At 35.8% G+C, this 144,179-nt stretch overlaps 1 long non-coding RNA gene across 1 annotated transcript; it reads left to right on the forward strand.

Annotated features, from left to right (window-relative positions):
• Positions 1-58,448: 58,448 nt before the first annotated feature.
• Positions 58,449-114,342, forward strand: LOC139084600 (uncharacterized). Its single transcript, XR_011542106.1, has 4 exons — positions 58,449-58,696; positions 68,806-68,856; positions 111,221-111,382; positions 112,990-114,342. It is a non-coding gene; the product is annotated as an uncharacterized lncRNA (long non-coding RNA).
• Positions 114,343-144,179: the final 29,837 nt, after the last annotated feature.

A 144,179-nucleotide genomic window follows, 5' to 3' on the forward strand; every position in this document is an offset into this window, starting at 1 on the left:
CTTCAAACCTAAATTAATCTTGCTCAATTTGCATTTGCATCATACATCCTATATGACTTAAAAACTAGCAAGCTAAAGCAAATTTAGGTGCTTACCTTACGATGAATTATACTCATGATAGCAACTGGTTAAATCGAAAGTTTTTGGCTATCACTTCAAAGGGAAGAACAAATTCTAGTAAATGCTGAAGCACCAATTATGAGCTCAACAAGGAGAGATGCTCTTGGCACATGAGCAGCTTGCTTTGTTTTGCCTTAGCTTTGCTTTGATCTCTTTCCGGCCTCTTTTACTCTCTAACTGATGTTCCTTTATTCTTTATTCAATGAACATTTAGTGTTCACTTCCCAGATGTCAAGCCCACTACCAAGGGGTAAGGATACTAATGAGACAAGACATCATGGTGGAGTGAAGGAGGCAGATAAATAAGCAGAGAACTTGCAGGCAAGGTGGTAAAACTCTATGTTAATGACTGAGGTATATTTGACTCTGCTTTTAATCTATTTACTTGATAGGATTTTAAAAATGATAAACCATTGAAATGTTTTATTAAGAGCAATTAGGCACATTAAAATGTATTAAACACCTACAATGCACCAAAGACTATCCCAGCCATTGATTGTGATAGATAATCTGTAAGCAGTAAGATCAGCTGTAAGCAGTTGACTCCCCTGCCCCACCACCCACATCCATTGACAGGATATGTTTCTCTTATCCATTGATTTTTAGCTTGGCCACTTGACTGCCATAGTTCAATGAAATGTGTGTAGAAATAGCGTTGTGCCACTTTCATGAATTTACAGGCATCTGCATTCCCACGCATGCCTTTGGAAGCTTCTGATCTCTGCCACAAGGAGCATGCTATCTAGGTAGCCCTTGCTCCTCTAGCCAGGGCCACAGAATGAAATAGATGGAACAGAGCTGTTCCAGCCTACTACAAATCCACAACCTGAAAGAGAGATGTCCAGTCTAACTACAGATGGGCATGAGAACAAGATTCTGTATTTGACTGTTCATAGCCAGAGCTAGCACAAAGATGCACATTGCCAGGTCCTTGTGGGTAAACATTCTGACAGATATTTTGCATATAAAAGAGTGAATCTTGTGGGAAAGATTTGTTCTATTGACAGATAGGAATATATACCTGAGCTGAGTCGAAAGGTATCAAAGTGGCCAGCCAGGGAAGAACAGTTTGGAGGGAATTGAATTGAGTAGTATTACAAAAAAAAAATTCCTAAAAGAGGGACCAGCATATGCAAAGAAGCATGAAAAATAATCTATTGCCGGGAAACCTCAAGCTGCTTAGTAATGCTAGAGTAAGACAAAGACTAGTGTGGGGACCTGAAATTGGCCACCCCAAGATATGTCTCTTTAGCATCAGGATTATTTGAGGCTGATTGCTTTTGATAAACTGGGACAGGGAAGGAGGCTCTGAGGAATGGAACTTGCCCTTTGTTAGGACGCCTTTACATTTGTAAGGTAAATCTTTATCTGTAAAAGGTGCCTCCCTCTCTGTACCAGGAAGAAGAAAGGAGATGACCTTCTCTCTAGAAACTTTTAATCAATACCAAAGGCAAGGACTTAAATCTGCATTTTAGTGTGCTTGTCTGGTAACCTCCTGTAACTGACTTCCCTCCCCCTCCCAACGCTGGCATTTCTTTAAGGATTAAGCATCTTTCCTTAGGGAAGGAACTGATTGCTGCGCTCACCTGTGACCACCCAGCTCCAGACAATAGACTTGCCTCCTGCTACGCCCACCGAGATAGCAGACCACTACCTGCTGTGTCCATCAAGCACTGTGCCGACAGGACAATCTTGTGACTTTTGTGGGAGGGACATTTCAATCACATGTGAAACACCCCCTTTGGGGGTATATAACCACTCTGTGCACCCCACTTCTTCGGTTCCCTTTCTTCCTTGGGGAAGAAAGGCCCCGGGCCATGGTTCCTCATAAAGGTTTATTTAATTTTCTCTTGCTATTCTGTCTCATGTGAATTTAATTTGTTCTCCGGCCAGACGAACCCCCATTTGGGAAGAGGAAATGTCTTCCTCCCCTACACTAGCAAGAGATAAGACTAGTGAGAAAGGGAGGGGGCAAAGAGTTAAAGGACCTTCTAACTATCCCATCACCAAGATTCAACCATTATCAATGTTTCTTCCTACCCACATCTTACTTTTCATAAAGTGGTTTAAAGAAAATCACAGACAGAGTGTCATTTTACCCTTAATGCTAAGTTATGGCTTTAATTATGGAAATCATAATCATGGAAATCTAATGACACTTAGAAGAACTGAGTTTCGGGGACTGTGAATGCAATTGTGGGAAGATTTATTTATATTGTACTTAACAAATATTAAAATGTGTTTTTGAAAAAGCTTATTAGTGCATTAATAATTCATTTGACTTGATCAAACTTTTAATATAGTCAAATAATTGATCAGTTTAATTAAATATATAATTTGACTCCTGATTTCATTTACCTTGATTGATTTGTAATTTAATAAAAATGGTCATGCAAAACGCTCATGTAGGCATAAGTCTAGAAATCCCAAAGTCCTCTGCATTTTCAGTACTGCTGATTTCATCACTAAACTTGCATCGCTTACTCTAAACCCAATGATGTGAACTCCTCTAAATGTTACATATTTGTGTGTAGGGGCAATTTTCTAGATAGGAGTATCCAAAATTTTCATCAAATGAGATTAAAAAGACTTATTCTCTTTTCCTAACTGTTGCTTTTGTTTCTGTTTAGCCTCTTATCAGCGTCCACTCAAGTGTGCTTGTATCAACGTGTTTGCATAACACAATGCAACATACATTAGTTTTGAAAATATCTTATTTGTAGCCAATATGCATCCTTCCTGGGAAGCTTTTCTAGATAAAAACTCCATACATTTAAATATTTTAAGTTGTTTAGGCATGTGTCGATGACAATGAAGAAAATATGTGCATGAGGAAGCTTTCTTCAGCAATGACTTTATTACTGATTGTGCTTTTGAATAAAATGGAAAAGCTTTCACTATTTGTGTCAGTAAGATCTTTGTCTCACTGTACCAGGTGATATATATTTTTAATTCTTAGACTACTGAAATGATACTGTAATTTTATGTAATTAGGCATAATATGAGGTTGTCATGGGTAGGACTTATAATTCAGGGAATGGAGGCAACAAGGACATTCCCTCTTTAGGAACTTTCAAACCATGTCTAGAGACTATAGGACAGTAAAAAGCAAACGATTTACATGAATGCACATGTGTGTATACACATATACTTTTTAAAAACTTTTTATTTCAAACTAATTTTAGACTTAGGGAAAAGTTGCAGAAACAATATGGAAAGCTGCCTTATGTCCACATCTTACTCCCCAATGATATTATTTTATAGAACCACAGTACAATGATCAAGAAAAGGACTTTAACATTGGTACATTTTCATTTACTGTAGTGTAGACTTTATTCTAATTTCAGTGATGTTTTTCAATTATTCTCTCGATGTCCTAGGAGTCCACTGAAGATGCCATATTGCATATAGTTGTCATTTCTCCTTAGCCTTCTCCAGCCTATGACCGTTTCTCTGTCTTCCATGACCCTGACATTGAATGCCATTCATTTTGTAGACTGTCCCTTACTTTAGCTTTGTCTAGTGTCTTCTCAGGATCAGAGTTAAGTTTATGCAAATTTTGCAAGAATACCACAGAAACGCTGTTGTTCCTCAATGCATCATATCAGGGGATTAATGACGTGCATATGTCTCATTAATTGTGATTTACTTAACTGGGTGTCTACTGGGTTTCTTCACAATAAAAATACCATATATCCCTGTATAATTGATGAGTTTCTTGGAGGAGATTCTTTGAGACTATGAACATCTTATTTTTCTACAAACTTTTACCCACTAACTTTGGCATAATGGATGCACCTTGTCTGGAGCAGTCACAATATTGTGGTATTTTTACCTGATGATGATTCTCTATTTCCCACTTCTTTTAGTTGGAATTCACCTTCCAATTAAGAAGAGCTGTCTCTTATTTATCTATCCAAAGATTTGTTTATATCAGAATGGATATTAGTTATCTACCTTGTTTCTCAAATTGTTCTAACTCTGGCCGTTAGAAACTCCTTCAGTTTGGCTCCTGTGTTCTTTTACCAAGCCTGGCCCACACTTTTTTAGTGTTGCCTTACTTCCTAGCACCACGAAATGATTTTACAGGCTCATGTTGTATGTTCCATGCTCTAGCACTGGAGTTGATCACTGCTCCAAAGATCCCTGTGTCTTTGAACGTTAACAATGTTACAGACCAACATCTAGGTGGTAAGTACGCTATGGTTACTAGGGTATCATTGCTTCTGATCCTCTCAGCAGACAGAGCTAAGAAATACATGTATGTACATTAACTCACAGATACACATACCTATATTTTTGCATCTGTATGTATCTAGATATATTTAAAAATCAGCACTTTATTCATAATTTTTAGTATATACATATATATATATATATATACACATATATATATAATAACTTCTTGAAATAATATGTGTATTTGCTTATTTTGTTAAAGGTCAAACTCAACACATGTTTTTTTCTTGGAAATTAAAGCATATTTTCACTAAACATTTTCCTGAATGTTTCATGTGATATTTTCCCCATTCCCATCCTTGTGTTATGACTTGTATCTGAAACAAATTTTGTCTCTCACATCTGCCTATTAAAATTCTACCTTTTCTTCAAGATTCAACTGAAATATCCTTTCATGCATGAAAATATTTGTTACTTCTCTTTCTTTTGAATCCATTGAAATTTCCTCATATTTCTCGTCTAGTTTATTTTACTGCATTTTTATCACTATTTTATATGCCGTTTGTTTAAAAATAAACTTCGGTTTTAATCTAATTTGTATTTAGTACTTTCATGGTTATTTTGTATTATCTAAAATTGTAAAATTTTTGAGGGAACATGTTATTTCCCCCCTTTTTCTTATCACCTGCTGTGTTTAGGTCAGTACTTGGGATATTGCAGAGGACATCTATTGTTTTATTCTCCTCAGCATCTTTTCAAATACAGACTGTCCTCACCGCCATAGACATGTATATCTGGGGGCCTACCAATCATATTGCCTATATTAGGGTTCTTCAGAGAAACAGAACTAATAGGAATAATATGTAATAATAATATAATAAATATGTAAATTCTGCAATATAGAGATATCTATGTATATCTATCTATCTACGTATATACATAGAGAGAGAGAAAGAAAGATTTTAAGGAATTGGCTCACATGATTGTGGAGGTTGGCAAGTCCAAAATCAGCAAGGTGGGCAGGCCACAGACCTAGGGAAAAGTTAATGTTGCAGCTTGAGTCCGAAGGTGATCTGCTGGCAGAATTCCCTCTTCTTCAGGGACCTCCATCATTTTTCTTTCAAGGTCTTCAACTGATTGGGTGAGGCCCACCTACATTATAGAGGGTAATATGCTTTACTCAAAGTCTACTTGTATAAATAATAATCTCATCAAAAATACCTCTACAGCAACATTCAGACAGTTTGGCCAAATATCTGAGTACCATGGCTGTAGTAAAGTTGATGTGTACAATTAACCATTGTAATGGTTAATTAATCACTCACTTCTCCCCAATATTTCACAAATGTGGACAAGTGACCTGGTCTTGTTTGAACATAGTATTTAATTCCTTTGGCTAAATGAATGGCTCAAGTAATAGGCATGTTATTCAAGTAGAGTCAATCAGAACTCTTAACTGGGGTTAATATTTGGGCAATGAAAGGAAGAGTTAAGCTCAGTTATTCACTGTGGAAATGTCAGGCCGAATGTGGTCGTTCTTGCCCCATCCCACAGGGAGATGTGTAAAAGAATGTAAGAAAGTACTAATTACATAATTGAATAATCTCTGACGACATAAGAATCCCTGGACTCCCCAGACATGTATGTCAGTAAATTTAAAGTTTTACTTAGGTTTATTTGAACTGGGTGTCTATTAGTTGAAATATTGACATAGAAACTGGTACCAGACTATAGTATATTGCAAATGAAAGGCCACAAAATATTGACTTCCCTGAGGTAAGAGTAAAGCTCCTTCATTCTCAGCAAGGATGCCATCAATCCTTGTTATGGGAACGAAAGCAGCTAATTAAGCCCTCTCCTGCTGTGTTTTGGAACTCAGATCAAGAGTGAACTGGAGGCGAGAGCTTTAGGAGCAGAGATAGAAAAATAAGATGATGTCGTAGTATGTTAACTAAATCTTGAGTCATTCCTTACACTGTGCGAGGAAGCAAAAACACTTCAGTTTAAGTTTGACTCTTTGAGAGAGCAAAGTGATTGCATACAGTCATGCATCACTTAACGACGTGGATATGTTCTGAGAAATGTATCGTTAGGCAATTTCAGCACTGTGCAAACATCATCGAGTGTACTAACACAAACCTAGGTAGTATAGCCTATTACACATCTAAGCTATATGGTGCAAATTTTATGGGACCACCACCTTATATGTGGTCCATTGTTGACTGAAATGTCACTATTCAGTGCATGGCTTTGTACAGTTTTCTTAAGAGAGGATAAATCTCCCTAGACCAGTAATCTATGAGCCATGAGATTCAGATTATTGTGCATCTTGTGAAATTACAAGAGCCAAATTCTCTATCCCATGCTGAAGCTGAGTTTAGCAGAAAAAAAAAAAAAAAAAAAAAAAAAGAGGAAGTACAAAACAAAAGAGAAGATAACGTCAATGGAGAAAAATTCCAAGATGAGGGGAACATGAAGTTTCAGCCTTCTGCAAACCTCTCCTGTTCTGTATTCCCTACCTGATGTGATTATGAACAGTCCCATTTTAAAGCCTCATCACTGGATGAAGCCAAGGTTCAGAGCAGTTACTATTGCCTCCTACCTCAGCCGAGTCTTCCATGTGACACTTGAGAGGTCAGGAACAAGGCTGAGCATTTAGTTTGAAGCACAGAGCCCTATGCCTATTGCCAAGAGACAAAATGTTAATATCGGGAACCAGAAACATGGGCCAAACACGACCAGAGAAGACACATAGAATTGCTCCTAGTAATAGCATCCCTGAGAGGACCTATGAGATATTGTCTAATAATTATATATTTTCATTTCCCTCATTTATTTATACTCTGTTTCACATATTTCTATATTGGTTTATATCTTTTCAACTTGTAAATCAACTTCATCTTTCTTTCTATTTGATTTTTAAATGAAATTTGCCTTTTATTGTAATATGCCATTTGTACATACTCTCCGCAAAGTTCTAGTGATAAAATACAAGCTATTTAATTTCTTGTGTTGAGATTATTATATGTGCTATTTTTTAAGAGCTGAAGCAAGTTATTTTGCTCCTTTCATTATGATTGCTCCTGAAAATTATTGGGAACTTCCTTTCCCATGAATTATCGCTCTGAGTTCAATCCTACTTCTTCCGTTGTCTGTGTGTATAACAGTATGTGCATCTCATATTATATGTATATATTTCCTTTTTTAAATCAACACGCTACAGGAAATTTGGCAACTCGAATTACTAGTTTAGTGTTTGTGTCTATTCTGTAGATTGTCATATTCTACAGTATAATTTGCTAGAAATAGTATTTTTCAGAGCTGAACATGTTAAAGAAATATATAATAGTTCTATGTTCTGATAATCACCATGATATTGAAATGACTATCAAAATGCGCAATCAAGAGTGGAGACAATTTTCAGAAATTTCTATTTCTTTGAAAATGTTCCACAAATTGTTTTCTTCTGATAGTCCAAAGATAACCTTCTTATTTATTTTATCTTCATTTCTAAACATAGCAGAGCACAGAAAGTGAATTTGAAAAGTTCAATGCACAAAACAGACAAAATTATTACCATTAATTGCTAATATTTAAAAATCAACCTTATGCCTCCATAGACATTGCTAAATAATACAATTGTAAATGATTGTGTATTTGTTTATGCTTATGCTATCATTGCATAATCTTTCTTTCCATAACTTAATTTCAACACCACAATAAATTGTCTGAAGGCATTATCCTCAAAAACCCAGATATATTACTTTTCAGATTATTAAAAGTGAATGAATGAGTATAACTGGAAATTCTGATCAGCTCGCTCCTGAAATAGATCTAATATTTAAAGTATACATACAGCACAAGTCAAACTTCTATGTAAATTCCCAACTCTGTATTTTTGAGGTCTTAAAAAATATATTTAGACAGATATTTCCGTGGAATTTCATATACTATGTGAATTAGTCAAAACATAAATTCTAATCAGTGTTTCTAAGTGGGATTTTTCTACTATTCATTATTTTGCGACTACGGAAACTGATATTTTGAACAGAGACTATATATTAAAAATGCTCTGCTATATGCATAGTACACAGCATACTTTGGCACAGAATTTAGTACGTTTACGTTTTTAGGTATTAGATAGACAATGCACATATCAATATATGATGCAAATCTTTCAGTTTTCAATATTTGCAATCATATATTAATTATGTCACTATTTCCTTTTTCTTCTAGTTCAGATAAAGTACAGACTCACTGGAGTTTTTCTAATTAGGAAGGACCTTGGACCACTATTTTTATAGGATAATTACAGGTGCTACTCACAAAAGAGATTCTATTATCCGGGAAGTTCAGGGAATCCTGAATTAAACAAAAAATAAAGAAGAGGATAGAGAATTCAGATTTATTTCATTTATTTTACCAGAGAATCTCTTCTAATAGAATCATAGAACTGCATGGTGAACCCAACATTCTGAAAAACACAACACACTGCATTATATCAATATCTACATTTTAAATATGATTAGCATTGATCTTTAATTCCAGAACCCATACTAAAATTATTTTATTATATTTAATAAATTAATTTATTTTAAAATTTTGAATACTTTTTTTTTTTTTTTTTTTGGTGAGGGAGTTTGGCCCTGAGCTAACGTCTGTTGCCAATCTTCCTCTTTTTGGTTGAGGAAGATTGTCACTGAGCTAACGTCTATGCTATTCTTCCTCTGTATTTTCTGTGGGATGCTGCCACAGAATGACTTGATGAACAGTGTGTACATCTGCACCCAGGATCCAAACCGCGAACCCCAGGCCACCGAAGCAGAGTTCACAAACGTAACCACTATGTCACTGGGCTGGCCCCAAAATTCTGAATACATTTTTAAAGTATAAAATAAAACATGATTTAATTATTAGCATCAACAGATATTTGTTAAGGAAGAAAGAGAACCACTGCTTTGCATTTGATGGGCCATTCAAAAAGTATTAGACATTTCTTCCAAAAGAATTCACTCTAAAAATATACTTTTTTTATACGTATATTATATATTTCTATGTGAAATGCTATCTAAATGTCCTTATAATTGTATCCTTTGGTAAAAAAGAATTTGAGGAAGAAATTATTATTTCTGGACAGAGTACTTTGGAAAAGATTAGTACATAGAGTAGAATTTCACTAGATCTATATGGAGGACATATTTTTTAAATAATATTTTTCTGTAGGTTATGATAGTGATTTATTTTACTTAAAATTAATTTTAAAATAAATAAAATTGATATTACCCATATTTTCACCTTCTAGACGGAACCACTTTTAATATTTCAACAAGTTTTGTTCTAATATAGGTTAGTTCGAAACAAAACTACATAATATATAATTTCTGTTATTTTTCCTATTTAAGTCTACAGTTTATTTATAGAATGCCATTATTGTAAGTTTTATCAATATCATTAGTTCTCTAGTAATGTGATTTTCAGAATCAAGTAGCAGTTATGGATGTATCATGTATATATATTTTTTACAGATTTCTTCATTTAACAAATATTTATAAAGCTACAACTATGAACTAATCCCTATTTTAGGTTTACAGTCTAATGTTTTCTTTTTTCAGTTAATATTTATTCTGCTCCCATATTTTGCATTATTAGAAATGAAATGATAGAAATTTCCAAGTATATTCTAGGTGATGATGGGCACAAAATCACAGAGGTTAGAAATGTAATGTTTATTTTTGGGATAGTGATTAGATGAATTGGATCTTTTGAAATTGCTCATTATTGGGAACTAAGACTATAGTTGTGATTTGTGTAAATTGTGGTGAATCTTCAAATGCAAAGGTTTTTAAATTTTCTCCTGAAGAACTATGGGAATCACTGAAAACTGTTGAGCAGTAGAAGATGGACAAAACTTTGTTTAGGAAGTTTAATCAGGTAGAAAGGAAAGAACAGGTGAGTGCGCGAAGGAACGTGGGGCGCACATAATATATTTAAAAAGAATATAACAGTCTCATACAAGGCAAAGGAAGTTCTTCCTTTTAGGGTTTAAAAAAAAAGTGGTTGATGATATATAATGTAGAAAGTGTGAAGGAAGAATAAGTGGGAATTTCTAACTAACTGTACGGAATAAACAAAAATTCTGAGATTTTGTGCATGGGTTATTAGGTCGATGAGTGACTTGCTGTAGAAATATTATGGGAAGAGAATAAGGTTTGATTTTACAAATAATGCGTAATATTTTCAAAGGATTGTATAGTTTCTGAAGCATTTTCATTTATATCATTTCAGAAATAAGAGCTATCTCTATTGAAGAATGAGAGACAAACCTCTATATAGTTTAAAATCAGAACAGGATGATGATATAAAAAGTGTTTTAACTTTGTAGAAAAATGATCACTTGTTTAATCAACAATACATTAAGGCAAAAGGCATTGGAATAAATTTTCTAATACATTAACATATTTGTTGCTTTAACTATTTTCCCTTAAATGTCTAGGGTCTTACATGTATGTCAGTATTTAATTTTTGTAAACTAATTTTGTTTGATATTTCAATTGAAAATTATATATTTAAATAATTTTAGATCTTTCTCAATTATCTTTCAGAACACATTTTTAAATTGAATATTTTTTATTAGACTTATACTATGAGTCAACTGTTGATCTTTATATGAGGCAAATAATGTCCCACAATGAAACTAATTCAGATTTATTCATGTTACCTGTCACATTATCTCCTGTAATTTTTGGCCTTTCATGTCACTGTGATTCCTATATATAACCTAATGGAGTTTTCCTTAAGAAAACAGTCCAAGTGTTACATCTAGCTCCCAAAGTGCCCTGATAGCATCTAAAACTCCATCTTTTCTGAAATATTTTGCTTAATACAAGTCTTCACTTCCATTGTCATCATTATTCTGATGGTTTGACATTGGTGTTTGAAGAAGAGCTGTGTGTTGGTAAAGGCATCATCTCCAGAATTATATAAATCTTAGATGACATCACTGCTCTAAGACTTCTGGATTTCTTGACCACATACACATTTCTTAAAATCACTGAAGATCAACTTTATTCTCTCTGAACAATGGGGCCAATAATGTGAGTCTAATACAGTTATTGTGAAGACTGCTTTTTCTCAACTAATGTATACAAGTATTTGATGAGAGCATTAGTTCCCTAGGGCTGCTGTAACTAAGTGGTTTCAACCACAGAAATTTATGGTCTCACAGTTGTGGCAGATAGAAGCCCCAGGCCAAGGTGTCAGCAGAGTTTGTTCCTTCCAGGAACTGGGAGGGGAGTCTGTTGCAGCTTTCTACTAGCCCCTGGTGGTTTCTGGGGAGGTTTGGCATCCCTTGGCTTGCAGAATTATCACCTCAGCCTGCGGTTCATGTTCGCATCATCTTCTCTCTGTGTGTGTGCTCTTGTCTAAATTTCTCCCTTTTATGAGGGTACCAGTCTCATTGGGTTTAGGGCCCGTCATAACAACCTCATTTGAACTTTATTACCTCTGTGAAGACTGTATTTCCAAATAAGAACACAGTCTGAGGTAATAAGGGACTCCAATATATGATTTTTAGGGGACACAATTCAGCCCATAACAATGAGTGCTTACATGATGTTAAGGAATAAACGAGAAACAATCTGTCTTCAAGGATAAGAGGCCATGTGCCAAGAAGAGGCGGAAACATGGATGAAGGTCTTGCTTGGGCACAGACAGCCTTCCCAGAGGCAGAGGCATTTGAAACAGTATGAGGCGGCATACAAAAAGCACCCAGCAAATCATTTGCCTCATAAGTAAATGTGCTCAATAAAAATACATTTTGGGGGCCAGCCTGGTGGCACAGTGGTAAGTTTGCATGCTCTGCTTCGGCAGCCTGGAGTTCGTGGGTTTGGATCCCAGGCATGGACCTACACACCACTCATCAAGCCATGCTGTGATGGCGTCCCATATATAAAATAGAGGAAGACTGGCACAGATGTTAGCTCAGGAACAATCTTCCTCAAGCAAAAAGAGGAAGATTGGCAACAGATGTTAGCTCAGGGCCAATCTTCCTCACACACAAACAAAATTACATTGTTTTCTTTCTTTTCTTTTCCATCCATCTTCTTCCCTTCTCCTGTCTTTTTGTACATCTCACATATTCCATTGTTAAAATATGGACTCAGTATTGAAAATAAGGTAATTTCCCTTTAGATTTCCTTAGCCACTTCTCTCTTACTCTTTCTCTAATGTGTCTTTATGATCTGAATTGATAATCTTGTCTGAGCAGAGTCTAGAACACCAGTCTGTATTCACCCTCTGTTTCAAAGAATTTCGTTTTAAAAAAACAAAGAAAAAGCCAGCCCTGATGGCCTAGTAGTTAAAATGCTCCACTTTGGCATCCAGGGTTCAGTTCCCAGGTGCAGAACCACACCACTCCTCTGTCAGTAGCCATGCTGTGGCAGCAGCTCACACAGAAGAACTAGAAAGACTTACAACGAGAATGTACAACTATGGACTGGGGCTTTGGAGAGGGAAAAAAGAAAAGGAGGAAGATTGGCCACAGATGTTAGCTCAGGGCATGTCTTTCCTGGCAAAACAAAACAAAAACATGCATGAGAAAAAACAGCCTTATTGAGATTTACTTCAAAATAAAAACAAAAACAAACTGCCTTTATGTTGTAGAGAGGGACAAAGTTTGAAGCCAGGAAATTGTCTGATCTTCAGATGCTGTCTCATCACCTCTTCCTCAGTACTATCTCAATGCTGAAACTAGAACTGTCCTTTGATTTTTGTTAAAATCTTTGCTCACTGGTTTGTCCTTATCAGTGCCTTTATTCATTTTAACCACGTGTGAAATAATAACAAAAACAGTTTATTTAAGATTTCAATATGTTACTATTGTTTTGCTTTGAATTACTTCAGTATACTCTGAATTATGTTTTAATATTTTTTAGTTTTGGAATATGACAAAAGTTATGAAATAATAATTACATTTTATCATTCCTTAAACTTTGATACTTCTATTTATTTTTTTCCTTCTTTTTGTAAAGTCACATTGGTTTATAACATTATATAAACTTCAGCTGTACATCATTATATTTCAACTTCTGTATAGACTGCATCACATTCACCACCAAAAGTCTAGTTGCCATCTGTCACCACACACATGTGCCTCTTTACCCCTTTTGTCCTCTCCCCTCCCCCTTCTCTTCTGGTAACCACTAACCTATTCTCCTTACCTATGTATTTGTTTGTTTATCTTCCACATGTGAGTGAAATCATACAGTATTTATCTTTCTCTGTCTGGCTTATTTTGCTTAGCATAATACTCTAAATGTCCATCCATGTTGTTGCAAATGGGACAAGTTTTTTATGGCTGAGTAGTATCCCATTGTTTATATATACCTCATCTCCTTTATCCATTCATTCATTGATGGGCATTTGGGTTGCTTCCATGTCTTGGCTGTTGTGAATAATGCTACAATGAACATAGCGGTGTGTAAATCTTTCTGAATTGTTAATTTCATATTCTCTGGATAAATACCCAGTGGTGGAATAGCTGGATCATATGATATTTCTGTTTTTTGTCTTTTGAGAAATCTTCATACTGTCTTCCACAGTGGCTATACCAGTTTGCATTCCCACGAGCAGTGTATGAGGGTGTACCTTTCTCCACATCCTCTCCAACACTTGTTATTTCTTGTCTGGTAATTACAGCCATTCTGGCAAGAGTGAGGTAGTATCTCATTGTAGTTTTGATTTGCATTTCCCTAATAATTAGTGAGGCCATCTGTATACCTTCTTTGGAAAACTGCCTGTTCAGACAATCTGCCCATTTTTTAATTGGGTTGTTATTTTGTTGTTGAGTTGTATGAGTTCTTTATATATTTTGCATATTAACACCTTATTAGATATATGATTTTCAAATATCATCCCCCAATTTGTAGGTTGTCTTTTTGTTTTTTCTTGTTTTTCTTTTTTCTGTGCAGAAGCTATTTAGTTTGATGTAGTCCCATTTGTTTCTTTTTTCTTTTTTTTTCTTTGCCTGAGCTAACATGGTATTCAAAATATACTGTTGAGACCAATGTTAAAGAGCATACTGCCTCTGTTTGTTTCCAGAAGTTTTAAGGTTTTAGGTCTTACATTCAAGTCTTTAATCTATTTTGAGTTAATTTTGGGTTATGGTATAAGACAGTGGTCTACTTTCATTCTTCTGAATGTGGCTGTCCAATTTTTCTAACGCCAATTATTGAAGAGACTTTCCTTTCTCTACTATATGCTTTTGGATCCTTTGTTGAAAATTAGCTGTCCATAAAAGTGTGGGTATTTTTCTGGGTTCTCAATTCTGTTCCATTGATCTGTGTATCTGTTTTTGTGCCAGTACCATGCTGTTTTGGTTACTATAGCTTTGTAGTGTATTTTGAAATTAGGAACTGTGATATCTCCAGTTTTGTTCTTTTTCTCAGCATTGTTTTGGCCATTTGGGGTCTTTTGTTGTTCCATATAAATTTTAGGATTCTTTAACCTATTTCTGTGAAGAATGTCATTGGGATTCTCATTGAGATTTCATTAAATGTGTAGATTGCTTTAGGTAATATGGACATTTTAACTATGTTAATTCTTCCAATCCACGAGCATGGACTATCTTTCCATTTCTTTATGTCTTCAATTTCTTTCAACAATGTCTTATAGTTTTCAGCGTATAGGTCTTTCACCTCCTTGGTTAAATTTACTCCTAGGTGTTTTATTCTTTTTGTTGCAATTGTAAATGGGATTATCTTCTTGATTTCTCTTTCTGCTAGTTCATTGCTAGTGTATAGAAATGTGACTGATTTGTGTATGTTGACTTTGTACCCTGAAACTTTACTGTATTTGTTGATTATTTCTAATAGTTTTTTGGTTGATTCTTTAGGGTTTTCTATAAATATAATTTTTGTCATCCACAAATAGTGACAGTTTTATTTCTTCCTTTCCAATTTGGATCCCTTTCATTTCTTTTTCTTGCCTGATTGCTCTGGCTAGAACTTCCAATACCGTGTTGAATAAGAGTGGTGAGAGTGATCATCCTTGTCTTATTTCTGTTCTTAGAGGAGTAGCTTTCAGTTTTTCACTATTGAGTATGATGTTGGCTATGGGTTTGTCATATATGGACTTTATTATGTTGAGATACTTTCCTTCTGTACTCATTGTATTGAGAGATATCAGACGTGGATATTGAATCTAGTCAAATGCTTTTTCTGCGTCTATTGAGATGATCATATGATTTTTATTCTTCATTTTGTGAATATGGTGTATCACATTGATTGATTTGCAGATGTTGAATCATCTTTATGTCCCTGGAATAAATCCCACTTGATTGTGGTGTATGATCCTTTTAATCTATTATTGTATTCAATTTGCTAATATTTTGTTGAGGAGCATTGCATCTATGTTCATCAATGCTATTGGTCTGTAATTTTCCTTTCTTTGTATGGTCCTTGTGTGGTTTTGGTATCAGGGTAGTGTTGGGCTTGCAAAATGAGTTGGGAAGCTACCTGTCCTCTTCAATCTTGTGGTAGAGTTTGAGAGGTATAGTTATAAATCTTCTTTGAATGTTTGGTAGAATTCACCAGAGAGGTCGTCTGGTCCTGGACTTTTGTTTTTTGGGAGGTTTTTGATTACTGGTTGAATCTCTTTGTTTGCCATTGGTCTATTTAGATTTTCTGTTTCTTCTTAATTTAATTTTAGGAAGTTGTATGAGTCTAAGAATTCCTTCATTTCTTCTAGGTTACTCAATTTGTTGGAATATAGCTTTTTATAGTATTCTTTTATAATCCTTTGTATTTCTGTGGTATCCATTGTAATTTCTCCCTTTCACTTCTGATTTTATTTATTTCAGCCTTGTCTCTCTTTCTTTTGGTGAGTCTAGCTAATAGTTTGTCCATTTTGTTTGTTTACAAAGAAACATCTCTTAGTTTCATTGATCTTTTCTATTGTCTTTTTAGTGTCTATTTCATTTATTTCTGCTCTGAATTGTATGATTTCCTTCCTTCTATTGACTTTGGGCTTAGTTTGTACTTTTTCTTCTAATTCTTTTAGGTGTAGTGTTAGACTGTTTTTTTTGAGATTTTTCTTGTTTTCTGAGGTACGTCTATATTGCTATATACTTCCCTCTTAGTAGCACTTGTGCTGCCTCTCATAGGTTTTCATATGTTTTGTTTTTCTTTCCACTAGCTTCAGTATTTTTCAATTTTTCCTTTGATTTCTTCATTGATCTAATCGTTGTTCACTAATGTGTTATTTAGTTTCCAAATATTTGTGACTTTTCCAGCTTTCTCCTTCTAGTTGATTTCTGGTTTCCTACCATTGTGACTGGAAAAGATGCTTTAAATGATTTGTTTTCTTAAATTTATTGATACTTGATTTTTTCCTCAAGATACAGTCTGTCTTTGAGAATGTTACATTTGCACTTGAGAAGAATGTGTATTCTGCTGCTTTTGGATGTAATGTTACATATATCTATATCTATATCTATGTCTATATATCTATCTATCTATTAAGTCCATCTGTTCTAATATTTCATTTAAGGCCAATGTTTCCTTGTTGATTCTCTGTCTGGTTGCTCTATCCATTCATGTTAGTGGGGTATTATAGTCCTCTACTATTATTGTGTTGCTGTCAATTTGTCCCTTTAAGTATGTTAATAGTTTCTTTATATACTTTTCTGCTTCTATGTTAGCTGCATATATATATATATGTGTGTGTGTTATATCTTCTTGGTGGAATGTCCCTTTATCATTATATAATTTCCATCTTTGTCCTTGTTATATTTTGGCCAAAAATCTATTTTGTATTATATAAGTATGGCTACACCTGCTTTTTTTTGGTTGCCATTTGTTTGGAGCATCATTTTCCATCCCTTCACTCTGAGACTATGTTTGTCTTTAGAGCTGAGATGGGTCTCCTGGAGCCAGCGTATTGCTGGGTCCTGGGTTTTACTCCATCCAGCCACTCCTTATCTTTTGATTCAGTCCATTTACATTTATGGTGATATATGAGGACTTAATATTGCCTTTTTTTCTTTTGTTTTCCGGTTGTGCTGTATTTCTGTTGTTTCTTTTTCCCTATGTTTTTGTCTACCATTTCAATTTGATGCTTTTCTGTGTTATGTTTCTCAGTTTTATCTTTTTTGTTTTGTGACTCTGCTCTGAGTTTTTGTTTTGAGGTTACCATGAGGTTTCTATAAAAGATCTCATAGGTGAGATAGTCCTTTTTCTACTGATAGCATCTCATCTCCATTTGCTTATGCAGCTTTCATCCTTTTCCTTTTCCCCTTCTATGTTTTTGTTGTCACAAATTATCCTTTTTTATGTTATGAATTTTTTACTGTATTGAAATGATAGTAGTTATTTTTGATACTTTCTTTCCCTTTAGCCTTTATATTATAATTAAGTGTTTACTATCCTATTCTGATATAGAGATGCAATTGTATGATTCTGTCTGTCTTTGTATCACCTTGCTCAAAGCTTTGTATACCTTTGCCTTTTGGTTTCAGGTAGGAGGGTTCCTGTCAACATTTCTTTTAAGGCAGGTCTAGTGGCAATGAGCTCCTTCAGCTTTTGTTTGTCTGGGAAAGTCTTTATTTCTCTTTCATATGTGAAGGATAACTTTACTGACAGTTTTTATCTTTCAATATTTTGAGTATACCATTCCACTGTCTCATAGTATGGAGAGTTTCTGCTGAGAAATCTGCTGATATCCTGATGGGGGTTCCTTTGTAAGTTATTTTCTTCTCTCTTTAATATTTTTTCTTTGTCATTAACTTTTGATATTTTTAATATAATGTGCCTTGGAAAAGGTCTTTTTGCATTGAGATAGTTAGGTGTTCTGTTAGCTTCATATACTCATATACTAAGTTCTTTCTTCATGTTTGGAAGTTTTCAGCTATTATTTCTTGAAATAAACTCTCTGGTCTTTTTCCCTCTCTTCTCCTTCTGGGATACCCATTATCCTTATGTTGCTTTTCCTCATTGAATTGGATATTTCTCCTCGAATTTCTCCATTTTTTAAAAATCTTGGTTCTCTCCCACCTGAATCATTTATAGATTACTATTTTTGAGCTCTCTAATTCTCTCTTCAATATGGTCTGCTCTTTTTCTAGTGCTTTCTACTTTATTCTTCATCTTATTTATTGTTTTTTCATCTTCATAATTTTTGCTTTTTGTTTTTAGATTTCCAATCTCTTTGGTGAAGTACTCCTTCTGTTCATTAATTTTATTCCTGCACTCATTGAATTGAGTTCCTTCATGACAGCTGTTTTGAATTCACTGTCAGACTGTAATTGTCTGTGACATTGTTTGATTTCTGGAGAGTCTTCATTTTCACTTTGTGCTACCATGCTACCAAGTTACTGTAGCTCTTCATAATGCTTGATGAGTTGTTCCTCTTCCAGTACATTTATAGTATCAAACACCTTTCTTATTTTGGCACAGCTTAGTTTACTTTGATTTTGAGCTGCTTCTGATTGTAACTGAGAGCCTGTGCTTTCTGTCCTCCACTACCTCTGCCAGAGGTGTCATCAGTGCCCTCCTTGTGTTGCTTGTGCCATTGAGACTGTTGGCTCCTTGCTGCTTACCATGTTGCTGCAGTCACAGGTTTTGCCACTGGGGTCACCGGGGTGTGAGCATCTCTCCTGCTTCTGGGGTCACCTAGGTTGCATGTTCCCCTCCTGGCTCTCCACAGGCTCTCCATGGGTTGGGGCATTGCTGCCATCATATGCTACCTGTGCTGCTGCTCCCAGGTTATCTTGGGATTCAGGCAACTCCACTGCTGGGGGGCATTGGTTTTACAGGCGTCACTGCCACTGCCACTGTATGCAGCCCTTGGTGCTGGTAAGACCTGTGTTGAGGGTGTCACCACTTGAGGCTGGGTTTCAGTCCCTGCTGTGGCTCTTGAAAACTTAAGTAGCAGGCAGGTACCACCTTCCACTGGTCAAGGAGGGTTAGAGGCTGAGCTTTGAGTTGTACTGTGACTTCTACAGCCTCTGGTCTCACATGCTCACCCACTTTCTGGAATTTCAGATCACAGGCACCACTGCTATCAGCGGATTGGGGTCTTGAATGCAGCTCCCACTGCTTGAAGGGCCAGTGTTGAAGGTGCTGCTGCCAGGAGAGGGAAGGGGGCTGGTTCATGGGCACCACTGCCTTTCCTGAAGCCTCAGGTTACAGGCCCCACCTGCCACTGCTTGGGGAGGGATGGGGTCTGAGCTACAGGAACTGTTGCTGCTCTTGAGGCCTCTGGTCTCCAGCACTGGTGTGCTTTTGAAACCTCAGGTCATTGGCACCACCACTGCTGCCAAGGGGTATCTACACCTTGGATGCAGCCCCTCCTGATAGAAGGGCTGTTGTTTGGGGCACCACTGCTAGGGAAGGGTAAAAGGGGTGGTTCACAGGTATCTTGTGGTTCCAAGAGTCTCCCATCACTGGCCTGCAGTGATTTATGGCACCTCCTGGAGCATGGACTACTTGGATTCCTGGGGCCTGTGTTCACAGATGTTACCTCAGTTCCTGGGGCCTCTAGTCTTAGGCCCTGCAGATCCTGGAACCTTCAGTCTCAGATCCTGGAACCTTCAGTCTCAGGAGCTGCTGCCTTTGGTCGCCTAGTTACACAGCCTCCAGGAGGTCCAGTCCACTTACCTTCAGATGTATAGATCTCACAGGTGTGCTATGCAGAAAGTTCTTTGTTGGTCAATAGATTTCCTATTGGTTGTAACTTAGAGGGGAGAGACAAAGGAATAACTCACTCTGCTGTGGTGCTGACATCAATTCTCATTGATACATTTAGTGTGAGGAATATAAAACCAATCAATAGCTTTCTTACTTGAAGATATTTTATCATTTGTAATACAACATATATTTCTTTAAGTCAAATCATTTCAGTCCTACTCAAACCTGTGCTGCACAAAAGCAATGAAATTGTCTAAAGCTATAATTCAACTTCATTATACTGCCCTTATATTGTCCATTTGTCCTTAATCATCTGCAGAAAAATAGATTCTAGGAAGGTATTTGAAAAAGAATTGTCTTTCACAGATAATTTTAAAAATCTTCTAAATACTGTTCTTTACTTCAGAAGATATTTGTGTAAACGTAATTCATCTATCTCAATGATTTTTAGAGAACTTTGAAATAAAAGGTATTAAAATAATTAACACCTAGGAAATTTTAAAAAGGTTTAAACCTGGAGGATTTCAAGTAAGTTTTAGTGAAAGCAAAATGTTATAAAAATATAACCACATATTAATTAATTTTCCTAGTGACATTTAATAAGAGAAGCTTTCTATCCCCTATACCCTCTAGCCAGTGTGCTTCTAAAAGAATTAGGTTGAAAGATTGTTGAGAATTCCAACTTTGCTCTCTTCTAGCTATAGTCATAATGTAGAATGTTGAAAACCAGTTATTTTCTGGTTGAGTAGAAAAAGAAATTCAATTCAGCAGTAGCTTATTCTTACCAAAATTTTGACTTCTGAACCCAATGCCAGTCCAAATAACGGGAACAGAGTTTTGAGTGGGCAAGGAAAGGCTTTATTTTCTTTGCTGGGTAAAGAGAGCAAAGCAAGGGCTTGTGCCTGAAACATTACTGGCTCCCCATTAAGAAACGGGTCAGGGTTTTTATGTGGGGTTTTCAGCAGAGGAGGGGGGCTGTGGCCTTCTTGGTCAGCATTTTCCCATTGGCCTGTGTCTGGGGCTGCTTCCAGTGGAGGGGACAAAGGATTTCTCAGATGAGTGCCCTCGGCTGTTTATGTCCATGGTGGAAGGTAGACTGTGACATCAGGAAGCTGAGGAGTTGGGCCTGGGAAACTTCATTTTCTTGATATTCTCTGGACTTCAAGTTTCTGTGATCAGCCACAACTTTAGTGGGAGCCCATCTTGAGGCTATCTGGGCTTTAACAATTTGTAACTTCTATTTTGTTGTAAAGCTCAGTAAGTCAGAGGTTAAGGAAACAAACATTAACTAAAGAAGAAGGGATCTGGGAATGCGTGCTTTTGTTTTTAACCCCGTATATGCTGGGTTCACTATAAGTGAACCAATATCAGGGCTGATATTAACTAAGAGCTGGTAACATTATTGCTACTAGTTGTCTTTCAACAAATAAATATTATATAACATTCAAAAAGTGTAATGTTCACTTGTGATGCTGCTAAGGGATGAAATAGTTGTAGCAGACAAGTGACTAAGGAAACTGGAGAATATAAAATTAAAGATATGAGTCATATTGCTGATAAAATATCACAATGAAACTTTGCTCTCTTTGATTCTTCTGTTGAGTGATCAAGGGGATAATAATTTGAGAGCAGTCACAGATGAATGAAAAGAGTATGTGGGGAGATTACCTGTTAAACCTCAGGTGGTTGCAGTTTTCATGAACTGCCCCTTTGGAATAGATAAAGGTGTGGGTAGGGGCAGGGAGCGGAGTGTGAGTACACTGGGAATGGCACAGCTGTGACTCTCTCACCTTCAGAAAATAGAATAGTCACACCAAAATGAAGCAACGTAGACCGTAGGATGATCATAAATCAGCTATGCCAAATGATATGCCTTTGATTCCAAACACATAGATGTCTTAATACAAGGAGTGTGGCTACTTCATTTAACTTTCCAAATATTTGGAGGATAAAAGGCCATAGAGGAAACTGTAACCTACTTGCTTTTGCGGCTGCCATATATAAATTTTAATGATGAACAAAATCTCTGAGCCATTCAACCAAAAGGAGAAAATCCAATAGCATATGGAATGACTGCTGAGTAAAACGGGTCAGGTAGCAAGTAAAAATGGGGTAAAAAAGAAGATGGGATTGCTTCAAAGACCTGGTAGCACAATACTGCATGCTGGAAAGAAGGGAATATAGCCTGACTCAAGTGACTGCTTCATAAAGGGTTTTGTCAAATCCTCTGCATTTATCCCAGCTTGGATAAATTAAAATGCAACGATGCTGAAGGAGATTAACAAAAGAGGCATAGGAGCAGGATGCTGAATTAACTCCATCTTTGAAGGTGGTGAAAATTTGAAAATGTAGAGCTTAGTGTGACGAATGACACTTGGCAATGCTTTATTCATTGTTGTTAGTAGCGCCAATACAATTTATAGATATATCTGCTGCATTTACATGGCAAACTTATTGCATGGTGAATTCATCATTAAAGTTAGAAACATATCAATTGATTTTTCTAGAAATCCCTTACAAAAATGAAAATAAACTAAATCATTCTCTAATTTGCTCTGAAATAGCCAACATACTTCTGTGCTGATCATTAAATCTCATTGTGTAAAGTGCTAATCTTTTATCTGAAATTCATGAATATAGTCATAAATACCAGATGTGTATAGGGTTTCAAATTATCCTACAGCTAAGTCTATCTATCACTCTCTAGCTATCTAGCTAGCTATAGTTAGTGTCCCAAATTTAGGTTTTTCCTAGTTTCAGGTAATATACTTAAAAATAAATTCTAATTAACCTATTACTCAAACTTACTAGGCTATGAAATATTCATTTTAATTTTCAGCTTATGTTGTCATATCTATTTTTAATAAAAGTTTAAAACATTTAAAGAGATGAAAGGTAACAAAATGCAGAGCATCATTATTGCTATGTTTTTCATTTAAAATGATAACTATTTGTTTAACCAATATTAATCTTTAGAATTTGTCTTATAGCTTCCTGTTCAAAAAAAAAGATTCTAAAGATGCATGCTCCATTTCTAAACCCCTGATACAGGGAGAAAGGAACACAATCTAATTATTATATGACTTTATTTTAGTATCTCTGTATTTTATTAAAGTAATAATACTTTTTAATTATTATTTTAATTACATGAATCCGTGCTCCTCTGCAGAGTTTATGTGCTATAGGTTTTCCTATAGGTCAGGGAAAAATGTCCATATTAATAATGATATTTCCTTTTAATAGTTTCCTTTTTTAACTACAATTAAGAAGGTTTGTCATCAATATGATCATTCTAAAAACACCTATGAGAGGTAGAGAAAAATATTTATTCATTATTAAATATAGGATTTACTGTTTTGTCCATAAATAAGCACATACTTAATAAAGAATTGTCAAAATGTCAACTTGATTATTGACCAAGTTTTTGGAGATATTGTCTTTGGTGTACAATAACAAAAAATTTAGCCACTCAGTCAGTGACATTGCTGAGAACTATATTCCTTAGCCCTGATGCCAATTGGGCGCCTCATACAGAAAGCTAGCTCCTTAAAAAGAAACAAAGCAACAAGGACTGAGTGAATGTGCTCAATCGCTTCACTCAAACTCATCTTCCAAAAAGGTCACTTCTTATATCCAATGGAGTGAGTGAGAGCCCGGAATTGTTACTCTAGTGGAAGATTCTTCCACATGAAAAGAAGCATCAAGAATATGAAATACACGTTCTGCTCCTGTAGTTTAAGGTCTAAAATAATTAATGAACACAAATTTAATGTGATGTTTCTTCACGAAACATCAATTTTATTACTGGAATTAAAGTCTTCATTTTCCCTGATTTTTGTCCATTTCATAGGATCTTACTTGCTTTTAGAGAGAATTTTGGGCATGTAAAAATTGTGATATCTCATATGGAATTTCTTTTTGCCAGAACAAATGAATGACATTTTTCAGTGCAATTGTATTTTAGGAACTTAAAAAAAAAACAAAGAATTTATTAGTCTTTTTTGTAAAAGCGTAAGGTTCTAAAAGTAGGTTATTTACTATTTTTGAAGGAAGTTCTTAAAGCATCATGTTTTTGTATTTTTAAGTGCTTTGTGAAGAATTCATGATTATGGTCGTAAAAAGCTAATAACATCTGATTTAACCATTTCCAGATTCCTGATAGACAACTGGTGAAAGTAAATAACAAACTAAAATAATGCAAAGTTTCACCAGGCCTGGAAACTTAAAGAATATTTCTGGGTTATAGTACATGATAATAGTTCCTAGGATGTGTTTGAAGCAAGTTATAAAGCACTAGATGTATAGTTCTTTAGTCCTTTACTTGTCATGGAAATAAACGTGGACCTAAAGAAGCTATATGAAAAGTTAAGTTGAGATCCTTGACTTTATGAACTATTTCCTGAAATGCAATTCAGATGAAAGATATTCGCATACTCTGAGCTTACAAAAGTTAAAAATAAGCATTTTTTCTAAAATATGTTATGTTTATCTTTTTAAATAAGTATAGTTCACATTTAATTATTTATGATTCCTCCTAGTATGTTAAAATGCTCGCTGCATTATTTCCATATGCATCTTTGAAAGAGTTTGTATGTACAGTTTTACCAGTAAAAAAATAGCTGTGGCCACAGTGATGTAAAACATCTGTGCTTAGTGGTATCTTGATTACTGTTTTTAATCAAAGATTCTCTGCCAGTATCATCAAGAGACATAAACAAAGATACTGAATATAATCTTGCCACTCTTTTCTTTATGGTATGCATTAAAAACCAGTGAGACATCAACTAATATAAAATAATTTGAAACATTTCTCTGAATTGTCCTAGAAATATCACAACACTCATTCTCATTGGTTTCTTTTTTAATTTGCAAATTATTCATAAATTCCATGTGGGGGTGGTGTACAGCCTTATTTTTGCAAGTTAGCCAGTAATGATTAGTCCTCATTCTGCTTATCTTTTTCCTTCTCCATGGTGCTTAATGATTGCGGTCTGTTTCATCATATTGTAGCCTGGCATTTTACTACCTTATGTTGTCATTTTTGAAAAGTGTGAATTCTCACATTTATTTTACTTCCTTTTTAAAATAATTCAAGCAATGTGGTTAGAAATCTATTAAATATTTATACAAAATATTAATTATTAATTCATATGAAGCAAAGCCAATTTAATAGTTCCTTTCTCCTCTTGCCTGAAATGTTGGTTTTGCTACAGAAAGCTCTTCCCACTCTATCCTCTCTCAACTGGGCATGCTCTTCCCAATGATGCTTCTAGCTAAACTAGTTACTATGCATCATGAACTCTACGTCAAACCTATCAGGAGAACTTCACAATCATATTTAAAACTGCCCAACATGCATCCCTCCGCATATCTCACAGGGACCTCAAACTCAGCATATCTACAAATAAACTCATCATTTTCCTATCTCCTCAAACTTGCACTCCCTGCAATCTTTTTAGTCTTATCTGTATTTCTCATATCCATACTCAAAAATCTAGGAATCTCAGAATCATTTTAATAACTTCCTCTCAACCCACATCCAATTGGTCATTAAGCCCTATTAATTCTACCTCGTTAGCCTATTTATATTGCCAATACCATAATTATATTTCAGAACCTCTTATTTCTCACTGTGATGGCAAAAATAGCCTCCTATATTGACAGCTTCTCTATATCTGCATGATGGTACTTTGCAGGCCTCTTTGTGATGACGTTTTTATAGGTGAAAGATCACTTGCTTTCTAATAAAAGATAGAAACATGGATGCTAGATGGGTTTGTTGTGATCTGAGGACATTTCTGGAGATTGTGTTTCTGTGGAAATTATGGAGGTGTCAGCCCAGGTACAGTGGTTGGTACCGCACTAAAGGGCTCATTCTTTCAGCGCCTTCCAGTTCTCGTTCCCCAGCAGGGACAGATCTGAAAGAAGGGAAGAAGTCACACTGATGTGTGGTCCTTTCACTTCACCCCTACAAAGAAGCAGTATATCCTGCTGGTTTCAGAAGGAGATGGTTTTTAAGGAAAATAAAGCTTCAAAAAAAATCCAGAACATTTTAGGTGATTTTGTTGTTTTCTAGCCTTCTGATTTTCTGCCGTCTAGTATTTCCTGGAGAGAGAGATCATGATAGGCATCTGGTTCCAATGAAGCCCACGTGGTTAGTTAGGCTTTGCTACATGGAAGGAATAAAAAGGGACCTATTAGGAAGAGGAGTCCACAGGGAGATAGAGCTTGGAAAGCATTTGCATAATAAAACTACCTTATCCATTTCTTCTACCCTCTGGATGGCAGGGTGGGGGATAGTAATCCTCATTTCCTCTGAAGCTTGTGTTGTCTGCAAGAAGCAAAGTCTAGCATCATTATTTGCTGACTGCCAATATCTATAGACCCACGTGGAAGCCAGCAGTGCAAGGGAAAAGAGCACTGAAACATTGAGAGATTATGGTGAGTAGGAAAGGAAAATAGTGTTCTCTTCGGTTACTCCTAGGCAGGTGAGGCAGCCATTTATAGACTGGACTCTGGAAAAATAGATGTAGGTAAGAGTCAGATGGTCACTCCAAGATAGCTCTAGTCTGAGCAAGGTGTCAGTATTAGTGACACTGATTAAGGATATGGGGGACAAAACTGTACTTCCCTCAGTAAGGCCTCTGAAGGGGAACCAGCTGAATACCTGAAGTCTACATCTAATGTGCTGTATGAAAGCACCACCGTGTTTACAGTACACTGACTCAGAAACCACCTGGTGTTCGGGAGAGTAGAAGCACAGCAAAGGAGTCACAAGCTGCCCACTGATGTATGGCACCTGGACGACTGTGGGCATATGTAAAGGGGAAGATGGGAAAATAGAGGGAGCACACCACACTCCTCTCAAAACTCTACTAGTGCTTTCGAGGAGAGGGCTACTCAACATTTCACTCATTAGCCCTTACCTGACTTATGATTTAGGGTGTTTCTCAGAATACTTGATTTCTAAAACAGAAAGCCCATGGATTTTGGTAAATCAGGCATTCTGTGAGCTTGAGAGAAGATCTCATAGAGGTTACTGACAGGGATGACTTCTCCAGAAAATCATTAGACCTCACTCTGTGGAAGAAATTGTATTGTGTAAAATTGAATTTTCCAAGAAGTGTGGCAGGTGAGGGAGCAAAAGAGACATTGTGGCTGTATTTCAACCAACGATTTTAAATTATCCTCTTTACGCTCTACTTAACAACAGGATTCTTCACCTCCTCTTTCAGACAAGTTCAGTCATACTTTTTTTGCTCTTTTAGGGTGGCTACAGCTAGCTTCCTTTTTGAATCACGGTAACTAAGAAGTTGACTGAAGGTCGCCATCATTATCCCCCTTGTGGCAGTGTTTTTAAACTGTGAGGTATTAACCAAACAATTCAGGAATGCACTGCAGGGAGATATGTAAGGATAGAGAGGGCCTACTTATTTTCTGATTATGACCTTTGTATCATCTCTTTCTAGAGAGAAGCAAGATAGAACTTTGGGAAATGAAAGGTCCCCAAATCTAAGTGGATCCAATTCTGCACTCCTAGGTGATATTGATGGGACTAATGACTTTATTTTTTGAGTTTATTATTTAGAGAAACTGTACTAAGGGAGGTATCTGTCCCCTTGTAGGAATGAATTACACTATCAAAATTTAATTTTCATAAAACTCATTCCTTATTTGGATATAATATTTCCTCTTGTCCTATGTGGAATGAAAGAGTAAACATGTCAGCCACTTTGTCTCCTTCTACCACCTCTCTTATCACATGATTATGCTTGAAACCCTCCACTGTCAAACCTTGAGAACACACTACATTGCCCCTAGGCTCTGTTCCTCTCCCTTTATCCTCTTGGAGAAAGATCAGCTGAATCTAGTTGCAAATTCTCCATTTACGTCTGTCTTATGGACTATGCTGTTGGCCTCCAAGTAACTTAGACATCAAATGGTTGCATGCCTTTGTTAGGTGTGTAGATTATTATATATAGTAAGGATTTATGGTTATAGTCCTAACTCTGCATGCTGACCTTGTTTGTTTTTTACATTAATCACACTTTTAACTTACACTATCCATCATAACTTACATACTTTTGTATTCTGTCTGAAATCTCTGGAATAATAAGCAGAATAAATCAAAATAAATGAAAGTGCATTTTTTCCCCAAAAGAGGTTCATTATTTTTCCTGCCTTTGAATTAAACTAATTGTTTGACTAAATTGACCAGTTTTGTGAATGATGAAAAGAGCTGTTTCATTATTCCCACACCAAAGTCCAACTAGTAATAACCAAAGGTGTAATCATAAGATATCAACAGATCCTGTCTTCAGAGCTTGTCTTTGAGTGTAACCAATATTAACATTAAGGCATTTAAATTTAAATTTTAGATATTGGGTCTCCTAAGGGCGGGGAATGCCTACCAGCTTAAACATACCAATATGATTCCTGCTTTTAAGCAACCTTGAATGCTGGAATTATTTCTGAGATTTAAAGAGGTAGCTATTCTGAGTTCTGTTGCTTTTAAAGAGAGTTTAAAAAAACTGCACTTTTAAAAATATGCAAAATATGGTGTCTATGAAAAAGCCAGTGATTAACTGAAATAAACTTAATTGGTTTCTTTAGTTCTTTTGATAAAAATAAGTGATGCTTTTAAGTCAGTTATGTGCATTGATTATGAGAGATAATAACAAAATCATTCCTTACTTTGAACATTTTGCTGTCATTGTTATTGTTTTTATTTGCTGTCTCTGAAGCGTCTGAAAATAATTAGTTCTGCCAGAAGAAATTCCTCTTTATATTTTTCCATCCCACATCTGATGTATAAAGGCAGATAGGGGTTAAAGGAGAGAACCAGCTCTGATCTCTCTTTCTCACATATTTTTGCTTCATTTCTTCTCCGAGGTAGTCATCTGGGTCCGCCTGTAGGTAGTCAACCCCCAAAAGAACGTACTTTATGCCTGTGATAACAGCAGGACAAAATCACTCACTTTTACTTCTTTTTTGTTTTAACTTATTTTGGGATTTTCCTACACCCTCCACACATATGGATAATATATTTCATTGGGCATATGTAATTTACTGTGCTTTGTTATTCCTATGAAACCCAATTATGGTGGAAAAGAAAGATTGCTCCCATAACTACTCTTGTGTTAATCTTGTTTCAACTAGCATTACAGGTATGATGCCAGGCATAAGGTGTGCTTGGTAGGTGCAAGGAAGGAGAGAATGTTGTCTGATGTCAGAGAGATGTTTATAGAACCAAGGAAATGTGAGAAGCAGATTGTGGCAATTTTTATTGTTTGCTGTTTGTTTAAATTTGTCTTGTTAATGACAGAGTAGTGAATACATAATGAAAAGTTCACAGTAATGTGAATAGCTGCATATTTATTAAATAAGAAGAACAGGTGTGGTGGTTTAGAAAAAGTATTTTAAATATTAGTTTTCTGAATCCAATAATTTGAAAAGCTATTCAACTAAGAAGAGTTGAAGTTTAAAGTTAGATTCATAAACAGAGATTGAAATATGTTTATATTTAGAAGTATCTTAATCAAAATTTCTAAATGTGCTCTATAAATTCTTTATTTTTTTGCCTATTTTGTTACCAAAATGGATGGCTGTATAGAATATTGTATCTTCCTTGAAATTTTCAAATGACTTGCTTTTTTAGTCTTACTTGCAGCAATTTAAGTGTGTATTTTTATGTATAGCTGTTATCTAATGATATATATTAATTGCAGCAATCTAAGAGTAAATATCTCTGTAGGATTTAGAATATACCAAATAGATATGTTTGAATACACGAAGGAAACTTAGAATCTTATATTTCTTCCTGCTTCTTGTAAAGTAAAACTTCAATTGAAGCAGTACCCATTGCACTGAGGTTATCCCTCTGAAATTTCTTCCAATAGCTAGTTTTTTTTAAGATAAAGTATTCTGAGTATATGATGAAATTTATTCCATTATACATTTTTTACTGTATTCCTCCCCACTATCTCAAAGCAGATAGATTATGCTCTAAGTACCTTATATTTGTGGATATATGTATGTCTTACGACTTCTGCAATTTTTCTAGGAAAACAGGTGGACATTTCTTCTAACACCACTCAAGCAGAGTTGGAAGCAAGTGATACCAATTTAAAGAAAGAACTAAGAATGGAATTTTATCTCTTCCCAATAAAAGAGAGAGAGGGAAGTGGGGGGAAACTATAAGATTTCTGAGAGTAGAAACCATAAATCTATCTACTCAACTACTTACCAATTTGTTCAGAATAATATACGGAGAGTTAGACTCATTCCATGTTGTAGAATAATCCTAAATAATGAGAGGTGGTTTTGTAGACCTCTATTGTCAAATTATCAACCATGGCTTTGAGGCTGGAACATTCTTCATTCCAAAGGCCGTATTAGGCAGATTTTGTCTTAGAAATAATGATATATTTTTGTTAGAGGGAGAAAAGGGGCTAGTTAACCTCCACACTAAGGTAGCATATGGGTATAATTAGCCCAAAATGAAAATTTGCTTTTAAAAAAAAAAAAAGGTGACTTTTTTCTCTGAGAGTGGTAGGCCCATTATTATTTGGTTTGCAAGAATAAAGCTTGAACTGTTAAGAATCCTTGGTCTTAGCAGCCACAGCTCCAGGAGCCATGCCTGAGGAAACCCATGAGAGCCTACATTTAGCTGGACCACACTGGGCAGGACATGGGTGTCTAGTACAGAGATCATGATGTGCTTAAGACTAGAAGTGGTTCCTCCAATTTCTGGGCTGCATTGTTTTCCTTCCCAAAATTTAGAGTGTATTTAATACTCATACATGATTGAGACTGCATTTTTCACTAAAGTGGGACCTTGCAACTAGAATTACTTTGACTTAGAAAGGAAATTCATGTACTATTTTTAGCTCCTTAATATTTGGCAGGGTAAAATAAACATTAATTATAAACTCTCTTAGGGTTTGATCAGGGGTGTCTTATTCTATGAATGATATAAAATAAGCTGTTTATTATAAGGATTAGACCTTATGCAATTGTGGGCTGACTTTCACATCTATGCAAAGCTGTTGACTTTGCATCTGATGTAGGGCCTGAAGTTGATGTAAGTAAGCCAAGTTGGCAGTGAGCACATGCAGTGGGGCTGAAAAAATGTAAATTAGAGCTTATAATGATGAATTGGAACCTATAAGGACAAATTGGAACCTACATTTTTCTTTCCGTCTCTAACCTAGATGGTGTGGGTGACCTGCAGAAGAAACTGATTAAATGAAGCTGATTAAAAGAGATTAAATGATTCTTTTATCCATCTTGGGTTATGATCATTCCTCTACCAGCTGACTCACACTCCCATTCTGATATCTTGTATCTTAAATGTTGAGATATAAGTTTAAATATTATTAGAAAATTTAGAATTTCAAAGTAGGGAATAAGATAGAGGAAGAAAATAATTGGTTAATCTATTGATCAATAATTGGTCAATCTATGAAAATATTTCTATCAAAGTAAGGATGAAGTATTCATAACTATTATAGTCCTCATTTCTACATCTCATTATGTATGTAGTCCTAACTTGTATTTATAACTATCTTTTTACACACCCATTCAATTTACCTTTGCCCTAAGCAAGCACCTCAATGATTTGTGGTTCTTTATCTGGTGGGGTAACCCAAACCTTCATAGCTGAGGAATCTGGGTCATTCTCAGTCTTACCTATATTGGGATTTTATAGCTTTACATTGACTTTTATTATAGGACATGAGTATATTAAGAGTTACCTGAAGATGTTTCTTGCCTTTTAGATATACTCCTCATTGTTTAGTTGCAACCAAATTTCCCTTTGAAGATCAGGATCAATAACTCCAGAAAACGGAGTACTCTTTCCTTTGCCTGCTGACTCATTGATATGAGGATCTCAGGTGTCAGTCCAGACTTCCAGTTTAATTGAGCTATTGCTGTGTTTCCTGGTGAAAGTATTCCTCCTTTGGAAACAAAGACTGCTTGGCCAACAGATCCCTGATCAAAATTTTTGCTAACAGACCACTAGAAGTGATAGAGGAAAGGAACGCTTGCTGTTTCTACCCCATTGATTCCTAGATCCATGAATCTTGGCTATGAAAGAAATAGCATCATATATTTCTTGCTGATTTAGAGCATATGCCACATCTTAAAGGACGTTATTCCTGGATCACAAAGTGTTGCCTCTAGCAGGCATGATAAGCAAATCTTTAGAAGTCCATTACATGTCAACTGCTTTGGGGTGACTTGATTGGAAACATGATAAGACCAATGAATTAGATGAGGAAAAGCCCATTATTTAACTTCATTTTCTGTAAAGTTAGTTCCTTTGTCAGAAGCAATGCTGTGTGGAATACCATGGTAGAAACATTCTACAATTCCATGGATGTTGGTTTTGGCAGGAACATGGTTGACAGAGTTGCCAAATCCACATCCAGGGAAAGTGTCTATGCTAGTGAGAGCAAAGATCTGTCCCTTTCATGATCAAAATGTTCCAATATAATCAACTTGCTACCATGAGCTGGCAGACCTCCAAGGAAATGTTGCATGTTGGGGCTCAGTGTTGATCTCTCTTGTTGGCAAGTTAGGCTCTCAACAGTGACAGTAACTAGACTGGCTGATGAGGTGGGGCCGGTGAGCCAAGGAGTCGAAAGAAAGATTTCTTGGACTCTCAAGGTCTGGCAGTAGTGCTCTTTTATTTAGAGAATAGTGTGGAATAGCATGGGGACAGGACCTATGGGCAGTAAAGAGCTGCTGCAAACATGGGTTGAGGGTAGGGCTGAATTTAAGGCATAGGAATGTGAGTTATCTCTTTACAAGACAAAGGAAAGAATATGTAAAAAAAGTTGTTAAAATGGTATCAGTGCAGGTGGGGTCTGGTTATTGGGTGGTCCTATAACTTTTAGGTAAGAATCAAACCAGATTAAGTAAATGGCAGAAGCCACCTCTTAAATATTATCTTCAGCTAAAGACAAAGGAGGATGTTGGGGCGGGGGCGGGGGGGGGGGGGGGGTAGTCAGTTACATGAGGTTGCCAGACAGTAAACAACTTAAATTCTTGCCTTTGGCATTGATTAAGAGTTTCTAGAGATAAGCTCGTCTCCCTTCTTCCTGGCACAGAGAGGAGGCATCTTTACAGATGGAGGTTTCCCTTACAAATGTAAATGTTTCCCAACAAAGGGCAAGCAAACCCTGCTCCTCAGAGTTTCTTTTATTAAAGGTAACCAGCCCCCTTCTCATTTGCAGTGTTAAAAGTAACCAGCCTAAAATAATCCTCATCAGCTGAGTTAGTGGAAGTCCATGTTGCTGAGTCCATGCATAACTTCTATACCTATTGCAATTGCCACTTTTCCCATGGCCACATTGGGCAAAGATGGGAGTGACTAGGAAAAAAAAAGTATGAAAAGAATGGATCATCTGGTCCACCTGATTATTATTGTGCTTCTCTGCTAAGATTTCTCTTTTGTGAGTATTTGCATGGGGCACATATGTATTCACATTCTCTTTCAATTCAGAGAGTTCTATTCCCATCCCTCTTCTGTGGGCTTTCTTGTCACCAATTTTCTAATAATGATTCTTGAATTCCCTTTCCATCCACTACCAAACTATTAGCCATTGCACAAAAATACATCTAGATTGTTACTCTGGCTATACCTTCCTCCAGGCAAAGTAAGGAACCAGATGCACTGCTCAAAGCTGTGTCCATTGGGAAATGTTTTATTTACCCTTGTTTTGAGCGCTGCCTGGAGAGGGGTTGTAGCGCTCCTGCACTCCACTTCCAGGTACTGTCAGCACATCATGCAGAATTTTCTGTAAAATGGGCTCATATGTTTTTCTTCTTCTGTAAACTGTTCATATAGTTTTAACTTATAGATTTTATCAGGAGTCAGAAGCATGGGATTTCAGCCATTTACTCATGCAACTTACTTGTGCCTTTAGCACTTGCTAGAGTTGGATCTGGCATATTTTACTTCCATTTGATAGAGATATGGGGTCTTTCTGCAGGTAACTGCAACACACCCAGCCAACACTCAGAATTTGAGTGGTGAGATAAAGTGAGTATTGGAGCTATGGCTCTGGGTGCTGCCCATTCCAACAAGGTGAGCTAGCAGATCAGTGACAATGGCATGAGCCACCACAGTGCCTGGTACCCTATGTAGACTTTCACAGCATAAAAATTTAGTTTCTATGTTTATTATGTTTTATTCCTTTGACAAATGACCTCTAAGTTCCTCCTTTAATAGTTTCTTTCAAAAGATACTCTCCATGTTCTCCATAAAACTGTTCCACTATCCAAGAGGCCAATAATATAGGTAATATAGACCCCAGCTTCCATTCTCAGTTATACTGATAGATTCCAGGCCCAGAATGCTATAGAATGTTATAACAGCAAAACACCACACAATATCTCCCAAAATATCAATGCTAGTCTTCATCTAGCTTAAAGCAAAGAGGAGGGGTTAGATCGCCAGAAATAACATCCCGAGTCTTGAACAGAATAAATTTCTCCAAGGCAATAAATATTGTAATACATTTCAACCATGCTGAATACCAAAATGTGTTATCTTCCAGGGATGTAAAGTATGTGAAACTGCCCGTCAGATTGTTGTCAACAACAAATAGGTCCTCACTACACTTTCATACATATTCAATATGACAAGATGGTCAGCCAAACTCCTGCTTGCTATCCCCAAAGAATTTCAGCGCTGGAAAGAATGGTAGGAATTTTCAACCTCAAACCTCTCATTTTACAGTTGGAAAAGGGAGGCTCATCAAAGTGAAGTATTTGCTCAACATTTGCTAGGGAAAGAACTAAGCCAAGAAATGAGATGCTCTGGCTCCTAGCCCAAGTTCAACATCAGTACTTCTTTATGTTTCACCAAGTGAGTCTTGCCCTGTTACATCAACTATATTGGCACATTTAGAAACAAGGTAGAAAACAATCTTTTATTGGGAGGATAGAAATTACTAGTAATCATTTTCCTGTCTTTTCTCAGGGCAGAAAATTGTGCTCTCTCGATCCTTTGAAGTTAGGCAGGGTCACAGGATTGGTTCTGGCTGATGGATTGTGAAGGAAGTGACATGTGTTACCTTCAGATGGAACAGTAAAGGTCTTCTCCAGCTTTTCTCTCCCCTTGTCACAGTGAACGGGGAAGCATCCTGTTGAGGTTATGTAATTATAATGATTAAATCCATATGGATCACTGAGCTTTCATCTGGAAAAGTCACCCAATCTACAGGAGACATTGTGTGAGTGAGAAATGAATTTTGCTGTTTTTCGTTAAACCACAGAGATTTGAGGGTTTGGTCATTTATTATAGCACTATAGCCTATCCTACCTTGACTAACATATTTGGAAGTATACTTATTTAGAAGTAATTTAAGTAATATGTAGAGATTTGGAAGAATAACTAATGCAGAGTTACCAGTTGTTCCAATTTGTTGAATGATCACCTTTTTTTTGATGCATTAAGTACTCTGGACATAAAGAATATATGACCAATTACAGCATATGAAGGAAGTAACATATTTATGTATTGAATATTTATTTAGAATATGCTGGGGGTTTTATTGAAAAATGAATATGAATGATGGTAATTTAGATTTTATAAATGCTGAATAGTGTAACTTTTTTTTTTAAAGATTGGCACCTGGGCTAACAACTGTTGCCAATCTTCCTTTTTTTCTTTAAGGATTGGCACCTGGGCTAACAACTGTTTCCAATCTTTTTTTTTTTTTTTTCTGCTTTATCTTCCCAAACACCCCCCTGTACACAGTTGTATATCTTAGTTGCATGTCTTTCTAGTTGTGGGATGTAGGACGCCGCCTCAATGTGGCCTGACGAGCGGTGCCATGTCCACGCCAAGGATCCAGACCCTGGGCCGCCACAGAGGAGCGTGCGAACTTAACCACTCGGCCATGGAGCCGGCCCCTGAATAGTGTAACTTTAATTCTAGTTATCACACTTAGCACTCCCACAAGTGGGATTAGATTGCATATCTTCTGCTGCTCCTAGACAGCACTCAGCCCAAGGATCCCATTTCCTTTTCCAGACTGCGGCATAAAATAACTCTGCTACCATGGAATCTTAAATTTTGAGATGGGCCTGCTGCTAGTCTCATAGATAAATTCTCTAATAAAATAATGGTGACAAACTACAGGGAATAATCTACTTGATTGACAATCACTAAAGCCTATCGATATGCAATTATTATTTTCAGTCATTAAGGGAAACAACTCAATAAATATAAACTTTGTAGTTGACATAGTATAAATCTGAAAAAGTTTTTCGTCTATTTTAATACTAAGTTAGGCAGAGTATTTTATTTTCAAAGATATATTTTAGTCTGAATTGTGAATTCTGAATCAGAATGAGGTGAAACATGTGGCTCATAAAATATCTCAAACCTCAAACCACTTTATGTGTCTGAAAATCATCTTCTTTACACATTTCTCATAAAACATACAGAAACCCAAGGAATGCCTCTCTATTTTAAAGATCACAAGTGTCGTTGACATCAAATTTCTGGATTTCTTTTGTGTACTTGTATAACTGTAGTGGGCTAGTATATGGTTTATAATGTTTTTGGTCATTTTCTAAATTTGAAATTTGACAGTTCAGCCTATAATAATTTCCCATAAATTCCCAAGTCTAAAGGTGGTCAGTCACCATCCTTTTGTCTTTCTGCACAGCCATGGTTAGCAGGTCTCCAAGTGTCACACTATGGTGCTCCAGTGCCAGCATCTCAGTTGTGTTCTAGGCAGGAAGAATGACAACGGCAGAAACGCAGTCAGCAGAGCATGCTTACTTTTAAAGGGCTCCCCCAAAGCCTACCCAGGGCTTTGTTACGCATCTTTTTAACGGTAGATCACATTTGTATGGGTTTCCCTAGTCGCAGCACAAGCTACCATCTTCTCTCTATCCTTCTCTGTATACATATATGATATATACATATAGTATATATATAGTATTGATGACCTCAATGATATCTATTGATAAGAAAGCAGGAGAGTGTAGAGTGTGGACATCTATAGGCAGCGAGTCAACCTTATCAGCTGAGTCTGGAATGCCTAAAAGTTATCAGTACAATTTTTATTCCAAGAGAGTAGGCCCCATGTCTTTGTTACTATATCTCAAAACACCTAGGAGAATATCTGGCTTATAGCAGGTTGATGGCTAGAAGCATGAAAAAAAAAAAAAGTTTTTTTTTCGTTTTACCTGGAATATTTTGTTTATTGCTTTTGAAGTAGCTTGATTATTCATATGTAAAGAGTCCTGTCGGCATGGCGTAATGTGCTCACTCTACTCAAAAAGGGCCTGCCAGTATTTACAGAATCGTGCAGAAATGCAAGGATAATTTGGGTCTTCCAAAAGTTGGTCTAGCGTTCCTCCCTCTCTAGGGTATTAACTCTATAAAGTGAGTGCTTCTTAAAATGACTACGAACGAAATTCACATTGGGAATTTGTTTAAAATTCCAGGTTTTTGGAGCACACTTCCCTGAGAATCTGACTCAGTGTTGGAAGGGGCTCAGGATATGGCATTTTTAACAAGACTTCTGAATGATTCTGATGCAGGTGGTACACAATCACAAAATGAAAAACACTAAAATAAATGAAATGAGACTTACATTTTACAGCTCCTAAAAGAGCTCATGAAATTCTTAGCAAGTAGAAACCTAGAAAAAACATTACTACATGAAGCTACAGACAAGTGTTTTCCTGGTTAAAAAACTCAAAAACATGGTGTTTAAATATGAATAATCCCACCAATCGTCACTATGATAGTGCATATGCCTGACGTGCTTCATTAAAACATGCATTTTGTAAACTCTGTACCACTTGCATAGATAATTTATGTAATCTAATTGCACTGGAACTGGAGTTTTCACTGCAGCATAGCAGCTGTGGCTGCTGTCCACAGGAGAACTCTGCTCTAAGAGCTCAACCTTTGCTGCCTTATTTCATGTAGCATTTAATTGGCTGCTCAAGAATATATTGCATGACACATTAATCAGCCTTTAAATGTTTGCCTTAAATTATAATTCATTCTGAATTTTTACTTTGATGCAAAAGATAAAATGGAAGAAATAGTTGAAAAATAGAGAAATTTTGATTTATTTAAAAGTAACAAAAATATGCTGTCACGAGTCATGCTAGTTGCTTTAGGTGTATTTTCTTTAATTTTTAGGCTAACCTCATGGGAGATATTATCTTCATTTCGTAGGACAGAAAATTGAGACTCAGGGAGATAAAATAATAAATCTGTGTCTCATTGAAAGTAAGAATTGAAAACTAAGACTACCTATTCCAAAATGTGATCTTCTTAACATATTGTAGTCTCTCTTAATCTCTCTGTCTCTCTCTCTAACCTATTACTCCCTCCACCCATCCTGTTTGTTTGTTTGTTTTTTGAATCTCTATCTACCTCTTTAATTCTCTACTTTTCTACTACTCACCTAACTAGCATCATCTTTTAATGGAAAATAGAGTTGTTAGTAGGTGTCTTGAAATTTTACTTATAAGTTCTATCCTAACTAGAAGTCCTATCCTACAGAGTCATAGATTTTTTAATTGGGATTGTTATTTTGATGAACCATCAAAATCTCTCCTGTTATACATGAAGGAGCTCAGGCACAGGGAAATTAAGCAACTTCTTTACACTGACGTAAGTTATTGGCAGAGCTTGAATATAATTAAGTCTTTGACTCATTATGCACTTTTCATCTGAAACTATACGTTAAAGATTACTACATATTGAATGAGCTCAATATAACACTTCCAGGTAACTAAAAGAAGGGGAAAAATCTATTCACAGAGTTCGTTTGTTTCATATTAAGTGGAAAGACTAATTTTACAAATCATGTACACTTGCAAATTCCAGAATTAATTTGGTGCTTTCTAAAAATTGACGCTGTTATATAGTACAAACAGGGTGCATTTCTGAATGAAAATGGCCCAGTTATAGGGTATGTCTCCAACAGATTCTGCTAAGACTGTGTTTTCTCCAGTGTTAGATTTGACTGAACCAATTCAAATTACGTTTAGCAGTTTTGAAGAGGTGTAAAAATAGCTTAACCATTTCTAGGGTGTATTATGGGCCAGTCTAAAATTTTCAAATGTCAGTACTAAATGGTATGGAATAGAAATAATATTTATTTCTATTTTCAGTGTACATACTATTGCCAGTTAACATGAAAGATGCTTTACATATGATATTAATGTCAATCCTAAAATTAAATATATATTTTAGTAATTATCAACACATTTTGTTGCTTATTTGATACTAGTGTCTTCATTTTACCAATTTCTAAACTAAGATTGAGAAGGAGTAACTTCCTCAAGAACATGTAGAGAGGATCACACGAAATATGTTGCCTGAATAACCAAAATATATTTCATTCTAGTATGCATCACAATACAGTGGAATACTCTATTCCACTATAGTGGAATAAGAAACACATATTTGTCACAAAAACACAGTATCAAAAAACAATAAATTTAATGGTTCAAGTTTCAGTTAATAATTGACTTAGACTAGTTTTATCATTATTAAAATGGTTACATTAACCATTTGAAAATGGTGGATATGTGATGGTTTCTTCCAGAAAATACTACTTACCTTTTGTTAAAATATTAAACTTTACACAAAATTCAAATATTTACTAAATCTATAAAAGATCCCATTGTTTTTAGCAGTATAACAACTGATGTGGATTTTAAAAAAAAGATCATAAAGCCCAGATGTTTAGATCAAGAAGTTTGCAAAATCATTGGGATCATCTCTCCTAATCTTTTGAAAACTTTTATGAAAATGATTTTATATTGCTATATTTAAAACACCGTCTGTATTAGTTATGGTTCTCCACAGTAACAGAACCAGTAATATTTTATATATATATACATATACACACACATATTTTGGGGACTTCTTTCTGTATGGAAGGGGAAGATTTGAGGGAGATTTGAGTAAAAATGGTAAGGACACTTTCCCTTTTATTCTTGTGACAATGTATAATCTTTTCCTAATTAAAATGAAAGTTTATCACACTCACTTGACACACTTGCAGTAATAAACGAGGGCTGAGTGATGTAGGAAAGTTAACTTGCTTCTGGTAATATTCTCAACCCGGAAATGTGTACAACACTGGAGGCTAGAGAGCCCTAGAGACCATCTCCCCACCTTGGTACAGGCCTCACCTAAACCTAAAAGGGTCTGCGACAGGGCTTACCATTCTAGGTGCGGGGATTCCATCACCTCCTCTAGTAACTTACTCCGGCATTGAATCTTTCTCACTGTGGGAGTCAAAAATTCAATTTAGAAACAGAAATTTAATTTAACTTTATGAAAAAGAAATACACATTTCTGCCTGAAACTCCTAGCAATAATGAGATAAATGTTTTATAAATGGAGGATCTTAATTTATACTTCCAACAAGTAAGGTTAAAGTAGGATGGTATTATCAATATTTGATGTATTGTTTCATTTTACTACATTCACTCCTTTAATATAGAAAATATTTAGTAAATATCTACTATTTGTCAAGAATCGTAGTGCCCTTTCCACACCTTGTCATTCACCTGAGGCCACAACTTTTGTCATTTCTTTTTTAACCTCTTCTGATGATAAGTTCTATAAATATTAATATGTTTATAGCACTATATGTTAAATACTAACTTAAGATAGCGTATATTGATTTGCCGTCATGAAATATAAGAATTTAACTCAATTAACTGAGAAAAGGAGATGGTTCTTTCTTGTCAGATGATTAGCGCTTTGGGCATTATTTGACATTAGAATTTACATTTTAATTTAGATATAAAATATTATGCAGTCTTTTAATGATTAAAATAATCTAGTCTGTGTATTCCTGTGCTATGGAAATAAATGACATGCTGTTGAATCAAAAGCGATATTCAAATATTTGAACAAATTTGCCTCCTGTCTCAACTCCCTTGCAATTTTGTGGGAACATATTTGTGCTATTCACTTTCCTTCTGATTTCCTCATTGCATTTTAGTCTACTTGTTCTCACAAAGTTCTTCTGATTGAAACCAAGTTTTCCTGCTACTTTTGGGGGGAGGGTGAAGAGAGATTGCAAATCAGTAGCTTGATTTACCTGATATAAAAATGTAGTAAGCATCTCACTATAAGAGTTATATTATTGGTCCTTGCTGCTTTATTTTTTGTTTTGATGCTATAGGTGGATATTATATTTTTCTCTTCCACTTTTGAGCAATTGTTCTTAACAATGCAACAAATGTTTGTCAAACCCCCACCATTCACTTGTGCTTTAGGTCAGTGGCTGAGAAATACTGGCCTCTAGATTAGTGCTATCCTGGGCTTGCAGGACCATGGGGTACTGTAGTAAAAGTACAGATTAGATTTTCAATCACCACAACCACTACTGGTATTCAATATGTCTGGGGTGGGACCATGATAGGGTATTGCTGAGTTAGGTTTAAAAACAATAAACACAATTGATAAAAGTAAATAAAAGTCAAGAAGACTTTCTGGTGGAAAGCAACTATCCCCTGGCATCAGCTCTATGCATGCTTTGCCTTATTTACCAGACACCACCAATTATTGTCATTTTGGCTTTTTACTTCTCCTAGTGATTAACTCCACAATTATTAAAACTATATCTATATCACTATTTGTTACATTGTTAACGTAAGATATTACCCGTTGATTTGATATCATGAAATATCTGTGAGATAGTATTTGATACAAGAATGATTTTACTCCCTGATAACTGTACCCTTCATTTCTTTTGGAAATCCATCTCCAACCAGTTTTTGCACGTGGTTGGAATGGTATTTCCTCCAATCCAAACTCCAGGGAACTACTACAACTATTTTTTTGTGGCATGGTTAGATACTCCAGCCTGAGAATGAAGACAATTCTGTGGAAAGCAGAGTTGAGGTACAGAAAGAAAATAACCTGTTGTGGTATAATTTGAGCCAAATAATCATATCTCACTTAATCTGAAGCTCTACTTTCAGACTTATTTTTACAAGACAGTAAATCATATTTATTTTTCGATTTGAATTGGCTTTCTGTAATTGGCAGCTAGTTATGAATCGATTGAATTGGCTCATTCAATATTGAAGATAATACTTATTTCCAAAGGAGTTTATGAATTTAATCAGATAAAAATAAAACAGTTCTTTTTGAGAAAGCCTTATTAAACAGAATTACATTTGAAAATAAATATATTGGAATATTTAGGAAATTTTTTAAAAGGAGGAGGATCAAAATGTACAAGATATTAAGCATTTTTAAAAGATAAAATAATCCAATATGACTGATGTCTTTAAAAGAAGAAAAGAGAGGGGCCAGCTTCATGGCCAAGTGGTTAAAAAGTTCCATTCCTAAAAAAAAAGAAAAAAAATTCCATTCTGCTTCAGTGGCTGGGTTTGCAGGTTCGGATCCCAGGCGCGGACATACTCTACTCATCAGCCATGCTGTGGAGGCATCCCACATCCAAAACAGAGGAAGATTGACACAGATGCTAGCTCGAGACAAATCTTCCTCAATGAAAAAAAAAGGAGGGAGATTGACAACAGATATTAGCTCGTGTAGAAACTTCCACACACACACACACAAAAAAAGAAGGAAGAGAGAAGCCAGAAACACAGGCACGGAGAGATTTCTTAAAGAAGTCATCAAAACCACAATCTAAAGAAGAAATTTTGTTAAATTGAACTTCTTGAAACTTGAAACTGTCTTCCTTCCGAAAGACTCTGTTAACATATTGATAAGATGAGCAGAAAAACTGATACGATTTTAAATTGCCATCTCACACATCAAGGTATTTGGCATTTCACACTCACATCAAACGTGATGTAATGAAAGATGATTGTATACAGTCTCACACTGTAAACAGCATTTGGACGAGTGGTGAATAATCCAAACTATGTGAATTTTATTTCTGTCCTTCGTATTACTCCAATGTATTGAGTTTGTTGAAATTTTAAGAAGAAAGAATGAACTTTTATTAAGGGGACTTGGTCATCCACGTGGCCTCCATACTTAAAGCAAACACTGATGTGATCCTTTCCCCTGAGTGTCATTTTTTAGAATTTTTGTTACTCTTACAGAAATAATGTTGAATAAATAGGCTACACATTGACATTAATGTGACTGGCACACTCACGACTCAATCCTTAATTTTTCTTTTTATGCCTCTAGTTCTATTGCTTAAGACCAATAGAAGATATAAATCCTGCCCTCAGCCACTCTTACTGTGTTAGTTCTCTTGTCTCCTTAAAAGGTAACATGTATTCCATTTTTTCTGATATATTTGTTCTTTGTAACTCATGTTAATTATTCTGGTTCCACATCAAGATGGCTTGTATTCGTAAACTTGAATTTTTCCCCTCACTGATTCAAACACTAAGAGCAAGTTGTCATCATAAAGACATCGTTTTTCTTTTTTTTCTGGGTTAATTTTTTTGTCTGTTGAAACTTATGCGTCTTTTATTTCTCTGAGTCCCTGGTTTTATTGTTGGCCCATCTCATTCGATACCGTCACTTTACAATGCCTCTTTATTTTCACAGTATGATCTGCAAAACATAAACACATGACAGATGTTGTAAATTTGCCTGATTTGATTTGAGAAAAGATATTGAGTCATTCATCATACTGAATTCAAAATATGGTTTCAGTTAAATTTGTTTTTTTTCTGTAAACATTAAAAATTGAGACAAGCTCTGGTGGCCTAGCTGTCTAAAATGTCCCACATGCCTCTACTATCGCATCATTAGGGAGGCTGTCTGCAGTCAACATTGCCGTTCATATTATCAGTATGGATTTAAATTGATTATTAAGGCTTTGTGATATCTCACAATCACAGAAACGGGGAAGTTATAAGGCCAATAAAGTGCACTGATATTCTTTTACAAGTTTTGCATTGTTTCAACGCCTTTCTAAAGTGCTAGTCGCTTAAAATCCATTGTAGCTCAATATTTATTATTTTCCATAAATATGTATTGATTTGAATGGGGAGGATGTCAGAGATGTGGCATTAAGCAAGAAGCTGTGTCTAAATTTCCCAAAAGATAATCAGTACCTAGAAAAGCTGTTTGGAATTGAATCCCTCACCAAAATCTTCTTACAGTCTTCAGATATTTTTATGAATTATACAGAAAGTAACCACAATCAGTAACGAAGGCCAAGAATACAAGGCACAAAGCATTAGAAGATGCTGGTCTAAGTTTAGGCCTTTGTAATTTGTCATCACCTTGCCAGATGTAGGATAATGCCAGGGAGACATTATAGTTTTGGTGAGAATGCTCCCTTTGACCAAAATCAATTCCCCAGGAGATGGCAGAGGTGTAAGAGGTCAGAGCCAATGCTCCTGGCTAACCAGGAATGAGGTTTTGAGTTCTGAACAGGGAATCAGCTAGTGCACCGGATCATGTACCAGAATTATCACACCAGCATGGGCTCTCTCGTCCCTAGGCCTGACCTAGAATCTTTTGTCTGGGTCTTCACTGAACACTTAGCTGCAGGACTTAAAATTATCTTCAGTGTAATTCTTCCAGCTCTGGGGCAGTGGAAAAAATTCTTAGAACCTCATGTATTTCCTCTATTAGAATTTTTAATAGACAGTTAAATTAAATGTGGAAGAAGAAAGACCAATCAAGATCATTACCTCAAGCCTTTATTAAAGCATTGCAACATGAGAAGAGTTCAGGATGACTGTTTCTTGTGGAGCAAGCAGATTAAATGTTTCATAAAATAGGATTGCGGAAGATTAGTCATGGCTTAGTTTTGTTTCAAGAATCACTCACTGTTCAAATTCTTGGTAACTATGAAGAAACAGAGGTTGTGATATTCATGGGATAAGATGCAGAGACAGCAGGATCTGGGCCCTAGTTAAGCAGCTGTTGGTTGGTCAATTTGGATTTAGCAAAAGAGGTGAAATGGAACAGCTGAAGCTAAGATCTTGCAAAGGTCAGTGCAGTGTTTTAAGTCCTTCAGGTCTTCCTTTAGGCCAAGCATTGGCTTAAGGGATACCATGCTTAGGGCAGTTGTCGAAGTCCAGATTGTTACCTCTATCTGAGATTTCCATTGGTCCCATCCCTCACTTTTGGATATCGTTGAGTCTTGAGTGCATTCACCAGCTCCTCATATGACTTTTGGATTTCTTTGGCCATTGTAATCATCTGTCTAGGGGTGGCTATGAAGGAGCATTTAAGGCTCTGAGTAGGATACAATGTAGGACCATGAAGCCTTGGAACACAAGAAGTAGAATCATTAATTGACTGTGAAAGGATGCCATTGGTCCCACTATTTTACCTGGTTCTAATCATAAAACCACATTCCATCCTCCATCTGGATTCCCTGATTCAGATGACCCAGAAAGTGGTAGAAGAGCCAGAGTGTCAAGATTTCTTTCTATTTTGTCTCATTCTATCTATATCTATCAGTGAGGTATTTTCAAAATAGCCCTTAGAAATGAAAGCATTAAAATTAAAGGGAAAAATTGTGAAAGCTTTAATCCTTACTAATTAATAATCTGAAATTTCATCCTAAAGAAGGGAATAAGAGAGCTAGAAATAGAACAGAGAATGAGACAAAGAGGGTGCAGAAGCCAGAGTCTTAGACCAGGAATCTTGGATGGAAGATTTCCACATGTTGCTTCAATGTTCTTTGGAAAACTGTCCCTTTTATGATTTGTCTGCTTCTAAAGAATCCTGAGAGACTCTGTTTTATATCTCCCATTAGTGTGGAAGTACAGGAAATGGATGTATAATGACTTTAAACTGAGACATGACTTGAAGTTCAATTCCTTGGAGTTTTCATGATTGCAGTAATCATGATTAAGAGTGCCTGATAAAGTCTCTTTTGATGAGATCCAAGAGCACTCTTCTATTGGTGTCATTTGCAGCCAAACAGTTATCTAGGAGGAAGCTATCTACAGCTGTTGATTATAGACTTGTGTATACTGCATAAAATCTCTACAATAATTATTCAGCTAACTTTGCAAACTTTAATTTTGGGGTGAGGATGATAAGGACAACTGAGTTTCTAGATGCTGAGCAGTGTATTCCATAATTCTTTGATTACAGTCTCCAAAAAATGGGCACCTCTGTAACTAGATAAGTAAGTTGGTGAGTCCAAAGTTGGAAATACATAGTCTAAGAAACCCCAGATTAAGCTGGTGATAAGGCAATTGTTTTTCAACAAGGAAAAGCTACTAGCCATCCAGAAAATAGACACACAGTAGTGAGAGGATATTTATTTCCATTTGAATGTAACCACTGTATAAAACTCATCCACAAATATTCAAATGTACATCGAGGGCTTTATCCCTGTCTTTACAGTTTTGCTGGAGTTAGTAGTTTGGCAGGTATAATATGTGCTGGAAACATTCTCAACAATTTTAGATAGAATTGCTGATGTTGATTTAAGCTTGCAGCCAATTTTTCTCTGAACATTCTGGCCAATGAACTACATTAGCCAACATTAGCAAAATGGAAGAGTGGAATCCTTTCTTAAGGGCTGTCACACACAGTTGATTTATAAGATTGTTGTTCATGATTACTCAGAATAAAAACACCTTGTGAACAGTGAGGCCACTGATGAATCTCCATGGCCGTTTGATTTTTATCATGAAGCACTCTGTAATTGCCACTGATTGCCCTTGATTGAGATGTGCATTAAATTCGAGAAACAAATCTTAATAGGTAGAATTATTCACCAGACTTCAGCTTGAACATGAGTATTCTTCTTTAACTTCAGAGGTATGCAATCACTGAAGTTATTTACGCAAATTTTATTGATAGGAAATAAAATTTTATTTATGTGAAAACTGAACTTCTCCTGATTTGTCAGGTCACTTTTTCCCATTGTGAGTTAAGTTGGGCATATAGAGTTCTCACAATAGTTATGAGCTAATTAAAAATTAGAGAATGCCAGCAAACTATTTTGATTATCCTTCCATTTTTAAGGTAAAGGAACAAATCATTATGTAATCTGATGGAAATCTAAAGATAATTTTAGACATAAATGATAAATTTACAGTTTTGTTTTTCTGAATTTGGAAAAGGTAAAATCAAGGATTGATAGAGGGTTACAGATATGAGCATAAATATATATCAGTGTAAATAATATTTTTTAAGGTAAGAAATAATTATTGGAAAACCAAAGTGATATGTAAGTGATTATTCAGAACATAGCTTTTCAAAAAACAGGAACATTTTTTGCCATCTGAGGCAACAATAATTTGGTCTTTTCATAGTAAAAATTTTACGTGCTTTTTTGAATATTAACCAGCAATATTTTGAAGTAAAAGGGGCATAAGGTTTTCTTTTCATGTATATAATGAACGATTATCATTGAACCAACATTTTGGCCCATTTTAATAATTTTATTCCACTTTTATATTTGTTTTCATTATTTATATGTTTATAATCTCAATATACCATTATATGTATGCGTATAAAGGTATACATATGTATAATTATGTAAATAGTTCATAAAATCAAACTTTTAAATTAATCTTAAAATACAATTAGCTTCATGAGCATATTAAATATATCAGTGAATATTTTATATAAAATTTCCTATCTTATTAAATTGTAACATATATTTATGTTATATATGTTTTACAGTATGGATAACATATACATATATGAATATATGTAAGGATAACATTAGGGATCAAAATTTATATATTTTTTTTTCTATTTTGGTATTGTCCACATGTCTAAAGATTTTTGAATTTTTTAAAATTAATTATTTATTTAGTTATTTTTTGCTGAGGAAGATTCATCCTGAGCTAACATCTGTTCTCAATCTACCTCTTTTTGCTTGGGGGGATTCGCCCTGAGCTAACATCTGTGCCAGTCTTCCCCTACTTTTTATGTGGGTTGCCACCACAGCATTGCTGACACATGGTGTGGGTCCACACCTGGGATCCAAATTCCCGAACCCAGGACACCAAAGGAGAGCACACCAAACTCAACCAGCAGGCCACAGGGCCAGCCTCCAGCAAAGCTTTTTTAATTAAGTCAATATTAACGTAAGGTGTTAAATTTAATTAAGGATCGGGAAATATAATTTCACTGAATATATTAAGTCCTTTTTTAAGCATTATGATGACTCATGATATTAAGCCCTTTAGGAAAACAACTTTTATATAAATTGCATTTAGTTAAATATAGTTTTATGCATTTGTGTGGTGAAGGATTAATATTATCCAAAGAGAGGTTCGGTTTTCATCAGTGGCTCCTCATAAGTAACCTCTAAGCCCTTGCAATGTTCTGTCTGACAAAAGTGTCTTTGATTACCTGGGGCTCTGGCTCAAGGCCGATAGTCAATGCTAACAAGGTGATTTATGGTGGGGGCTTTGGGCCACATGATATCAGCTTCACCTCTGGAGGGGCTGGAGGCCGTTAGCCATGTGGGCAGTCATTCATGGAAATTTATATAACCAAAACCCAACAAAACCTCTGGACAGTAAGGCTTGAGTCAGCTTCCTTGGTGGAGAATACTCCATATTTTATCACATGTTATTTCTGGGAGAAGTTGGCACTGTCCACGTGATTTCAGTGGGAATGAACAACTGGAAACTTGTGCCTGGTGACTCCTAGACCATTCCCTATGGGCGTCTTCCTGTGGTTAATTTTAATCTGTATCCTTTTGCTGTGATAATACATAACCCTGAAAATAATGACTTCTGTGAGTCCTTCTAGTGAATTACCAAGCCTGAGAATGATCTTGGGGACCCTCAAACTTGAAATTGGTATCAGAAGTGAGGATAGTTTTGGGGACTTGTGAATTTTGCAATATTTAAAATCTAAAACGTTTGTGAAACCATTGGCAACATATTTGAGTCTTATAACCAATGTAGGGCATTTGGAAAGTTTAAAGCATGAGAAGTTTAACCCTGTTATTATGTAAACTAGAATGCTGTGTTGACATTAACTTTGTATGATAAAATGTGGAAGAAGATAGAAAGTATTCTCTAAGTCTTTATTATTTTCTCATTCTTGTTAGTCCAAGGAGTCATGTATTTTTTCAGGAATATTACATAAACCCGCACAATTTTCTAATATGATTTATAAACCTATGAATTCGTAAACTAAATTTTAAAGACTTTAAAATTCGTCTTTATAAGTTCTTCCCTTTTTATTTGAACCTGGGAACTTATAAGTCGTAAGTGAAATTGTAACTTGATTGCATTTCTCAGTTGCAGTTTGGTTTATGGTTCTTTGTTACTTTGTTTTTACATAGCTCATATTTTTTTAAGCAAAAGAAGTGCAGTTTACTATTTTTTACTCCTTTTTCGAAACTCTGATTGTTTATCTGAAGCAGATATTCTTAGAGTACAAACATAATGACAGAAAACAAAACTTTTATTAGCAAGTCTCCAAAATTTCTCAAGAGAGGGGAAAAGAGTAAGAGATGGAGAGAAACGATACGTAACAGGAGAAGTAGTTGATTTCAAATAATAAATGATCATTGGAAAACCTAATTATGTTCCCTTTGCGAGGAGGAGAGAATGATTACATGCAGGAAACCAATCTTCAGACACACACAATTGCACACACAATCACACAACCATGCACTCATACACACACATACACACAACTGAGATTTATTGCAGCTGGTTGGAATAAGGTGATCTCTCTTTTACAGAAACCCTCTCTTTTAGAAAGGCAAGAAAAATCTCACGAGGAATTTTCCCTTGTATGCTCTGAATGAACAATCTTTTTTTATGTCAAAAATTCTTTAAAATGATCATTGTAATTCTAAATTGTCCTTGAGGAGCGTTGCAGACTAAATGTTTGTGTCCTCCCCAAATTCTTATGTTGAAGCTCTAATCCCAATGTAACTTTATTTGGACATGGGGCCACGAAGGAAATAATTAAGGTTAAATAAGTTCCTATGGATGGGGTCTGGATCCCATAGAGTTAGTGTCCTTATAAGAAGACACACCAGAGAGCTTCCTAGCTCTCTCCCCACACATGCACAAAAAAGAAGTCACATGAGCACAGAGTGAGATAGTGGCCACCTATATGCCAAGAGAAGAGGCTTTGGAATAAAACCTAGCCTGCTGGCATCTTGATCTTGGATTTTCTAGCCTCCAGAACTGTGAGAAATACATTACTGTTGTTTAAGCCATTCAGTCTGTGGAATTTTGTTATGGCAGCCCTAGAAGACTAATACAGTGAGATTCATCCAGTATTCAATGTTTGGTGTTGTTATCACCAATACAAATACTAGATTGTAAGAGGGCCATTGGCTTTGTTGTCTACAACCATTCTAGTGGTGAAAATAAACAATCAAGAGCCACCCCTCCCCAATTACAACCCATGATGCATCTTTATCTCACACATAAAAGTCACCATTAGTAATGATAATAATAATAATAATAAAGGCATGGAAGGCATTCTAACACAAATGTTGAGATTTCCAAACAGAATCAGAGCTTGCCTGGTTGTCTAGCCATGCATATCTCTAAGAGGAGAAACAGCAGTGTTGTTTCCAGGCTCTGCCAAACAGAAGCATCAAAGTCAGGGGAATGGGGAGTTTGGTCCTGATCCAAATCACTCAGGAAGGAGAAAGAACAGCCAAAAGCCATTAGCTCAAGCTTTTAACAAACACATTGCAATACTAAAATAGCTCAAGGTGCAGGGGCAAGTGGCTTACAGGTCTTATAGCGTAAAGTGAGAAAGAGCAGTCAAAGTTCAGTTTTATTCTGAGAACAGTTCTCTGAGTTCTTGGAAGGTATGGGAAATTGGATTTATTAGTTATGGGATAGGAAACAGGGGCAGCAAGACTAGGGGACATCACTTAGCAGCCATTGTTGGTGAATTTCGGTTTAGCAAAAGCAGCGGCAGATATGGTTGAAGAAAATATCTTGCAAGGGTTAGTAAAATTTTTTCTTTTAATCCATCTATAATCATCTTTCACAGAAACATATCCCTAAGTGAACTCTTGATTTCCCACTTGAAAATATGGTCCCTACATTTCCCCACCTCAGCTAATGGGAATCCCATATTTCAATTGTACATGACAGTGATCTTAACGTGATATTTAATTTTGTTGGTCCTCTTGACTCCTAAATCCAATACATGAGAAACTTTTGTCATCTCTACTTTCAAATTCATTTATAATCTGATCTGACTGGTACTCAGCATATCCACCTTTATCTTCAAATCCGCTTCTCCATCATTTCTTATTTGGATTATTTCAAGAGCTTCCTAACTGGCCAACCTCAGAATTGAATTTCCATAGGGTACCCAAAGAAGTCCTGTTAAAATGCAGGTTAGTACCTGTCATTTCTTTGTTCGAAATTCCCTAGTGGTTTGCTGTCTCATTAAATTCTGTACCTGACCTTTACTTCCAAGTTGTCTCTTGGATACTTCTCTAACGTCATCAGTTACTGATTTTAGCTTTTACACGTTGTGATCTAGCATATTGTTCTTCAAATAGCCCCCCAAATTCCTGCTTTTATTAATTGTTTTCTGAATTAATAATTGAACGTCTAGCGTGCAACAATAGTAGATAAACTCCTGAAATTACGTCACTAACAAATAGTCACCTAGTATAATAATAATGATTGAGAATATGATATACTCCAGGCACTTAAATATAAATGCTAATTCACATTGAAGAAACATACAAAAACAAAAAATATGTGGGTATTTTTATTCACCATTTTACAGAGGAAAAAACTGATGTTCAGAGGATTTAAGTAATGTGTGCGAGAGTATAATCCTGAATAACTAAGTATTCAGGGTGCCACAAAATCTCATTTTTGCCTAAATCATGTTGCAAGATGACTAAATAGCCTCTTATAGTACAATTGAGCAAACTGCAAAGGCCATTTGCAACTATCAGGAATTTAGAGCCTTTTTAGAAAAGTGCACAGTGAATCATTTCTGTGACTTATGTGTTCTGAGCACCTGCTTTGTCAAGTTTTCTAAGCATTGTCAGTCTTTATGTGGCTTCATTGACACGAGAAAGTTATCTTTAATTATATTCATGTAACTATAGTATTAGGTTCAGAAAATGAGCGCATTATTACATTTTCCAACTTATATTCATTAGCATGGCATGGTTACATAAATACTACACTGTTCGAGCTGAATTTCCACTCATACTTTTTCTTGTTGAAGTTTGTCTTTTTTAAATATTACCACATTTTTCCAAGCCTTTTCTAAAACCAGCAGGGGTGTATGCTGTGGCAGTGGACAGGAAGATGAAATGCACTTTCACGTAGTCTCTTCCTCCAGCTGCCCTGGGTAACCTGCTGATGCCTTGACCTTCCTTTCCTTGGGTCTTCCATTTTGGAGGAGCAGGTCATCTCATAAGCACATGAGTATTCTCTGTTTTTTCTTACATTTCCTGTTTCCTAAGTTTGCTTTGTGGTGAAAGGTATATTTTGCAACTCTCAGAAGATAGACTTCCTCCCTGTCAAACATTCTGGATGATACAAAAAAACCTGCCACAAAATCATTCAGAGGCAACTAGACTAACTGATTAACTTATTCGCTTGAAATGTTTTACAAGTGTTCCCTACCCTGGCACCTGGCACTGAACTCTTCAAGCGATCTCCATGAATTGGGGTATTTTAGGTACCTGAACACCCCTCTAACAGAGGTACTCAGTCCAGATCCTTGATACCAAAAGAGGAGCAGGAGGAAATTCAGGGCAGTTTGGAGGACAAACCAATATAACATGTTAATTTTTCATTCTGCAGCAATTAGCACCTGCCTTTTGGCCAAGTAAATACATGATATTATTCTAGTATAAACTTTCATATTTGATAAAGAAGGGGCAGTTATTTGTTTAACCCAGGGAGGCTTTTGTATTAAAACTTTGCATTTAGCCACATCCATAGAGTTTTTCTTCTATTTATGTTGCTTTCAAAATAAATGGAAATTTCCTTCCACAAAGCTGTCCTTATTTCTTCAAGTTACAGTTATGAGAAGTTTTTCAAAAAGTGTTTTTTTTTTAATGCAACAAGGGCCATTCTTCTGTGAAAATAAATTTAATCTCAAATAGTGAAAGTTATAAAGCTTACATTATGGAATATTCTCTAGCAGGATATTTACTATTTGGTAACAAAATTTTCTATGACAATGGCCTATAAGCCAATACAGGGCTTAGAAAAAAAGTTTCATACTGATGGACAAGAGATTCTTAGCGAAGTTTCAGTGATTGAAACTTCAGCTGGAAGGGTAGCAGATATTAACTGAAACTTTAGATGGTCCAGGGAGCTGACTAGAAAAGGCCAATATACAGGAAAATAAATATACTCTCCTTTGGAAAAGCTTCGTATAGCAAGAGCTAACTGCTTAAATGACTTATTTTGCCAAGTAAAGCACTGATAAATTTCTTAAGTCTTTATGACTCTTGTTGATTTAGTGAAAAGGAGAGCATCCTCAAAATTTTCTCCCATTTTTTGTCCGTTTTTGCACTGAGTTTTTTTAAGTACTGCCAACTATCACTCTAAGTGACCATTAACATTCCACTAGTAATGTTCCGAACTATATTTCATCTCACCAGAGCTTTCTATTCTTTACCAATCTGTTTAATGAAAAACGCTATCGCTTTTTATTCAACTTAAAATTTTCTGATTATTAGTGCAGTTGAGAAATTTCCGTATGTTATTGATCTTGGGGATTTCTCATCCATGATTTACTTGTTCAAATCCTTTGTACATTTTTTCCTAATGAGCTGTCATTATCTTACTTATTTTTTATATGGTTAGATACTAATTCATCTTTCTCTATATATACATATATTTATCTTCTCCCTAGGTGGTTCTTGTCTTAATAGTATCATGTATTCTTTCTTAAGTTTATTTCTTTTAATGTTGATATGTCGATGTCATAAATCTTCTTTTTTCTATTTTGTACTTTGTATTTGGTTTTAAAAGTTGACACTCGCTAAAGAGGGTGCACTTTATTACATATTGGTGCATATTATTTATTGTACATCCACATATTAACTTATAGTTATCTTTCCCTTCACGCACAATTGTTTTTCCTCTTGGAATTATTAGTTTCATTTTCCCCCATCTCTTTATATTCACATTTCTGAGATAATGTTGCAATTTCATTTATCTAACTCTTAAATTTAATTATTTATTTAGAAACCATATTTTCAGTTTCCAAGAACTCTTTCTTCTTAATTTATTATCACAATTATATTTTTAATATCCAAGAGCTTCTTCTTTCCACAGCCTCTTTTCTCATGATATAATATGTTAAGTCCCTCTGAGAGACTAATTAGAGATTTTTGTTTGTTTGCTTTAGTTTGTTATTAAACTTTTTTTCTTTGAATCATTAGTGTTTCCTTTGAGTTTTTAATCTCCTTTTTTGGGGAGGAAGGGGGATATATTTCTTTCATGTTACGAGCTTTGCTCAAATGGCTCAAGATCCTTCATTGCCCATTCATAATTAAGAACAAGGCAATGTAAGGTTGACTGTGGTTAAGCGTATACAGGTCAGGCTTATTGATGTACGGGGCTTTCTTTTTGGGTGAAGATTTGGAGAAATGCCTTTTGCTGGAGTTCAGTTATATAGAAAAGGTTAGCATATTTCTCCCTAAGAATTATTTCTTGAAAGAAAAATTTTCCAGTTCTTGCTCAGGGTGGCAGATGTCCAGTTGCTAAGTCTTTTGTGAAGAAGTGGGGTATACTATTTCTTAGACAGATTTTTGATTTCTCCCCTGAATATACACACTTGGTACTCGGTGTTTTCTGATTCTTCAGCCTCTCAGAGCAGCCGTCCTACCTGTGGATTCTCGGGGATATCCTCCTCGAGCTAGTTTCATCAGCCATCCTCCTCCTTTTGCTTTTCAAATTCCAAATGTGTGTTAAACTATCTTATAACGTGATGGTCTCTGACTTCTCTGTAGTATTATGAGTTTATAATAAAAAATAACTAATAATTTCACATAATTTCTGTGGTATCTTGGAGGTAATAAGAGATATTCACATGTGATCAATTTGGCATCTTAAACTGGAACTTTGTTCTTTTAATTATCATTTGAGGGTTAATTAAATCTTTAGTTATTTAATATTCCTAAATATTAGATATATATGTAATTAACTTTATTACCCTGTTATGAATTGAGTTTTGCTTTAGAAATGTACTATATTTCTTATATTCATCCAGAGAATATAATAAGCTTGATGGCCTTTGGTTTAATACTAAAATAACTATTTCTACAAATTTCAGATTAGATGTACTTGGAACAGCTCAGATATCTCTATATTGTGAATTTCCACCGACTCCCCAACATAGAGATTAAAGCATTATAGAAATGTCTCAAGTTAAACAATATAAATACAAATTCATTTCTGAAGTTTATATGTAAATTAATAGAAGTGCATTTGGTATATTCACATATTTAGTTCCAACATACATGAGAATTATATATAATTTTAGACCATATTGAAAATTTGGGACATCAGTAGTCACATTTTATAAGTTTAGAATTAAATCACTCTAAGTGGGCACCTTCTTAACTCAACCTATGTTATCTTTTCTAAGCATTGTCAGGAGATGAGAAAGATTATTGAGTTCCTCTAGTCATTAGTGCTTTTTTAATCTCATGGATAAAAAAATTTAGTTTTAAATTATACAAAATTGAAAGTTCTTTAAGAGCAATGAATAAATCTATAAATCCCTATTATTTTCTGTCTTGTCTTAATATCACTTACTAGAAGGAAATAAAACACATATATGAATGTGTATTTATATACATATATGTACATATAAAATATTAGAAATGTTTTTTTCTAGAACTTTGGTTTTGATAAAGGCAGTATAATTCATGTCCTCCATAATAGCCATATCATATAGGAAGACATTTTTCTAAGCTTAAAAATGGTGAGGGGCCGGCCTGGTGGCTCAGCAATTAAGTTCACATGTTCTGCTTCAGTGGCCCGGGGTTCGCCAGCTTGGATCCGGGGTGCGGACATGGCACCGATTGGCAAACCATGCTGTGGTAGTCATCCCACATATAAAGTAGAGGAAGATGGGCACAGATGTTAGCTCAGAGCCAGTCTTCCTTGGTAAAAAGAGGAGAATTGGCAGCAGTTAGCTCAGGGCTAGTCTTCCTCAAAAAAAAAAAGTGGTGACATCTTTGACAATTATGTTTTCACAAACTTTGATGCAGTGTATATTATATCATTTTTAAATACTTGTTTTTATCCTTTTTCTTATATGATATTTCAAAAAATGTTTCTCATTAAAATACAATAGAATTGTTAATTCATATCTACCTCTATATTTCCATCTATCTATACATTAAATGGTATATGAAATATACTTACATTATTTAAGGTAATACATTCAATTCGTAGTTTCATGCTCTCAACACTATAGTGCCTTACATAGGGTCCATCCACGCTCAAAAGACAATTTAAAATTAAATTAGACAGGATTCAAGTTATTTCCCATGTCTGATATTAAGATTTCCTTCTCTATATGTCTTTCTCTTTCTCTATACCTTAGATTTTCAAAACTTATTTTTTGCACATACAATTGTTTTCTGTAAAATTTTCAAAACAAAGTAATATTTGAGATGCAGTTCATGGCAGGGTATTCAGACAGAGCTGAGCTGTATTTAAGCTTTAGAGGACCTGCACTAGGTTTTTTTTTTTTTTTTGAGGAAGATTAGCCCTGAGCTAACTGCTGCCAATCCTCCTCTTTTCACTGAGGAAGACGGGCCCTGAACTAACATCCGAGCCCATCTTCCTCTACTTTATATGTGGGACGCCTACCACAGAATGGTTTGACAAGTGGTGCCATGTCTGCACCCCGGATCCGAGCTGGCGAACCCTGGGCCACCGAAGCAGAACATGTGAACTTAACTGCTGGGTCACCGGGCCGGCCCCAGACCTGTACTAGTTTTAAAGTGAGTTTTTTCACTCACAAGTCTTGATTGCTCCTTCGCTAATGCTCCAATCTCTAGATATCACTTGTGATGTCATACTATGGTTATCTATTTATATGTTTATCTCCTTCTCTAGATTTATAGTTTATTGGGAAAAAATATAACAAAAACATAAATGTGCCTGGAAGAGCACCTGGCAGTGCTCCACACCTGTAGGATGAATGACCCAGTCATTTCTATATGTTACTGAGGTCACCCTGAGTAGGAAATAGAGTTCAACGCCTTTCCATGCCTCAAAGGTTATATAGGATCCAACTCCAGTACAGTTATGAAGCATAACATGTGAGGTCAGACTGCTACATCAATTCCCCGTTACTTCCTGATAGCTGTGTTACCTGTGAACACGTTTTCACACCTATCTTGTACGGTTGTCATAAAGATTTAATAAGATAATTTTTGCCACATGACTTTAAATTGCTTTTTCAAAGTAATGTCAAATACGACACCATTTTGGCATCCAGGTGATTCAATTATTGAAACAAACTAAGTTCTGTGCAACAAAACAAGACACCAGATTGTGCAAAACAGAATTAAAAAAATAAACAGCTATCCAAGAACTGTATGAGAATAAAATTTTCCGTGAATTATCATTTATGTTTAAAAAGTAGTCAAATTACATATATATGAGGAAAGATAAAAACAAAATGAAGGCCCTCTTAAGGTAAATAGAAGGATAGAAATACTCAATTTTTGCCCATAAAAGTCAAATTCGGAGGAGGGAAGCTTTTACCTGAAGGTCCAGGAAAATCATTGTTAAATGCTTAGAATGAGCCTTTAAGACAGAGGCAGAGACAGGGACAGATATATATCTGAGATATCTCTCTGTCTTTCTCTCTATTATATATGTTATATAATAGATATGTTATAAATATGTATATTAGATGTTATATATTACATATTAATATATACATTATATGTACTAGAGAGAGTCTAATCTAATCTAACAGAATTTCTGATGTATATTATGCTATTCCTTTCAGAATTTTGTGCTACAACATTATTCACTTTTTAGAAAGAATTATATACATTTTTCTAATTCCTATTTATAACGTTTCCAAATGCTTAGAAAAATGAGTTCCAGAGATAAGTATTTTAGCAAACGACGATAAACCACTCTTTGAACAGTTGGATCTTGCAATATTTATTTTGCAACCAACTCTAGAGGGTCTCAATATTTCCAAAGGTAAACTAAGGTAGGGGGCCATTTGAAAATAATACACAACAACTGGGAAAACAAGACATAAATCTTGAAGAATTGGTGGCAGGTAGTAAATGATGAATTGGCCAAAGATGGGCTGACAAACAACAATAGCAATAACATATAAACCTAAATATAAGATTCTGATATATTTGTGAATGTGGTTATTCCGAAAGTATTAGGAATAACTGCGACTATTATTACCATCTCTCTATAAAAAATGAGAAAATCAATTAAGAAAGGAAGAAGTCCAATGCAAGTCATAATATGAATATAAAATTTAAATGTTCTATAGCTCTACTAGCCTTAGTGGTCTAGTGGTTAAGATTTGGCCCTCTCAGGGTTCTCGTCAAGATGGCGCTGTGAGCAGACGTTGACCTCACCTCCTCCCATGAACACAACCAGGTTACAACAATTTTGGGAAGAATCACCCTGGATTTAAAACTGAAAACTGGGTAAAAAGAACCCCCACGACAAGGGATGGTCCTGACGAAAGCAGAAAAGGCAGTAACTCCGGCCGGAGAAGAAAAAAGCCAGCTTTGGGAGCAGCGGAGCTTCTCAGCTGGCCAGGTGGGAGCCACCATAAGGTACGAGCCCTCCCGGGAGGAGTGAGGTCTGGAGCAGGGCAATACTGCTATAACCATCCTTCAGACTCAGCCCAACTGAGAGGGGGGTCTTACTGTCTGGCTTTGCTGGCTGTTAACTGCAGCGAGGACACCCCAGAAAAGCTATCGGCCAAAAGCCGAAAAGATCCGGGTCTTAAAGGGCCCACGCACAAACTCATTGCAGCAACCTAAAATCACCAGAGAGAGGGCTGACTGTCCTTTGGTGACACAAGACTCACCTGGTGGGCTCTGGGGGCATCTTGGTGAGAGGAGGATCCTCTCCGGAGACTGAGACATTGGTGGGGGCCGTTGTTCTGAGCTGGTCCAGGCGTGCTGATATGGACACCAGGGGGGGCCATTGAGGTGCATCCCTTGGGCTGTTAGCCCAGGGGTCTGCCACACCCACTAGAGCACAGATTTAATCCAGTTCAGCCAGGGCCGGCAATCCACCCTAGGGACTGGCCCCACCTAACAGCAAGCCCTCAGGCTACTATTCAGCCTGCATTGACTGAGTGCCTTGATCCTTCCTCTACAGGCATGCAAGGGTGTCTGCTTCTGTGGGGCAGGGCTTGTGTGAGGACCAGCTGAACTGTGGGGGGCATTGGGGCAGAGGTGGAGGCCTCTGCAGTGTGGCGGTGGGGTACACTCCAGGGGGTTGAGAAGTGTGCATGGACCAGGACTGTGTTGACAGTGTATGTGGTCCAGTGGGGGGTGAGGCTTCTCAGTGGCAGAGGACTTGTGCTTCACAAATAGCCATAAAAAGGATCAGCCCCACCTTCCAAAGCCTGAAACAACTGAGTGCCTCCATGCCAAGGGCTAGCCCCACTCAGCTGCACTCCTAAGAGAACTGACAACAGCCTTGTTGGCCTCAGGCCTATCACAATTGTACACCCCTGAGCCTAGCAACCAGTTACACTGGGTACCAACCCAATTAGGAGGACAATTGCAATAAGAGTGTGCTAATAGACTTTGTAGCCGACAGTGCTGAGGTCCCTCCAAACCGGATTTACAAACAGCTGACCAGGGAAGGAAAGATCACACTCCCTGGGTACCTGCAGTGGGAGCAGCCCTGCCACAGCAGAAGAACACAAGTAGCCCACAAAGGGGTTGCTCCTGGTTCTTATGGTCTGGTGATGAGAGGGAAGCACGCTGTTGGGCCTCATAAGGCCACTTCTCCAAGATCAGGAGACTAGCCGACTCACCTAGTACAAAGAAAATAGCACAGAGAAAGAGGCACAATGAGGAGGCAAAGGAATACTTTCCAAGCAAGGGAACAGGATAAAACACCAGAAAAAGAATTAAGTGAAACAGAAACTAGCGACCTCCTTGACAAAGAATTCAAACAAAATATAATGAGGATGCTCACAGATATGCAGAGAAGAATGGATGAACACAGTGAGCACATCAGCAAAGAATTGGAAGATATAAAAAAGAACCAATCAGAAATGAAGAATACAATACTTGAAATGAGAAATTCACTAGAAGGACTCAATAGCAGAGTAGAGGAAGCAGAAGAACAGATCAGCGAGCTAGATGAAAGATTAGAGGAAATCACCCAAGCAGAACAGAAAAGAGAAAAAAGAATTAGACAGAATGAGAACAGTGTAAGGGAACTCTGGGACAATATTAAGCGTGGTAACATTCAGATTATAGGGGTCCCAGAGGGAGACGAGAGAGACAAAGGGGCAGAAAATTTATTTGTCAAAATAATAGAGGAAAATTTTCCTCACCTGAGGAAGGAAACAGACATCCAAGTTGAGGAAGCACAGAGAGCTCCAAACAAAAGAAGCCCAAAGAGGCCCACACCAAGACATACTATAATCAAATGTTTAAAATTAAAGACAAAGAGAGAATCCTAAAAGCAGCAAGAGAAAGGCCACAAGTGACATATAAAGGGAAGCCCATCAGGCTGTCAGTGGACTTCTCAGCCAAGACCCTATAGGCGATAAGAGAATGGCACAACATATTTGAAGTGCTAAAAGGAAAAAGCCTACAACCAAGAATACTCCATCCATCAAGACTGTCATTCAGAATGGAAGGAGAGATAAAGAGCTTCCCAGATAAGCAAAAATTAAAGGAGTTTATCACCAAGAAACCAGTTCTACAAGAAATGCTGAAGGGACTTATTTAAGTGGGAAAGTAATGACCACAAATAGAGATAAAAGAAAAAATATTATCAAAAAAACCCAAAACAACAAGAAAAAACAGGCAATAAAATCAGTTGTAACGTAAAAGTACAGTAAAGGCAGCAGATCAACTACCTGTGAAGGTAATATGAAGGTTAAAAGACAAATGTACTAAAATTACCTATTTCAATGATAAGAGGGTAATGGATAGACGCACACTAAAGAAAAGACTATATATGATGTGAAAAACATATAATGTGGGAGGAGAGTAGTGAAAAAGCAGAGCTTTTAGAAAGAGTTCAAGCTAAAGAGTCTATCTACCCAATATAGACTGTTATATGCATAGTATATTAAATAGGATCCTCTTGGTAACCACAAACCAGAAACCTATAACAAGCAGGAAAAAAAGTAAGACAAAAGAAATCAAACATATTACTAAAGATAGCCATCAAACCACAAGTGAGGAGAGCAAGAGAAAAAAAGAAAGGAACTGAGAAGAACTACTAAAACACCCAAACAAAGGAAAAAGTGACAAAATGGCAATAAATACATATTTATCAATAGCTGCTTTAAATGTCAATGGATTAAATGCTCCAATCAAATGCCATAGGGTGGCCAACTGGGTAAAAAACCAAAATCCATGTGTATGCTGCATACGTCAGACCTACAGACACTCGTAAACTGAAAGTGAAAGGATGGAAAAAGATATTCCATGCAAAGGGCGAAGAAAAGAAACCGGGGGTAGCAATACTTATATCAGACAAAATAGACTTTAAATCAAAAACTGTAATAAGAGACAAAGATGGGCACTACATAATGATAAAGGGAACAATCCAACAAGAAAATATAACACTTGTAAATATCTACGCAGCTAACATAGGAGCACCTAAATATATAAAGCAATTATTAACAGACATAAGAGGAGAAATAGACAGTAACACAATAATGGTAGGGGACTTTAACACTCCACTTACAACAATGGATAGATCATCTAAACAGAAGATCAATAAGGAAACACTCACCTTAAAGGACACATTAGACCAGATGGACTTAGTAGATATATATAGAACATTCCATCCAAAAACCACAGAATACACATTCTCTTCAAATGCCCATGGAACATTCTCCAGGACTGATCACATATTAGGCCACAAAACAAGTCTCAATAAATTTAAGAAGATCAAAATAATCCCATGCATCTTTTCTGACCACAAAGGTATGAAACTGGAAATCAACTACAGAAAGAAACCCAGAAAAGCCACAAAAATGTGGAGATTGAAGAAAATGCTACTGAACAATGATTGGGTCAATGAAGAAATCAAAGAAGAAATCAAAAAATTCCTGGAGACAAATGAAAATGAAAACACGACATGCCAAAATCTGTGGGATACAGCAAAAGCGGTTCCACGAGGGAAGTTTATAGCAATTCAGGCCTACCTCAACAAAGAAGAAAATCCCAAATAGACAATCTAAAAGTGCACCTAAAGGTACTGGAAAAAGAACAACAAACAAAGCCCAAAATCAGCAGAAGGAAGGAAATAATAAAACTCAGAGCAGAAGTAAATGAAATAGAGACTAAAAAAACAATAGAAAAAATTAATGAAACCAAGAGCTGGTTCTTTGAAAAGATAAACAAAATTGACAAACCCTTAGCTAGACTCACCAAGAAAGAAAGAGAGAAGGCTCAAATAAATAAAATCAGAAACGAAAGAGGAGAGATTACAACGGACACCTCAAAAATACAAAAGATAATAAGAGAATACTATGAAAAGCTATACGCCAACAAATTGGATAATCTAGACGAAATGGATAAATTCCTAGAAACATACAACCTTCCAAAACTGGACCAAGAAGATGTAGAAAATTTGAATAAACCGATCACCAGTAAGGAGATTGAAACAGCAATTAAAAACCTCCCAAAAAATAAAAGTCCAGGACCAGATGGCTTCCCTGGTGAATTCTACCAAACATTCAAAGAAGACTTAATACCTCTCCTTCTCAAACTCTTCCAAAAAATTGAAGAGGAGAGGAGGCTTCCTAACTCCTTCTATGAAGCAAACATTATCCTGATACCAAAACCAGACAAGGACAACACAACAAAAGAAAATTACAGGCCAATATCACTGATGAACATCGATGCAAAAATCCTCAACAAAATACTAGCAAATCGAATACAACAATATATTAAAAAGATCATACATCATGATCAAGTGGGTTTCATTCCAGGGATGCAGAGATGGTTCAACATCTGCAGCTCTATCAATATAATACACCACATTAACAAAATGAAGAATAAAAATCACGTGATCATCTCAATAGATGCAGAGAAAGCATTTGACGAGATACAGCATCCATTTATGATAAAAACTCTAAATAAAATGGGTAGAGAAGGAAAATACGCCTATATAGTAAAAGCCATATATGACAAACCCACAGCAAATATTATTCTCAATGGAGAAAAAGTGAAAGCTATCCCTGTAAGAACAGGAACCAGACAAGGATGCCCACTGTCACCACTCTTATTTAACATAGTATTGGAAGTCCTAGCCAGAGCAATCAGGCAAGGAAAAGAAATAAAAGGGATCCACATTGGAAAAGAAGTGAAATTGTCACTCTTTTCAGACGACATGGTTTTATATGTAGAAAACCATAAAGAGTCCACTAAAAAACTTTTAGAAATAATAAAAGAATACAGTCAAGTTGCAGGATACAAAATCAATGTTCAAAAATCTGTTGCGTTTCTATACACTAACAACGAAGTAGCAGAAAGAGAAATTAAGAATACAATCCCATTTACAATTGCAACAAAAAGAATAAAATACCTAGGAGTAAACTTAACAAAAGAGGTGAAAGACCTATACCCTGAAAACTATAAGGCATTGTTGAAAGAAATCAAAGAAGACACAAAGAAATGGAAAGCTATTCCGTGCTCTTGGATTGGAAGAATTAACATTGTTAAAATGTCCATACTTCCTAAAGCAATCTATAGATTCAACGCAATCCCTATCAAAGTTCCAACAACATTTTTTACAGAAATAGAACAAAGAATCCTAAAATTTATATGGAACAACAAAAGACTCCGAATAGCCAAAGGATTCCCGAGAAAAAAGAACAAAGCTGGAGGTATCACCCTCCCAGATTTCAAATTATACTACTAAGCCATAGTAACCAAAACAGCATGGTACTGGCACAAAAACAGACACACAGATCAATGGAACAAAATTGAGAGCTCAGAAGTAAACCCACACGTTTATGGACAGCTAATATTCGACAAGGGAGCCAAGAGCATACGATGGAGAAAGGAGAGTCTCTTCAATAAATAGTGTTGGGAAAACTGGACAGCCACATGCAAAAGAATGAAAGTAGACCATTCCCTTACACCATGCACAAAAATCAACTCAAAATGGATTAAAGACTTGAATGTAAGACCTGAAACCATGAGACTTCTAGAAGTAAACATAGGCAGTATGCTCTATGACATTGGTCTGAGCAGCATATTTTCAAGCCCCATCTCTGACCGGGCAAGGGAAACAAAAGGAAAAATGAACAAATGGGATTACATCAAACTAAAAAGCTTCTGCACAGCAAAGGAAACCATCAACAAAACGAAAAGACAACCTAACAATTGGGAGAAGATATTTGCAAACCACATATCAGATTATCCAAAATATACAAAGAACTCATACAGCTCAACAACAAAAAAAACCAACAATCCAATTAGAAAATGGGCAAAAGATCTGAACAGAGATTTCTCCAAAGAAGATATACAGATGGCCAACAGGCATATGAAAAGATGCTCAACATCATTAGCTATCAAGGAAATGCAAATCAAAACTACAATGAGGTATCACCTCACTCCAGGCAGAATGGCTATAATTAACAAGACAGGAAACAACAAATGTTGGAGAGGGTGTGGAGAGAAGGGAACCCTTGTTCACTGCTGGTGGCAGTGCAAACTGGTGCAGCCACTATGGAAAGCAGTTTGGAGTATCCTCAGAAAATTAAGGATAGATCTACCATATGATCCAGCTATTCCACTGCTGGGTATTTATCCAAAGAACTTGAAAACACAAAGGCATAAAGATACTTGCACCCCTATTTTCATTGCCACATTATACACAATAGCCAAGACTTGGAAGCAACCTAGGTGCCCATCAAGGGACGAATGGATAAAGAAGATGTGGTGTTTATACACGAGGGACTACTACTCAGTCATAAGAAATGACGAAATCCAGCCATTTGTGACAACATGGGTGGACCTTGAGGGTATTATGCTGAGTGAAATAAGTCAGAGGGAGAAAGTCAAATGCCATATGATCTCACTCATAAGTAGAAGATAAAAACGACAAAAAAAAAAAAAAACCACACATAGCGTTGAGATTGGACTGGTGGTTACCACTGGGGAAGTGGGGAAGGGGGAGGGCAAAAGGGGTGATTAGGGTCACATGTGAGGGGATGCACTATAATTAGTGTTTGGGTCGTGAACATGATGTAATGTATCCAGAATTTGAAATGTGATGTACATCTGAAAAAAATAAAAATTAAACAACAACAACAAAAGATTTGGTCCTCTCACTACCACCACCTGGGTTTGTTTTCAGGTCAGGGAACCACACCACCTGGCTGGGGTTGTCATCCTGCTTGTTACTGTTCTGCTGAAAGCTGTGCCACCCATATTTCAGACACCAGCAGAGTCCCCTAGTGGACAGGTTCCAGCAGAGCTTCCAGACTCAGACTAGGAAGTAGGACCCGGCCACCAACTTCCAAAAAGATTGGCCATGAACACTCTATGAACAGCAGTAGAGCAGTGCCTAATAGAGCGCTGGAAGGTGAGAGGATGGCTCAAAAAGACCCAGGCAGGGTTTTGCTCTGCTGTTGGAAGGTCACCTGGGCATCAGATTAGACTCAGCAGCACTAACAAAACCTTGCACTACTGGATTTTGAAAATGTAATGATGGCCATTTTCCTTTTTGTCATAAACATTTTAGCATGTTCTCTAAATCTTCAAAGTCCACATCTTGTGTATTAATTCTTTTTCAAATGTCTGCAAAGTAAGAAATTAAACAGGCGGAGCAATGTGCATGTCCATTTCCTGGTTCCATTTTTTTCCTTCACTTATGCTCAAGTCGAAATGCTGTAAATAATATTCTTTGCATGGCCTCTTTAATATCATCCTTTTTAAAAATACTTAGCAATATAACGAAGTAATTCAGCATTTGAGAAAAATTTAATACATAATTAATAACAATGTTTAAAAATACAGTATCCCCCAATGAAAAGATCCAAGTTAGAACAGTAGCCCTTGGAAAAGATCTGCTTTTCTGTGACAGTATGTATGGCAATCCTTCAAATAACATCAAGGTAAACACACACGCTGTGTTAGAGAAAGGGTCAATTCTGGTGTATGCATTGTGTTCCTCATTCAGATCAGGTGCTTTTGTTTTTGATAAACTTTGGAACTGTTCAGAAAAGGTAAACAAAAGGAGAAATGCATTCTACTCTTCTATACCATGCACTCTCTGAGAGCAAACTAGCATTTCAAAGCAATGTATTTATGTTGTCGTTCACCATTGTTTGCCCTGCATCTGGTTTGACGCCTTGATCATCATTTTATAGAATAAAAATACTAAGTAAAATCCTAAGAACATATATTTCTTTCTAACAATGTCCATTTACTTTAGGATAATGTATTTTAAAGCTTTGTTAGGAGTCATAGTGTTTTTAAATGGAACATATATTAAATATTGGAATTATATGTGAACGCATTTAAAACAATAGAATATGTATGTGTGAATATATACGAAACATATATATAGGATGTGTAAAAATAGCATATATATGTATGCATGTATGAAAATATATGTATATATAGAGAGAATATTGGTAAAATTTTTATTCATGGATACTAAAACTAAGATTTTGTCTTCCTTTTTCATTCTTTTAAATCTTTCTTTCCCAAGTGAATATTAACTGGATAATAAAACAATGTCAAAATAATCATCATTATCATTTAAGAACTTTAGTCGGAAAAGTATCTTGTAAAAGACGCAAGACTTTTGTAAAGTCATGGACATGTCACAGTTACTGGCATACATGGCATGGTACCTTTTCCCTCTATGTTCTTAGTATTCTTTGGCTTAAGGTATGTAAGGTATAAATGAATAATTCATGATGGTTGAAAATCTTTCCATTCCATGGCATTTTTACTCCAAAATGACATTGTAGTGATATTTTTATTTGTAATTCAGTTTGTTACTTAAAAGAAAGTACCAGCCAAGAAAAGTCATAAAATAGGACTATATTTTTGTTTTACATATGTATTTACACATTTATGTAAATATTTTAGTTTAGCATACTATTGTATGAGCTATGGGTAGAGAGAGGTGTGACTATAATAATTTGAATCTAAAGTTTACGTAGCTGTTAATAAAAATGTTTTCATGTAACGTTTTTTACTAATATATGTACTTCTCATGTAGACAATCTAGACATCTATGTAGACATTTACATTTTACCTATCATTGTGGTATAATGTCAGTTATTTGTATTTATAAAATGCTTTCTCCTTTCGATGAAATATTCAATATATTTTTAAAACATATATTTAATTTTCCTTTTACTTTCTAGATGCAAATGTAGTCTTTCTTAGTACAAATCTGTAATATCTTGCTAAATTGTTTTTTTTTCCCTACATTCAAGAACCTGATGCTATACTAACGCAACAGAGCATCATTCTGGAATGACCCTTATTTTATTCAGTAATAAAAATAACTTTACTTTCATCTCCAGATGTTTATGAGCATTTCTACTTCACATTATCTTAAACAGAGAGCTTCGCTTTTCTTATTGGTCATGACAAAAGCTAAACAGTCAACTAACTTTCATGGACTTGATTTGGTGTTACTGGCAACATCAGAGATAGTATCAGGAAACACTTTGGCCATTTCCTTCACTTTTTACTTCAGCCCAAGGCAGTTTCTCCTATGTAAGCCATAGTACCAGAGAGGTCCTCTGTAATTCCTTGCAGTAGAAGTAATTTGGTGTGTTAGAAGATGAATTTCCTGTAGCTTCTTCAGTCACTTTTCTTTATATCAGAGAACAATTCCAAGGAAGTCTATAGTAGACGGAGCGAATAGATTTCTAGAGCATTCAGGAGAGGTGAAACAATATCAGTCTGCATTTTACTAATAATTCTTTGAAATCTAAATATTATATATGCATGTGGGTGTTTTTTCCTGTTATAAAATGAATATATTTTTATTATAAATTATGATATAACATGTATAAGCCAAAAGAGAAAAATGAAAGAAAGGAAAGGAAAGGAAAAGGGGAAAAATAGTGAAAAATACAGAGAAAAAGAAATCAAAAATTCAAAAAGGAAAGGTTCTTCCTTTCAGAAATACAGATAACTGGACAGAGAATGAGGGACGGAAGGGAGACGGGAGTTTGGCAAGCAAGAAAAAGGCATGGAATGGGGAAGAAAAATGAAGGGAAGAGTGAAAAGAGGAAGGAAGGAAAGAAGCAAGGAAGGAAAAGACAGTGCATGTTGTACATTTAATAAATCAATGACCTGTGTGTCTGCTCCAAGAGTTTGATTTTTTCCACTCCACCATTCATTTTGTTACTCTTGAATGCTGAGTCCTGAATGTGTTGTGTTTCCACTAATCTCCAAATTCCTGCTTCTCAACCCCAATCATTTTTCTTCAGTTTCATTTTTTTTAATAGTGCTTGTCTTTGTACAGAAAGATGGCAGTCGTTAGTGGGGAAGGTGTGGATGAAGAGGCAGAAACCTGAGTTTGGGAAACATTGTTGTCTGTGTTTAAGTGCAGCATCCATGGGCTTCAAAGGACAAATGACTCAATTACATGATTGATACAGACCCCTGGTATTCGAGCCAGGAAAATAAAGAGAAGGGATATAATGATTGACTGTGATTCTGTCTTTGTTTTTTTCTTAATTCATTAGTCCCCTTCTGGAGGTGAAACCAGGGTACGCCATTCCCTGAAGAATCGCTGGGTAAGTTCCACTGTAGCTGTCAAGCAGAAATGTCATTTTGAACACTCTTAGAACTTTCCTTGTGAGCGTACTTTATAATAATTCTGACTTGCACTTCTGGCAATAGAAATTTCTAGGTTTAACATAAATATTCAATACCCCTTCCACCTCCTTCAACTGTCAGCTTCAACTCATCTCATATCTTTAAAAGTTTAATAGCTTAGATTTGTATAGCATTTAAGTGTTTTCAAGTCGATTTCAGAAATAAAATTTCATTTCATTCTCAAACAATCCCTCAGATGTCAAAATTAATATCCCAATTTTAGAGACAAAGGAACTGAAGCCCAAAGAGATTAACTGCGCTTTCCTGGGTTACCTGGACAGAAACTGGCAGAAATAAGATTACAACTCAACTTTTCTGATGCCTGTGTTAGTGAAAAAAAAGTCTATTTCTGTTTTGTTTTGATTTGGTTTTCATTTTATAAGACAAGCATCTGTAGGGGGAAAAGCAAGATCTCTCTAACCTCTCCTTTTTTCATGTAAATGCACCAGGCCCCCTAGGTTTATCAGTCCCACTACAATGATGCTTGTAAGTGCCTAAGGAGAAATTATGATTTCTCTATCTTTCCACACGGAAGAGTTCAACTTATAATAGCAACTTCTGTTGGAAAAGGACTCTAGCCATGGAAGGAATCTGGTAACAATTCCATGCATAAATGGCATTATCTGAGATCTCCTCTGAGAGGTCAGAGAAACAGAGAGTCCTGACTCACTGAAACCAATATCCATTTTATTTAACACCTCTTCATTTTTCACCTACACATGTATTCACTTACTCATTCAAATATATTTGTTGAGGTACTTCTTGCTGAGGACAAACCAACATTCCCAATAGCTAACACAGAGTGATATATAACACTCTAGATTTTAAGAAGATTTGCCACCAAATGACAAGATTTATTTTTCTGAACTAAAACTAAGACCAAAGGGAAAAGTGTTTAAAAACTAAAAGACAAGGAAAAAATTCATTATGTAACCTTCAACAATACTTGGACTGTGGGAGACTCAGCTTGCAGGAAACGGTTGCGTTCTCAGTGCAATTTGTAAGACATCCCTGCATTATCCCTGTGGTCAAGGCTTTCTGGTGATGAATGAATCTGACTTTTACATGCCTGGGTAGTTAGGCTCTTTTTGTTAAATGATTCATTAAACTCAGTAAATCCAGAGAGAAGAGCTAGTTAGAGGAGGTACCGTATTTCATGCATGCTTGTTAAGTTCTTTCTTCATATAATGAGCAGAGTTTCAAAACTTTTGACTATACTGCCACTAGCAATAAAATACTTTCCTAAGATATGTAGGGTACGACTTTCTGTTTCTGGAATATATTTGCTGTAGATGGAGAAAACTGGGGAGGGCCAAGTTATCACATATGCTCCGTTATCTCAAGTGAGAATGTTTTGAGCATCAAAATTTAGTCCTCATTCTATCTTACAACTTTACAACTTTTTTACTCATATAGTTGTTTGTAATCCATTGTGACAAAATTCTCAGCTCTTTAAAAAACAAAATTTTACAAGGAAGGTTAATAAAGAATGATTTCTACTTATTGAAAAGAGAAATTAAATCCACAGTTCTTATGTGTGCATGTGTATTTGTGTGTGCTCTGCTTTATATTAATCCATATCCCTGTGAAACATAGGATCAACTTTAGTGTAGAAGTTACATTTTGGAAATTGCTTTTGCATTGTCATTAAACATATATTTAGAAAATACTGAGAATAAAATGCAGCAACTAACGAATCATGACATTACAAAATATAATTGAGTTTGACTGGCTCTTGGCAGGTTGGAATTTCTTTTTTTTTTCTGCTTTTTTCTCCCCAAATCCCCCCAGCATATAGTTGTATATCTTTGTAGTTGTGGATCCTTCTAGTTGTGGCATGTGGGATGCCGCCTCACCGCGGCCTGATGAGCTGTGCCATGTCTGCACCCAGGATCTGAACCAGCAAAACTCTGGGCCGCGGAAGTAGAGCTCGCGAACCCAACCACTTGGCCACAGGGCCAGCCCCAGGTTGGAATTTCTTATATGGCTCTACTGCATTTAATCTAGGATCTTAGCAAAGTTAAGTACAATTACAACCTTGAGTTTTCCTATTGACAAAAGAGGTAAATTGTCTACTAACATACCATAGAGTTAGGCTCACAGGTAATTTATTTCTTTTTATTAATGTATTATAATCTTTATCATGTATTCAATAAAATTACATCTGCAAATATGTTTTCATACAATAAGTCCACTCTATTCTCTAAAGAGATGTATATTATGTTCTATTGTAGCCTACGCAGTTAAAAATTTCAGAGAATGGAAATATCTTCTTTCTTTGAAAGATTTTCTGTTAGATGTACTGTTGGGAGCTTCATCCTCTTACTATATGAAATTTTGAGCTTTGTGTATTTGGTCTTAGATATAACCTAAAATATGTTTTTATATACAATCATTTAATTTACATTACTCATCTTGCGAATTGAGTATTTCTGTACCGAACCAGGAACTTGTGGCTAATATTAGCAAACTCTACTGATTTTTTCACAATGTAGACTTTTTTCTTATTTTTCAATTTTTTGCCTTAATATTAATGCTTTATTCATTCTATTTTTCTTTGTTCTCCATTTATATAATATATTTTTAAATTATCTGAGGTTGCAATTCTTCATCAAGTTTAGGTCTATTTTCTAATGTAAGCAACCCAGAAGTATTTCTGTTTTATTTTATATTAATCATTTTGAATTTTATTTATTTACCAAGTATTTTGCAATTGGCCTCTCTCTCTCTCTCTCTCTCTTTTCTTTCTCTCTGTCTCTCATCCACCCCAACCCTCAGCCTTTGCTCTGCAGTATGTTATGTTTTACTTTATAATGTTAGGGGAAGGAATGGAAATTCTCTCCATCTTTTTGCTAATGATTAGATAAAGATGTCAACATAACTTTTATTTACCATGTGTAAGGCCTTTTTCAAGGGATGTGGGCACTACAGGCGATTGTCTGATTGCCAGCAGGTGCTGGTCTGATGCCCAAAGCATTAGATTAAGGGTCAGGACACCTGACTCTCATTACCAAGCACCTGTGTCTAGGACCAAGTTGTGCTTATTTATCTCATCTGTAAAGGAAAGCGTTTGGAAACAATTTATTATATCCCTTCCACTCAAAATTACAGAGTTTCTTCTGAGAAATACTATCAGTTTACCATGGCTACTGCTTCTGTCAAGAGAAAATTTAGAGAGATTTACTGGATATGAATATTTTATTTAGGGATAAACAAACTGGTCACGAACAGGGAGTTCTCAACCAAACATGGTTAGAAGTTCAACTTTCAGTAGTGACAGCTCAGTTTATAAAGCACCATCTCCTGAGAGATGATGAGTTTCTCCTGGCCAAGCCCTGTCTTCTATGATACTGGATAGTCCTCTCACCGGATGTGGATGTTCTGTGTTCCAGCCCTCTCACAGTAGAAAGAATGTAGACAATGTTGGAAGGATGAAGCTGATGTTCTGAAAAGTTTTCAGTTGGCTCATTTCTAGTTCTCTGTCCCCAGCAAAGTAACCACAGAAAAATTGCACCATTTTCAGGAGGGCAGCCACATAGAGGTGGGTTCAGCTTGCTTCACGGAGGTCAACAACAAAACATAACGCACATACATGCAGGCAAGGCGATGGTGTGTGTGTGTGTGATGAACATTTTACGAATTATCTTACTGAAATCTATCTCCTACAGGTTAACATCAGAATGTGTTTTGGAACTTCATTTGTAATACTCAGATTAGTTATAACTGCACCAGTGATCATGGCAGTCAAACACTGTGTTTGCCATTGTTAAAAATAGGGATTACGAGCTTGTGATTTGTACTATTTTAAACAAATTAAGTTGTCCAAGCTCACAAAAAAGAAGCGTTTCACAGTCTATTATTCATGTCTGTCTCTGTGCTTCAGAGTAAGTACATTGTTTTCTATTGTGATTGGTAACTAGAAACATTCCTTTTCATTGCATAAGCTTGCTTGTTTGTAGCTGATTGGTTAGGAAGTTGTAAATTCATGCTGACATGAGGAGAGCTTAAGTTTTGTTGAAAGTCAGTCAGCACTTTGGGGAAATCAGGAAAGTTTTGGTTATGTGACTAGGAGTGTTTGATCTAAGAGTATATTCAAACCACAGCCACCATTTTGGTTTTTCTTTCATACTTCCTATATAGGAGCTCTATGAGAAAAAAAGCAATTTGGAGAAGAATATGTCACCTGGCAGGTGCACATGACTAGATGACTTGCCACAGATTACATATGTTGAGGCAACTCAAAGTCTCAAGTTCTCAAACTGATTTATAGACAGGCACAAAGAATAACATAGAACCCTATCACATAAAAAGTCAAATACCTAAAATTTTACCTCATGAACAATAAGGAAGATGAACATTAGCAAAGCCGATTTCTAGTCTTTGTAATTGTAAAATCAGTTACCATGTAAAAAATGGAAATTTCAAGTAAATCGGTACACAGATAAATCATATCCATGCACAAATGGTTTCAAGACAGGATTTTCTGGCACCAGAGAATAATCTGGTTATTTTAATCACTTTCTAATCTTTAATCTCTTTGTAATTTGTTACTTTTGTATGCTTATTTTTTCTTTATGCCTGATTTTATCTCAGTAGTAAAATTAGGATGTGATCCCTTATATTTTCTTATTTACATACTGAAAATGAGTCAAAAGTATATTTCCATTAGTAGAAATATAAGTCATATAGTATAAAGGGTGTTTCCACGTTCCAAATTTACAGGATGAGGATGATACTATATTATGTAATATTTGAAAACTACATAGTCTTTATATTTTAAAAAAGTTTAAACAGAAGTAGTTGAACAAAATTAAAAGACTCAATTTGAGGATAATTTGATTCTGCCTTTACAATTATCATTATATCTGTGGGGGATTTCAGGCTTGTTAAGAACCTGGGATTGTGGAGATAAAGTGGCTAGAGTAAGACAAAAGTGTTGTTTCTACAACGCAATTTGAGAGCAATAAAGAGGCCAATGTTATAGGAACTTGAGACCATGTTTTTGAGAGGTGGCGAAGGAAAGTGAGATGATGAGGTCAATTTGCCTTGCCAACTTTGTCTGGGCTTTCAAGATAGAGCCTGAGTTGATTACAACCCTGTGTTTGGGGAGACTCATGTAAGAAGACTTTTGATATACATGGTGTCTGTTATGGACCAAATGTTTAAGTCCCCCCAAAATCCATTTGTTGAAACTCTATGCCCCAGTGTGATCATATTAGGAGAGGAGGCCTTTGGAAGGTAGTTCCGATTGGATAAGAGCATGAGGGTGGAACATGTATGAATGGGATTAGTCATGAGAGAATTTGCATCCTCTCTCTGTTCTCTGCCATGTGAGGACACAACTGAAAAGTCAGCAGTGTGCAACCTGGGAGAGGGCTCCCATCAGAACTTGACCATGCTGGCAATCTGGTCTTAGGTCTCTAGCCTCCAGAGCTGGGAGAAATAAATTTCTGTTGTTCTATAAGCCACCCAGTCGGTAGGACTTTGTTTTAGCAAACTCAAATGGTCTAAGACATATGAAAGTTTAAGAAAATTGTTATCAGGATTAACAAGCAATACCACTCACTCCACAGAGTCCATTTATTACTCTGAAGAGGAACTCTCACTAAAGCCGAGTAATTTGGACATTTAAGTGTACTTTTCATTCCTCCTAAAAAATATTAATTTTTAATAATTGGGAAAACATATTAATCTCAAGTCAATTAAGAAACAAAAAATATAAAAAAGAATACAAAAAGTGGGATAATCTATTAGGGAAATTCAAATTAGAACCACAATGAGGTATCAATACGTACCCATCAATATGGCTAAAATAAAAATAGTGACAACACCAAAGGCTGGAGAGGATGTGGAGAAACTGTATCACTCACGTATTGCTGGTAGGAATGCAAAATGATGGAGCCACTTGGGAAAACAGTTCCACAATTTCTTGTAAAACTAAATGTATACTTACCATATAACCCAACTATTGCACTCAGGTGCTTATCCCAAAGAAACGAAAATTTATATTCACAGAAAACCCTATACAAAAATGCTCATGCAGCTTCATTCATAAGAGCCAAAAACTAGAAACAACCCAGATGCCTTTTAGTAGAAGAATGTTTTAACAAACTGTGGTACATAAATACCATGGAATGGTACTCAGTAATAAAAAGGAATGGACTATCGGATTCACACAACTGGGATGAATCTCCAGGAAATTATTCTTAGCAAAAAACATCTCAATAGTTTATGATTCTGTTTATATGGCATTCTTTAAATGACAACATTATGGAAATGGAGAACAGATTCGTTGTCAAGGGTTTGGGACCAGGCTGAGGCTGAGGCAGAGGAGAGGGGGGTAGATGTGGCTATAAAAGAACACCAGGGATTTTTATGGTGATGGAACTGTTCTATATCTTGACTATATCAGTGGTAATATCCTGGTTGTGATATTGCACTATAGTTTTGCAAGATAATGCTATTGAGGAAAACTCGGTAAAGCATACAGCGAATCTCTGGATTGTTTCTTACAAATGCATGTGAATCTATAATTATATCAAAAAACCCTTCATTTTAAAATTATAAATGTGACAAGAGAAGCAATGATTAGATTTCTGTGCAAACATTCTGATTTTAAAATATCATCAACTACTTTAGTTTTTTATAAAAACTCTCTGAGCCAAGGCTATGTAGGTCAAATCAAACATGTAAAAAGACTGATGCTATTGCTCCTCTTCTCTTACCCTCCCCCTAAGAAAACACCCATCTAATTTTTAACAAATTTCATATGCAGTATATGGATATGCAAATCAGCAGGCTTGAGAGTCTTGGGTACTGGCTGACTGTTCAGTGGATCCACGCTCATGCTCTAAACGCTATCGCTGAAACTCTAATTCCTGCAAGCCACACGTTAAGTCTCATGCGTCTCCATTGGAGGCTGGCGTTTTGCCATCTCTCTTACAACACTGATGCCTTTACTATCACATCGTTTTTTTCTTTTTTGTGGCCATTTGCCGCCATTTGTCTGTAAAGCCTTCTTCCATCTCTACTTCTCAAGGAATAGTCAAGTTGGGTGAGTTTTTTTTCTTTTTAAGGAAGATTAGCCCTGAGCTAACAGCTGCTGCCAATCCTCCTCCTTTTGCTGAGGAAGACTGGCCCTGAGCTAACATCTGTGCCCATCTTCCTCCGCTTTATATGTGAGATGCCTACCACAGCATGGCTTGCCAAGCAGTGCCATGTCCGCACCCGGGATCCGAACCAGTGAACCCCGGGCCAGCAAAGCAGAACGTGCACACTTAACCACTGCATCACCAGGCCAGCCCCAACTTGGGTGAGTTTTGCACTGTGTATACCAATGGCTAATTCTTTGAGTGGACTGAGCTCATGGAGTTACTGCATAATGTCACCAAAGCTCACTTTGTACATTTGGTTTTCAGGGGATTGAAAATAAGCTTCAGGTGTTTCTGTGATGCAGGGATAGGATCTCTGAGCTTTAGCTTTATTTTTGGAATTTTTTAAAAACCTGTTTCTCTAATGAACATAGCTTGTGAAACAGTGCCCTTCTGCTTACCTTGACTATCCTGGACCTCCACAAGTGGCATATTTCTCTTGAAACTCTTCTGCTTCAGGATAAATTCTCTGACCCTGTGGCACAAGACTATCGAGTAAATTCTGCAAAGACAAGACTGTGTCTCTTGTTTAGCGTTACTGGAAATGTGACAGGTGCTTATTAAATATATGACTGACTACATCTGCATATGTATCCTCTATCATCTCTCTCCACAGTTCTATGCTCTAATCTGATTTCTAAAGCAGGAGCTTTCTAGCTCCAGGCTTTCCTTAGTAAATTTGCGACCTATGAGATTTAATGCCATGCTTTTGCTTCAAGAGGAACTTATAAAGTCCATATGTAATAAAAACTTCTATCCACCTGCATCTGATTACTGATGAAGTATGATACTGACTACCTATAAACCATTATCTGTGATTGAAACTACACATCAGGTCACTAAAATTTACCATCATTAACAAAGCTTATTTAGTAAAGCAGAGCTAAGGGCAAATCACAAATTGTCACTGGATAATCCTGCCTAGGTAGTATTCCCTGTCTTTTCCACAGATCTTTTGGTATATTTTGCATATGCATATATTATACTGAATCCTCTTTTTCAAATCTCCCCAAAAATCATGGCTCTAATTTTCAAGGAAGGATATGATCACCAGTACTTCTCATTTTATATATGAACATTCTGAACTTGTTCAGGAAGTTTTTCTTAAAAAGCAATCACAAGGATAAAGGTCATCAGGGCTGCGTTCTTTTTGTGACATGATGAATCCTGCCCATCACCCACAGATACACACACATATACTTGCAAACAGAAATATGCATACTTCTCACATCTTGACATACCACCCAATGGAAGACAGTCTTGGGAAATTTTTATTTAAATGATATGAAGCTGGGTGGGATCTGAACAGAGGTGAAAAACAGTTTCAAATTCTGGATTCTACTACTCAGTCTAGCATTACTTCTTTTTTCTGAGTCTTCCCTTAACAGAAAATGATGAGCCTCTTTAGAATGTTATGAAGAATGCTATTCATCTGCCTTTCCAGGATGGAAGATCCTTCAAATACCAGCAAAGTAAATTTAGAAAGGTGTGGTCAATTTTTCTCTTCTCTATCTTTTGGATAAAATTGTCAAAGCCTTGAGATCTAGCATGGTGGTGAGCCGAGTTATGTAGGAATGGTCTACGCACAGCTAACTGATGACATCTGTTGCTCTCTTACTCGGTGCTGGGTGTTCTTTTAACAATGCTTTTAGGTAAGTATATTATATGACTTTTGTAGTTGAGGACACTCAGATGCAATGAGTTTAAGTAACTAGACCAATGGGAAGTGGTGAGCTCATTTTAAACCCAGTCAGTCTTAAGCTAAGCCTGAGCTCAAGAGCAGCAGTCTTGATTGGTGATTGCATTATAGGCATGGTACGAAAGATGTAAAGCCAGCCCCCATACATTCGTCTTGATGAAGAACAGATGGAATACTTTATTTAGCTTAGATGTAGATGTAACTGTCAGCAGCAGCGTTGGCTTCAAGTTCAGAAAGCAGCTGGTGGGAGTGCAGGCTCCTGGAAGGTTACCTCTCACAGAAACTTCTGATCTGAGAGTAATTACAGTCTGCCTCTTGGTACATAAAGTCTTTCTCTTGGTACACAGACTGCCCTGGCAAGGCACTGAACTTTTTTGGATTCCAGAATCAGGCAGAGAAAGTGACATTGGTACTTGTGTGAATTCTAGAGTTTTGGTGGAAAAATTCAAAGGTAAAGTGCAAAAATAAGTATTAGTTTTCTCAGCAATAGTATGAATATTCAACATCATAGATTTGGACCCAAAGAGAACAACATAAAGAATATTACTAATTTCTTGGAGTTGCTGTGTATAGCCCAATGTTGGTGGATTCTTGAGTACCAGAAGGAAGTGTGGTTAACTGTGTGAGCACTTACGTGGGGCTGTGTCTGGGTCCAGTGGTCCCCTGGGCACTATATCTGAACCAGCTTATGAAGATGCTTATTCTCCATCTCTGGTAACATGAGATGAAAGGAACATACCTGCTTCTCTTAAAGTGATGAGGTTTTGAAATAACTATTCCCCAGTGATCATGATTTCACGCTAAAATTTGGAGGATAGAAGCAGTTCTTGAAGGAGGATCTGGAGAGCACTGGGGGCCTTGAGATCATTTTAAGGTATCGCAAGAGTCAAATTATTTTCCAAATAATAATAATAAAATATTGTTTGGCTCTTCACTCTCTCTTCCTTGTGAGTTTATAATTGTTTTCCAGAAACATGACAAGTGATATTGCAGCAAATCAAATGCAGAAACAGATGTGAAAATCTAGCTGACATTAAAGGGATTTACCAAACTGTGAAATAATGACACAATCTTCAATATATATTTTTGGAAACTATGGCTATGTTTTCATTAAAATATTACTTATGTTAACAAATTTGTTTACTATTTTAGATTAAATAGCAAATTAGTATTTTAATTGCTTTAATTTCTAATTCAGTAAGTATTGATAAATATAACCCACATAAGAAAAAACCCCTTAGGATCCTCAATAATTTTTCAGAGTATAAAAACAGCCTCATATCTAAAAGCTTGAGAACCGCTGACACTCAAGACAAGACTTGACCAAGTTTACTGATAATAGTCACTTGCTGTTTTTGCTTTGTTTGGGGCATCATTGCTATGTGATTATTTCAGTGTGTTGAACCAACTTAAAAGTTGAGTGACAGAAAGGACAATAGTAAATAACAAGAGAAAATCTTTCTGAGAATTTTTTTGATCATTAGCAAAAGACACCTTTGACTGTGATGGCAATGGGAGTAAAGTGATCATTGAACTCACCAATAGATTGTTCCTTCTAGAGAAAAGAAAGAGTATATAATTTATAAAATATGCATATATTTATATATAAAGGTAGATACATCTATACATAATATATACACATATATAATTTATATAGAATATTTATATATTTTAATATATTTTATACATTATATATTTTTATATATAAATATATGATACATATGTTTTAGGAATTTCCTTTCTATAATTGTTAGAAGACATATTTGAATAAAATAATGACCTATAAAACACATGTAACTTTCAAGGTAATATCATATGTTGTTTTTCAAGATTCCAGAATATGATTCTAGTAAGGTGAGGCATATTTTGTCTAGATGGCCATTAATTAGATCATTGACTTGCCAAATTTGGAATACAAGCCACACTATATACATATTGACTGAAGCTGATACTGAGTAAGAAAAAACTTTGACGAGATTTACAACAATATATTTTTTAAATAAACACACTTAAAATGACTATTTCAAGAGCTAATTTTTCTGAAAGAATTAAAGAAATGAGAACTAGTTTTGGTGGATTATGTGAGTATAGGTAAATATAAAACTTTGTGTTTAGTTCAGTATCATACAAATTTGAATTTTTCCTATTCTGGTATGTCTATGTTGTTTGAGTTTTGGAAATAGTATTTGTATCTTATTTGATATATGTAAAACTTAACCTAAAGTGCTCTTTGTGGAATTTTTAACACATTTTTCATTTAATTTCTGAAAATATAGTGCCTTAGTTAACTTGATAAAATCTCTCTTTTCTTTTTGTTAATTACACAGCAGGAGCACTTCACTCTCTTGAACTCTCCTCTCACCTCAATATCCAGAGTGTTAAGTTGATTATATCATTAGTAACAATTTAATATGTAAATGTTTGACACAAGAAGCATTACCTATATCATTTCCTAAACATATTTAAGTGGCTATCTCATTATCCAAATCATGGTGAATCGTAAAATGATATGAAAAAAAAAAGATCACTACAGTTTGCATGATGTGGGGCCAATGTCATCCAATCACTGTGAAAACCTATACATCCTTGGTAGTTTAAATGTTTGGTATGAATGATAAGCTTTCCTGAAATTCTGTTTTGCTGTGTTTAAACTTACATTAGATTAATTTTGAAAGAAATAACATAATTAACTAGGAAAAATTATTAACTATTAATGTTACTATTAATATAACTATTAATTAGGAAAAATATTTCCTAGAAAAACATATCCATATTTATTTGCAAAGATTATATTTATGCCTAAAAGAAACAAAACAGTAGTCTTTGTTGATAACTTACAGCAATAAAAATGATAATTTGTAAAATGTATGAGGCGTTTTAGATAGAAAACTCCTTTTATGTTGGCATCTTGAAATAACACAAAAGACCAGACTGTCAAATCGGGATCACGAGAATCAGATATCTTACTTAGAATTAAGCTTCACTGGTGATTTCTTATACGAGTAATCAGGGCTTTTGCATCTGCAGCCTCCAAGTATTGTGTGCAGTCACTCCACTTACACAGAAAAGAAATATTTTATCGTAAATCATAAATCATTAAAAACTTACATAATTACATAGCTTACGTGTTATTTTTCAGGGAGTCATCTGCTATAAATCCATAGTTTCCAGGTTTCTTTACTATAACAGCCAAGACAGACCAGGTATGTTCTGCTAAAAGTGTCCCATCAATGAGGACTCTCCCACAAGTGAATACCATTGACTCATTGCCAGGTGGTCTGTCATTAGTGTGTTTATACAGAGATTAGGCTGGGTTACTTTACTGCTCTCTTTTTCAGGGTTGCTGTTATGATAAAAGAAGAGAATGCTAACCATCTCCTTCTTATTTCTATTCATTCTTAAAGTGCTTATATTTTGGCCAGCTAATATTTAATTACTGCTAATAGCGTTACTATGACTGTTAAAAATCTTACCCCAGATGTTTCCAAGTTTCTCAGGTAGGATACACATTTTGAACTGAGTAATAAATGTTTGACTTGGAAAATTCCCTTATTTACATGATTGTGACCCAGACTGTAGAATTTTAGATTTAAAGGTAAGAAATTTAAAGCCCAGAGACCTTAGACATTTCCCAAGGTTTTACATACGCTTAGCAGGAGTGCTTATTTCACATAGAAGTCACAAGTCAGTGTTTTGTGCACTGCATTATCATAGGTCTTCAATTTGTTCAATCTTATTTATAAAGTTCATTATTATTTTTTGAATGAGATAGATCTCTTTATTTGTGAAAAGTTAATTATTTTGACCTTAATTTCCGTTATTGTTTCCATTGAGTTGTAACATTACTAGGTATTTTATATTTTAGCTAAGAATTATGTGTTATTTATTAGAAAAATAAATTAATTTGGACAGAAAATTAGCAAGAAAGCTGGACCAAAAATAGCACATACAAGCACCATATGAAAAAAGTAATGCTATAAAATAACTTTTTCATAATTGTCCTTGATTTAAGTTTAACCTAAGATAACCATAAAATCTAGTCTGAATATTTCAAATATCTTTAGTATGATTTCTCATAAAGTATTGAATGTTATTTTATAGAAGAATATTATTGCTCTTTATAGATGAATAAGAATTGTATGGAAGTATATAAATGTTGAATTACATTTACTGACATGACTGATGATGGGACTTCTCAGGAATATTTGCCAATCCTCTTCCTTTTCACCAAGAGAATGGGCTTTATATTTAAAAAAAATGTCTCACCAAGGACTTTCATATAAAAACCACTTAGTCAACACTTTAATAGACATACAATTGTGTGTCGCTTAATGATAAGGGATACGTTCTGAGAAAGGCATTGTTAGGCAATCTCATCCTTGTGTGAACATCCAAGAGTGTACTTACACAAACCTAGATGGTATAGCCTACTACACATCTAGGCTACATGGTACTAATCTTCGGGGACCACTGCCGTATATGACTAAATAAGATCAAAACATCATTATGTGGCACATGACTGTAATTTGAAATGTTTATAAATAGATTAGGACGTTGACAAAATGATATGAACATGTCATTAATAAGAATTAACAAACAGAAGATAAAAGAGATAAAACTTTATATTTACAATTAAAATTTTTATGTTGATGTCTATCATGCCATTCCTTTCAAAACTGACTGCCAGTTATACCAGAGAGAGAAAATGAATTTTATGTCTGAAAGAGTGCTTATTAAGATTTTGAGCAAAACATTTTGTAAAGACATAAGGAGCAATTGTCAAAATAGATAACTGACGTTTTGTTACTGCACTGTGCCACTCACAGATGCCGATCATTTGTTACTGTTTATAGAGGGATGTAATGTTTTTAGAGTGAGAATAAAGATAGAATGTTTTATTCATTCAACATGTAGCATTTTTGATTGCTATAATAAAATTCACTGTTTGTAGTTTAACCAGGATAAGATTAAAACACACTCAAATACTTTTCCCATTCTCAAAACCACTCTTTTACACTATTTTAAGCATCCAGAGGGGATTGGGTACAGTGAGACAAGATCTGAGAGCTCACCAAGAAGGAGCTTTATTCGCACGGCATCCTTGCTTTTGTTACAATATGATGATAACGTTTTAAGGAAAAGTTCTAGGGCAATGGTTTAGCTGCCTGCCTTTCTATTTTGCCTCTCCAAAACAGAAACAGAATAGAAGCATCTAGGGAGGGATAACAGTTGTGTGCATAAGTCTGTAGGCCGTGTTTATTGTGATAGCATCGCATCATTGTTCCATGAAGACTGCAGAGTTTATATCTAAAACTATACATGAAAATGTTGCACGGCATACCCACTGGACAGGCTGATCTCAGTTTTCTGTTATTCCTGTTTTCGTGTCCTTTAATTATATAAATTAAGCAATAGTCTGGCTGGGTGTCCATCTATATTGCCCTTAAGAGCATCATAGTCTAATAGCCATTACTATATATCCCATGAGGCCCTGATCTTTCCAAACCTGCTGCCATTCCAAATTTGCTATGTATATGGTAATTGCTGCCACCTGGCCTCTGCTTTTCTGGGACATATTAATCCTATTGCTAATAGACCAATGAATCCTACTCATACTATTGATGATAGACAATTTTTGTAAAATTTATTACCATAAACTCTAACCTAAAGAAAATGACAACCTGTTGAGTCAATCAACAGTGCCAACTGCCTTGTACAAGCATACTTCTTAGACAAGCTCAGAATGTCCAGAGGAAACAAGACATTTAGAATTCTATCTAGGTATCTCTGTTTCAAGTCTCAGGACTATTACGTCTCTATCACGCCCTGACTTTGGCATGGAAGATTTGCTGAGCCAGAAAATGCAGACTTCTATGAAACTTGGCCACTCATTCCATTGAGTCCTGTGCATGCTTTCTGCTCTATCAGTTCTCCAGCTGTAGGTGATGAAAGTCTCTTAAAATGCAGTCATGGACCCTTCTGCCTTGCATAGCTTGCTTTACGGTGATAGCAAACTGACCTGAAACTCTCATCTATTCCTTATAATGCATAAATTGCAACTCAGAGACAAACACCACCCAGTTCCATAGTCCTTATAATTACTAGGTTACTCATACCTCTAAACTGCCAAAGGTATGGCACAATCCAGTGGCTCCCTTTCTACCCTATCAGGCCCCAGTTCAGCACAGTGTAGATCTTCTTCAGGACAGAGCCAGGCGAGGTATGCCACAAATGCCAATATTCCCCCTGGCTGTCAAATCCACCTGGACTAGCTCTACCACACTCCAGGGAGCCTGTTGAGGTGGAGGGGAACCGCTCCTGGGCTGCTGAGCCTGCTGAAATCGCCCTTCAGCTTGGAGTCATCAGGGGCGAGTGCAGCACCTATCTTCAGTGCTATGGCTTCCCACACTTCTTACTGAGTTCTGTAGATTTTGTTGAGAAAATGCCTCTCAGTTTGTTTTAAGCAAGCCCTTTGATCAATCTCCAGAGACTTTGAATGATTGTCTTTGTTAATTTTGACCAGTTAAATAGATTCTCTCTGGGGGAAAGGTTTCCCAGAGCCCCTCATACCACCACTCCACAAGCCCCGCCTCATCAGGTTAGCTTTGATCCATTTTACAGCTTTGTGTGCCATCATCCCCCACCAATCCCCTGTGTGTTTTTCTAAGTACTTGCACCTGCAGCCTTTTTTGGGGAATAATTTTGGATCAGTAGGGCTGGCCCCAAGGTCTAGTAGTTAAGTTTCGTGCACGCCACTTCATCAGTCTGGTTGGGTTCCTGGATGCAGAGCTACACCACTCCTTGGTGGCCATGTTATAGCAGTGACCCACATACAAAATAGAGAAAGATTGTCACAGATGGCAGCTCAGGGAGAATCTTCCTTGAGCAAAAAGAGGAAAATTGGCAACAGCTGTTAGCTTAGGGCCACTCTTCCTAGAGCCCCCTAACCTGTAATGGAGGGTCAGAAGTGCCTAGGATTTTATGTCATCTCCCTGCTCCTGCAGAACCCTGTAGCTCATGGTTACTGGATTTGGAGTACAGACAACCTGCTCATTTGTCTCAAAGCAGAACAAACTCCTGAGCATCATTTACAGGCCAGCACTCTGCACAGCGTCAGGAAGATTTGGCTGCTCCTGCCTCCCTGTCCTGCTGTCCATTCACTCACTAGTTCCTCCTGGGACCACTTCTTAATAATCACTTGCGCTTGAATTCTTGGCTCAGTATCTGCCTCCGAGAGAACCTGAAATAAGTAAAATGTTCTTATAACATGCTTATGACTTTGCAAGAGCAGCACCTGACAGAAACCAGAGAGTCCATAAAAGAAACGGACTGTGAAAATAGAAGGAATGGAACCCAGTATTAAGATCTTAGTAAGGAATTTCACTTCCAGAGGTAATAAACAGGTAACGGGAATCATTAAATGATTCAACTATGTGCCAAGTTTTGCTCTAAAAGAAGTCTATTTTGTTGTACAACAATGAAATGGCAATTTGCCATTGTACGAGATTTAAAGAGAGAGTGGAGATGGGGGGGCCCTACACAGAGCCGAACTCTGATCATTCTGGTTTGCGTGTTCCCACTTCAACAAGTGCCACCGATGCAATTCAGGCACGTCTACATTATGAACCTTCCCTAGAAGTTTACAGAGTAAAGTCTTTGATAAAGAGGTTATATGCCAATTCTAGGAAGAGGATAGCAGATATTCCAGGTACTAGAGTCTCTGGACATTTAACTAGCAACTGAAAAGGAAGAAAAATCTATAACTGCTTATTTATTTATTTTGTTAATGTACTAATTTAGGAGATTTTTATCCATCAAAATTTGATCCATATTGTGTTTGTGTACGTGAATAATTCAAATGAAGAGTCCTGTAAAAAATCTATACCACAGACTTTAAAACAAAAAGCTTCTGTTATGAAAAGGGGCTTGAAAGGAATGCTAAAATATTTTCAGGGTGTAAGGAGGGGAGAAGGTTGGGCAGGACAAGAGCCTGTGGATCTGATACAAATAAACTGCATAACACAGACCTTTCAGCCATGGGCATAGGTGGGGGAGGCCAGTGAGAATAGAACAACACAGGAAATAATCAAAGATTATAGGGCTTTTGCGTTCTGTTGATTTTTTTTAAAGTAATAAACTTGATAGCAGATATCCTTTGTCAGCAAAAGCCTAGGGAGTATATACAACAGCTTCCACCGTAACACAGAGTAGAAATAATAAGCCAGTTCAGAATATTCATGAGCAGTTGCAATAAGAATATTTTTCAGGTTGGATAGTAGAGAATAAGTGTCTCATTGCCTTGTTTTCAACAATGTTCACATATAGGACGGCAACTATTTTTGATGAAGAAACTAAGAGTCTAAATTTTGAGTAATTGTATGTGGAGCAATATGTGTCTCTGCTGTTAGAGTATCATGTCAAATTCGAGTGATAATGGTGCATTCTTGCATGACTTTCCCCAGGTATTGATTTCCCTAGAAGACACTGCGGGATTATATTAATAAGTTTAATTAACATAATTCATCATTAACTCCCTAGCTAGTATGAGAATTTGGCATATTTCTTCCATTATTACAAAGTTCCTGACTCTGTGTGGGTTTGACCTAGTTTACAGTTGCTCAGTCTTGGAGCATCATGCCATTTTTGCTTCCACTGTGCCCTTCTCACTTTCCTGACGCTCATGTTACAATCTCCTGGGGCTTTCTCACTTATCCCTAGACCATAACACCAGGCATTGGCTGTCTCAGCAATTAGTTGGCCTGACTTGCTTTCTCAGAAGCCAATGGTTCACCCACAGATCAGTACCTTACGGAAGAAAATATATTTCTTATCACTTGCAGTCACGCCCTTCTTCATCCTGTTTTCTTGAAGTCTTTTCTTTTTTCCTGATGTCTCATGCACTCTCCTTTCAATCCGGGCAAAGTATTTTTCCAGCCTCCTATGGAAACATTTTCTCTTCAACCATTCCCTAGCATTGTCTCCTTTTGCATCTTCCAGAATATATCATCAGCTGTTCCTTCTTTACTCTGAGATTATATAAGAAATTGACAACTTGACATTAATTGCCATGCCTCATGAGTGAGTTGGAACATCACTGAGGGAGCAATAAATGATACCAGCTTTGCCAATGGAAAAAGAGAAGGCTCTGTATGCAACTGAGGTAAAGGCTTTCCCAAGCTGACTTTATGTAGTGTTACATTAATTTTTAATAAGCATAGTTTGTCATTAACACACCACAGCACTAGAACTGTGAATTGTAATTGTGGTATTTTATTTTCAGCATGTATATGTGCATATGTGTATGTGGATTTATTTAAAGTAAGTATTTTTGTGAACTGTATACATTTCAATCAGAAATTTAATATCAGTAACTCCTCATTTTTTTATGTCTTTATAAGGTACTGAGTGAGTAATCTCATCATGTCTTGATAAAAGTAGGTACATAACTTGATAGGCCCAAGAAGCAGTTGTAGTAAAGCTGCCATCTGGCTTCCACACCTGAAATTAAGTTGACACATTTGGACATTGGTTTCTCTATTGCCGTATATAAAACTTTTTCATCAAGTCTCATTATGCTTGAGCGGATGACACTGCTGACCATTTCTTTGTAAAAATTTTTCTCTGTTGGATTTTGTAAAATCACTCCATCTCGGTTCTTCTATGCTACTGTCCATTTATGGTTCTTTCGCTCTCTCTATCCTATTATTCTGATTCTTCTTTAGATTTTGATATTCCCCAGTATTCTCTATTCATGGCTGTTTTGAGATATTTTCTTTCAGTTGAATATGGCTTTCCAACTGGCATGTACAAAAGGAAAATTTATTGGCTCAAGTAACAGAAGAGTCTGAGGTAAGCTGAGCTTCACTTTGGTATTCAAAATATGTCACCAAGATCCAGCTGTGCTCTGTCTCAAGGATAAACTCCATTCTCCTTCTCCATGTGTCTGATTCATTTTTATGAAAATATGCTAGAAATAAGGCAGGGCAGAGACAAACTGCAGGCTTCCAAATGCAAACTGAAGGGAAAACTCACTGGTCACCATGAAGCCCCAGTGTAAATCTTCAGTAACATGTTGACTTTGATGGTCCAAATCCCTAGCCAGAGGCCCATGACAATGAGTGGAGTATGCTGACTAGCATAGGTCAGTGTTTGGCAGTGGACACTTTGAGCGAGACAATTCTTTGTGCAGAAATGTCTGGGCATTGAATGGTGTTTAGCATCCCTTACCCTAGGGAAATAAATACCAGTAGGTATTAAATCCATCCCACTGCCTGCTTTGTTAAAGTTTTTGTAAGCTTTGGTAAGTTTACTGGGACACAGTCTCCCACTTTCATTTACACATTGTCTGTGGCTGCTTTCATGCTACAAGGGCAGAGTTGAGTAGTTGCCTTTTAACAGAAAGTGTGTTGTTAACATGCCATGTAAGAACCTGTAACATTTCCATCACCACATTCTCAGTTATACATATCTTGAAAGCCATCTCATTCTTCTCTTTAATACCGGGTTCCACAAGTTTATTGAATACAGTATGATATTTCACAGGCTCTTTAAAGAGCTCATGCTGTCTGCTCAATTTGACCCAAAGCACACTCTTCCAGTCTTGTCCAGCTGTCATTCTACTTTATTCCTAAAAATTCATCTCAAACGTAATGACTTTCAGGAAGTCTTCTGCGATCCCAGGTAGATAGATTTAATAATTTAACTCCTGTTTCACTTCTCTACCCTAGACTTTATTCTATTATTATATTTTCTGTTTATAAATCCATGTTTTTCATGTTATGAAACTTTGTAAGACTGTACCATATTAATATCATTATCCTAACCCTCAAAAATATTCTTCTTCAGGTATAGACTCATAATAAATATTTGGTGAATAAATAACTAAATGATTTTTTTAATTCCAAATTGAGAATACCAGATAAATGTCATCTCTTATGCAATGATGACTTAACATAGCCTAACGCTGTTTGCACACATCTCGTTATACCCTGAAAGTTACCTATGGAGTTCCATATGGTACACGATGCTAATAAAAATGAATGCAGCTCTAATATTGGTCATGTTAGCTTCCACTTACTGTGAAGAATTGAGTTTGTGTGGAAGAAGGGTAAGGTGGAGTTGGTGCCGAGGAGTTACTCTCATAGGTAGTTATTCATTCTCTTAGGAAGCTGACACTATTCTAGATTTGTACAGTTGAGATGCAGTTAGGACTTCTACAGAAGTTTTCTTAGCAATGCAAATCCTCTTTATTGTAATTTAATAAAATAGCTGCTAATGCTCATTGTTTGTCATTATAATATTGATAATAACACTCTCCAATGTAGTAAAAATAGTTTTTGAAAGCAATATAATTTCTGCAGTTGCTTAATTATGAAGTACTAATCCCATAGCCAGCTAGTAACTCTGCTCTGCCTCCCAGGATTGTCCTCCGGCACTCAGGGATGTGTATGGTTCAGTGTCACTCACTTCACTGAGCCTTCCCTGACACAGGCAAGAACAGTTTTTCAACTTCGCCCCGCCATCTTGGGCAAATTAACATCAATTTAATCACCTAGATAACAGGAAATTTTGTACTCTTGGAGAGTCTCTTAGGTGTAGATTTGACCCCAGAGGAATGAAATCCTGGGTGTTTACATTGTCTTTATATAGAGGCAACTCTTCCTCATCTACCCACTCTGTTGACCCAATTAATAAAAATGACTTTCTGACTTGTTCCCCATTTTGTACTGATGACCGTTCTCTGTAGTTTAGTTTGAAAACTGGAGAGCTGCTTCAACTCCAATCCTGTCTACTAGGGGCCCTGTTTTATGTTTCATCATCTTTTGGGCAAGAACATTCCTCTGTATCCAATTCCTGTTTGGCATACCGACTATTATATACAAATATCTGTAGAAGAGTCTCCATATCTTTGGACATCAATATTAAATTCCCCAAATCTATGCATTGTCCTGTTACTAGACTTTCATTTGCCAAATGGTGCTTAAATTATCATTGGGATTGTTAGGCCAGTTGACTCAGTGTTAAACATATTTACATCATGTACCTCTCTAGTTCCAACATTGTAACCTGATCAGTTCCTGAGATTTAGTTTGTGGATTTCAAGCTGGTTTATAACATCTTCTGATATAGAAAAAAGTCTTTTGGAGTATCTCATAATACCTGTAAACCTAAGTCTAATATTTGTCAAAAAAATATGTGAAGGTACTACAAGGCAAAAGGGGAAATCAAACAAATGTGAGTGATACTAAGTTTTTGTCCAGAAAATATTTTCATCCTGGTAGTAAAGGTAGTCAAGGAAATGATTATATGTGTTGTAAAGTGTGTATAATTGAGTGCTAAGCAGAACTATTTGTGAAATATAGCAAGTGTTTATATAAAACTGTAATTATTTTTTAAACAGGATCTGGGGTATATTTATCAGAACATTTGAGTTATAACTTAGGGAGTAAAAATGATTATATATGTATGTATAATATTATATATTGACAATTAATGGAAGAAACTATATTCTGAAGAATCATCTTGTAGAGAAGTGTACAGATATGAAAATAGTGGCATATGAAGACATAGGTATGATAGAAATGGACCAATTCAGGATGGATTAAATGAGGAAAAACAGATCTAGTGAAATGGTGATTAATGTGAAGGCAGTATATTGTAATAGAAGCTTTAGGTTGAAGAAGGATATATTTTTTGCTAGAGTAGATTTTTATTTCATAGCAGAAAATAGGCCAATAACAGCTGTAACATTTCTGGTTTTTGAACTTGGTATAAAAGTCAGATTTTGTGTATTATGAACATTCTTCTTTGGTGATCTTAGAAAAAGTAGTCCTATGAAAGGTCTGAGACAAAAAGAGTTTAGGAAAATACTTGAGCAAAGTTATTTTCCTTTTAATTTTAAAAATATACTATATAGTATATGTATCAAGTAATAAGAATTTATATAGTGTGTTGAAATTTAGAATAAATGGAAGCATATATGTCACTTTTTCAAAATTAGGCTTATGTTCTGCTGGACACTGAAACTGGGTCCCATCTCCAGACATGTATGGCAAATTTTCTTTGTTACTTTTCTAACTTTTTTCCAGTTCCACTGAATATGTTAATGCAGTCCCTTCAAGAACCAGATGGACACTATTCCAGAGAGGTGTTTATTGAGTAGGCGTATTTTATTAGGAAACCCACTATTGGCAAATATTCATGCAAGTATGAGGCCACCTCAGATATGTGCAAGTGGAACTTTGAGCATTCCTCTCTGAAGCTGATGATTTCCATCTTTTTAATAATTCTTTGGACCCATGGAAAGCAAAAAAGAGAAAATGTCTGTGATGTGCGTTAGGAGGTTGCGGAGTGAGGTAGAGTGGGAGTTCCAGATGTGTTAATTTGGGCTCCAATGGAGGACACGGTGAATTCTGCCCTCGTTGTCCTTAGTTACACTGGCTAGACTCTTCAAGGCTCTATTCTCTTTAAGCACCACTCTGTAATCTGATGACATAAATAGCGTTCTACCTTATTCGAAGAGCCTGTCCTGTCCAAACTCTGTCCCTTCACTTATACTTTACTCTCAGAGTAAGGAGATATTTGCCTCAAGTTTAATGCGTGGAACTACTTGGACTGAATTATATTAACATATAAAAAACAGTCAAACATATCAAATGAGCAGACTTTAATTTTACCTAGGCATATTTTTAGAAAACAAGTGTTTTCATTTAAAATGGAATCTATAATAATTGATTCTACCATCGTGTGGGAGTGCTACAGCTCTAAATAGTCCACTAGGTTTTAATCTGCTGTGCGGCCCTTTGGGGCTACCACTTGTTTCCTTGAAAATAACTTTGCTGCTGTGTTTCCTAGAAAATAACTCAGTGTCACAGATATTCTAGATTTTAAGTGTGTTTTTTTTAATATTAGTTAATTTGTGTATGCTGGAATACATCAAGGCTTTATTTCCCACTAGTTGTGTCATCCCTTAGGGAAGCTAATGAAAATGTTTGGGGATTGGCATTGTTTGGATGGAATGCTGATGGAGTAGATTCTACTTAGCAGAACACTGATCTCTTTCCTTGGAGCATTAAGAATTCCCTTCTGACAATGGTTTGCTCATGACTCATGATTTGTAAAAATCTATAGAGATGTACAACATCTATGGCTAGTATGAGAATACTGCAACTTCAGAGTAAACAGGAGATTATTAGACTAAATCTTTTGAAGATAGAATTAAAAGTAGCCTCTCTGGAAACATTTCCATCACTAATTGTTTGATGCCGTCTTTCATTTTCAATCATTCAGAAAATTTATTGAGCACCTACCATGTACCAGGCATTGTTCTGGAATCTAGGGTAACAGTGGAAAATGTGCAAAAACCCCTTTTCCCATGCAGTTTGTAGAACTCAGACACTCAGAGCCTGGTTATAATTTTAGAGAGAAACACAGATTTTCCCTGTAGTTTTCGCCTCCAATTTTCCAAACATTTAAAATGCAGTATCAGAATAAAGCCATATATATCTGCCAAAGTAATGCCGCTGGTATTCCTAAAACAGAACTAAATGGTACCTAATCAAAACAAGAAGACACATGATTAGTTATGGTGGCAACTAGCAATATAAAATTGAATAAATCTATTTTATTAGGTTGTGAGTTCAAAATTAAAAGCATAGTTTAGAAAATTATTACAGTTATAAATATATTTTAGAAGTATTCAACTAAAAACTAGCAATTTGTTTTTAAAAAACTTTCTTACTCAATATAAATATGGACATAGGAGATGAATAATCAAGTGAATTCAAATGAGTATTTCTGAAATTCAAAAATAAACTCAGTATAGTGAAAATTAAGGGACATATTTGAATAGTTGATGCTATCTGAAAAGAACTGAGGATAAAGTTCTACTTTCAGTTAGGAATAATATTGATGCTAGGTAGACAGTTTAATTCATGTAATAACTAATGAGCCTATTGCATTGCAAAATATATTTTTGCATTCTGTGGAAGCTGAATTAAGCAGCACTGTGAATATTGGTCCCTATTGGAATAAGCAGTTTCTATTCTGGATCTTTCATGAAAAGGCTATTCTCTGGAAAAACATAAAAGATTTATGGTGATTATTTAACACATTAAAAAAAAGATTCTACACAATGCATTAAAGTTGGAAAGAAAAATAGGGCAGGTAATTAAATAAGTTAGTTCTATTTTTTGCTTTACTTTTGCATGTGTTGGTAAACAAATCACTTAATCTTTTTGCACCTCAATGGGTTAGAAGTTTGGATAAAAGGAAAAAAAGAATAGGGAATTTTTCCGGAGTGGGGTTGAGGCACAGTCAGCTGAACTAAAGAGTATGACCAGAGTAACCTCAACAAGAAGCTGGATTGGAACAAAGACCTGATATGGGTAAGAGTGAATATCAACAGTGTTTTAAAAAAATACTAAAGCAGAAATAAGCGATCAGAGTCAACATTTAGTCAAGGTAGGAGAGAATGTGAAAAAGAAACTTGGAAAAATGGGAGATAAAATATAGAGAGTAATGAGTGACTAGATGATATGGAACAAGCTCTAAAACCAACGATTGTTGCAGGGCTGATCACACCTGTGGGTTATGATCTAGGAAGTGCTCATCATAATCTTCTATCAAGAACATTTTTGTGCCTAAGCATCACAACATTTGAAATTCCGCCGTTCAACATTTACTATTTTAGTTTCTGAGGTATTTAGTTCTTCAAATCTCACTTAATAAGATGTAAGTAAACCAGAGAGAACAAGCTCCTGTTGTAGTGAGATTCAAAAGGAAACACAGGGAGATATCATAGAATTTTTTAAAAATCTTTAATTTGATTCCCAGCCTAACTACGCAACTGTTTCCTCATTTGTGCTATCTTATGGGACATTTAACAGTATGCATCCATTTGTGGCCCCAAGAGTAGAAATCTTTGGCAGCACATAGCTCCCTCTTTGACTTTGATGAAGTTGCTCATGGTCCATGTTTCTCCGTTTAACCTGCACTCTCTCTCCTCCATAAAGAGGTTCACATTTCCTCTTTATGTGTTCACTGAAAGTAACAATCCTCACCAAACATCAACCAAAGTAACGGCCATCAACTGCCCAGCCTCCTCCACTTTGAGCCCTCTACATTCCCATGGCTGATCATGATCAAGAGTCTGGTCTGTAATTCCTGGTAAACAAAACTGACTAAGAGACTAGTCTTCTGCTGGTGGGGTACCAAACAGAACAATATACTCTGATTATGCCAGCTCAAAATATGTTATTCTCATTTTACCATTTCTGTTGAACAGTTTCACCATTTCTGGAGAACTAAGAATCTGCCAATCAAAATGTCAGATAATTAATTGACTCTCCCTAGAATTTGTTCAAAGGCAGATCCAGGTTTTGTGAGGCCTCAAGCTTACACAATCTGGGCAATAATCTTTTAAAAATGCTCACGACATTACTAAAACTAAATTAGACACAAGGTCCTGGAAGGGGGCCATGCAACGGGAAGCCCCTGAAGCTTCATCTTCATTAGCTTCACAGTAAATCTGCCTCTGTATATAATATAATTGCTCCTCACTTATTAGCAAGCATGGAAAGAATGGTGAAATCAGCAACAGACTGGCTTTGGAGCAGCAAGGTAAGTCAAGGATTGGCTATTGCCATCGGCTCCCTGATTGCTTTCACATACTGAGGATGAGGACATTATCACTAAAATACCATCTAAAAAGCAGAAGAGATCTAGGGAGCAACAAATCTCAACTCTTTACTTTTAATTGGATACTCCCCACTGTCACTGCATTGTGTGTCTTTTATTTTTAAAGGTCTCCTCTTACTGGCAGAGAGCACAAGCTAGAGCTGCCTTTTAGTAGTACAAAATGGAGATGGCGAGCTTTTTGTGTCTGCATGTATTGTTATACTAAATATTTTAAACAGGCCCTTACATGCTACTGCATCATTTATCCAACTATTAATTATTTAAGCATCTGTTATGGGTTTAATTGCATCTTCCCAAAAGATATGTTGAAGTCCAAACCCCCAGAACCTCATAATGTGACCTTATTTGGAAATAGAGTCATTGCAGATGTAATTAGTTAAATTAAGATGAGGTCATGCTTGACTAGAATAATCCCTTAATTTGATATTATTGGCGTCCTTGTAAGAAGAGGAAGGACATAGACTCACGAAGGGAGACGACCATGTGACGACAGAGGCAGAGATTGGAGAGCTGTAGGTGCAGGTCAAGGAATTCCAAAGATTGCCACAAACCAGCTGGAGCTGAGACGAAGCAAAGAAGGATTCTCACCTGCAGGTTCCAGAGGGAGCATGACTCTGATGGCAACTTGATTTCAGACTTCTAGCCTCCAGAACTGTGGGAGAATGAATTTCGGTTGTTTTAAGCCACGCAGTTTATAGTACTTTGTTATGGCAGCCGTACAAAACTAATATGATATGTAATACACATTATAAGGACTAGAGAGGAATAAGATAGCATCTCCCTGTCCTCATTCAGCTCATCTGCTGAGGAATCTTGACTCTCAACAATATCTATCTATCTATCTATCTAATCTATCTAATATATGTAACAAATATAACGAAAGGAGGAATCATTTCTTCAGATTTCAATTATTTGTCTCTAACGTGGAGAAAACATCCCAAATGCTGGTGTTTCTCTGATTATTTAGTAAAGTAATGTATATGTAAATCCTCTTGTAAACTAGAAATCACACTAAATGATCACCGGAAGGTGATGCAGTAGAGTTGAAGTACTGACTCAATGCTTTTGGCTGCAAAAGACAGAAACTCAGCCAATGTTCACTAGGCTAAAAGAAAAAAAAAAAGGGAAATTTGGTGGAAGGCTTGAGTGGCTCCATGAAGGACAACTGGTTCAGGAAAATGCTTTGTGGCCTGTTGGTAAACAATCACATAAGACCATGTGACACACAGTAGAATTATATGGCAAGAGGAATAGAAGAGTATTTTACAAGATGGGCAAGAAATGTTGGGCAGAAAAAACAATATTCATTAAAAGAGATATAACTTTGGACTCTCCACTTGCATTTGAGTCATGGCTCTCCTACTTACTACTAGATCTTAGGCAGGTGAACGTTATCAACTCACTCCTCTAATGTTGGCTTTAAAGGTAGAGGAGGGGGCCACAGACCAAGAAATGAGGGAAGCTGGAAAGGCAAGAAAACAGATTCTTCCCTGGAGCCTCCATAAAGACACATATCGTGGCTGACACATCGATTTCACTTAATGAGACAGATTTTGGTCTCTAAGCCACTAAGTTTGTAGAAATTTGTTCCAGCAGAAATTGGAAACTAATACAGTTATTATAATCTCATTGAGAACTATAGGACACTCACTAGGCCGAGCAAAGTAATGAGGTATAATAAAAGGAATTACACGATGCTTACTTCATGAAACTTAAACAAAAACTAAGGGAAATGTGTCCATGTCTTAGGTGATTGCAATACACTGTGATTTAGTGCTTGATAGAGATGAAAAGTTTCCTTAACTGGAACATTAAAGTTAGATTGAGGAAAAGCTCCTGGAAGAGTAGAGGTGTTGGGGAGTGTATTTCATGCATCTGGAATTGCCTGATTCACGACTTTGGGCAAGAAAAATTATGAGAAATTAGGAAAACTGGAGAAACTGAAAGAAGTTCAGGTTGAATAGAGTTTAGATTCAAGGAGCAAGGCAGTGATAAGAGATTAAGCCAGATGCTTGAGCCCTATACCATGAGCATCCTGTACTGTGCACTCTCTTTGATCCCATCCTATCCTTTCCTGTTTTATGATATCTTATCTTACACTATATTGTCTGCTACAGTATACCAATTTATACCATACCATACCACACCATAGTAGCAGCCATAGAATCATGTAGAAAACAAATTTAAATTTTGTCAGTATTGAATCTGATTATGTTGGTTAGTTACATCCAGTAACTAACCATTTGGATTATCTTGGGTAAGTGAAATAATTTCTGAACATCTATTTTTCTTTAACTGATAAAAGAGGGATTAAAAACAAGTCTTTATCCAAGGTAAGATAAACATAGGATGTTTTGAAGATTAAATGAGATAATATAGTAACTGGCATGTGGTGATACAAAAATGCTAATATAATAATACAAATAGTTATTAATAATGGTTATAATTATTAATGATATAATATATTATTAATAGTTATTATTATTGTACTGCAATTATTATACTGCATAACTATTTTGAGTTTCAACTCATGAAGTACGTTGAAAGCCATGTTAAAGACTGCGTGCTTTATCTTCAGAGCAGTAGGGAAGGAAGGAGGATTTTCCGTAGCAGGGAAGCGATCCCATCTGCATTCTACAAGAATCACTTAGCAAATAACATGGAGGAAACATGCACCATACCTCGCCTCGCTCCTGGTATTGACTTAAATGACAGTGATTGAATAAAAAGCCCCACAAACAAAGAACATAGGAGAGAACACCAGAGGAGAGACTTCAATAAAATTTTGGAAAATGGTAATACCAATGGACAAGTAGGAACTGATTTAGCAAGGCAAAGAAAGTTGACATTTAAATATCTGTCATGGAGGAAACAAATAAGAAGCAAGCCTATTTGTAGCAGAAGCTTTGAAAGGGTCAGAAAATTGAGGAGTCATGTTCCTATAAAACCAGCTGTTCAGGCAGGAGCTGAAATGAAGATAGAGAAACCTCTGCTCTTTAAACTACGAGTGACCTTCCCAATATCACTGTAACAAAAGAAGAGAGATTGAGTCTTCAGAAAGGCTGAGCCTGAGGGATTCTGGAAAAATGGAAACCAGATACAGCTGGGATAGGAGTGAAGCGCTGTATCACAAGAGGGAGGTTTGAATAAAAAGTATGCATGTGGAAAGGTGAGACCCCTTTTCCCTTCTGGACCTCCAAAATTCCAGCAACCAAGCCGATTCTCATTTGGCGTGTGATAGAGTATTCCTCTCTGCGGAATATGTCCGATTAAATTTTAAAGAATCTCTAATCAATGTATATCTGCGTCCTGCAAAGAACCTGCTGAGTCTCCACCCACTTCTTCATGGGGCCAGCACACGGATGCCTTATAACTACTTACTCCTGTTGCCTCCATTTGCTTCTTTTTTTATTAGAATTTCCCACCCCTTACAATATTGTTTATATGGATGTATGGTCTCTGCATTGTTTTGTTCACTACTGTGTCCCCAATGCCTAGCCTATTGCTTGACTTAAATATATATACATATATTTGCTAAGTAAATATTGAACAATTGGCTTTTTTATCTTCACAAGCTTTATTTCCTTCACAGTCAAGGAAAGAGATCAAACCAAACAAATAGAAATTGGAGCTCTGAAGAAGCATAGGCAATGCAATGAGCAGAGGAAAACCTGAAAAGAAAACTACAAAATCAGGGAAAAGAGAAGATACTGCATGCACATCACAAGAACAGACGCTGTGAAAACAAACAAACCAGGAAGCACTTCAACAAGACGGAACTCTTGAAAATGAGAACTACAAAAGCAAAATTTTGTTTACTGAAAACTGTTTAATGACAGTGTTGAAAATATGGCTTGGATATTAGAAATGATCACCAGGTAATAGGAAATAGTAAATAAAATGACTGAATCAGCTATGGAAGCCCAGGATCTGATTAATAGAAATTCCAGAAAAAGATCCAGTAAATTTAGAGGACAAATTAATAAAGAAAGAAATCCAGAACTTAGTGGTGTATCCAGATTGAATGGTGCACACAGATTGCTCAGCAAAATGAATGAAAAGGGTCTTCAAGTAGACTTTACAATCATTCATTTTGTTGCTAAGGAAAAGTAGATAAATAGCATCCTAAAGGCATGTTATTGTGTTAAATAAATGTATCTTTTATCGTTCTGTTGTGTATCTGCCCGCTTACTTGTTGATGTTCTGTTTTCTTTTCATGATAGAAGAGAATTGAGCATGTATTCTAATGTCAAATCGATGGCCAACAGAGAGGGAGGACTGGAATGTACAAGGTATTGAAGACTAAGTAATTATGTCAACAGCAGCAGAAAGCCTGCTTATTGTGTTCTTTTATTACAATTATATAGAGCATCTCATTTCTCTGTAATCTGAAAAGAGAATAAGGTTTTAAGACTCTGAATTCACATATTTATTTAGATCATTTTGCTTTTCCTTGTTTACCTGTATGAGATCATCAACAAAACAAATTTTAAATCATTTGCCAATGTTAAAATGCAAATCAAAGTAAAAATGAATACCTAGAAATTCCTATAGACTTCACTATTTTACTTGAAGAATTATGCATACAATATAAATATTCTATGCCATTAGATAGTATCTAGTGATTAATATTTAGTAGAGATTATTGTAAATTTAATAAAATCGATGCTGCACATTGTAATAAACTAAATCATTAACTTATTTATCTGGCAGAATAGTTAAAAAATTAATCTGTTGAACTTGACCATGGGAATCCTGATCTATTTTCTTACTTCTGGTAATAACCCAGATGCGATGCTTTATTTTGTTTCATTGAGTAGGGTTAAAAGTGGCAAGTGTTTCCCTTCTTGACCTTAAATCAATGACAGTGCATTTTCACTCATGCAACTTGATTAGCACTCTTGAAAAAGAGATCCCACTTGGTTATTTAATTACAAAATAACTCATTTTGAAAGATACATAACTAATTTTAATGCACTCATTTTCATTTTAAACAAACTTCAATGCTTAATTAGAAACCAAGCACCTACACCACCAGCATATATTTTACCTTATCTCTCCATTAGCCAATAAAACTACACTTAATTTAAGAAGGGAATAATGGACTATAACTCAAGATTAATGTGAAAATTAGACAATCACATAGTTGTCTTATTTAACTTTTGTGTTTAATTCACAATCCTGGGTCTTACCAGAAACTGGGAGGGCCGCTTACTTGCTTCCCACTTCATCAATGGGCGGTCTATTAAAGTTAATGTCTTTGCAAAGGAAAACCTGTAAAAACACCCACCAAATCTACTGGATATAATAATGAAAGCAACTCTGGAAATAATGCTTTTACGAGAAAGCCGCTGTGAAATAGTTCAACACTGGATCAATTAAGCTGGAGAAAAGAATTCAGTTAGGATAATTGTGCTTTACTGAATGTTCAAATATTTATTAAATCTAATCATTCTGATTTGTCCAACATCAAGTGATATAGTTGATATTAGTCCACTTTGTGAATCAATGAGAATATTTACTCTGAAAGACTCTGGTTACCAGGTTAATATACTAAATGTAGGTAATGCATGATCTAAGTTTCTCTCCCCATTACTTCATACAAATTAGGCCCAGATGTACTCTAATTGACTCTCTTCAGTGTAATATCTCATCATAGCCTTTTGTCCATTCCAATTAAAACTGAGTTCTGAGGACTTCTCTTCCAGACATTATGGTTTAACCAAAACTGGATTTATCTTAAGCAATGAGAAAAATTGAGCAGTCATATGAAACAACACAATTTACTTATTGGACACCAGGCAGTACATGACTGAAATCCTCGAGAGACAGGACAACAAATGAGATGAGACTTTCCATCATTCAGGATTTCTTCAAAGGCACTCGTTCTGGATCATGGATCAAGGAGCAGAATCTAAAGCAAGAGGCAGTTATCTTGCTGCGTTGAAGTGACAGATACAGAACTTAGAGAATCTCAAGAGACTGGAAATTGCAGAACAGAGTTTTGAAGGGGAGAAAACTACTCAGAAAATAGTTTCAGAATCTGCCTAGGGAACACCTTGATTCTTTGCTAATCATTGAGAGCCAGATGCATAAAGTGAATATCCAAGAGGTTGGGCAAAGAGTGACCAGGGAGCCCTGGGCTGCAGACCTCCCAGAGCTCACAGAGAAGGGGAATCCTTCCAGTTTCCACCAACCAGAGTGGAGAGCCCACAAAGATCCTCCAGGGCATTCAGTAGATGCCACAGAGGAGATGGTCTTTGGTATACAGACAAAGTTTATCTAGTTTAGAGTAAATCTAGGAATGCATAAATCAAGTTTTAAAACAAAATTTGAAGAGTTCAAACTGAACCACAAATAACAACAGCAACAAAATCCATATACTAAACAATGTAAAGTATACAGTTCTCGGGATATAATAAAAATTCCTGGACGCAACAGCAAAAGATGTGACACACAAACAGCATAAAAACAGTTCACTAGAAACAGACACAGCAATGATAGAGATGATGAATTAATAGAGAAGGACATTGAAAAAGCTATTAAACTACGAAAAACTGTAAAACAAATGGGGAAGAGAAAAATGAGATATAATAAAAAGAACCAAAAGAAAATTACAGAGATGAAAAATATATCTAAAATCTTTTAAAAGTCCACTAAATGGGATTAACAGTTTAGACGTTACTGGAAAAATGTTAAGTAAATAGGAAGACAAACCCATCAAAAATTTCTAAAATAAAGGCCAGGGGGAAATGTTCGAAAAAATTTCACAGTCTCAATGACCTGTGGGACGATATCAAGAAGTGAAGTATATGTGTATGATTAAAATCGCATAAAGAGAAGAAAGAGAGGTAGAAAATATTTGAATAATGGCTAAATAATTTCTAAATATGATGGAAACTTATAAACCAACAGATTAAAGAAGCCCCATAGACCCAGTCAGGTCTAATACAGCATTGCGAAAAACCAGTAAAAAGGAGGAATGTCAAAAGTAGGCAGGGGAAATAAAAAGAGACATTATGTGCAGACACAGGGTTAGACAAATTATCAGTAAATCCCAGCCCTAGATGACCGAGACATTGAAATTATCACACATTTTAAAGAAGCTATTGTAACTATGCTCAGTGAGGTGAGGGAAATAGTTCCATAATGAATGAAGAGGTAATATGTATTAGCAGAGAAAAAAAAAAAAATAGAAGAAAAACAACCAGATGGAAATTTTAGAGCTAAAAGATATTTGAAATAAAAATTACTAAATAGGCCTAATATCAGAATGGAGATAAAGAGGGAAGAGAATAGTTCCATAAGAAACATTTAATCAGAAGTGAGAGAAAATAGATTGAAAAATACGGAAAATCCCCACCAGGTCCTATGAAAAAAATTTAAAGATCTAATATAGAAGCAATTTGTGAAGAATTGATTAGAAAGATATGACATGGCAGAAAAGTATTTTACGGAAGAATAACCAAAACCTTCTAAAATTTAGTGAAATACTATAATTTACAAAATTAAGCTGCTCATTTAACCATAAACAGGATGCATTTGGATAATTTCACGTCAGGGTGCATCATGGTCAGACTGCTGAAAACCAAAGATGAGGAGAAAGTCTTCAAAGCAGGCAGGAACCTGACACATGGCACACAGGAGACTAACAGTATGAATGACTGTGGATTTCACGTAAGAAACCACAAAGGCCTAGAGCAAGTGAAACGGTATTATTAAAGTACTGATTGAAATAACCCGGAATCCATTGAAAAGGCCATGCAAGAATGTGAAGAATACTAATTATCTCCAATTACTTCACATATGACTGTTTAAAATGGAAAGTATAACGTTGTTTTATTGGATTTATAGAGCATATAATTGTAACACATTATGATAACTACAACACAAAGGAAGAAGGGGAAGCCTTATACAGCTACAAGATTTCTATATTTTATGTGAATTAGCACAATATTCACTGTAATAGACTATGTAAAGATAAGGATTTTAATTTCTAATACAATTATAATAAAAAAATAAAAAGGGATATAGACCAAAAAGGCAATACATAGCTTAAAATGGAATTCTAAAAATGTGTTTCAATTAATGAAAAAGCTATTGAAAATAAAAGACCAAACAATTCAATAAATATTAAAATGCTACACCTAAATGCAAGTATATCAAAAATCACATTAAATTTCAAGGGTAACTTTCATCTCCTTTCTCCATGGCCAATTCTCTACATATAGTAGACTTCCACAAAGCAGTAAATATTTGCACAGTATGTAAGGATAAAAACATTCATAAAGTAAACTAACCTACATGTAAATAATAGTTTTTTGCTTGCTTCTTTCTTTTTAAAATTTTTGTTTATTTTATTAAAATAATAAAGAAGAGAAGACATGACAACAAAATACCTTCCTGAAGATAATGGCTGAGTATGTTTCTAAAAATGATGAAAATTTCGAATCCCTAGATAAAGAAGCACGAAAACATTCCAGCCAGAATAGTTAAAAAAGAAATAACTTATCCACAAAATTACAGTGAAAATATAGAATTCCAAAGTAAAAGAAAAGCATTGTAAAACAGCAAGAAAAAAAAGATATACTACTTATAATGAACAATTGTTAGATATACAACTAATCTCTAACAAGCCATAATGAAAGTCATAAGACAATGGGATAATATTTTCAAAACATTACAGAAAAATAAATGTATACTTTGGCTTAAGATTCTATAGAGAAGAGAATTATATTTTTAATACGGAGGGATAACAATAGATATTTTCAGTCAAACATGAACTAATGACATTGTTTGTATGTGATTGATGTTTTTACTTGGACACAATAATTCCCTACTCAAAACTCACATGTAGCAGGGGCCAGCCCAATGATACACACAAACATGCACACTCATGCCCACACATGCACGTGCATGCCCACATGCACATGCACACTCACACCGACACATGCATGCACACATACACCCACAGGTACATGCATGCTCACACCCATACATACATGCATGCCCACACCTGCACGTACATGCACATGCGCCCACACGCCCACACATGCTGAAGCCAGCTTTCAGTGTCTCAAAGGAGGCCGAAGCATGGGGGTGGGGAGAGGACCCCCCCCCCCCGATGGTCCGCACAGGTGCACAGGTTCCTCCAGGGCCCTTGGTTCTGGCCCTCTCAGGGGCGTAGGGCCCTAAGGAGCGTCTGGACTCCCACCCTCGCCCAGTGCCTCCCCTGGGTGCAGACCCCGTGGGCCTCTCCCTAAAGCCCCTTCTGCAAGCCTTCTCCTGTCCAGCACCGTAGCACATCGCGAGCCCTCCTGCTGGCTTGGACTTTGGGAAACTTGTGCTGCAGTCTGGCTACTTCTACTGCAACATTCTTGCCACACTCCTTTCAATAAGAAAAGAAAAGGAAATTAAGCATTTAATTTCCTTTTAATTAAAAGGAAATCGATCAACGTACTATCCACCCCCGTCAAGAACTCCCTGCCAGAACGTACAGACACTGGAGAAAGTGGTTAAGTTCACATGCTCTGCTTCAGCAGCCCTGGGTTCACAGGTTCAGATCCCAGATGTGGACTTACACACCACTCATCAAGCCATGCTGTAGCAGTGTCCCACATACAAAAGAGAGGAAGATTGGCACAGATGTTAGCTCAAAGCCAATTTTCCTCACCAAAATACCCAACAAAAACCCAAAATACTCCCATATATCACATCTACTATCACAACTATTATCAAAGCAAATCATAGGGGTTAACTTCCAACGTTCCACTCAGGCGGCCTGGGGATCACCTGTTCAGATCTTGGGTGCGGACCTATGCACCGCTTGTCAAGCCATACTGTGTCAGGCATCCCACATATAAAGTAGAGGAAGATGGGCATGGATGTTAGCTCAGGGCCAGTCTTCTTCAGCAAAGAGAGGAAGATTGGCAGCAGACGTTAGCTCTGGGTTAATCTTCCTCAAAAAACATAAAGCAAATAATAACTTTCAAAATTTTGTTTACAACACTGGACACTGAGCTTCTTGACGTAAGGTACCATTCAACGGTATCTTTTTCTATCATTTTCTATTTTAATTTATTTATTACTAGTATCAGGATATAAGAAGGAGCCTTCTTTATATCTCTCATATTAGAAGTAAAGAATGTTTGATGCTGTCTTTCTCCTGATAGATCCCCAGAACTGCAGGTAACAACACTGATTTGAACTCATTTGAAACACACAGTCACTTAGCCTGAAGTGCTAAAGCAGATAAGCAGCACTAGAGGTTAATTGGTCATGGAGTCAGCCATTTGTCCAAGCAAAATATCAAGGTAAGAAGCAAGAACGGTTCAGAAAAACAACTGTAACCAAGCCTCTCCCTTACTTTCAGAACCATGCAGTCTGTATCCACTGGATGTTTAGTCAGGAGTCTATATTTACTAGATGCTTAGTTGGCAAAAAGTAATATTATCAGATACTACAGATACAAAATTAAGGTTATAGTTCAACTGAAGAACGAGGGGCCTGAAATATCTGAAAGCAGCTATGAGAGTCTGAAAATGGTAGGTTTTATTGCAGCCAATTGGAGCCTTATGCTATTGGATCTGGGGTTCTTTCATGTCATAACATACTGAAAAATCAGATGCAGACACCATTGCTTCCTATCCTTTAGATCACACCAGAGTCAACATGTCTTCATATTTTGTATCTTAGGGAAATGAAAATTATAATCAATACAGAGAGTAAAACAGTTAGCTGTAAATTCTCCAAGCCATGCAAATCTTTTGCAAAGAGCCAACACCCTTTTTTTCTAGCTATTACCTGAAGCCGGAGGTACCTGTACTCATAGATTAATTCAGCAGTGGTTGAAAATACTATATTTCCAAATTTCTAAAACTAGAAAGTAAGCTAATGACTTATATTCAGACTACAACTAACTCATAATTTGTCATTTATCTTGATGATTGAATTAGGAGTCTGGAATCAAGACAGAAGGATGTTTAATTTCGAAATTCAATCTGAGACTAAGAATAACGCTCTCCAAAAACACACTCATAGAAAAAATTGTACATTTGGAACATGCTTGTGTTAGATTGTCTTTTTAGGTTAAAGGACGTTTGATTGGGCTGTTTGTGTGTGTAAGTGTGTGCGTGTGTTTGTAGGTTATATACTCTGAGTACTATCCTCAAATCCTTATTGGTTTCTTGGTTATTTATTTTTTAATTAAAGGAGTAACTTAATCAAATTACATTTCCTGAAGAAGTGCAGAAGTAGGCAGGGTGACCAAATTCTCCTGGAGTGCCATTTGGTGATTTGCAGAACATTTTGTCTCAGAACAGTAAATTGTTCTGCTTTCTTGACATATTGCAAATGAACCTTGCTTTAAATGCATTATTCTTGGTAACTCTGGTGTCCCCACTGAAATATTCAGTTCTTTACATACAATAGGCCTGCAAAGTACTATAACTACGGCTATGGTATATAAACACACGAACTTATGAAATATATCAACCCAGATGTCATATGTAAATGATAGTTATCTTTGTTGTTTGCATATTCTTTATTTTTTAAATTTTTACTTCTTCATTTATAGTTACTTTGTACTGCAGTTATAATAAGTGTTTGGCTTCATCCTGCTTAAATTGAACTTAGCGCTTTCCACACGTGTGTAATTGAAAATGTATATCTCCTTCTTTTAAAGATGGAAGCTGAGGGGGTTTGTCAACCTGAGGAACCAAATGAAGTGCATTTTGTCACATGATGTTTGACCTTCAAAATCTCAAAAAACAAAACTAGTATTTCCTAAGCCTAACAAAGCTAGTATTTGTTAAGCCTACGGTTAAATCCATATTTCCTCTTAATTCTACTATGTTTACTTGTACTAATATTTACATATTAAATATGCTCTGAGTATAAAGTTTTAAAGTCCAGTATCTTTTCCATTTAGTGTGAATTACAAAAACAGGTATGCTTTTAGCTTTGTGAAGTTTTGTCACACCTTTGCTTCTATTATTCACTTGTGTCTGGTCCTACTTAGACTCCTTTCAAACTGTGTTTATCTTTATGATAATGAGTTAGCAAGAACCAGAGCTTGTATTGGAATAGAAAATTCAAGAGCAAATTATCATCTAGAATATCATTATTAGTAGTATTTCATTTATATCATAAAAGTGGGCATTTTGTATATACTACAACTTTCCTATTTGGATAAGGAGATAAGTTTTTAAGCTTATCTATCAAAATGTGACTTTCACAGCAATTCTTTTCTATGCTATGGTTATATAATGAATTTTTCTCCTCTTTACAACATTACGTTGGGCTGAGGGATAAGCCATCAAGATTGAAATGACAAATTGATTGATGATGATCAAGGCAGAATAGAATCACACTCGGTTTTTTTATGGCTATGTGGCCACTTCTTTACTAATATCAGCCAAATTTAGTTGTGTCAGAAAAATCAGCAAATAAGATTTGAAGCAAAAGCAATGTGAGGAGAAATGGATAAAAATGTGCCACATTTGCTCTGGCACCTGTGGGACACTCGCCACTATGGCAAGTCTATCCAGGCTCAACCACTATGGCATAGACTAAGGAGGGACTCTGCACCACGTGCTAACTCAGATTCAGGTTCTGGAAGACATGACACTGACAAGCAATACGACGTGTGAAATCTACCATTTAGCAAGTGATATTCAGACAGTCAGATATAACGTGTAATAGATGAGAATAGCTTGTCAATCCTGGAAACTAGGGGGAAGTTACAGAAAAAAACAGAGAGTATTTGCTATCAGATTAATTTTGCTAATGTTCCACTTGAGCACCCCTTGCCAAATATATTTTAATAAAAATTACTCTACTTTGTGTGAATTGACTCTCTCCTAAGACTAAACATTTATTTAATTGTTTAGAATGTCAGTAAATTATTTTCAAATAAATGATATCAGGCAGTCTTCACAAACAAGGTGGAAAACACATTTACTGTGATGCCAAGAATGTACAAAGATTTCTGAAGTAGGAGTTTTACTATGTTTTCTTTAATTACCTTAACAATTTTTTTAGAATGAAAATTTATAAAATTTTTTATGTTAAACTAGAATCTTTTTACAAATAAATTTATGAGTAACTAATTAAAAAAGCATTTTTCAGAAAATAATATTAAAATAATATTGAAACCTTTATTTAGTAATTCAGCTACTGATCCTATAGCTCCATTCAAAAATGATTTTATTTAATAATTGGTAGTTAATAATTGGCCTATTTATTGGTACAGGATTTTTATTGAGTCCCCAAATACGTAGACAAGTATGGATTACAAAATTTAGTTTACCTGTGAAATAGTGTTTTTTAACAAAAATTTAATCTTGTCAATATAATCCCTGCCTTAAATTTAACAAACTGATTAAACCAGAATTCTATACCAATTAAAGAACTTGAAATACAACCTATAACTTAATCCTAAACACACAGACACACACACACAAAGTAACACCAATCTGTAATTCCTCTACATAAAGATTAGCACTATTAACACACTGATTTAAATTCTACAGTCAGATGATTAAGTAGGTAACCGTAAACATTAGGCTTTTATTTTTTTTAATTAATAATGTATTGTATATGTTGTTTGAAACCAGGTATTTTTCTAATATTTTGAATGATTTCATAGGTTGTTAAAGTACACTAAAATGTGTGCATACTTTTATATTCTTATGTTAGATTGCCAACCTGCATTTTAAACATGGAAGCATACTTTGTTTTATCGTGCTTCACAGATATTATGCTTTTTACAAATTGAAGATTTGCATCGAGCAAATTGGCACCATTTTTCCAACAGCATTTGCTCACTTCATGCCACTGTGTCACATTTTGGTAATTCTCAAAATATTTCAAACTTTTTCACTATTATTATATTTGTTTTGGTGATCTGTGATCAGTGATCTTTGACGTTACTATTGTAATTGTTTTGGGGCGCCACAAACTGTGCTCATATAAAAGGCAAACAAGTCACAAATGTGTGTGTTCTGACTGCTCTACTGACCAGCTGTTTCCCTGTCTCTCTCTCTCCTCTGTGTCCCAATTCCCTGAGGCATATTGAAATCAGGCCAATTACTAGCCCTACAATGGCCTCTAAGTGTTCAAGTGAAAGGAAGAGCCACACATGTCTCACTTTAAATCAAAAGCTAGAAATGATTAAGCTAAGTGAGGAAGGCAAGTCAAAAGCAGAGACAGACAAAAGGCTACGTCTCTTCTGCCAAACAGTTAGCCAAGTTGTGAATATAAACGAAAAGTTCTTGAAAATAATCGAAAGTGCTACTCCAGTGAACACAGGTATGACAAGAAAGCGACACAGCCTCATTGCTGATATAGAGAAAGCTTTAGTGGTCTGGATAGAAGATGAAACGAGCCACAACATTCCCTTAAACCAAACCCTAATCCAGAGCAAGACCCTAACTCTCCTCAATTCTATGAAGGCTGAGAGAGGTGAGGAAGCTGCAGAAGAAAATGTTGAAGCTAGCAGAGGTTGGTTCATGAAGTCTAAAGAAAGAAGCCGTCTCCATAACATAAAAGTGCGAGGGGAAGTGGCAGGTGCTGATGTAGCAGCTGCAGCAAGTTATCCAGAAGATCTAGCTGAGATCACTAATGGAGGTGGCTGCACTACCCAACAGATTTCCAATGTAGACGAAATAGCCCTATATTGGAAATAATTGCCACCTAGGACTTTCATAGCCAGGGAGGAGAAGTCCTAGCTTCAAAGGCCGGGGCGATGCTCTTATTAGGGGTTAATGCAGCTGGTGATTTTCAGTTGAAGCCACTGCTCATTTACCACTCTAAAAATTCTAGGAGGCTTAAGAATTGTGGTAAATCTACTCTGACTGTACCCTATAAATGGAACAACAGAGCCTGGATGACAGCACATCTGTTTACAACATGGTTTGCTGAAAATTTTAAGCCCACTATTGAGACCTCCTGCTCAGAAAAAAAGATTCCTTTCCAAATATGACTGCTCATTGTCAATGCACCTGGTAACCCAAGAGCTCTGATGGAGATGTACAACGAGATTAATGCTTTTCATGCCTGCTAACACAACATGAATTTTGCAGCTCATGAATCCAGGAGGAATTTCAACTTTTAAGTCTTATTACTTAAGAAATACATTTATAAGGCTATAGTTGCTATTGTTATTCCTCTTATGGATCCAGGCAAAGTAAATTCAAAACATTCTGGAAAAGATTCACTATTCTAAATGCCATTAAGAACATTTGTGTTTCATGAGAAGAGGTCCAAAATATCAACATTAACAGGAGTTTGGAAGAAATTGATTGCAACCCTCATGGATGACTTTGAGGGGTTCAAGACTTCAGGGGTGGAAGGAACTGCAGATGTGGTGGAAATAGCAAGAGAAGTAGAATTAGAAGTGGAGCCTGAAGACGTGACTGAATTCCTGCAATCCCATGATAACTTTAACGGATGAAGAGTTACTTCTTTTGGATGAGCAAAAAGTGGTTTCTTGAGATGGAATCTGCTCCTGGAGAAGATACTGTGAAGATTTCTGAAATAACAAGAAAGGATATTAAATGACAATGAAAGAACATGGCATACACTTAGTTGCTAAAGCAGCAACAGGGTTTGAGAGGACTGAGTCCAATTTTGAAAGAAGTTCTACTGTGGTTAAAATGCTATTAAACAGCATGGCAAGCTACAGAGAAATCACTTGTGAAAGGAAGAGTCGATGGAAGTGTCAAACTTCATTGGTGTCTTATTTTAAGAAATTACCGCAGCCATCCCATTCTTCAGTAACCACCACCCTGATCGGTCAGCAGCCATCAACATGGAGGCAGGACCCTCCACCAGTGAAAAGATTCCAACTCTCTGAAAGATCAGAAGATGGTTAGCATTTTTCAGGAATAAAGTATTTTTTAATTAAGACACGTACATGTTTTTAGACATAATGCTATTACACACTTAATAGACTACAGTATAATGTAAATGTAAGTTTTATATGCACTGGGAAACCAAAAAATTTTTATTGTGACATTTGCCTTATTATGGTGGTCAGGAACCAACCCCACAATATTGGTGAGGTATGCCTGTAATATGGTTTTAAACATATTGATTTCATCAATACGTTTTCAACATATCAAAAAATAAATAGCTTGATTCTTATTATTAAAAATTTGTGTTCATTAAAAATTAGGTTTACAGAAAAGGTTTCCTTCTGGGAGAAAGAAATTTCCTTCAGGGAGAAAGAAGTAGAATTGTAGAAACATGAATAGTCCAGTAACTGAAAAAGTATCTTTGTAATTTAACTATATTCTCTAAAAATCATAAACATTACTTAGTTTAAATAATAAAGGTTAAAAAATTACCTCTGGAAAACCACAACAATAAAGATAGGGTAGTGTATAATAGCTAAAACAGTGCTCAGGTATTTTTCACTTAAGGAAAGTATAGAGATGTTAAATAACTTTGGCTTATAGAAAAATATTGTAATAGCTTCATCTCAGGAAAAAAGGTAGAGATGGAAATTAAGCTTTCATATTGTTTAATTTAATCTATGCATACATACAAAGAAGATACAATCCTTCAAATCTGGGTAATGGGCAAATTTCCATTTAATTATCTGTATTTTTTCTGTAAATTGATAAAATGCAATTACGAAACATTTTAAAAATAACAAAGTGTCAAAAACAGTAAATAACTGTTTTATTTTGATACTGCTTTTCTTATTGCAAGTTTGTATTGTTTTCCAAGCAAAGATTATCTGGCAAGCTAAACTGAAAGGATGGAGCAAAAGCTGTGAAGTCAGACGACAGGGCAGATTGCAGACCAAGCAGGATGTTCTTTGTATGTTGAAACCTGGTCACAGCAGCTTCTTCACTAACAAAGGGATTTTCCGGAAGTCTTCTTGAGTAGGTCAGTAGCTTCTTTTTCACTGCTGTTCGATTAATCCCAATTTCACCACTGGAAGTACAAACCTATAGAGAAAATTTTATGATGAAGACTTATAAATCTTCAAGGACTTAGGAGGAGAGAAAACTGCACTTACCTTAAATTTTAATTGAAACGTAACCTGTGGCTAAAAATTATTTTTCATTTTTATGTATAATTGTGCCCTCAGATATATAGAAAGTTACCTGACATTTTGCTATTCATATCTTAGCTGTTGCAACCTCCTACATGTGAAATTCATAGCAATCTTTTGAAACGCATATCATTGAAGAGTAAGACATGTTTATGTAAGGGTGTGGGGAATATTAGAACCATATCAGGGAAATAAATGTGAGACCATAAACTTAATTTTTGATTTTACATTCTCTTACCTTCCCAAAGATTTTGTGCGTTATGCTGTCTTTGTAGTCATTTTGAAAAGATCGCTTTCTGGGTTGGTTATGGAAAGGTGCCTTCATTGCTGCAAAATCTGTGGGTTAAGTAATTAAGCAACAGCTGCATTTGGGACAGGATGGGCAAGAAATAACAGTGCATATTTTCCAAATTAGTTGTCTCAGGAAGAAGTCTGTTGAGAACAATGCAGGAGATAAAATATATGCTTTGTACTACCACACCTATATCCTATTTTCATAAACTCTTAAAAGTGATTTATCTGTTTTCTTGCTAAGGTGTATTAAATTATAGTTTAAACCTAATTAGATGTGCTAGACAGGCATTTCGAGGAAAAGTTCTACTCCCACCGGCATTTTATTTTATATATTCCTAATATGAATTTTGCTATTTAATGATATTACAAAAGTAAAAGGTACACGGGAAGACACAGTGCTTTCACTTTTGCCCTTTTTGATTTAGAAAGTTTGTGTATTTTACCCATGTGTGCTTTATTATCTTCAGAAACTTAACTGTGCCAGAAAATGAGCCTGCAGGGGTCAGAAACTTTAAAGGCGCAGAAATTTTCTCAGTATTCCTCCTGGTTCTAAAGTAATGATTGTGAGGCCTTTGGGATACGTATATTTACACCAAACAATCAAAATGCCAATGTTATTTTGTAAACTGTTCATCATGATATAAAATAGCCATAGTTCATCACTACCTTTCAAGAAATAATGTCCTTCTCTTCCTAGTCCTCCATCAGAAAATCTGGGGAACCTAGAAGGAATTGAGATCCAGAGTCCCTTTGGCAGAAAAGATGAAGAAACGATAAATTATCATTTGGGTTCAGAGTTTACCGTCTAACCCTTGGAGCAGAAGTAGACTCAGTAAAATGAAAGAAAAGTTCAGTACATCCTTTGGTCGTGCAAGCATCACTTGAGATCAAGGATGCATCTTGCAGACTCCCTTCAAAGGCATTCAGGAAGGACACTATGCTTTGCCTCTCAAAATATGTCATGCAAGTAGAATGTTTCGATGCCTTTTTAGTAAAACGGCATTTGATTTCTCATGAGAATTTGAATGCCACTGGAGAAGCCGCTTTTAATTAAGAATATAAATAATGACATCTCTCAGGAGGGCAGAGAAAATAATCACCATTGTCACAAGATTAACATTTTACTATTTTTTTTCTTTTCCAGTCTGTTACATCTTATTTCTACATTGTAAGCCAAATTACTAATGAAATTTTCCATGCTTTCTGGATCTGGTAATGTTCAAAAGTAAACCAAACATTTACTTCCCTGCATCATGGACACCTGACTCCTTTGAAGTACGGAGAACCTTTCATCTTACTTTTGTAAAACTCCCAGTTTTAATTCATCATGGAGGATACCTTTAAAAACTGTTTTTTCTTGCATATTGAGTGAGATTGGCCAGTCATAAGACGGGGCTTGAGCTGCGGCTGTTGTTCTCGTGATTTATATTGCGTCATCTCTCTTCTCTAGTCTACATCCTGAAGTAAACAGATGAAAAATGAGACAGCTGGCTGGGACAAGGAGATCTCGGCCCACCTTTGACAGAGGTCCTGTGAGCAGCCAAGGGGTAGCCTGTGGCTACAGTTCTTGTGTCTGATTAACTGACTGAGACAATGTCAGTCATCAGTCAATGGCTTTGTGGTTCGAGTTGTGATAAGATACAACTTTGATAATAAGCAATGTGTCTATGTGTATTAGTTTGCTAGGGCTGCCATAACAAAGTACCATGGACTGGGTGGTTGAAACAAAGAAATTTATTTTCTCACAGTTTTGGAGGTTGGAAAGTTCAAGATTGAGGTGTTCGCAGGGCTTTTCTCCTTGGCTTCTAGATAGCGATCTTCTCCCTGTGTCTTCACACGGTTTTCCTTTTGTACACGTCTGCATCCTAATTTCCTTGTCTTCTAAGGACACCCGTAATACTGGATTACAGCCCATTATAATGACCTCATGGTAACTTAATTACCTCTTTAAAGATACTATCTCTGAATACGGTCACATTCTGAGGTGCTAGCATATGAATTTTCAGGGTCACAATTCAGCCCATGACTCTATGACTAAAGAATTCCATTCCAATTACCCTTATTGCCCAAGACATATTTGGAATGGACTCTGCCATACTCCAAACCACTCTTGTTCCTGTTAATTAAGTGCTAAATAAAACAGAAAACAAACAAAAAATGTAAGAAGGAATCAGTACAAAGGAAATATCCCAGAAAACTTTAGAATATGTGAACCCTGATTCCGAGAAGTAGAAGATGATACCAGGGATGGAAGGCTGAAGTGGAACTCAATATTGTGTGCTTTCAGAGTATGTGAGTGCCGTTCCTGCAGGGTATTGCAAAATATGCAAAAGGAATGTAAATTGAAAAGAAAGAAAAATGCACTCCCCCTTTCTGAACATTTTCTTTGAAATACTGCAGACCTCTTCCACTAATAAATGCACTAAAATGCCCACAAATAGATGTTTATTTATCATTTATTATTATTGAACAAATAAAGTTTAACCATAACAGTGAATATGTCTGAGTGTGAGTTTTTTAAGGAGGTAAAAGTAAATATGTTCATCTATAACTTAATAAAAATGTTTGTGAAATTTAGAATGAAAGTTTTAATATAGGATTTTGTTATTTTCAGGTGTGGCAGACACAGGTTAAGGTGACCCCTCCCCCCAATGAGTCACTCCTTCTGTAATCCCCTTTGCTTGAGTATAGGGGTAACCAATAACTGCTTTTAGCTGATAGAACATGGCAAAAGTGACAGGAAAGTCATTCCTGTGATTTTGTTGTGTTATATAAGACTCCATCACAGCAGACTGGACCAAGAAACTCTTCTAGTAGCCTTGAAGAAGTAAAGAGCCACATGGTAAATGGCTTATGGAAGGACCACAAGGCAAAGAACTGAAGGTGGCTGCCAGGAAGGGAGAGTGGTCCCAGCCAACTGTCAGCAGGTGAGCAGGGTCTTCTGTCAGACAGCCTCTAGGAAAGGAATCCTGCCAACATCTGAAGTGAATTCGTGGGTGGACCTTTCCCCACTTGAGTCTCAAGATGAGGATGCAGCCCAGCTGACACATTGGTTGCAGTCTTGTGAGACCCTGAGCACAGACACAAGTTAAGCTTTGCTAGGACTCATTACCTGTGGAAACTATGAGATAATAAATGCGTATTGTTATAAGCTTCTAAATTTTGTGGTAATTTTTTACTCAGAAATATAGAAAACTAGCATAGCCAAAATGTAAAATATTTGTCAGTCTATATATATATCCCAGAAAAAGGAAAATCCAAAATAAGTGTGTGTTTGCCTTTGTAATACAGTTTTTCCTTGTTTCTTTGAAAATGATTAAGTTTTCTGATCTCAGAATTAATGGCATTTCAGAAACTATTATCTTTCACTGCAAAAGCCCAGTTACCAACTTAAATCTTTGTTTATCCCCCTCCTGCCTACCTGTTTTACTAAATTTGTATTTATTTCATTATTTTCAAAGCACCAGACCTTGACATGTTATAAGCGTGGACTCCCATTGTCCTATTCTTCCATCTCTCTTCACTATTCTTCTCCTTTCCTCTCTCCACCTCACTCTTCTCTCTGACTCCTGTGTGTGCTGCTCTTTCCCTCATGCTCTCTCTCTCTTCCTCCTCCTCATTCTCCTCTCTGTTGCTATCTCATTATCTGGCTGTCCAACTTGGTAAAGCCTGGCAAGGAAGAAACAGAAAGAAACGGTTATTTGCGCTAAAATAGTTTATAACTAATGGCCAGAGAGCACTATGAAATGGTGAAATATATACAATGCACAATTACATCAACCAAGAGCGTAATAAAACAATTGGTTTATAGGCACATTTTGCAAGTATTTTTCCTCTGTTAATTTACAGAATAAATAATAACTTTATTGACAAGAATAATTAGAAATGTAATAATTGAGATTAAATATCCCTAAGGTAGATACTGAGTGTTGAACCAATCTTTTACCTAAAGCTATGATGTATAAGTAGTCTTTTGCAAATAAAATAAATAATACTCAGCCTTATGTGTATGTTTTTATGTATGTGAATATAAATGTACTTATGTGTATATTTCTCTATTATTTGCCATTATTTTTTTTCCTTTTTTACATTTACTCAAGTAAAGATTTAGCAGGATACATTTAGATTTATAAAATTTAGAGTGGGGCAAGGTCACTCTCATGGTCTGCTTCTAGTCAGAACTATGTGGCTGGCACTCCAACATAAACTCAAGGCTGCCTGTCAGGGATTGTGAGCAAGGTGATAAGATTGAGATGATTAATCTGGATAAGATAAACTTGTTTTATAGCTTTGAATTGAATGATTTATGAGGGAGTGGTGACTTTAAGAAAATGCAGAGAGAGTTTGTTTAAAGCAGGACGAGAGGAAGAAAAACAAACCCAAACACTCTTGAAGAAAGAAAACAGATAATATTAGAATAAAATATAAATATAGTAGGATTTATGAAGAAGAGAAGTCATGATATTTTAAAATAATAAATATTGCCTGAAGACAAGGTTAATATTGTCTTTAATTGGTAGGGTATATTTTCTTAAACAAAATATTTAGCCATCACACTTCCATCTATACAGACAGGAACATACATAGAAAGTCTATAATCTATATCAAGAAATCCCAGGTTATCTTATCTCTGAAACTTCTGAGACATAAGGAAAACATTGTTTAAAATTCTTAACCAATGAAATTCTTTTAGAGTTGGTAAGTGACATCTACATGCAAAAACTCCCATATGTAATTTGTCACCTGCATTAAAATAAAATGTTTGCATATGTCAAAAACCTAGTCTTAAAAAAAAATCTTTATTTCAAAATAACGTTAGATTTACAGAAGAGTTGTAAAGATAGCACAGAGAGTTCCTGTATATCCATCTCCAGCTTCTACTGATGATATGTTAAATAACCATTATAAACATATCAAAATGAAGATTTAATACTATAAACAACATTATTAACTAAACCACAGACTTTCTTTGTATTCCACTAGGTTTTTACTAATGCCCTTCCAATTTAAGATGCAACATAGGATACAAAATTGCACTTTTTTCATCACATGTCCTTAGTTTTCTCCAAAATATGTTAGTTTCTTGGTCTTTCCTTACATTTCTTGGCCTTGATACCTTTGAGGAGTGTTGATCGAATACTTAGTATGGATTTGTCTGATGTTTTCTCATGTTTAGGCTGGGTTTTAAAAATTCTTTTTGGGAAAATCCCACAGAAGTGGGTGCTCTTCTTACAACCTTCTATCTGGCAGTACAAGCTACCATTACTTGTTATGGTAGACTAATCATGATCACTATGTTAAGGTGGTGTCTACCAGCTTTCTCCATGTTCAAGTTACTATGTCTCCTTTCCATACTCTGCTAAAAGTCAGTTGCTAAATTCAGGACATTCTAAAGAAGAGAGGAATTATGAATTACCTTCTAGAGAGATGAGTATCAAGAAATTTGTGAATATATGTACCAGAGTAATTAATAAATATTTGGGAGAAGATATCTTGAGGATATGTAAACATGATCTTTTTTCTTAAAGCGATGCTACTAACTTAAAGTTTTTTTCTACTAATCCATGGAACTTGCCTGTGGTAATTCGCACTGCAATGGTCTAACGGTGATTTTCTGTTTCCCTTATTCCTTTTCCATTTATTATCTAGAAGTCTTCTGTAGTGAAGATTCGTCTCTTATCTCCCACTGATTTACGTATCCACTATTTGTCTGTATCAATATGGACTCAGCGACATTTATTTTATTCCTCAGGTTGTAATCCTATGTTGTCATTGTTTATTTTGATTCTGAAGTTATTCCAGCTTTGACCATTGGGAGTTCTTTAAGCTTCAACCTTGGGAAAGAATTGGTTGTAATTTAACAAATTTTGATACAAAACTAAGTTGATAGAGAATGAAATAGACGTAGACTCAATGGATTCAATAAATAAGTTCACCTTCCTAGACATGGATAGTGATTGCACCTATTAAATTATGCTCCATGGGCTCCAACTGAGGTGCTGACCTTAACTTTGAACAGCATGAAAGCATATTTTTACTCATGAAGTTTTTTGCAAAAAAAACCCATGATTAACCATGTATTGGTTTATCTTAGTTTTATTGATGAAATCTCTCAAGATAGAATAAAAAGAGATAAAGTCCTATCCCCAAGGTTACTTGAATAGCCATGATTTATACATGGGCTTTTAAGTGACAATTGTGGCTACAATAACAGCGATAATTAAGGAAATTTAGTAAAAACAGGATGTACCTACTGAAATGTATCTATGAAAAGCTTCATGTATGGAATGATAGCAAGTTTCACTTTTTTATTCATGCACTGCACCATATTTTTGAAAACAATTTAAACATATACAATCGAGAGGCTGTCCCCACTGCAGTAGTGGTTAACTTTGGTGTGCTCCACTTTGACGGTCGGGGTTCACAGTTTGGATCCTGATGCAGACCTACAGCACTCATCGGCCATGTTATGATGGCAGCCCACATATAAAACAGAGGAAGATTGGCAACAGATGTTCGCTCAGGGCGAATCCTTCTCAGAAGAAAAAACAAAAACACACACTCTAGTGATAAATTTATTCTTGATATTTTTCTTATAATCATTCAGTAACTGAATGCTATAAGCCCTATGCTTAAATAAGTCAAAATAACTTAGTGGATTGGTGATTTAACGCATAGCATATATTTGACCCTCTTTTGAAAACAACCAGAGGGGTCAGCCCAGTGATGCAGTGGTTAAGTTTGCACATTCCACTTCCGTGGCCCAGGGTTCACCAGTTCAGATCCAGGGTCCGGACCTATGCACCATTTGTCAAGCCATGCTGTGGCAGGCGTCCCACATATAAAGTGGAGGAGGATGGGCACGGATCTTAGCTCAGGGCCAGTCTTCCTCAGCAAAAATAGGAGGATTAGCAGCAGATGCGAGCTCAAGGCGAATCTTCCTCAAAACCAAAAAAAAAAAAAGAAAACAACCAGAGAACATAATAGATGACTTTTTTGAGTTAACATTCAGGTGAATTTGCAAAGTTAACTGCCAGCAATTGAGAGGCTGCCTTTCTTATCATATATTGTCTAGTCTTTCAATTTTAGAGCACTACTTAGCTTTCCGTTTTTAATTTAATCTTTAAAAACTTGCTCAGGCACAGAAGATACGGATTTAAGTATTTGGTTATATTGTTAATTAAAAAATACTATTCGTAATCCCAGAAAATGGACATATAATATTCTACTTCTCTTAATTGCAGGAAATTTAATGTTGAAAAAATTCTAACACCAAGTGTAGGTTTTTGATTACATGTGTATCATTTCAAAAGCATAAAATACATATTTTTAAACCCAAATAAAGATAAAAACAATTACGTCAACTTATAGGTATAAATCGCATATCAGCATCTATAGGATTTAATACATTCAAGAAGTCTTTAGGAGTATGTCTTACTTTGTCTTTACTTGTGTTCTAGGACCAGTGTTAACAATGTTCTACATTTTAGTTGAGGTATATTTGGAACTTTAAGTTTATATTAGGAATAATTAATGGCAATTATGATAAAAAGTAAACTGGAGGTTTTTTTATTAGGAGTTTTTATAAAGTGTGATCTTGGTGACAGTGAACAAACTTCACACTATTTTGGAGTGTTGGTTGTTGGAGTATGATGTTGAAGACACTGACCAGGCCCCATTTGTTCTTGTTTTCTCAGTACTTGCGAAGTGTCTAATACAGCTGGTGGCTGCCAGCCTCTTTCCTCTTTTCCCTAGGGGAGTGCCCTGGAATGCTGGCAGCTGGGTGCAAGCTCCACTTCTCTTCCTCCCACCTGAAGGTCAAGTCTCAAGGTTCTCCCATTCCTGCAGAGCTGTGAGGCTACTGAGAGCCCACGCCCCTTTGTGCTTAGCTTCCCCCAGCATTCTAACTTGTCCCGATGCCTCAGTGTTTTGAGAGAGGTGAGAAAGAAGTAAGCCTTTTGGGCAGCACCCTAAAGGCTGGGGATGTCTGATGGATGCTTCCCTCACTCTCGAAATCTTGGTCTGAGTGGATGTCTCTGGGGACTGAGCTGTGGCAGCTTGGGGCAGGGGCTGAAGCAGACAAAGTTGTACAGCTCTTCTTACCCTTTTCAAAGCATTTTTCCTCAATTTTGTGTTGCGTTGGTGTATTGCAAATTCTTAACCAGATTCTGGAGTTTGGAGCTCTCATAAGCATGTTTTAGCCCCAATATTGTTTTTATCAGTATTTCTGTGGAGAGAAGAGGGCGTAGGACTTCCTGTCCCACTATCTGGCTGAAGTCACTCCTGGGATTTATTTAAAAACTCTGGCATTAGAGGACTTATGACAAAGGGAGGCTACTGGCCAATAGAATGCTCTATTCGAATTGTAAAAGGTCTTTTTATTTTCTTAAGTGAGTTGAGGCTTTAGGATCATTTTTTTAAGTTGACTGAGATAGTTTTTATGACGTGAGAATATACACAGGTCTTAGGTCATATCTGTGTTTGTCAGGATATGCTGGATTATGCTACAGCAAACAAACGAACAAAGCCTCAGAGGTTGAAAGCACTACATGTCTGTTTTTTAACACAAATAGAACCCCAGTGACTTCCGGGGCAATGCTGGTTCAGGTTCCCAGAGGCACCAGCATTCTGGAGCACTGCGCTCCCCTGGTTGAAGCCTTAGGAGAAAAAGAAAGACGAGAACTACTGAAAAAAAATCTCTGTGTCCTGAAAGTGATTCTCCTCACTTCTCACAATCCACTGGCCAACACTCATCAGATGCTCCTAATGAGTCACAAGCTGATTATAATCCTCCTGACTGCTCAGAGGAGTTGAGAAGGGGGTACAGGAGGTTTGAGGTGTCTCTACCACAACGTGAGAATGTTAAAAAGATAGTAAAAAATTTTAAAAAGAAATAGAATACATTAAACAGAAAAAAACCACAAATATTTTACATGACCATGCAAAATAAAAAATAAATGACCTCTTGGGCTGGCCCTGTCACCAAGTGGTTAAGCTCGAGTGCTCTGCTTTGGTGGCCCAGGGTTTTGCTGGAGAGAGTAAATCTTAAAAGTTCTCACCACCAAAAAAAAAATTGTAACTATGCGAGGTGATGGAAGTGTTAACTAACCTTATTGTGGTAATTATTTCACAATATATACAAATACCAAATCATTACATTGTACACTTAAATGTGTACAAAAACATATGACAATTATACTTCAATAAATCTGGGGGGGAAGACAAAAAAAAAAAGATTATACTTTCCCTCCACTTTGAGGGTATGGATATGGCCATGTGACTTGCCTTAGCAAATGAAATTTCAGTGAAACAGTAAATGTGCCACTTTCAGGTGGAGGTATTTTAGAGCCTTTAAGCATGTAAGTAGAGTTTTCTACATGTTCCCTTCGAGTATGGTGGTGAAACCTAATATTTTCTTTTGAGATGGTAGCATTATAAACTAAAGGAGTCTTTGCTATCCTGGATATCTGAGTAACAGCAACGAGCAGAGTCCCTCGGGTGATCTATATTCGACATGTATTTTCAGCGTGTTTTAAAACTTATTTGAAGCTTCTGATATATTAGAGATGTTTGTCCTCACAGCATAACCTAGCCTAAACTGATTAGCACTGTGATCTTTTAACTGCTTGACTGCTATTAAATATTTTTACTTTTAGACCTTAGGTATAAACGTCTCTTGCCTGAGAAGTCATTCTTTTATTTTTTATTTACTTACTTTTAAAGATTGGCACCTGAGCTAACATCTGTTGGCAATCGTTTTTTTTTTTATTCTTCTCCCCAAAGCCCCCGGGTACATAGTTACATATTCTAGTTGTAGGTCCTTCTGGCTCTGCTATGTGGGATGCTGCCTCAGCATGGCTTGATGAGCACTGCCATGTCCATGCCACAAGGAAAGGAGGACTGGAAAATTCTCTGAATACTAATATTTACCATGGAACCCCTAAAATAATGTTAAATATTTAATCTAATTCAGACCTTAATACATGTAAATAATTATGTCAAACATTGACAAACCGTCAGCATCTTGCTCTATACTTATAAAAGATATACCATAAGACCAATGAAATTATTGTCATAAATATGATTTTAAGCCTTGATGAAATTCAAGAAACTTGAGGTCATTTATTTTGCTGGGAAATATTTATTTGTTTGTTCTTTATTTGAATTGTTCATACTAATTATTATTAGGAAGAAGAAACCATGAAAATAACAAGCGTGGATCTGGTATTGTGCAAGAGCAGAGCATTATTTATATTTGATTTTCATTTAATTTAATGTGCTGGTCATTACGGAAGGCTGCAGCTAGTTTTACTTACTTCTATTTTATTTGTCTCAAACCAAGCAAGGCATCATGTGATTGGTAATATGTATAAAACCCAACATGTACAAATAAGAAAACCATTCTTCAAATAGCGTAAATCTTTAATAATTGTACCTAATTAATCTACTGAAAACCTCTGTATATATGGTAGAATTTATAAATAAAGACAATTTCACTTTCTTAAGAAGTAAAATAAATTACAACTGGGTAAATAAACTTGAAAGCCTCTGCTCTTATTTAAATGCTGGAAGGAGTAGGACAGAATAAGTAAGGCATTTTGGGAAAAAGGATATGTACATTGTACTTTCTTGTAAGTTAGAGTATTTTTCCCATGTCTATTAAATAAGATATATTCTCCTTGTAAAGAAAAAAATCCCTTAACTGTTTCAGTTTTATTTGATTTAAATAATTAATTCTAAGAAAACAGGTAGATTCTAGCCCAAAATCCTTTTGACAGCATTCATATAAAACTCAGTTATCTACATTATTTACATGAGATTAAGTATTTCAAAATGGAGATGTTATTTCTACCAATAAACTATCCACAATCACTTGGTAGTCACTTCACTTCTGTCTTTATGTTTTGGAATTTCAGTGTATTCTCTCAAGGAAATGAGTATGTTTTTGAAGTAAAAGATTCTGTATGTTTTCTACTACTTGGCACTTTTTGTTTTTGAGGAAGATCAGCCCTGAGCTAACTACTGCCAGTCCTCCTTTTTTTTTGCTGAGGAAGACTGGCCCTGAGCTAACATCCATGCCCATCTTCCTCTACTTTATATGTGGGACGCCTACCACAGCCTGGCTTTTGCCAAGCGGTGCCACGTCCACACCTGGGATGTGAACCAGAGAATCCCGGGCTACTGAGAAGCAGAACGTGCGCACTTAACCCCTGTGCCACCAGGCCGGCCCCTACTTGGCACTTTTAAGTACAGGGCTCAGTTATATTCTGAGCCCTCTGTGATGTGACTACCAAGCCCTGGAGGTTGGAAGATGAATAATTCACACAAGTCCTGCCGGCAAGGCACCTGCATATAGTGTATTTAATGTGGTGAGAGAGAGAAACTGACAAGAGAATAGTAGTCGATTATCATGAGCATTAAGAGTTAGCCAGAAAGATGTGGGGGCATTTTACTTGCATTTCTGAACCACTAGTTTCTCATTTATATATAAGAAGGAATATACAATCATGCCTTTGAAATTTACTAATTTTGAAAAAAACAATCTTAATTGGCAGAAGGATATTTATTTTACAATTCATAAAGACATGCCGCTGTTACTTATACTTGTGTGCATTCTTTCAGGCTTGATTAATAACAAGGAGACTCATGTATGTTATTAGTTTTTGTTAATTAACATACATTTATCTATAAATTTAGATGCATTTGTGGATAATGGTATAAAGCACTTTTTTGGCAAGAAACAATAACAGCTTTCATAACAGTAACTGCCAACCGTGTAGATCAACTAGGAATGAAGACTGGTCTAGCCGGCATGGATTATGTGGAAACGGATTTATAAAAATATTGAGGCTTTTAATTTAGAAAACCTTAATAATTACATTAAAACTAAAATTAACTTCTCCTAGTGGTTAAATCAACTTAAGATAATAGAAAAATAGAATGAGTAGATTGTAAATAAAAAGATTGCAGACTGAGTGGATTTTATACACTATGTGAAGTTATCTGAAAATACCAGAGCAAAATAGCTGAATATCGAGTTTATATAAAATTGTTTATAAAATGAGTTTGATGACTCCACTCCCTGAGTTCATTCTGAGTCCAAGATTGTGCTAGCTGCATAGCCTTGAGAAAATTGTCCTCTCACATCCTAAACTTTATCATCTGGAATGTGGCAATAATAAGAAGAGGAACACTATCTACTGACTAGGGTGGTTTGAAGAACGGAAAGAGATCCAATATTTAAACTCTTTAATATATTGTCCAACTCACAGAAATACTTTAATAAATGTGAACTGTTCTTATGGGTAGTGATGACAATAATGCTAACCTGGAGAGGCTAATCACATCCCATGAGGATGAAGATGAGTTTGCAAAATTTCAGTCAACCAATAAGATTAAGAAAACTGGGAACCACTATACAATTCTGATAAGATTATCTCACTTCTCAGCCCTAAAGTTCATTACTATTCCACAAGGATCTTACAAAACAGGATTTGCTAAAATTTATTACTAAAGACCCGCATTCTAAGATCAAACTTTGCCAGGTAGCTATCTGCCTCACTTCAATTGATGGAGACAGTAGAGAGCATGCAATAATATGGAATCAAGCTTCCTGAGCGGTTTTCAAACACTCCCAGAGAAGGCAGGATCTTGGGAGCATTTTATAATTTACACCAGGAATGAAACCAATGATGTATCTTTCTTCCTTTTCTTCTTTCCTTCTTTCTTTCTTTCCTCCCTCTTTGCTTGCTTCCTTCCTTCCTCTCTTTTCTCGCTTTCCTAAGTCTGGAGCTGTCCTATCTCAATAGTAAATGCAAAATATGAACTGCCTATTTAGGAGTATGTGTGTGTGTATGTGTTTGCCCCTCTGGACCAATGTTTCACAATAGCCAATGATACATTGTCTTAAACCTTTCTGTATAAAATATCTTATTCTTAATATTTGAATTTCATTAATGTTATTCCTGTTAATTAAGCCTTTAAAATGGATTCTTAAATATGCTTTATACCCTTACATTATAGCATTTGTGAATTAAAGGCAAGCTTCATAGGGGTGAGTTTTATTACAGTTCCTATATGAATCAACATAAATTATCAGAATTAATAAAACTTACTGCAAATTATATTAGTTCCATTTTGAAATTGATAGAATTTGTTAATGTTCCCATTTAATGATTGTTCACTTAATTAACACAAAGAATTTGAATACAGCTTAAAAGTTTACATAAAATCCCTAAGGATAAAATTAATCAAAAAAATCAGGTCAATAAAACTACGTATACAGAAATAATCAGAGATAATATTAACACCAATAAACACAAACAGTATGATGCTATGTGATAATAAAGGAAAACACAATATTTGTCTCTAAAATTCTAGTGGCTACATCGAAGAAAGAACATAAGCCTTTCCGAGTCACTGCAGCCATAAGATAAAGACAACAGATACAGAATTCTTGGGGTTTCAGGATGGATATCATGCAAGGAGATATTCTCGGTTTTCTTTAGTAACTAAAATTTTCTCTTCTGTTATTATTTTAAATTTGATCATTAGCTAGAATTTAAAAGAACAAATTAAATGGTTTAAGGTTATTAGTTGTTAGAGGAAAAGGTCCTACAGTAATAAGCGCTGTATTTCTTTTAAAATACAATTTTAGGTAAAATAAACTAATATAAACTGATTACAAAATTAATTAGGTTTAATGAAAATAAAAAATTTTAAGTGTTTTTATAATTTATGAGGGGATTTAAGACACACTTTTATGCCTTTACTGATCTGTGTGGCAAATAATACTAACAAATATGTACATTATAATTCCTTGTAGTGTTTACCAAATAAACACTTCATTTAATTTCTGGAAAACTTCTAAATATTTTGCTTCCAATTATTTTTCATTTCAAATAAAGAATAAATGCTTATGGAAGTTCATGTAGCACTTATACCATTTGCTATATATGTCTTTAACCCTTGGTTTATACCGTCGCCTATTGTTTTCTCAATTATTAAAAATGTTCCAGGAATATACAGTGTTTACAGTTTACAAAATGCACTCTTTGATGTTGACTAATTGTTTAGAACATCACTGCATATCCATTAGTCCCTCTAATTGCATTGCAGACTTCCTAGGGTCAAGAATCATATCTCATAATCTTTGCCATCCATTTATTTGTAGGCAACCACCACACTCTCATGACATTTTATTTTGCAGTCTACATCATGGACCGATAACTAGTGAAAATTATTGAAATGTTAAACATTTTCCAAGATAATTAGTGGTCATCTTCTGTGTTTACTTCAGATCGCACTATCAAAGATGCATTCTGCTGACTTTTGCTGACATCAAGAAAATGAGAATTGTTTTCTCTCCAAAGAAAGATGCTCTTTCTCCCACCTGACATTTCAGGCACCTCAAAATGGCACAGACTATTTCCAGTGAAAGACTAAACTGATCTTTGAAAACAGTAGTGGCATGCTGGCTGAGGCAGTGACTCAGGTCATCTCTATTAAACCTCACATTTTATTACCCTGAAGTTAATCTGGAGCCGAAGTAACAATCTTTCCTGTCTGAATGTTTGAATAGCTGGAGACAAGAGTACCAGCCAACAACTTAATTATGGATTTAAAAAATTGGCATTAATCTTTTCTCTTTCCTGTATATATTCTTTTCTAATGCCACAAGTCACAGTAAATTGCTCATTAAACTTCAAGCAATGCTATGGAATGCTTGCTACCATTTATAGGCAATGCTCTCCAAAGTACAATTAGAGGGAGTATTATGACACAGAACAATGGAGACAATTATTTCTGAAGTTTATTAATGCTAATTAGCATATGGCATCTAAGACAGCTGCTGATACTTCATTGCTAAATACTGAGGGACTAATTAGTGTTTGATGTTAATTAGCTTCTTCTGCATGTGCTTTGCCCTTAGATGCATATGCACTGTCACCATCGGGCTATTAAAAGTCTGGCCCTGCACTCTGCAAGAACATGATGTGGCATTTAGGAGTTCTTTTAGAGTATGTGCCATTCCTCTCTAATATATATGCCCTTAATAGATTCCACAGAAGCTTTAATAATTAGATAGTTATTCCACTCTTCACTTAAAACATGCTAATAAATCACAGATTTTTAAGTGCTAAAATGAAAAATATCCTTTAATTTCTTATAATTTTTCATGTCCATGTCTGATAAAGGGATGACTTCAAATACCAGAGATCACTGGTATAAAAAGTATTTGGCTTTTAATTTATTTAATAATCAAACTGATTTTGCTTGTGCCTATCAATTTACACTAATGTTTTATTCATGTTTAAAATTCATTATTAAATAAATATATCAAATATGCACACGTTTCCCATTAACCAATTCAGTAACTCTTTTGGTTTCAGATTCTTTTTCTCCTTGAACTGACACAAAATAAATTTTCTTTCTTTTAAAACCTGCGATAAGAATTTATCCAATAAGCTCATCTTTTGAAGATATCAAAATTCAAGTTAAGCTAGTGATCTATAAGGACTCTTCATGTTTGTCTTCAAAAATATATCATGGTTTAAAAATTCTAATGATAATCTCTGGTTTTAATTTCACATAGGGGTAACTAATTGTTTTCATGACACTACAGGTGTGCATTTTGAATAATTATCAACAAGATTTAGAGTTAGTAATAAGTACCCAATCATTTTTACCCTTTATTTTATGTTTTAGGTGTTTTGGTGCTTTCATAATTGGTATGAATCTATTATGGTTCACAGCATTAAAAATAAAGGAATGAAACAAAGTTATCTACAGTGAAAATTGTACAATCACTTGTCAAAGTTACAAACTACAATATATCAACATCTAATTGGCAAGAAAACAGGCAAAAGAAGGGCTAAGAAGGAAGAACAAACAGAGAAGAAAAAACAACGTATAAATGATGAGGGGTTGGTGAGCCGATGAGTTGAAGGAAAGGTTTCTTGGACTCTCAAGGTCTGGCAGTAGTGCTTTTATTTAGAGAATAGTGTGGAATAGCATGGGGACAGGACCCATGGGCAGTAAAAAGCTGCTACAAACATGGGTTGAAGATAGGGCTAAATTTAAGGCATAGGTATGTGAGTTATCTCTTTACAAGACAAAGGAAAGAATATATAAAAAGAGTTGTTAAAATGGTATCAGTGCAGGTGGGGTCTTGTTATTGGATGGTCCTATAACTTTTAGATAAGAATCAAACCAGAGTAAGTAAATGGCTGAAGCCACCACCTTAAATATTATCTTCAGCTAAAGACAAAGGAGGATGTTGGTTGTGGGGGAGGGGTCAGTTACATGAGGTTACCAGACGAGTACAATAAACAAGACTTAAGTCCTTGCCTTCCCCATTAAGAGTTTCTAGAGATAAAGTCCTTCTCCCTTCCTCCTGGTGCAGAGAGGGAGACACCCCCACAGATGGAGACTTCCTTCACAAATGCAAATGTCTCTCATCAAAGGACAAGCAAATTCCACTCCTCAGAGCCTCCTTCCTGTCTTCATCCAGCACAGATTTTCTAGGTTGATTTCTCATTAGATGTTTGAGCTTTGGAAAACAAGGAATATATCTATAAAAGCAGCTGTTTTTTTATTCTCTTTCTCCTCCTCCTTTTCCTCCTCTTCCAAGTCATTCTTCTTCATCATCTTCATAGTTTTTACATTCATGAATGAAGGTAAGAGAAGTTTCAAGAAAGTTAGATTTTAGGATATGAAAATGAAAGATCTAAAACTTAATAAGTAATTGGCTATTGAGGACTCTGAGTACTGAAATACCAAATCCATATGTATAGTATAGTGAAAAAAATACCAAACTTGACTCTTAGTATATTTGTGGCATTGGGCCTCAAAGTCTCAGATTCCTTATCTATAAAAAGAGAATTATTCTTGAAAGCCATAAACAGCCATTAATGATTATGTTACTGCACAAAATTGAGAGTCTCTTGCCTGATTCACATAAACAAGCCAATTAATTACAGTATCATCCTTTGGGAAAAGAGGTCAACTTTATTCTGCAAGATTTGTCTGCAGGGAGACAGGGGGTGTGTGCCCTCAGATCTTTCTCTCCGATTCAGGATTCAGGGTGAAATTTAAGAGGTTAGAAGGAACAGGCTGGCATGTGGAAATGCTGGCAGGACAGATTTTGATTGGTGGGCTTCAAGCATTTATGGTAAGGTTCTAAACATTTAGGACAAGGTTCTAAACATTTATGGTAAGGTAGGGAAGGAATTTGAATACTGGATCTTCCAGAATGATGGACACCTGGCCTCTGATAAGAATCCAACTTTCGACTTCTGGTCATGTACCTTTGGTTCCATAGGGAGGAGAATCTTTGGTTCTGTGGTCTTTTCAGGTCAAGATTTCTTCTTCTGTGCATGCTTTGGCTATGTGACTTTGCACATTTTCTGAAAGACAATTCTTAATCACTCTTTTGATAAGACAGGGTCAGTTGAACTGGTCCTTGAGGGCCTGCAGTTACAATTAGGTAGCTAGTACCTAATTTTTTTTTTTTGCAATTACTAATTATAGCTTTCAGTTGTTCATCCATCCCTCATTGTTAACTGTGCTACTTAGGCAATATATTATCTGGCTCCCAGTGGGTTCCTACACATAACATCTCCCTGGCACCCGGGTCACCATAGTAATGGGTGTTTGAGCCATTTTTCAGGAATTAGGACCCCCTTGTCCAGTTCAGGCTGGATGAGACCACCAACTCATCGACTGGACCTACGCAGCCACCTGGTAAGTGATCTTTCTGACATTAAGAAGCTAAAAACACCACCCTCAGATAGTGGAAACACCACCATTTTGTGAACCTGCATCCTTGAAGAGGCATGAAGCTTGACTACACTTGCACGGATCATCAATTACCTCACTTTTCTTTACCTCCAATCATCTATTCCCATCCTTCAGACCTTCTTGTCCCTGTACCCCATAAATACTCCTGAGTCTCTATTTTCAAGGAGGTGGATTTGAAACTTGTTCTCCTGTCTCCTCACTTGGCTGCCTTGTGATTAAAACCCTCTCTATCTGCTGCAACCTCATCATTTTGGTGATTGGCTTTCTGGACAATGGGCAAAACTGAACCTGGTTCAGTAACATTCTGTTCACACAGCAGAATATTTAAGAGTATGTTCTGTGACTGCCCTGCTTCAAGGGGTTGTATCAGCTTTTCCATCTGGAAAATTGTAGTGATAATTTTGCCTGTCTATCTCACATCAGAGATTCGAGGGAACAAAGGCTGGAGGCAAGTATTAAAATGCAAATAAATTTATTTGGGATGTGCAATATCAATAATTTACCCATAACTCTGGTAATGTCTCTCCCTCTATTGAGAGAGTCTTTTATCTCTTTCAACATTCTAGTAAGTCAATGACCTCAAAGTAAATTTCATAAAAGATGCAAGTCGGTAGTCTCACATCTGAGTTCTGGGATATTTGCAAGACCTAACACTCTTAAATTAGTCATTAGTCTTAAATTAACTGTTTCTCTGTCATCATTTAAATGGAGATGGAGAAAACTTCTCTGAAAATATTATACCTTTATAGGTGAAATAGGAAAATATTTATACCTTTAAAGGTGAAAGACCTTTAGTCAAGAAATTCTTGTCTAGCTCATATTCACATATAAACAGTCATAGGAAATAACTGTGCTTGACCCAACTGACTGATTTTTTAACAATTCACTTATAAGTTCTTTTGTCTTTGTCAAGATGGTATTAATGTTGTCTTCAGTGTAACTAAAGCTTAGAGCCTTTACTTTAGAAAATGCTTGAATAGGGGCTGGCCCCGTGGCCGAGCGGTTAAGTTCGCGCGCTCCGCTGCAGGCGGCCCAGTGTTTCGTTGGTTCGAATCCTGGGCGCGGACATGACACTGCTCATCAAACCACGCTGAGGCAGCGTCCCACATGCCACAACTAGAAGGACCCACATCGAAGAATATACAACTATGTACCGGGGGGCTTTGGGGAGAAAAAGGAAAAAATAAAATCTTTAAAAAAAAAAAAAAAAAAAAAAGGAAAGAAAATGCTTGAATATAAATTCTCTGTCTCTTTGAGATATAAATCTTCTCTCAGCCTCTGTTAGTTTTATAGCCCAGGTGTGTCTTTCTCATACCTGGAAACCATCCTTTGAAATGCAACCTAGAAAGATAGTGGCCCCATCTCCCAGTCTCCCTGGAGGGTAGGAGCCCAACCAACTATTACAATTATTAACAATTAGCAAACAATCACATTGACAACCTCCCCCTGACTCCACTTTCCTCCAGCACTTTTCTATTAGTCCTCTCCAGTGCTTAAATCTCTCCAGCATTTGGTTTCAGTGGAGCTGAGCTCAATCTCTCTCCCCTATTGCATGCCTTGAATAAAGGCTTCCTTGACTGTTTAACTCTGTTCAATGCAAATTTTCCTTGACACCTTCAAGAATTCATCTTATATTAATAATCTTGGAATTTTGGTGAATAACAGTATTGGAAAGATCTGTAGGGTATTTTGTCTTTGAAGAATTTTTACTAATACTTCAAAAATGTATAAAGTAGGTCTATACATCAAATATCTTTAACTTTGTGAAAAAATAAAACTAAAAACACAAGATTCCACATTGATTTGAGTGTAAGGACCTACTATGCTCTGCCCCAAAAGACTTTAATAAAAATGGATTTCTAAGACTTTGCTGTCTTCAATGATACAGTTTTGGCACTTAGTATTAAAGGAGTATGCCTTTAAGAGTAATTACAAATTTAAATCCAAATTTTGATTTTTCTTTTCTTACCTGTCCTTGTTGGAAAAAAATAAGTGATTTATTTGCTTTAGATTGTTTCTTTGGTACATCATCACGTTCAGTTAAACAGCTTCTCCCCAAAATCCGCTCTAACCTTTGTACGGCACTATTATCCTTCTGAAGATCCCCAAAGGTTACAGCAATTAGAACATAGTACGTCTTTGCAACTAAAACTCAAAAGGTCTACTTTAATCATTATGCTTTACCACAGATCAATAGCCTCCATTAAAACGATTCTTTTTTTCTTTCTACTGACCCTGCTTTGACTGTGCTTGCAATGAGTTGCAAATCAGATACTGCTAAAACTTATCTAATTATTTTCTTCCACTAAAACATCTAATTTAGCTGGGGGAAAAATAAAGAACCTCACATTTTTTTAAGAGATGAATTTGGCCTCTGCCTGAATATAAGTGGATTAATGGCTTTAATGAGGCCACATGCCTAGGATTGGTGTGCATAGAAGCAATGGCAAGTAGTGACTGTCAGGATGTTATCGCACGCAACCATAGGCAGAGAGGTAGTAACCTGTGCTTTTCAATGACCAAAACAGCCTTTTGCTCTTGACTGCTTCGTTGCTATTGAGGCTATTATTTTGCGTCCTTTCTCCACACAGAAATATACCTTTATAGCTATATAGACAAGGCAGATAAAATCCGCACGTGAAATTGGAGAGGAAGTCATTATACCAGTGTGAGACCTGTTAAGGCTATTTAAATAACTACTGAGAGGCGAATGGTTTCATCTGGCATGGACAATCATTGGGTATTAATTTGAAACTGGTTCAGGTTTTTAAAACATTAAATAATATATAATTTTTCTCATTGCAACTCCTTAAGGCAAATCAGTTCTAAGAAAACTACAAATAAAACAAGGAGAGGCAAAAGCAGGTGGATGTAAATAGATCCACTAATATATTTGCAATAGAAACTATCTGATACATTTTTATACTATTTCTATATGAACAATCATATTCCAAGATGATTCAGACTCAAGATGAAATTAGTGATTAATTCTATCTTCCTGAACTTTGAACTTATTTTGAAGCACCAAACGATTAACTTAAGGTACATAATTATTTTGGTTATTTATACAAAGCCCTCCAAATATGAAAGCATTTGATCATTATAAACAGCAGGAGCAAAGATGCCATGTATATCTATGTTCATCTTCCATCTTCGGAGTCAGAGGAGTCTGGCACGTACTTTGTTCATTGTAAATATTTGTTGAATAAAGAACCAACCAACCAATCACTCAAGAGATTTTATTTTAGTAAAAGGATATCCTAATCAACAATAGATGAATACATTTAAATATACCTGGGCATTATGTACATATGCTCATATAAAATATATGTGTTCATGCAGTAGAGTTGTGTATGTGTATGTAGTACAGTTATGCACCACATAATGACATTTCGGGCAATGATGGACCAAATATACGACACTGGTCCCATAAGATTAGTACGTATAGCCCGGGTGTGTAGTAGGCTATACCGTCTAGGTTTGTCTAAGTACCCTCTACAGGGTTTGCACAATGACAAAATCACCTACCAATGCATTTCTCAGAATGTATTCCCATCATTGAGCAATGCATGACTATAATATGTAAACCCTAGCCTGGCTTCAATCTGGGAGTTACCTGGTATCAGGTGATTCCTGATACTCATTAGCCTGAATAAAGTCCTTAACAACTTCTGTTTGAATCACTTAAATACTTTCCTTTGACAAATGTGAGCCCAACTTTAATAGAAAGGGAGAAAAACTCATATGCTAATCTTAATAGAGAACATTTAGTAAAATTCAACACCTATTCTTGACAAGAACTTTTGGCAAATTACAAACATAAATGGGACTCAATTTGGTAAAGCATACTTACTGAAACCCTGTGGTAAATGTCATTATTACTGATGAATTACTGAAATCATGCAGTGTTCTACCCTAGTGCAAGAATGAGATTTTTAAATATTTCAAGAGTGTCCTAGTTAATGCAATAAGGATTTCCAAAGAAAGAAAAGGCATAAAGAGCAAAGACATGAAGTAAAAGGCACCCTGTTTGCAATGATATTATTCTGTACATAGAAAACCAAAAAATAATCAATAGAAAAATTCTTAAAATTAAGTGAATTTATCAAATGCGTTAAATACACAGGAAATGAACAAAAGAATTATACTTTTATAATGCATTTAAAATAGTATCCTAAAACATCAAAAAGCTGGAAATAAATGTAATGAAATATGGGCAAGAAATCAAGACATGACTACAAATAGTATTGAGAAAATTGTGAAAAGACAGGATCTAAAGGGATGAAACTTGCTCATGAATTGGAAAAGTCAATATGTAAAGAAATATTTCTTTCCCAAAATGATTAAGAGACCTAAATTCAACCCAAGAACAATCCCAGGAGGCAAATTTAGTGGAAAAGTACAAGTTGATTTCAAAAATTAAAGTAGATGTGCAAAGAGTCAAGACAATGTAACAAACAAATGTACGACCTTTAAACTGTGACCTGTTAGGACCTATTTTAAAGCCATCATGATTGAGAGAGTGTAGTATTGTCTCAATGTACAAGCTCAGAAGCAGGAAGATGTTTGTATGATTATCTAATTTACAACACCATAGCGCTCCATCACAATATGGAAAGAACTGTCACTTCAATAAATGATTCTGAGTCTGTTAGATATCTGAAAAAATAATAATCTTAGTTTATGCCTCACACTGTGTGCAAAAATAAATTCTAAATTGATTTAGATGTAAACAGAAAAGTAAAACAAAAAAGCTTTTGGTAGAAAATGTACGAGAACATATTCATGGTCTTGGAATAGGCAATGATTTCTTACATAGGATAGAAAATAATCCCACATAGGTAGACATGCTATATTAGACCTCATTAAACATAAGAATTTCTATTAATCAAAAGACTAATCAAAATTGTAAAGAAAGCCACAGATTGGGAGAAAATATCTGCAAATATACCTTCTAGACTTGAATCTAGAATATATAAAAGACTTCTAAAAGATAAGAAAGGAAAAGGCAGAAATCATTTGTACAGGCACTGCTTAACAAAAAATAATATCCAAGCATTCAATGATTATCTAAACTATTGCTTAACATCCTTATCCAGTAGGGATATGCAAATTAAAAGGACATACTTGGATAATATCCACCAGAAGACTAAATGAAATAGAAAGAAGTGTTGGTGAGGGTTTGGAGCAATTGGAACTCTGTTTCAATACTGGTAGGAATGAACACAGGTATAGCCACCTAGGAAACCATTATGTGAGTCTATTATAGTTGATATTATGCATGTTCTATTACCCAGAAATTCAACTTCTGGTGATCTATCTAATGTAATAGATAATAGTGTAATAGATAATGTGTAATAGTACACATACCTCACCAGAAGATTTCACCAGAATATTTTCAGCAGCATTATTTGTGAAAGCAAAATGTAAAAGAAATTTGCAAATATGTATAAAGTGGAGGGTGAGTAAAACTCATTATTCCAGATTTATGCAATGGGATGTTATGCAACCATACAGCAATATGAATGCATCTCACAATCAAAATACCGACTGAGAGGCGTTGGACCTAGGAGAGTACATACTGTATTGGCTGATTTCCATCAAGTTTAAAAAGCAGACAAACACATTCTCTGGTGCCAGAAGTTGGGAGACTGGTTACCTTTGTGGGGTGGTGACTGGAATAGGGCCTAGGAAAGCATCAAAATACTAATATATTTTTATTTTTGCCTGAAGTACAGATTACATGGGTATGTTCCCTTTGTGACAACTCATCAAGTCAACACTTGTTATTTGTGTCCTTTTCTGTGTGTATGTGTACTTAAAAGAAAAATTGTGTTCCTGTAAAAATCTTAGTGGAAAATACAAAGAAAAACATAAATAAGGTAGTTCTAGTGAGTAAATTGAAAACTTGATTTGCAGGTAAATCGTAACTCAATATTTTACCGCTCTGGAATACATCAGCGAGGGTAAAACAGTCCATATTGATAAATACAATTTATTTCAAGACTGGACACAGCAGAATCAAACCCTCTCAGCAACCATAATAAATAAGTTTGCATAAGGAGCCTCAGCTCCTAGGGAAAGACCAGAGGACTGATAGGTTTAGGTAAGACGTTTGAATGGTGGAGAAAATCTTGGAAAATGCTAAAGAATCATAAATGAAAATATTTCATTTTTAACTATAAAAAATAAATAAAATACTCTCAGTTGGATTTCCTGTTGACTTTCCATTAGCTGATCTTACTTCTGTCATTTTGTGACATATGATATTAAATTTCTTAATGGGTATGAAAAAAATTTACAGAAAATTTCATATCCCAATATCAGAATTATCTTTGAAAGTAATTATCAATACAATAAATGTACTAAATAAATATAAGTATACCATATTATATCAGGTAAAGGTATTATATAAGAAAATTTACAAAAAAAATCATGTTTCTTGATATTTAACAATAAGCAACAGAATTACTCTTATATATGTCCTAATCTAGTATCAACAAATGATAAAATTTAAACTTGGGTGATAAAGGTTATTTTATAATTCAATGGTGATATATATATAGAATCTCAGACAAAAAAGATAAGATTTTATTTAATAGAATACAACTGTTTAAAATACTCTGTTGACAGTGTGTGCGAATTTGAGAAAGAGATTGAGAACAGACTCGCACACGTTTGTGACTGTATATGTCTGATTTCAGGAAAACAATACAGAGCCGCAATAACCAGTGAGGTCTCCCAAAAGACGGGCTGTGCATTCAGATTGTTCCTGGGAAAGCATTATAAATAACTAGTGTTCAGAAATATAAAAAGACTTACAAATTCTCTGGGCTCTCATGACCAAAGCGAAGCCAATTTTTGATTCTGAATTATACAAGAATGATTGGAAAGTTTTCTTGCTTAAACCTAATAACCCATATCTGACATTCCTGAGTAAGTAAAGCATTGTGTGTTTCGCAGCAGCTAAATCACACAGAATGACCTAGATTTCCCACCCCACTTCATTCAGAATTACTTGATTTTATCTGTTTTATGTTAGTATTCTGCCCAAAACATTTCAAATAGCTCATTATTGAAACCAAACCAAACTAAGCCAAAAATCTAATGTATGCATTTCTTTTTTGATAACATGCTCATTAATATATAATTTCCACACAGTATAATACATCCATTTTTTTTGTCTTACTGTTCTATGTGTTTGAGTAAATATACACAGTTACACAACCACCACCACAATCAAGATATAGAATATTTCTATCTCCCTCAAAAGTCCCCTGGTGTCCCTCTTTACTCCATCTCATTCCCCCACCCATCACCTCTCCAACACTTGGCAAAATCAGGTCTGATTTCTCTTTCTGTAGTTCTGTCTTCCCAGGTTGCTATATAATGGGGATCATTCACTGAGTAGCCTGTTATGTCTGGTTGCTTTCACTTAGAGTAATGCTTTTTAAAATACGTCTATGTTTCTGTATTTTTCAGTAACTCATTTCTCTTGATTACTGAGTAGCATTTCACTTTATGGATGGATGTACCATGATATATTTTCCACTCACTAATTAACAGCACATGAGTTGTTTTCAGTATTTGGCTATTACCAGTAATGGTGCTATAAATATTCACATATAGGTCTTGGTGTAAATGCACATTAACATTTCTCTCAGATAAACACCTAGGTGTGGGACTGCTGGATCATATGGCATTTTTCTTTTTACCTATAAAAGAAATTGCCAAACTGTTTTCCAAACTGGGTGTAACGTTTTTCATTCCCCAAAACAAGTTATTAGAGTTTGAGTTGCTAGTACTTGGTGTTGTCAGATTTTACTAAAGTAGCCATTCTAATAAATGTGTAGTGGTAGCTCAGTTTTAATTTTTGTTTCCTTAATGACTAATAATTTTGAGCATTTTTTCATGTGTTTATTTGCTACTCATATCTCTTCTTTGCTGAATGTATTATTAATTTTTTTACTTGGTTTTCTTATTGAGTTGTGAGGGTGCTTTATACATTATGAATACAAATCTTTAATCAGATATATACCTTGCAAATGTTTTTTTTCAGTCTTTGGCTTTTCATTTTCATCACATCGTGTTTTGAATGGCAGAAGTTTAGATTTTGATGAAGTACAATTTATCAATAGTTTCCTTTATGTTGTGAGCTTTTTATGTCCTTTCTAAGCAATCTTTGCTTAACTCTTTGCTTAAATCAGTATAGTCTCCATTACATTTGTTTTATATTAGCATGTGTTCAGGGCAGATCAAATTTTGATATCAATGCTTAAAATATATGTACTATGCTGTTATATGTCTGTTTGCTTTTACAAGAATGAAGGAATCATATTTATGCAGTACTAAAATATGTCATTCATTTTGACAGTTCTCACTATTATTAAGCTGAAATATATTGTTATAATAAATCTTAAAAGCAGCATTTGGAATAACATGAAATAAGGATGTCACATAATATTTAAATAAAATTACGTTATCATTTTTAGTTTTAAAATGTAAGTGAATGTATGGGATATAAATGAGGCTCTGTGGACTTTAAGTGTCATAAATTATTTGACTTCAAAGGTTTTTCCCTTGAAACATATACCATAGAGTATTATATTAACATTTTTATTTTGCCCAGCTCTGGTGTCCTAGTGGTTATTTCAGTGAACTCTGCTTTGGCAGCCCGGGTCTGATTCCTGGGCACAGGCCTACACTGCTCTGTAATTTAATTTTATTATGTTTCTTTTTATCCTCAGCTCTGTGATAGGCAGAAAAACTTTGTGTGATTTTGTAATTTATCCATCTTATCTTATCCATCTTATTCTTGTTCTTAGGGTGGGCAGGGTGACCTCTTGTGATTTCTGTATTTTAACTGAAAGCAGAGGGCTGTATGCTGTTTTCTTTTTAAAATCAAAATCTGAAAGATGCAGAGTTACCACATCTAGAAATTTTTTTCCTAAATTGTGTCACATAATTTTAATTAGACACACTGCAGAATTGGAAGACATTTCCCATTTGTCACTGTCATGCCATTCTTAAAAATCTCTGCATTGAATGAATTGAATGACACTTTTAGTCACTGTTATTTTATGCAAGTGTCAATTACTGTGGTCTGGTTCATCACCGATGCCTGCCAGGATGTTTCTGAAACGGTGCAATAATAGGCCCTGCGACGTGGAATGTTTGAGATAGCTGTGGGTGTTCACTATTGTTCCACGAGTCTTCATTTGAAACTAAAATTCTCAGTATTCTCTTCTTTAAATTCCTGCTTGTGTGCCCACAAACTACTGAAATTATAGTTAAAAAACCAAAGTAGGTGCTTTTAAGTAGTTCCAATCTAACCTGTTCTCTAGATAAACACTTATTTTCTTTCAATAAATGACCAGTAAACTGAAAATAATTAGACAGAATCTACATCTCCCACCTCCTTAGAAGAAGGGATTTTCATTTTCTGTTTTGTTTTCATGAAAACCTTAAATGGAACTTTTTTGACAGCTTATCCCCTGATATGTTTCTGCATGATTGTTTAAAGAGTGGTCATTGCAATTAGTGTCTTCTTTGAGTACTTTGCAATTTGTGGGTAAGTCTCTTTGCTTCACGGAATCTGGTATTTTGGATTTTTAGCCAAACAAACGTCAACACATTTATATTTTAAGGGTTTTTATTTTGGCTTTGAAAAAGTCAACTTATTCAAATAATACCTTCATTAAAATTACACTTTTCACAGTTGCCCTTTCATTACTTGACCTTGGTTGCTTTATGGTTATAACTTTTATTTCCACCCTTATAACAGTTACAATTAACTATAGAGTTTCTTGAATTTCAGCATATAAGAATATAACTATATTTTCCAGTGAAGAATCTCAATTATAAGTATCAAAATGGAATGAGTTACTTTTGCCTATGCAATCCATCTCGTGTTAAGTCTGCATGAATAAACTGCCTATATACTATACTGGCTAGAGTACTTAACACTCATTTTTCTAACAATAAAAACAAAATCTCAGTGACATAGCAAAACGAAGACTTACTCATTACTCACATTGCAGTCAATGTAGGATGTGAGTCTCTGCTCTAAGCTGCATCTCAGGGACAGACGTTGCTTAGTCTTGTGGATTCTTTAGTTCACAGCATAAACGTTAGCCAGGGATGAACAAAATGGATTTGAAGCTATTGGCTGCTTCTTTAGAGAAGAGCCAAAGATTTCTCCTCCATACTCTATTGAACACATCTAGTTACATAATGATCCTACGTGCAAAATAAGTTTAGGAATTGAAGAGGAAGACTTGGATATTGATGAGTTTCTATACTTCCTGAGACCAATTGGTAGCCGAGGGCAAAGTGAAGTCTGAGAAGTCACAAGGTGTAGGGGCCAATGTAGAACATACCTTTATTGTGTTTCCTAAGAATCCATGTGAAAATAGCACACATTTTGTTAAATCCATGTTGTAAGAAGCTTTATTTCATTTTATCATTTAATATCACAAGAACTCCCAATTTGGTACTGTTATTGTATTTTATAGATTGTGACACTGAATGTCAAGATATGAAAAGTGGCTTATAAGCCATAACGTGGATAAGTACTAAACGATATAGAAAAACCCATGTTCTCTTTTGAATATGGGCTGCTTCTTTGATGACTTTATGTTGCCTCTAAACGGTGTTCATAGTGGATCCTTGTCAGAGAATCCCATATTATTTTTTTCCTTTTTTATTATAGTTGTACCCAAATTTAAAATAAAACATACACCTTGACTTTTAGCACATTCATATATGATAGAGACCTATTGTCATGATTCATTCTGTTGTAACATTATCTATGTGTAAGAAAAAAGTTGTGCAATGCTGGAAACTTTAAAAATTGATATAAACTTTTATTCAGATTGGAGATTTTCCTTTTGTTTTCTAAAATACTAAACAGAGCACAATAGCTAGCTGTTAAAATATTTACCAGCAATATAAATTTGCTGCTAATATTAGACAGAGTGTATATAGTATTGTGAATAAATTTGTTAGCAAGATCATGTTAATTGTTGTTGATGACGGTTTTTATTTGTTTTAAAATCAGGTTGTGATTAACAGTTCAGAGGTTCTATAAGTGAAAGATGGAACACGTTTACATTTCATGTATAATCATAATTTAAATTATAAAAATAGATGAGATAGCACAAAGGAGAAAATTTACCACCTCCTTCTCTGTGCCATGAAATAAAGAAAATTATTTATTGCTGTACATGTCAGTTTGCATCAATAGACTTGTCCTTGAGAGAGAGTTATATAATATTTGTCTTTTCTATATTATGCATTCATCATTGATATAGATTATTTCCTAACTTATACAAGTGCCTGAGTATGTGCTTTTGAATCAAGGCACGTACATTAAAGTGTATAACACTATTTTACAGCAAATACATTGTCCCAAATAGTCACTTTAGGAAGGGTAGGAAAAGAGATTAAAAGGGGATTATGCTATGCAAATACACTAAAATGCTGCAGATAATGCTGAAAATTGTAAAAGTTAAAAAAGTAGTTAAGTTTAGTTGAAGAAATCAGTGAAGTATTTCTGACACAGATAAAACCTAAATCTAGAAAGAAATCTATCAATTAGAAATAAGGCAAAGGGGAGGAGGGTTCAGTATGTCTTTTAGGCAAAAATTAGAAGCAAAATCCTCTGCTATTCAGCCAATAAAAATATTAAAACAGGCTGGAATTTCAACTGCATCTAGAAGAACCATATGAGAGCAACGTGGGGAGCCAGATTAGAATTATGTCATAGAAATCCTGAAATGAAATATTTATTTGTCAAATATTTATTGAATGCCTTACATTCTTCTAAGCACCAGCAATATAATAGTTAACTCAAGAGATAAAATTCCCTTTCTGCAGGAGGCATATGCTAGAGGTGAGGGGAAATGAGGAAGAAAGATTGAAAGACAATAACTGAAAGAGTAAAATATATGCTTCTCAATAAAATGCTATGGTAATAATACCTCAGGAAATAGAAATGGGGAAGTTTGAGTCTAATGGTGAGAGGCTTGTAATTTAAAAGTAGGTTAGGAATTAGGAAAAGTCTTACTGCAAATGTTAGATTTCAGCAGAGACCAAAAGGAAATGAGGGAGTGAGCCATGCAACCGTGTGAGCATTCAAAGCCAAGAGTCTTTGAAACCAAGATTGCAAGTGGAAAGGTCTTGAGATGGGAGAATGCCCCATATGGTCAAGTGACAAAAAAGCACCAGCATGTCTCGGGCAGAGTGAGTGAGGAGGGAAAGGCAGAAGAGATTTGAGGAGCCTTGGAAGAACATTGTAAGAAGTCGATCTTTTACTTTATGTGAAGTGAGGAGATATTGAAGTGTTTATAAAAAGAAGTGTTGTGATCAACTTTACATTTTTAAAAAATCCCTCTGGCTGGTATGTGTAGAAAAACTTGGAAGAGGAAGGAGGGAGAGCAGAAGCAAGGAGACTAGGAGGCAACTGAAACAATCAAGGTGAAAAATATCAATTGTGTAGAGATGGTGCAAAATGGTGAATTTCTGCATGTATTATGAAAATAGAATCTTATACGGATTGATGTGGATTGTAATGGATGGAAAGGATTCCAAAACCTATATAGTTTTTTTTTCACCTGAACAATTAGAAAGGTAGAGTTGCCCTTGACTGAGTTGGAGAAACTTGAAAAAGAAAACAAAAATATTGACCCAGTACATGGAGAATTTGTTAAGTTTGAAATATCTGTTATGTACCCAGAAAGTAATGTTGAGGAGAGATTAAGTATAAAATATGGAGTTCTGGTAGGCCCAAGTTGGAGTTATAATTTGAAAACTTTTAGCATCTTTAGACTGATAATAATAGATGAGCTTACCAAAGGAATGAGTGTATAGAAATTAAAGAAGATGAGCATGAACTGACCTGGTTATCTAACTCTAACAGCTTGCAGAGAAGAGGTAGAGGAATGCCAAGGGAAGCTGAGGGAAAAAACCACAAAGAGAACAGAATTGGGAAAATCTGGTAAGTTGGAAGCTAAGTGAGGAAATTATTTCTAGAAAAAAATTAATTTGTTCAAATTCAGCTAGGGATGTAATGAAATAAAGTCCTAGGACTGACCAGTATATTCAACAGTCTAGGTAATTGGTGACCCTGAGGGGACCAAATCTTGTAAAATGATGAGGATGGAAACCTAATGAACAGGATTCAAGAGAGAATAGGAGGAAAGGGAATGTACGCAAGGAGACCAGACAACTCTTGAGTACTACTGCTGTTTTCTATTTGGGTGGAGAGGGGGCAATTCATGCTGTTGGGGATAGTGGGGACAGTTCTTAGAAACTCCTTTGCTGAGGTAAGATGGGATGGAGTGTAGTGCACAAGTCGGGGTTTATCATTATGTAAGAGCCAGGACTACATTTCCAGATTAGAAGAAGGGAAAGCAGAGGGACAGTTGGATGAGTATGTGTGATGGTAGACGTGTGGCTACGCGTATTCTGAGGGTTTTTACTTTCTATATGAAATAGAAAGCTGAGAATGGCAAGAACAGAGGTTTTGAATTCCTGAGTAGAGAAAGGATATGAAATGCTCTTATATGAAAGGAGAGTGAATGGACTAGAGAAATAGAGTAAGATTGGTTGGTAGCACTTAGAGCCCACTACAAAATGTTACAGCTCATGGATTTAATGTGAACTACCTGTACGTTTTTGTGTATTTTCTCTAGACACATTCAGCTGTTCAGTTTTAGTGATAGGGTTGGAGAATAATTAGTCTTTACTAGGATTATTGTTTTGCTAGGCAAACAGGATGACAAAATTGGCAAGTAAGAGTGTAAAGAATGTATGCACCTCAGTGATCTAACTGGTGGACTTTGAATCTATACAGAGAAAGTGTGGTCACAAGACTGGTGGAGAACTGTGAAAAATGGTAGAACAAATAGATTGTAGGTCTTATGTGAATTGAAATATTGTTGAGGTGAAGGTAGGAGGTGGTCACTGGGAAAAACTGGAAGTGGTGGTCACAGAGTGGGACAAAATAAATGGTATTTATGGAGGGGATGTGGCCTTTAGAAGTGTCAGAGGTCTAGGGCATGCCAGTGGAGACAATGGTGAAGTAGAGTGGATGACAAATTAACCATCTGAGAGACTGTGGTATTGGAATATTGACTGTTAAATATTGAAATAACCAAAAGTTGAGAAGGAGTATAACGCTAGAGAAAAAGAAATGGAGCCAGAACATAGAACCTTCCAAGAGAGTGTGGAGGGGTTGAGTATATGCCTTCAACAGGGAATAACAGGTGATGCGATCTTACAGCAAAAAGTAGAAGGTGGATGGATTGAAAGAAGAGAGAAAGAACATGATTTGAAATCAGCAAAGTAGAGTGAGGACTACACATACCACACTCCCAAGGGAGTGACTTCTGGGCCTGAAAACACATGCTTTGTAAGAGAGGGGCAGGGGTCACAGAGTCCTTACGTGATAGCCAAGGGTCAGAGGAAGATGGCAAAGGGAATATTGGAAGAAGAATTGAAGACATGGGAGATTTTTCTGATGAAGAACCA

The sequence above is a fragment of the Equus przewalskii genome, chromosome 7, assembly GCF_037783145.1.
Source record: "Equus przewalskii isolate Varuska chromosome 7, EquPr2, whole genome shotgun sequence".
Classification (NCBI taxonomy): domain Eukaryota; kingdom Metazoa; phylum Chordata; class Mammalia; order Perissodactyla; family Equidae; genus Equus; species Equus przewalskii.